Source organism: Lontra canadensis, unplaced genomic scaffold, assembly GCF_010015895.1.
Source record: "Lontra canadensis isolate GAN:19392208 unplaced genomic scaffold, GSC_riverotter_1.0 scaffold13, whole genome shotgun sequence".
Lineage (NCBI taxonomy): Eukaryota > Metazoa > Chordata > Mammalia > Carnivora > Mustelidae > Lontra > Lontra canadensis.
Genome location: NW_022631007.1, coordinates 7,282,627 through 7,426,805, shown reverse-complemented (window position 1 = coordinate 7,426,805; position 144,179 = coordinate 7,282,627). Strand labels below are relative to the sequence as shown.

General features: G+C 40.9%; 2 protein-coding genes and 2 long non-coding RNA genes across 5 annotated transcripts in view; 1 reads left to right on the top strand and 3 right to left on the bottom strand.

The window, feature by feature from the left end:
* RHBDD1 (rhomboid domain containing 1) overlaps positions 1-24,521 on the bottom strand; it is a 122,924-nt gene extending 98,403 nt beyond the window's left edge. The window contains exon 1 of the mRNA XM_032857368.1: positions 24,397-24,521. The gene's annotated coding sequence lies outside the window, so the exon portion shown is untranslated. The remainder of the gene's footprint in view (positions 1-24,396) is intronic.
* Positions 24,522-49,593: 25,072 nt separating this feature from the next.
* On the bottom strand, positions 49,594-60,356 carry LOC116867951. The gene is made up of 3 exons (XR_004382694.1): positions 60,172-60,356; positions 58,292-58,387; positions 49,594-49,811 (listed from the first exon to the last, which is right to left on the bottom strand). It is a non-coding gene; the product is annotated as an uncharacterized LOC116867951 (long non-coding RNA).
* A 1,848-nt stretch (positions 60,357-62,204) lies between these two features.
* Positions 62,205-121,521, top strand: IRS1 (insulin receptor substrate 1). 2 transcript variants are annotated; one of them, XM_032857366.1, is made up of 3 exons: positions 62,418-66,988; positions 98,694-98,760; positions 120,481-121,521. In XM_032857366.1, exon 1 carries the CDS (start codon positions 63,254-63,256, stop codon positions 66,965-66,967), a length of 3,714 nt encoding a protein of 1,237 aa, XP_032713257.1. In that variant the 5' UTR covers positions 62,418-63,253; the 3' UTR covers positions 66,968-66,988; positions 98,694-98,760; positions 120,481-121,521. The 2 variants fall into 2 exon arrangements, with proteins under 2 accessions (XP_032713258.1, XP_032713257.1); XM_032857367.1 differs by lacking the exon at positions 98,694-98,760 and having other exon boundaries at positions 62,205-66,988.
* A 4,475-nt stretch (positions 121,522-125,996) lies between these two features.
* Positions 125,997-135,352, bottom strand: LOC116867706. The gene is made up of 4 exons (XR_004382650.1): positions 134,992-135,352; positions 134,252-134,349; positions 127,531-127,684; positions 125,997-126,234 (listed from the first exon to the last, which is right to left on the bottom strand). It is a non-coding gene; the product is annotated as an uncharacterized LOC116867706 (long non-coding RNA).
* Between the last annotated feature and the right edge of the window lie 8,827 nt (positions 135,353-144,179).

Genomic DNA, 144,179 nt, shown 5'->3' with positions numbered 1-144,179 from the left:
TATAGGTCCAGAGGCAGATTAGGGCCGGGATGCTGGAAAAAGTTCTCATCTAGTGGTTTTTATCTATGGAGCTTCCTAGGCCCCGAACCAAATACGTGACTTACTCTGATCAAAGATTCTCATTCAGACAGGACACTGGAAGGTACGTGAGATTTGGGGCAAAAATGGGTACAGTTCTACTTAGAAGCTCTGAGACCTAGGGCAAATTACTTAAACTCTCTGAACTTCACTTTTTTTGCTTTAAACCAGAGACGATAATACCTCCTTTCCAGGATTATTGTAACACATCTGGAATGAAGCAGATGCTAAATATACAGTGGCTACATTTTTCAATACTCTGAGGTAATCTCACCTGTGCAGAAAAAGCTTTATGCAAATGGTAGCATCTGAACAAGGCTCAAATGTACTCCCCCCATCCTCTTCCCATATGCATTCTAAGAAATGACCAAGAAAAAGTTACACATTAATGTGTATATGTGTGTTTGTGTACACCCCTGTTATTAGCACAATCCAAGTTTTTTTTTTTTTTTTTTTTTTTTGATGAGCTTATTATTATAGCTCTGTAGCATTCTCAGGAAATAGAGAACTTAACAAAATTTCAACTGAAGAGCTCCTGGGCTATTGTAGAGAAACAGTCTATATTTTTCACATTGACATTCAAGTCTATTTTCAAATCTCCAATTACTGTGGTTTTTTTGGGCAACATTCCCTAAATAATTTTATTTTTTTTAAGATTTTATTTATTTATTTGACAGAAAGAGATATCACAAGTAGGCAGAGAGGCAGACAGAGGGAGAGGGGGAAGCGCTCCCTGCTGAGCAGAGAGCCCGATGCGGGCTCGATCCCAGGACCCTGAGATCATGACCTGAGCCGAAGGCAGAGGCTTAACCCACTGAGCCACCCAGGCACCTCATCCCTAAATAATTTTAGTGTAAAACCTCAATATCTATAATAGGAGCAACGGAAAAATCTGGCCCTGATTTTTAAGTAATCAGCTTACAAGAAATCACAAAAATGAACGCTTTGATCTCAGTACAAATAGTGTTCTATGACGCTAGGCTATGCACAGCACAAAATCAAAACTAATTGGGTCTTTGCTTAAGAAAAATCCCCCCCACCCCAAAGGGAATCATTAGTGATGAGCAGTATAAAAAAAAAAGATAGCGGAACTTCCCCAATATTATTTCACACTACATCCAGGCTCATTTTGCACTTGCTTGACTTCTGCCCAAATCCAATGGTCCCTTTCCCTGAGCATCCCTCTCACCATGACCTCCACTGGGGCCTTCCTGGGATCCTGTGCTCTCCTGTGGTGTCATCCCCCGCTTCTAGCAATCCCCCTTCCTCTGTTTTTCCTTTTGCCTCTATTCTTGCTCTCTTTGGCACACACTCATGGAATTCCACTCCTGTGGTTTCTAGAATGCATTTTGTCGTTTGGATCCCCGAATTTCCATTCTGCACCCTTAATTTCTCAATAGGTTCCAGAGGCATAATCTTATAGGAAGAATACTGCCTGTCTGTTCTCTTGGCTTTTGAAAACTGAGTTACCCCTTCCCTCTCACAAAATGTCTACTTAGCCATTCCTCAGGCACTCCTCTATTTAATAAATATAAAGTGCCAAGCACATGCCGATCTCTGTGCCTAACTGCAGAGGCATCGCAAAGAACAAAACCCTTACAACTGCAGCCCCTAAATAACCCATTTCTATTTGCTGGGGAAAAAAAATATTGGCTGTAGCAAATCAAAGGATGAATAAAAAGATGTGGTTCCTGTTCACAACAAATGTAACCTTAATGGGAAGGCAGATAGAAGCATTGCCAATGTGAGATGTGCAGAATATATTTTGGGATCCATGTTTATCAATGATGGCCACTAGAGTACAGTATGGCTAGAACGTAAGTCTGGAGTGTTCAGTAGCAAAGATAAATGGGCATACTTCCTACCAACTCTATGGCCCACTTTCCTTCCAAATAAGCTATCAAGTCAGCCTTCAAAAGTGAAGAATGCCACTTCTAACACGGTAACAGAAAATCCCTGTGGTCCATGCGAAGATCAAATCTGTAACTTGACCCCACGGACCTGGCAAGCATAGTTCTAAGAATACCAAAGAGAAGAGATCACAATAAGCGAGCACTGACTGTAAATAAATGTTGTTTCATCCTGCTCATCAAATATATACAAAATTTCAGACTGCTGAGCTGGAAGAGAGACCACAGAGGCATGATCCGTTATAGCAACTCATCTATAAGCTGGAAACCGGTTCAGCCTGTTTGGTTTGGGGAAGTGATTTATTTATTTTAACTTGTACCCAGACCATAAAACAGTTACCACCGCCCAAGGAAGAGCAGGCTAGTCCCTCCCTGCACTCCCCCAGCTCAGAAACACATTTTTCCCTCACGCTCAACCTGCCCCAAGCTGAACACTGGACCCATCCCTTCCAATTCTGTGCCTCTGCATTCAGCATCTCAGGACACAGAATCTCCCCTCTCCCCTGCTGTTCAAGTCAGAGATGCCAGAAACATCCTTGACCTGCCCTTTGGCCCTCATCGCCCTCCTATCCTCACATCCCATCCACCACAGTTGGTTAATTTGTCCACAGTTTGTGTCAATCTCCTTCTTTCTAGCTCTTGAGCCCTACTCCAATCTAAGGCACTATCATACCTTGCCTGCATTGTAACAAACTCTCTAACTAGATTCTCTCCCACCAACCATTTTTCCACAACCACCCAGAATAATCCCTATAAAACTGAAGTTGGATTCCCCTGCAGATAACCTGTGATTGTTTATCATTACAGTTAGAATAAAGTCCAAACTCTTCACCATAACCACACACTTGCAACAACCACTATCCTGTCCACCTCTCTGGTCTCTGACCCAGTCACGGTGCGCCCACCACAAGGTGCTCCCAACCCAAGAGCTCCCAGATTCCAGCAGAAATGGCCAAGGGCAGAATCACCTTGTCTGTTTTGATCACCACTAATTACCTAGAGCCTAGTACAATGACTGGCACATAGTCAGTGCTTACAAGTTATTTGCCCAAGGACTCAAGATGATTATTTTCTAATATATCCACATTATACAATAAATAAGACTGGCTGAAAAGACTACAATCTGTTCATCTTCTTAGTATTTTTCCTGCAATTGTAGCAACCTTCCCCATAGCAATGTGCATGTTATTCCACTTACATTTTAGTCCCAGAAAAGCGTTTATAACATTTATCTCAACTTTACAGAAATAAACCTCTGATCCATGTAAAGTGTATTAATAGGTTGTTTTGCCGGAACTATTTGATTAAAAAGTGGCATTTTAATTATGTAGTAATACACACTAGACAGCACTATATCAAAGTCGCGACAGAGAGAAATGGAAGACTTCTTGAAATATTCAAAGGGAAAATAGCCATATTTACTTTTAATGAGAAATTAAAAATTAAACGGGTACGTAATAAAAAAAACTAAGTGGCTAGAACAAACAAAAGAAACTGAATTCATAACTTGGAAAACCAATGTGTCTCAAGGGGAGAGAAAGGAGTTTTATAAAAAGGGGAAAAATCTAATTACAGTGATTTTCAATTCTACTTACAAAGCATAAAATACTTCATCATTATCATTTACTAGGGTGGTAAATGTCTCAATTTTCAGTTAAAATGTTCTATATCCCCAATCTGGCATCTGATAGTAACAGTGTTCATCCATTTACCAGTTGAGGTACATTTGGGTTGTTTCTGTTTCTTGACTCAAATGAATAATGCGGCTAGGAACAGTCGTGTATAATTTTTTTGGTAGGCACACATTCTCAGTTCTCTTAGATATATACCCAGGAGTAGAATTGCTGGGTCATACGGTAACTCTTTGTTTAACTCTTTCAGGAAATGCTAAAATGTTTTCCAAATTTCAGCATCCTATTGTACTCCCTCCAGTGGTATAAGAGGATTCCAATGTCTCCACACCCTCAACACTACTTGTCTCGATCCTCTTTTGTTTTAGCCATCTGAGTGGGTATGAGGTAGTACTGACATAGATTTCCCTAATTACTAATGACACTGAGCAAATGCCTAAATTTTCATTGCTTAAAATGTAATATAAGCACGCATGCTGATAGGTCTGCAAAACCATACAGACAAGCTGGCGCACTCTCTCTCCTGCTCTCTCTCCAAGAAACAGTGTAACAAGCTCAGGTCGAAAGAAAGCTTCAGAAAAGAAAGATGGAACCACAAAGAAATCATTCTAGTTAGCCTACTAGGATTTTAGCATTGTCATCCCTCTGGATGGGACGTGTTAAGAGTGAATGTGAGTGTACCTCAGTAGCAGGGGCATAAGCTAGGGCCCACTCATTTGAAAATAAATACTGTAAAATCGTTGTGAAAGTAACAGAGGGTTCGTATGTTTTACCGCTTCAAACAAGGCAAAAATGCTATGGAAATAGCAGATTATGTTAAACATAAAAACATCCCCTGCTTCTTCATTTACATGAGCTGGGCGACAAATTAGCACATCATAAATACCATGTTAACTTGGTCAAAACATATACAAAAACACAATGTGTGTGTGTGTGTGTGGTTTTTGTTTTGTTTTGTTTTGTTTTCCCTCTAGGAATGAACTCACTCTAGGAATGAACTGGACTCAACCATTTCTTCTCACTCCCTAACTCTCTCAGGAAATGCTATCATTCATGGCTTTTCTAATCCAAACACAAGAAATTGTTTTCTCTACTTCTTACCATAAGGCCAATAGATGAGAGTATTTTAGTCTTTGTTATTCCAATAAAACTTCTTAGCATACTTTTACTTTTCCTAAAAGATATTATTAGCTTCCTTCGGTCCCGAAAGAACCCAATTACAAAATGTACATTTCCAAAATATTTTTGAAAATAAGAAAATGGTGCGGTGTAATATGTATTTGCATTTAGCAAAAAACAAGAATTAACTAAATGCTTGCAAAGTAATTTGTTTCCTCTTTTTAAATATATGAGTTCATTTCAAAAAGCTTATGTAGCTTATTGGCAATATAGGGTTGTTAAATGTAACATATAGTCATATGAACAACATGTAAATTATGCTTTTAAAACTTAATATTTAAATACTAAGTGTAACAGCAAATGGTATAGCTTCACATCACTACCCCATGTTCAATCTACCAGAATGCATCATCCACCTGAGCTGATTAGTAAATGGGGGGTTCTGGGGGTCCTGGGTGAAATCTCTGTCAGAGTACCATAATTGTTTAATGGCAAGTTGCACATAAATGACAAATTCTTCTAGCCATCTGGATCTGTTAAGTGGCTTCATGAACCACAATAATGTTAAGGTCAAAGAATCAGAGTGGGACTCTGTTTTCCTATTTCATATTAAAGGCAGAGAGATCCAAGGAAATGAAAACACTCAAGTGAATGAAAATTGACTTCATGAATAAAAAATGAAAACAGGAATCAAATTATATTAAGAAGGTAATGGGGATCTAGTCATGAACATTGTGACACTCTCAGTAATTACATCCTACTCACAGAAATATCTACAACTTGGTCTCTTCCAGAAGAAACTGGGAATTGAAAGCACTTTTCCCTTGTGAGGGTTTCTGAGACTTCCCTTCATTCAGTGACTCTCCAACCTCATATGCTTCATCGTTAGAACCACATGAGAAATTGTCTTACCTGGCTCAGTATAACCATTAGACTACCTCCCAAATGCCAACTGGCTAAATCATTGATTTTAAGCTACCAGCCATAGAGTTTTTAAGACACAAGACCTCTTCCTTCCTCTTTTCCCTCATCTACCATCCCTCCCAATGAAAACAAATATAAAACATATCAACCTTAATAAGACGCTGCCCAACTGCTGTTTATAGTAGCCTCCCTTGAGTATGAATATCATTCATGTGGAAGGCAGAATCCTTGCTCTCTGAGGTGGAGGGGATTTAAGACCACTAAAACAACATAAGAAGTAACAAAATGTTTCAGATAAGTAAGAAATCATTAATAAGGGCATATATTATGTGGTGACAGACCTCACCAAAAGTCAGACACTTATCACTGGACACTCTTCCCCCAAGCCACTTATATAATGCCTGACTAGATTTGGTGAAAATCCAATCTCATCATGTTATCCCCTGCCCCCAATCCATCCTGTTTCTCACATATGATGGCATTCTCTACAACATCATCATAAAACTGAAGAGTGTCATAATTAATAGAACGGACTCCAAAGCCTAATGGCCGCATTCAAATTCTGACTCAACTGCTTTGAACTGTATGACTTGGTCAAAGACTCAGTCAGCCTGTGCCTAAGTTCCCTCATTTGTAAAATATATCCTAAATAAAGTAAGACTTGCCTCAAAGTTGTTGATGAGTTAATATTTGTCAACCATGCAGGACTATACTTGCAACATAATAAGCCTCTACCAATGTTAGCAGATATTAAAATTTTACCCTCCTCATCTGATCAACTTCAAGTATTTCAGCCTAGGATTCAAAGTCTTAAAATAGTTATATACTTCCCCAATAATAACTAATATCTAACATATATATATATATATATTTATAGTTTTCAAAGTAGTTATGTCTAATTTGTTTCATATAATTCTCACAAATGTCTGAACACAAATTTAGTTCCATGTTACCCACTAGCTGGTCTACCTGGCACTTGCCAAGAGAATCACCTGACTGTCCCGCTACCCATGCTGAAGCATCTCTTTAGAGCTACCCATATGAGGAGAAGCTCAGTGGAGCTTCTGCCCTTGGGACTTTCTGGGGATGTTCCAACTTCAGCCCTCGGCTTTCTCTGTCCAAGGTGCTTAGTTAGAGGCCGTCTCCAGATGGACAGTCACGTGGGGCACTCTCACCACCAGAGGTCACCAAAGCAAATTTCACACATACCCCATAGCTTACATTTTAAGTGTCCCCATTCCAAACACAACGGCCCAATTTAGTAGAAATCATGAGAAATTTTGGTGGGAAACCATGAGACAGAGAAAGAAATTCCATTTTTCTTGAATAGATAAGCCAAGAAGGCAATGCTTATAAACTGGACTATTAGGACACAAATCCAGCCCCTCTCACCAGACGGTACTGCTTATCTGGTGATCTCTCTCTCTGCTGTGACCCTTGTTGCTACTGCTTATTACTATGAATAGGAATTCCTATGAAACTGTCCTAAAAAGTCTGTGTGTCCACAGGCATTTGTTATATGCCTCGAATGTCTACAAGTGGTTAAGTAAAAAATCTTTGAAAATTCTAGACTGTGATCTAGAGGCAGGCCAGGAAATGGTTCAAAGTTCTGCTTCATAATCAATATTTTTTAACTTAACTCACTACACGAGGAACTCTGAAAATGCCAGCTACTTTTCTTCCACATAAACGCTTCTTGGAGGGTAAACTCAAGGTTGGGAGAACTTTTTAGAAAGTATGAAAAGGGAATAAACAATATTTCATGTTTAGTTCAATCCTTACTTACATGGGGTAAAATTTTATTAGAACTAATTTAAGTAGTAATGAGGAAAAAGTGATTAAAAGTGTGAAGATTTCAAGACTTAACCATCTAGCAAAGGGCTTCCTTTTATGAAAAGATCTCACCAAGTGAGATAAGGCAGAGCAATACTTTTTAAGTTAGATATTCTTTCAACAATAATGAGGGTCACTGAAATATGTCTATTTAAAAAAAAATTATTACAAGGAGAGAATTACATTTTTAACACTGTAAAAGAAGTAAAAATCATCTTAAGGTAAAATTCCTAGAAAACAAACCAATGTGAAGAAATTCTGAGAATTAAACAGTAAAGTTGCTGAGGGCAAAAGGGTATGTTAGAAAAGACTGGGGAAAAAATGGGTAAGACTTGCATAGTTCGGAAATATACAGACAGTGTCCATTGGGGGAGAGGGTTAATCTTCATGATCATCTCCCCATACCCCAAATTAACATAAATCTAATTAAGAAGAACATGCCTGCTACGCAAACACACCTTCAAGGCATCCCCTAGCTACTAGCCCCCTATCCTGCACCCCACTTCCAACCAGATTTCTACTTCTGAGACCCTTAGATATAGAAATTCTAGAGCCATCAGAATTTCTGGAGCCACTGCATCCAAATATTTTAATAAAATATATTTTGTACACAAAAATAACTGAGGCACAACTACAGTGGTAGCTATGAAAGATTAGTTTCAATTAAATATGGGCAAGTGATTTCAAATAATATAATCACCTACTCTGAGCCACAAAAATACATGCCCACAGCAATAAATGGAATCACCAAAGGAAACTGTCAAGTCAGGACCTGATAATCTGTTCTATCCTGTGGATTCTTAACAATATGCAGGAAATGATAAGATTCAGAGTGCTTAAGGCAAAGGTTCCTGCAACTTCACCTACGAGGAATATGGTGCAGTAGAAAGTACACGAGGTTAAACCGAAGGCATGAGGGGCGCCTGGGTGGCTCAGTGGGTTAAGCCTCTGCCTTCGGCTCAGGTCATGGTCTCAGGGTCCTGGGATTGAGCCCCGCATCGGGCTCTCTGCTCAGCAGGGAGCCTGCTTCCCTTCCTCTCTCTCTCTCTGCCTGCTTATCTGCCTACTTGTGATCTCTGTCAAATAAATAAATAAAATCTTAAAAAAAAAAACAAAAAAAAAACCCCGAAGGCATGATCTTCCATCCTGGCCCCACTATTAACAGGACAGAGAGGCCAAGAAGTAAAAGATAAAACAAGAAAACAAAAAGCCACCAACACTACCACAACAAAAATCAAGTTTTTCTACTTCACTAAGAGCTGACTGAGGATGGGAAAAGGCTTTACCCAGGGCGGAAGGTATTGGTGATCATGGATTATCTTGATGGGTTACTGGGTCTCTGTCCTGCCCTCACTGTCTACCAGAGCCTGCCCTCCTCCACTGTCCCATCTGACTCTGTGATCTTGGTCACAGAGATACTCTTGAAGTAGTACTTGGGCTGAGGCTGCAGAACTGGACCAAGCCCTTTTAGGAACCAGAAAATTAAGATTACTGTCTTCTGTGGCTCTCTAATGGGGCCACATGTCCTCAAACCTGTGGAAAAGTCTCTGGTTTAGGGAACAATGAGTTGGCTTCGCATAAAAGCAAGACTCGGGAAAGGAACTACAGGTTTAGGAAATTCTTTAAATGAGTGTCAAGAACACTAACAATAGAAGAGCTATGGGTGCCTACTTATTTACACAGAGTAGGGGAAATTAAGATTCACTGTACATTCCAAAGAACCAGAGATTTTGTCAAAGTGAAAGGAAAAGACAAAGCCTTGGTCGTGCTGAGCAATATGCTGGGGCATCCCCACAGCAATTTGAAAACTTTAGGTAAAAAGAAGATTAAAGAAGATTAAAAGGAACCAGAGAAACTATTATCGGTGAGATAGCACTTTCTCCCCTGCTTCTACTAGTGGCCCTGGTTCTACTCAGCCTAGGTCTGGCTCCTCGCTTTGGAGTCCTGAATGTCCAATAACACCAACCTCTGGAATGGTCCATCCCTTCAGGCTGATTAGGGTCAAGCTGACCCAACTAGTTTGAATCTAGTCCTAAGATTGAACTATATTCCCCCAAACACACCATCAAACACAGAGACAGATATACGGATGAAGAAAGAGATACACAGATGCAGACACAAAGAGAAATCTATCCATTCAGACTGGCAGAAGAGAGTTTAACTTTTTGTTAGCCAGGAAGAGGCTAAATTTTAAACAAGGTCACTTATGTGATCAGTCAACAAACAACACACTGACCATCGACCACAGGCAAGGCAGAGTTATTAGGCTCAGAGAAAAAGACAGTGCAAACAACTTTTTCTTGTTTCAATCGAGTTAAGAAGTTGCTCTGGGGCACCTGGAGGGCACAGGTGATTGAGCATCTAACTCTTGGTTTCGGCTCAGGTCAGGGACTCAGGGTCATGGGATCAAGCCCCACTTCAGGCTCTATGCTCAGCACAGGCTGCTTGAGACTCTCTCTTCCTCTGCCCCTCTCTGCCCGGCTCTCAATCTCTCTCTACAATAAATAAATATATCTTAAGAAAAAAGAAGTTGAGAGAGGCAAGAGTGCTTCACCCCCATACGGTGATAAAGGATGTAGATTTAGGGAAACACAAAATCCTACAGAATTACCCTATTTTTGTTCTATCATAGTCTCAGAAGAGTCTGACTAGGTGATTCTGTAGTAAGCAGGAGTCCTTCCATGCACACAGATACTTCTCCTCCATTACCATTGCCCATTTGCTGAGGGTTTTCAAACAATTTCACCGGAATCGGGGAGGACCGTTCAGAAAATCATACACAGACACAGGACGTCTTAAGTCACCTTGCCTTGGATTTTGCAGGAATGAGGTCATCAAGAAAGGGGGGGCAGTGTAAAGGTCCCCTCTGCTATAACCTGCCTAGAATTGCACACATCCATGTGCAAGACTAGGACGGTGGCCCCTGAGAAGGGCAGTCAGTCCTTGTTTCCTCCCTGCACTTCCCTAACTCTGGGAAAATCACCAGCGTGCAAAGTCTAGATAAGCTAGGGGCCTCTGATTTCATAAATCCAACCCAAGCAACCATTAACAGGAAGGACCATTTGTGCAGCTTTGTAACGGCAGAACAAGAGACCCTCCCCTAAGGCCACTATAATTACTAAACTTAAAACACTGAGTACTTGACCTTATTTTCTATTACTCTTCTATGCCCACTTTCCCTATCAGGTCATGCTTATCTCTAGGTCTTGGCTCAGCAAAAGCGGTGGTTACAATGGCTACCTTGGATCAGATGACCCAGCTGTTCTGTTTATTAGCTGTGTTAGTTACCTTGAGCAAATTATCTAATCAATCCAAGCCTTGGTTTCCCCACCTGCAAAAGTGGTTGGTATGAGGATTTAATTAGCACACTCCTGATGATTATAGCAATTTGTTTTGGTATTATTATACATTGTTTGGGCTTCGATGAGAAGCAGACACTGAGACAAGGGTCTCTGTGCAAGTAATTTATTTTGGAGGTGACACATTTAGGATTTATTGAATTTATTTAGGAGGCAACTGACTAGTAGCGGAATGGGAAAGCAAAATAAGGAAAGCAAACAGCCAAAATTGTGTGCATTACCAAGCAAGCCATCATGATGGATGCTGGGGCTTAATCTCATTGGGAAATCCCAGAGCTAGTATAGGTATGCCCCAGTGCTAACGCCCACAGGGCTGAGGGTCTGCCTTAACTCCCTGTTACTTGTGGCTTGCCACAGCAGGCAAAGCAAGTGACAGGGGCCAGAGAAAACACTCAGGCAAAGAACTGCAGGTCCTGGAGGCTAGAAGTCCATCAGAATGCATGAAGGGGATGTGGACAGGGCCCTGCTAGCATCACTCCTTAACCCAGGACACATCCTCCCCACTGCCCCCATTCCTCCCAATCCATTCAATTCCTCCTCAGTTGTAGAGCCCAGCTCTTGTCCAGGCTCCTCACTGACAGGCTCCCTGACCACAACACCAATGTCCCACAGCTCTCTGAATGGATGACCTACCACTGTCAATAGGATGTCACCAGACCCTATTGTCATATCTTCCAAACTGCGTGTTCTCAGTGTGTCTTCAGGTTTGAGAGCACGTGCTCCAGAGTCCAAACTGGTCCCACAGACCAGCTTTTAGCATTAAGTATTGTGCAAATTTATGCAAGCCACCTCAAGTAAGCCTTGGCTTTCCGCTACATAAAACGGGGTAGTAATTACAATAGCTAAACATGATCCTAGGATTCTTGTAAAGATTAAATGACTGAAAACATCAAAGTGCTTAAAATAATGCCCAGCACACAGTAAACACTCATTAAATCTTAGCTATTGTTTTAATGACAAACAGAAATACTCATTTTCTACTGATTGATAGTTTTTCTAAAATACAGGTCTAAAAGAAAAGTCAAATCACTGGCTACAATTACACACACATATTACTAGTTCATCTTTGGTATTACTGCTCTCAAACCTTACATGTGTGCTATTATCTGATAAAGTTAATGTGCAGATCTGGACCCACAGATGGAGGCCATGCCAGCGGCCCGGCCCACATCACAAACCTAAACTGTAGTCAATCTGTACTTACAAGAAAGGCCTCACTGTCAAGGAAATCTAAACACTTATACCACCAAACCTCCATCTTTGGCTTTGGCTAGCTCATCTTACTCTAGAAAACAGGACCTGCCTGCCTCATAAGGAAATCCCACACCCCCTAGCCAACCATACCTGTTTCCACACTACCTCTTCTAATACCCTATATACCATTTGCCCTTGCCTAAAATCCTCAGGAGAGAGTGATTCACTGTTTGTTGGGTACTCTATCCCCTGCCCCCAAATTCATGGATTGTTTTCCTTTGGAAAAAAATACCAAACTCATTACTAAATTGTTTCATTATTTCACATATCCCATTCAACCCTCTAAACTTTACTAAACAGGTATTATTATTATTATTATTTCCTCATGTTATAGATGAGCAGAAATTTTAACCACAATAAAATCTGGCTCCAGAGTCTCTGTTCTTCAAATGAAGTTGTGAGTCAGGTTGTCTCTGCAGAAAAGTTGAGAGTTTTTAAGGTAGTCTACAGTTTGGCTCCAGAAAATCACTTAAATTACCATTTAAATGGTCCTATTAGTTACTACCTTCAGTGGATTCATTTCCAGGTAAGCTAATCGCAGGGTAGCAGAATATGCCACAAATATATAGCACTTGGCATAAACATTTTTTTTTTCGGAGTTGAAGGCAATTGAGAAGAAGCAGATATAAGTAAAGGTCTTTGCTCTCCCCTGTTTACCTAACAGCAGGATGTGAATTTATAAATGTTCCCCTCCTTAGCTACCAAGATGGACAAAATTTAATCACTAGGGACAACCTTTGATGTGGCATCAGTGGAATCTACACAACAAACTTTACTAACTAGTCTGTATCTTCGATTAGTTCCCCCATATATCTGCTTCCCATAGAAACTCAAAGTCCTTTCAGTCTTGTTACTTCTCCAAAAATGTACTATTCTTTTATTAAAATGCTATATAAGCCCAAGTTCTAACCATCCCTTTGAGTTATTCATCTCTGTGTACTCCCAAACGCTAATAAAGTTGTTTTTCTCATTGATCTGTCTTTTGTCAGTCAGGTTCACAGGGCTCCAACTAGAGAAGCCAGGAGCATACAAGGGTATGGAAAATTTTTCCTCTCCTACACGAATCTGGCTATGAGTCTTGATGTGAGCCTCTTCAGTTGCGGAGTGAGTTTGCCTTATATGGATCTCAGTCCTTTGATGGATCTAAGAAGTCTTGATTTTCAGATTGTTCAGCATTTATCTGTTGTGAGGACCAGGGTGACAACTTCTAAGCTCTACACATGTCAGAGCTGAAACAAGAAGTCACCCCACTATCTCTTAATAACAGATATGATACTTTAACACCAAAAAAATTAGGAAGGACATAACCTCAGCCTGAAGAACAGTCTTTCCCAAGAAAGGGCAGTTGGTGACTTCCACTAAACATGTCAAGATGTATATGTATCTTGAAAATATTTCAAATATAGAAAATCTTACTAGAGAAAACTTTTATTCTATCAAATCTAATGGTTTTCTTGATACAAGTCAATCTGTAGATCTATATTTAAGAGAGTAATACAGAGTAACATTCAAACACCCACTTCTTTTGGTTAATTATCATAGTCATAGCCAATGGAAACAAAAAATCAATTTAAGAATCAAGTCAAAAACAAAAAGTAACAATAATCCAAATGTTATTTTTTTTCTCATTCCACTATACAAACAGAGAAGCTGAGGAACAAAAGCCTCCATGCCTCCTCTGACTTTCTTCCACCAGGGCCAGGCACCTTGCTGGGAAGGACACTGGAAAGTGTGGATCTGGGTGGGGGGTGGGAAAGTGAAGTGCACCTTGCTTGGCATTCTTTCACACACTTCCATCCCCAGTCCTGTCCTACAAAGTGAGGTTTAATCTGAGAATGAAGTCACATAGAGGCAAAAATATCTTTTCTACCTTTTAAGAATTGTTGGAAAAAAGGATCACTCTCCCAACTTTTAGCCCTGTGCTTTGCCAAGTCTCCAAAAGCTGCCTGGTCACAACACGTCACTTTGCCTTTGAAGAATGACTCTTATAAAAATGCACCTTCATACTATTTGAGACTTGACATTGATCACACCCAAGGGACTGCCACATAGGAATCATCTTCATATTATACAAACTTACTATTCCTTGGGCAAAATCCCATCAGAGCTAGAAAAAAACTTAATTTCTCCTAATAAATGGAAATGTTTTCTTCTGCTAAGAACCACTTAACCATTTCGTTGTTTATCTATCCCCCCCACCCCTTTACTTGTGTCCTGTGTCATTTCTAAAGTGAACACTTTGGAAATAGGCAAATAATGTACAAATGTGTGCCAATTATAGAAATGTTAAGTCAATCTAATTCAGAGACTACCTTAATGAAGCTTCCTCACCTGCACCAGGCTTTGAAAGACAAAAGAAGGAAAATATTTCTAAGAAAGGAAACAGCATGCATATGCTGTTTGCATAAATGTTTGAACTGTATTATTAGAGAAGTGTAAGTTAATTAGTCCGGTCAGTTCTGCTATAGAGCTTGTTTTGTAACAAGCAAATTTGTTCAAATGCAATTAATATATCTGGGAACAACTGGAGCATATTGCAAATTTCCCATTTGATTATGTGCAATTTCATCTACAAAAAGCATTAGGTGAAAGCAGGAAACTGCACCCAGCTGAAGCAGGCTACAAAGAAATTCACCAAATGCACATATTCACAAACCTCAAACATCTACCAGCTACTGAAGTTCAGAGAGTATTTTAGGAGTTACACCCATTCACACCTGCAGTTAAAACTTGCCTCCTAATTCCAGATAATCTTTATTCTACCACTTGACAATAATTCACAAGTTGCAATCCTCCGACAACCACTTTCACCAGCACAGTTCAGGATTTTCAGGAAGGAATGTGCCATTATTTATTGTAGTATTTCTGTATTTCTTAACCACTTAACATGTGTAAGTGTGCTACCATTTTGTTCGGTTACTTTTTTTTTTTTCAATGTACCACTGACAAAGTTTTGTGAGTGTTTTGCTCCTGCCACCATCTGCACCATAGGTTCTGTGGTTTTGCTGCATGATTTTGCACAGCATGATGATTTCAGGAATGCCCATGTCCCATCCTAGCAGAGCTGACTATTCCACCAGTGGAAAGCGTATGGGAGGCAGGGCAGCTAACTTAAGAACTGCTGCTCGTCAGTCACTATTACCACACTTCACTCCACGTTTCACTCCTACCATCCTGTCTTTTAACCAAACTCACGGAAGTTAGGGGCTCCCATCACTCAAAGATTTAGAATACCACGTGCCCTGACCTTTCCCAGATAAATTAGAGTAAGAGGGGACAAACTCTCTCTCTCAACCTATCAAATATGCCCTTGATGTCTTCTTTACCTTGATGTCTTCTCTACCAAAAGTTGTTTTACCTTCCTTCGTGTGGAATTTAAAATCAACATTCCTTTAATTTTGGCAGTTGTTTACTTGACCACGTGTCCTTAATGTGTCAATGTTTACCTCTGATTATAACTACTCAAGGACATAGGCCACATTTGTGTTTGGCCAAATGCTTTTCATAAGAGAAATCAGTATAATATACAGTTCAAGTGTACAAATTTCAGCAAAGAAGGGAAGAGTAAAACTAAGAACCCAAGATCAGATGCTCTGACAATACATGCAGTTCACTGAAAAAACTGCATTTACATGCATTGTGCAAGTTTCACTTCTAGACAGCATACAAGGTCAAACCACTAACTGTCAGTTACAATAAGCTTCCAAACTTCTGGTCAATTACCTGGTTAATAACAAAAGACAAGGCTATGACATCATTACAGTTATAATTAATTTACACAGACCAGCTTCCAGTTAATCAAATACATCTTTTAAAACCACTTAATTATTTTTCACCTAGAAAGCAACATTCAGCTTTGTTAAATGAAAAGCAATCTTGCTGAATTCAACATGAAAGGCTGTCAGGCTACTCTAATACACAAAGGATGAAAGGCTTCACAGGGCATACTGCTTCAAGGTAGGAGCACTCACAGCAAAAACAAGCACAAGGTGACGGCGAACACAACACATTTGAACAATTTCCAAACATAGGTTGTCAGGAAATGGGGTAAACAGGCTTTCGGGAAGAGAACTGTCCTAATGTTTTTTTGTCAAAGATATATGGGCACAGCAATATTAATGTATGTAGTATAGGACAGTAGTTAAGGGCATGGTCTTTGCTAAGAATTCTACAATATGCCTTGGAAAATTTGTTTGACTGCTCATTTCTCACCTGTAAAAGGACATGAGGCAGGCTTGTTTGGTTTTGCAAGGATTCAATGAGATTAAGTATATAAAATCATAAGTTAGGAAATAATAGTGTCTTTAATCCATGTAAACAAATAAACCAAAATAAGACATAAGATCAAAGATTTTAAATAGCTTTAAAGTATTTTTACAACTCAGTAACCAATTGTCATTTTTCTGGGCTTTCTGTGATCCATTATTTTTAAACTGCATCATATGATTCAAATACACACACATTTAAAAAACAATACGGTGTATGTGGAAGGTGTATGTGGAAGTCATTATTTAATTAAAATAAATTTTATAATAAAGTCTCAAACCAGAGTTTCTGTCAACATTATCTGATAATTTGAGAATTTAATGAGCCTCCATTTTAGGATTAAAAATCTCATTATGTCATATGACAAAAATTTTATTTTTTCTGCCGTTTTAAAGTGTTACAGTCTTAACAGAAATAATTAGATTATCTTTATACATGAAAAATGAAACTACTGGATTTTTGTATATAATCTTGACTTCTGCTCCATGGTAAGGTGAATTAGTGCCAACTCCAATTCTGATCCATCAGCACTTATGATTTCCAATATCAATCATAAGCTGGTTCTTTCTCTAACAGACTACACGTCTTAGTGAAATGAGGGCTCATTAAAGCTCTTCTACTGACAGCCCTTCAGACATAGGTCCTTAACCAGGAGACACATGCGGAGCAGGAATGCCAGCAGCATAAACCATCATTCCCCTCAAGAGGATTCAAGTAACTCCATGCTCACCTTTGCTCCATGCCTTATTTCTTTATCTGCCTAAAGTCAATGCAAAAACTGATAGCCATCCCCCCACTTAATCTCTGTGTAAGAACTGTTAGTGAATTATTTATGTGCCTGAAATCCTCCTAGCACAAGAAGTAGTCAAGAGGGAGAAGAGCATGGCTGACTTCAGAGATGTTATGTGTTCCCACAAGGTACACGGGACATCCACTCATCACTAGGTGGTGGGGCAGCTTGGAGTTTGGCCTGTCCAGCAGCAACAATACCTCATTCTTTCAGGAATAGGAAGCTGCCTCCCACCCTCACTGGATATGGTCCTAGTGGGGACCAACAAAGACGCCCTTTCGCACACTAACTGAAGGGTGATAATGACCAAAGGTTAGCATAACTCTCCCCCTGGAATCTAAAAATTGTGCAGAGACACTAAGACCAACAACATCTGGAGCTGATACAGCTTTAAAGTACTGTCCAAGTCCACCAAGTCTACCCAACCCTTGAGAGCTCACTTAGCTATTATCCTTTACCAACACTTAGTTGGTTCGTTTTCTGTCAATTCTCTGGGTTTACCCATAGACTTTCAATAAATCTCTTGTTCTTGAATAAGCTATCTGGATACAACGGTTAACTTACTTTCTTTTGTTTGCAAAACACTACACAAAATACTACATTTGCCAAGGGCTGGCAAGCAGATCCTAGTCTATTTCAAGCATTACTAACTCTCATTGTCTCCTGGTACAGCACTCTAGCCCATGGGAGAACCAAAACATGATGTGTACGTAAGTGGCAGCAAAGATCTGCTATAGTCATGCTATCACTAGAGAAAGAGGAGTGCGCCCAGCTAAGGATGGGAGTACGAGAGCCAACTTCTGCATAAATAAGGCAAAGTCCTCTTAAAGGCATAAACTAAGTGTCTAAACTTGGACATTGGATGAAAAATGTAATCACAAATGGAAAAATAAATTGTCTAAAATTTGTCTTTCATTTATAAAAGATTGATGTTTAAAAAAAACATCTAATTACTGATTTTCAAAAACCTACTCCTTGCCATTGTTCTTCATTGAAAATAAGATTACTCTCCACATTTAATAAAACGTTATCACTTGGTGAACACTTCTGACTAGAACGTTGAGACAACAAATCACTTAGATTTACCTACCAAAAAAAAAAAAAAAACAAAAAAAAAACAAAAAACAAAAAACAAAGGAAAGGAAAGAAGGAAGAGATTGAATAAGAGGTTTCTTCAACCTGATAGCCTTTAGGAAATATCATGGAATTACCCTGCATGCTTTTCTGTGGGTTTACCCCCTTGTTCCACCATCCTGTAATTTATCACACTTTTCTAATTATGAGCCCAGAGAAGAAAACCAATGAATGTGAAATTACAGCAGCAAAAGCATTAAGCAGATAATTTTATATCTCATTTTCTATATTCTTTCATTTAAGAAATATCTGAATGCCTATAAAGGGAGAGGTACTGTCCTTTCAGGCAACCACAGCCTAGAGAGCAGAAATACAAACAGAGGTATTATGCTGTGATAATGAAAACAGGAATGCATATAAAGTTGCACAGAACGTTTACACAATAGCAGAAGTAAGTTTTAAGGTTTTATATGGGTTGTGGAGTAAAGAAAGAAAATACTGGGCAGGCATTACCCTGTGGGCAATGCAGAGGGAGATGAAATGATCCGTGAAACTCGTAATCAAAAGTAGGAGAGTTATCTCACAAAAATAAAAGGATTTAAGTCATCACTTGGTGGACATAATAGCTAGAAGCTAAAAATCTGGAAAGCTGAAGCTCTCTTAGTAATACAAAATTAACATACCTTGAAAGAAACAAGTAAATCTTAAATACTTTGGTAGTAAGGAAGGGACAATGTAGGCAGTATGCACAATATTTGTTCCTACACTGGCTCCAACTTAGAATCAAACTGATTCATTATAACCACATGATTGCAAATTGCTGGGATTTGCAACATTAAAAAATGTAGCAAAGTTTCTTTCAGTGTTGCCCAAGAGAATCCCTCAAGGAAAAAAGAAATCCCAAATTAGAAGTAGCTGCCAACACACACAGACCTACACACACATACACACACCCTATATTTTATTTATATAAGGCTGAAGTCATTGTAATATGTATAAAAATTTCATTCATAACTATCCTGATATTGTGACTTTGGATTAAAAATGAATAAGCAAGTTTACACCATGCGGAAACAGCTGTTGGTATAATGAGAACATTCCTGGAGCTGAAGCCAGATTTGGGGTCAAATATGGATGCCATTGTTTACTAGTATGGGGCCTTGGGCAAATCACATAATCAATCCTGCTGAGCTTCTGCTTCTTTATTCATAGATGAGAAAAATTCCACTTACTTACTGGAGTCATTGTGAAGAATAAATGAAATAGCATATTATGAGAAAGCACGTAGCACACTCCCAAAGTTTGTTTTCCAATCTCCCTTCCTCTCCATAAAGTAATGAGCCTTTCCCCCCAAGGAACTGGACTTTATTGCTTCATAATTATGATGTTCATGTAACAATGTCCAAGAAACTAGATGGTAAAATAACACCAACACGCAAACCTGAATGCACACATTGTTAGTTGACTATTATCTAGATCCCAAAGGGCTCTTATATGGCTCTTGTACACTATCTATTGCTTCCCAGAAATTTGACACATTTTCTTTTCTGAATACAGCCAAAATTATCCCACAGGCTTTGAAATATCGCCATCATGATGTTGCACAGAGCAGCTGGCTGATTGAAAGTGACTCCCCCTCCCCCACACTCCAGCTGTCACCAGGAAACCCTCCTTAATGTGTGAAAAAAGACAATGTGATATTACTACCACCCCTATTAATAACAATCTTACAAATAGTTAGCATTTTGAGATTGTTTCTTATGAAAGCTTACTATTAACTAAAAATTAACTCTTTAAGAAAAACCCTTTACCATACAAATTGCAAACCAGCTGCTTTCATACAACAAAAAACAGAGGAACGGTAAACACAAGTAATATATTTCCACTGACTTCTTGTTTCTTTTTCCATGAGTCATCTGTAATGCTAAACAACAGCCAGTTAAAATATTAAATAACTTTAATGGTGATACAGCTGTCACGGCTTAGTGGGATCAAGAAAAAACAATAACAACAACAACAAAAAAAACAAAAAAACAAAAATCCTGAGATGATTTCTCTAAAAGCATGCATAGAACTCCCATTTTTTGTAAAATATGGGTCATAATGAAGACTGGGTTTTTTTGTTTTGTTTTGTTTTTTAAATAACCACTCACTCCTCTGCATGAGAAGTTATACATACATTTTACATTGCTGAAAATCCTGGGAATTGTTTTCACAACAAGTTTGTGAATTCCACTCACAATAATTCTTAATGCCATGACTTTTTAGATACAACTGTCTCTTGATGGTTTCTATCCCACAGATGAAGAGTTTCACACCCAGTGCCCTAAACTCCAGCGTTCTGGGGACAGGCCTTGGAGTATCACTGCAAAAAGTTCAAGATGAGCACCAGCAAGCAGAACCGCACCCTTCAATCTCTCTTAAGGCTTCTCATCTCCTGAGCTTTAGATTCTTCTAAAGAGGAGGTTCGCTGCTAATAAATAAATAAATAAATAAATAATCTAAGGACCACTGCTTATATGACTAGAACTGAAGCATAAAAGGAAATCTGTCTCCTTAAAGCATCATTTCTCTCTTTTAAATGACTTTTATTTTTTTATCTTTTAGATGTTCTGTTTTGTTTTGTTTTGAAAGAATGTTTAGGGGGCGCCTGGGTGGCTCAGTGAGTTAAGTATCTGACTCTTGATTTCTGTTCAGGTCATGATCTCATGATTATAAAATCCAGCCCTGTGTCGGGCTCCTTGCTAAGCATGGAGTCTCTTGGATTCTCTCTCCCTTTCCTTCTGCCCCTCTCTCTACTCGTTCATGCTTTCTCTCTCAAATAAATAAAATCTTAAAAATATATAAATAAGAATGTTTAGGGGAGCCTGGGTGGCACAGTTGGTTGAGCATCCGACTCTCGGTTTTAACTCAGGTTGTGATCTCAGGGTCGCGAGACTGAGCCCAGCATCAGGCTCCACACCCAGCATGAAGACTGCTTGAGATTCTCTCTTCTTCTCCTGCTCATGCTTTCTCTCTAAAATAAAAAAAAAATCTAAAAAAAAAAAAGTTTATGTACACATGCACCCATGTAATTTTACATAAATATACAGATTATTTATCCCCATCTCCATATTATAATACATTGCCAAGTAAACAAAATTATGAGCTGGTATGACTCAAGTATTTTCAATGCCCCTATATATTATATACACATAAAAGCACATAAGTTTATTTTTTTAAAAAATGGAAGATAACGCACAGTGCATATTTTCACCTCCTGGAACATAGTGTCCCCTCTGTAGTGGACTGTCCTGCTTAACTAACTGAAGAATACTTAAATATTAATCAGCCCCTGACCTTGACCTTCGGATAAACACTATTAATCAGCCCCTGACCTTGACCTTCGGATAAACACCCAAAACAATTTCATGGAATTTGCTCTGTTATGGTGATAAAACTGAAGACAGTGTTTTTCTACCAGCTTTTCAAGTTTTAATTTTTTCCATGTGTTTTCTTTCTCTCACAATAACGTGAAAGCTTTGACTCTTTGGAACTTTAACATTTAAAAAGAAAAGCAGTGCAGTTAGGTAATAACAAAATTACCTCATTTATAAAAATAGGAAGTGAATGAGGTAAGGTTAAGATTTGGAGTGATAACTATCTTTCCCACCTGTGCAACTGTAGCATTTATTGAGTCTCTCTGCCTTCACATGGTAGATATGCTTTGCAGTTTATTTCATTTCATTCATCCTGAGGTAAGCACACACCATGACTCCTACTTTACAAGAGAGAATTAAGGCTGAGAGGATGTAAATTTGTCCAATGAACTCAATAAGTAGTAGTAGCAGAGTTCAAAACAAGGTCTGACCAAAACCACTGCTATACATCTGCCCATTTTCCATAGAGAACAAGAACATTATTTAGGACCTTTGAAAAATGAATGTTTCATGATGGGACAGTGTTAATTTAGTGGTAGTATTAACAGAACTATTTACAGAAGCAGCTATCCAAAGTGACTCATGTTTATCTGCAAACTCTCACCCACAGTATCTAAGAGCCATGGTGTGGCTCAGGAGCTGTGTGCTCTAATTAAAGTGACATGTTGTGTAGGCCATGGTGTGGCACTGACCCTTCTCAAACTTGAATGAGTCTAGGTTTTACGGCAACTGCTTCAAATCCTAAACATTTCTCTTTTCCCCCCAACAATGGCCCCCTGAAAAGGGAAGGGAAAGGTTGTAAGTAAACACTGCAACTGACAATCTGAAAAAAACCAGTAGGTAAAGGGCACAGCTAATTTAGTTCCTGTGATGCTTCCAGAAAACAGGGGTATAGGGAGTAGTTATGATGAGGCCTCCTCTACTTCCTGGACCTACATGATGCATGGGAAAGGAAGATAAGGACAGAAACATTTTCATCCTGGGCTTCTGCACTCAAGTCATAAACACGCCTTAGCAATATGGCTAAGGCTTATCTTTGGTTATCCACCCAACTTCTTTACCAAGTTCTAGAACGGAGGAAGGTATAATTAAGCTGAAAAGACCAAAAGGCCAAAGAATTAAAACTATTCTTTAATGCAATATTCATGCCATTCTTAAAAATACTACAGTTCCAGGGGACCTGGCTGGCTCAGTCCATAGAGCCTGCGACTCCTGATCTTCTGGTGGTGAGTTCAATATCACACTAAGCATGGGGTCTACTTTAAAAACAAACAAACAAACAAACAAACAAAGAAACTGTTAAAAAAAAAAAAACAAAAAAAACCCTACAGCCGCAATAGTACTGGTATTAGCACATACTGCTATAACTTTCAACAGAATATCCTGGCATCCAACAATCTTGACTATATAGACTATAACTAGAATCCAGAAATAAACAAGTAAAATGCCCTCTAAGCCCTTGTCATGATATTCAGGCACCTCAGCTCACAATGAACACCATGAAAATCCTTCCAGCACAATCCAAGTACTTAATTTAATGCAGTTCTAACAAGCTATTAAGTAACATCTCATCTCTGTTTTATGTGTGTTACTGTTAAACTTACTTTGCTTGCATTTTCACAGCGCATATTTACAGCCCTTTGAAGGCTTTAAGTAAATTGTCCCAAGGTCTTACACCTAGGAAAGGGTTCACCTGGTTTCACATTCCATTGTTACTTCTCCTCTTTATCACGACAGCAATAATTCATATTAGAACCCACATGCACTGGATTACTGCAAGTCTTGTTAAAACAGATTTCTGATTCAGTAAGTCTAGGATAAGATTCCCAAATTTCCATCCCAACAAGTTCCCAGGTCCCAGGTGATGCTGATGCTAGTAGTTCTGGGACAATTAGTAGTGTATTGCTATTCTTCTCTGTAAAATTACTTGCTTCCCCAAGCTGCCATGTGAGCAGCAAATTAGAAGTCTTTAATAGTTTACTGGAATTAACAAAAGAAAAAAAAAGGACATAAATGTGAGACATTAGACTTTTAAGAAGCAACTGCAAAGAACTAAAAGCAGCAAGATTCAGCTGTCACTGAGCGTCCTGAAAAAAATATCTACACAACTCGGTGACCAAATCATGACACTGCAGTAATTCCTTCTCATAGCAATCCTGAGTCTTCAAAAGTTACGGGCAGTTTGGAAAAATGAAGCTTGTGATCCGTTTTTGGACAGGCTTTCAAGGTGTGACTAGAAAAAGGGTTAAATTCACAGGCGGATTTCCTACCCCCCTACTAAGAGAAATACCACTATTTAGGTTAGGATTGTGTTTGCCACACACTCTGTTGGAGAAAAAAAGCTACTCTTCCAACACCCGAAACTGCAAGTTGTTGCTGATGCAACTTCACTTTCAACTTCCTGCCTTCAGAAGGAATCTTTTTAAAACGCCCACAGAGCCAACCCCATCTCTGAGCACGTCGTTCCCGGCGCGGTTGGCCCCAAGAAGAGACCGGGGTGCAGACGATGCGACCCCTGGTCGACTTGCTGCGCGAAGCACCCACCCGGCTCCCAGACTTGACCAGAGTGCCCAGGATGCGGAAGCGCGCCACAAACCCGGCCCCTGGCCCGGCCCATGGGAAGTGCCGACTGGCGCCCCGCACCCCCTCACCACCCGGCGCCGCGGCCCTGGAAAAAGGGCGAGAGGCACCCGGCAGAGCCGACGACGCGAGGTGTGCCAAACAGACTCGGAAACTCACGTTCTCTACGGCCCCCGCCTGCGTCCCCACGTCTTGGCGCGCATGTGCGTCATCACGCACGGACGCCAGATACCGAATGCTCCCCGTCCCCGGGACCTGCGGGGCGGGGAGAAGAGAGCGTGGGCGACCTCACGACGCGGCTCCTGCAGCGGGGGTGGGAGGGGTAAGTAAAGTGAGAGGGCCAGCCTCCCGCCGCGCATGCTCAGTGGCGCTCCCGCGCCCTTTTTGCCCCGCAGGGTGGGCGTGCACACCGCGTGCCGTGGCGGTTCCCCCCCCCCCCCCCCCCGGCACGTTACAAGGGTTTGGCGGGAGAAGGTTCATCACAGAGCCCCGGCTCCGAGTGACACGAATAAAATTCCTTCCTGCCATAAATGACTGGTGGTCGCCTACTCACACATGAAGCAAAGGAGCGACCTGCTTTCGAGGGACCGGCCTTGGCGACAAGTGGCTAGTGGGCCCCTGTGGCTGCTGAGGAACTGGCCCACCCCTGCCGTCAGGGTCCTGCTGCTGCGTGGAGGAGTCGGACGCTGGTTGTGAATTACTGTAGGGGGACACAGAAACTCCCACCTTCGTGGGTTAGCAGCAGACAGCGCGAGAGTGGGGCCCACGTTTAGAAAGTCAGCCACCCAAGCAAGCTGCTCACTCTCCAAAGCTTCGGTTGGAGCTGGCGTTTATTAGTCTGTTGGCCCATTTAAAGGCTTCGGTGTCAAGTATTTCAATGGAAGTATCCTTTGATGCTATTTTAATAGAGGTTCTGCTAATATTGTGGAACAAGTTTTATGTTCAGTCGTAGGGAGTCAGGTTAAGTTAAATGCAGTGATGCTGTTATTTCCTGCAATATGAAGAAGCTGTCCTACTGGTTCATATGGAATTTTCTAGTAACTAGGGAGAAGACATGCATTTCTCGAGGACTCCAAATGCAGGTGGTGGTATGCTGTTTTGTATTTATTGGAAGTCTTGGCATCTGTGTTGAGCGAGGCTACCGAAAAACTGCCTAAACCAGAAGAATTTTGATTGTCTTTTGTTATTGTTTATTGTAAGGGCTTTTCATAGAAATGTTCATTTTGGAGTTTGAAATTTAGATGAAAATTTGGCTCATGTACTGGGGAATATGACAGATTTTCAAGTGACAGGAAAGATTTTTAGGAAATTCCAAGTATATATTCTTTGAGCCCTATCCCTTTCTTCTGAGAATATGCTGATGAGAAATCTTGGCAGACATTGAGAAACTACATTCCTACAAAATCAACTGAAGGGGATTGGGGTGTAGATGAATTGCCTATAGAAGTATTTTATATACTTTTCTAGAAGAAAGAAGAGGTCTCCATTTATCCTTCTGATCCATGACCATATGAATCAATTCAATTAATACTAATCCTGTTTTCTATTATTTCATGCTGCTCGCACCTTTCTATAATTGCCTCATTTTTCTTGTTCTTATCTTAATCCATCAAATACAGAAGTGATTTTAAGGGAGCCACAAGTCAAGAAGTCTTAATACAGTAATCTCAAAAATGTCATATATAAAGGTTAAGAATATACTTTGGCAATTAGATTCCATTTCAAAAATTATCTGTGAAAAAATTCATAGACATTTAAGAGGATGGCATAAGTCTACCTTTTTAAAAATGAACTTTTTTTGTCCTACATGATTCATTGAGCAGACCCGAACCTTATTTTAATTCCTGTTGAAATCAGCATTTTGTATACTCAAGTCCTGTTTAAATTGGCAAACATCAGTTAGATAATTGTATATCTTAAACATTAACATGAGGCAGTCCCACATCCTTTCACTGAGGCAGGGCTTTAATAGCAAATGATAGAACAAATAACTAAGAATCAGTGCCAGAAGACCTTTAATATTAAATTTATGTAATTGTTTCATTACTTTGTAAAATGATGATTCCTAAACACTCAAAGTATTCATTATCTTAATCATGAGAAAAAGCAGCATTATGCTCATTGTGTATAATATTCAAGACCCATCTAATGATCTGAACAATTTTCTAATTTTATCAAAGATTTGTAAGAGAGCAACAATACCGGGGACTAAGCCATTTGATGTAAATGAATGTTCCTAAAATGTGGTCCTTGCATACAAATAAAAGAGTTGTGATAAGAACCTTTATACAGTTCATAAATCTAGGACTGGAACTGGCAGGAAGGCAGATCAGTCATTTTCAGCTTTCAAAACCTGGCCTGAAGGAGAGAGGACATCAAGCAACAACACCATGAGCGAATAACACTACTGGATAATTTTTTTCAAGAAGAGCTTGTTTTGGTATCCAGTTGCTTTTGATGGATCATTTATTATTATAGCCAGCACTGTACCAAAAGATGTACAAAAACTTATCAAAGAATTTATAGCTTTCTTATTATGAAAAAGCTTACAAATTAGATAATTCAAGAACAATTTAAGAATCATAAAAATAAGTAGAAAATTACATCATGTATTATAATGATAAGACCAACAACAATACTTAATAGTGATAGACCATGAAAACAGTAATCTTAAGAAATTTGCAGTGGCTTTACTGATATCAAACAAAATAGACTTTAAGACAAATACTTGTAGAGACACATTTCATACAGAGTCAATACATCAAGAAGATAAAACAATTAGAAATGTACATGTGCCCATCAACAGAATGTTAAATACATGAAGCAAAAACTGAGACTTGAATGGAAAAATAGACATAATGATAGTTTGATATTTCAATATCCTATTCTCAATGCGTAAAGCACCTAGAAAGAAAACCACTAAGGATACAGAAGCCTTGAACAATAGTACCAACCCAATGTGTACAAACCACTGAACTTAATAACAGGATTTACATTCTTTTAAAGTATATTCTGCAGAATAATCAATATGCTAGGTCATAAAACAAGTCAATAAATTTAAGAGGACTGGGATCACATTCTATAATGGAACCGTGTTCTATGGTTAAAATGGAATTAGATTAGGAATGGACAATAGGAAAAAATAGAGAAAATCTCTAAATATTTGGAAATTAAATTAACTCAAGAGCCAAAAAAGTCACAAAGGAAATCAGGAAATATTTTGAACTGAATGAAAATGAAAACATATTGAAATTTGGGAGATGCAGCCAAAACAGTTATCTGAAGGGTATAGGTATTTAAACACATATAGAAAGGAAGGATTGTAATAATCTAGGCACCCACCTTAAGAACTAGAAAAATAAGAGCAGCTTAAACTCATAGCAAGCAAATGGGTGGGAATAATGATCATATTAGAAGCCAGTGAAACAGAAAAGAAAAATAGAGAAAATCGATGAAAATAAAAGTTGGCCCTTTGAAAAGATTGGTTAAAATTGACAAAACTTTATTGGCTGTCCCCCCACCCTCCAAAGGAGAGAAGACACAAATTACCAACATTAGGAATGAAAGTAGTATATCACTCCCCCCCCTACCAAAAGTAAAAGAGATAGCTATGCCGACAAATTGGACAACATAGTTGAGTTGGGCAAATGCCTACAAAGATACAAAACTGTCAAAACTGAATCAAGAAGACAAACAACCTGGAGTTTACATTCATGTTCTAGGGCTACTGTAACAAAGGACCACAAACTGGGTGGCTTAAACTATAGACATTTATGTCTCACACTTCTGAAAGCTTGAAGTCCAAGATGGAGGTGTCAGCACCACCTTGCTCACCCTGAAACCCATAGGAAAGAATCTGTCTTTGACTCTCTGCGTTCTGGTGGTTTACCAGCAGTCCATAACACTCCTTGGCTTGCAGCAGCATCACATCAATCTCCACCTCTATCACCACATAGCCTTCTCCCTTCAGTTTCCTCTTCTTATTAGGACACTAGTAATAGAGGATTAAAAGCCCATCCTACTCCAGTATGACCTCACCTTGACTAATTACATCTGCAATGACCTCATTCCCAAATAAGAATACATTCTGAGGTATTGTGGGTTAGGACTTCAACATATCTTTTTGGGTGATGCAATTCAACCCATAACAGATCTACAACAAGTAAAATTAACATAGTTGGAACTTGGACAACATGGGATTGAACTCTGTGGATCCACTTATATACAGATATTTTTAAATAAATATAGTACTACAAATTTTTCTTATTATTTTCTTAATATTTTTCTCTAGCTTTATAGCAAGAATATAGTATGCAATACATATACAAAATATGTATTAATCACTGTTTATGTTTTTGGTAAGTCTTCTGGTCAACACCAGACTCTTAGTAGTTTTGGGGAAGTCAAAAGTTATGGATTTTAATTGTGCAGGAGCTTGATGTGCCACTAACCCCCATGTTGTTCAAGGTCAGCTATACCTTAAAATCTTTCTACAGGATCACCCAGCGGCTCAGTCATAAAAGCATGTAACTCTTGATCTTGGGATTATAAGTTTGAGCCCCCACATTGGGTATAGAAATTACTTAAAATAAAATCTAAAAATCAAATCTCTCCACAAAGAAAAGCCCAGATGGATTCACTGCTGAATTCAATCAAATACATAAGTTAGAAATGATAGAAATACATAAGTTAGAAATCAATCAAATACATAAGTTAGAAATACACAACATAAGTGAAAAGTCTCTGTGCTTTTAGGTTAGGCAAACACTTCTAAGCTATGACACCAAAAACCCAGCCTGCAAAAGAAAACAATTGATAAACTAGATAGCCTCAAAAATTTAAAAAAAAATTTTTTTGAAAAGACATCATTAAGAAAATGAAAACCAGGAGCCCCTGGGTGGCTCAGTGAGTTAAGCCTCTGCCTTCAGCTCAGATCATGGTCTCAGGGTCCTGGGATTGAGCCCCACATTCAGCTCTCCTCTCAGCAGGAAGCCTGCTTCCCCCTCTCTCTCTACCTGCTGCTCTGCCTACTTTTGATCTCTCTCTCTGTCAAATAAATAAATCTTTTTTTAAAAAAAGGAAGAAAATGAAAACTAAGCTGCAGATTAGAAGAAAATATTTCTTATAAGGATTCGTATCTGGTCATTTATTTTTCTAACTTAACAGGAAGATAAATTATTCAGTTAAAAAATGAGCAAAAGATTTTAATTGATCCTTCACCAAAGAGGATATAAGAATAACAACCATTAAAATATTCCCAACGTCATTAGGAATAGGCCAGTTAAAACTATTGCAAAGCCTCTGGAGTGACTATAATAAAGAAGACAGGCAACTATGTGCAGAACTGAAACTGTTGTTCATAGCTGGTGGAAATGTAAAATGGTGTGGCCACTTTGGAAAATAGGTATATTTTTACAAGTTAAACATATACTTATGGTACAACCCGGCAATTCCACTGTTAAGAATCTACCAAAGAGAAATGAAACATATGTCCACAAAAGACTTGAATGCACATTTCACGGTGCTATTATTCATAATAGCCATAACCTGCAAACAATCCAAATGCTAATCAACTGTTGATTGAATAAAGCAATAAAAAAGATACAAACTACTGATTCATCTTACAATGTGGATGAACCTCTGAAACAGTTTACTAATTGAGAGAAAGCAGACCCTAAAGACTATATATTGTAAAATTCCAATCATATGAAATTCCCAGAAAATGCAAAATCTATACAGATGTGAAAAGATCAGTGTGGTTGCTTGGGACTGGACATATAAGTCAGGTTAATTAAATGGACAGGAGGGAACTGTGGGGGATGAAGGAAATGTTCTAGGACTGGATTGTGAAAATGGTTTCCCAATTCTACAAATGTATTAAAAATTACATAGGGACACTATACACACACGATGAATTTTATGGTATGTAAATTCCATCTAAACAAAGCTATTTAAAGAGAAAAGATAACCAGTCTGTGGACATGTGTGGCCAGTCATCCACAAGTCTTAGTAAAGAGTGAGCATGGCAAACTACACAGGGCCTACCCATCCACATGACATGTTCACGGCATTATTTTTGAGTCAGGAGATACCAATCAGATATGGATGCCATACTCTAGGAATGTCTAGTCCTAAAAAGGAGCCAAGGGATCTACATAAATTTCAGTTAAGTCAGATAGAAAGAGCTAACTCTTATGTTTTGTTTTTAGATTGTATAATTTTATTTGAGAGAGAGAGAATGAGCGCAAGGAGGGACAGAGGGAGAAGCAGACTCCCCACCAAGCAGGGAGCCCAATGTGGAATTTAATCCCAGGACCTTGAGATCATGACCTGAGCCAAAGGCGGATGCTTAACCAACTGACCTACTCAGGTGCCCCAAGAACTAACTGTTCTTATTAATGTTTCATTCAATTAATTTGGGACTTCAGAGGAAGAGAATTAATAGGAGCTAGAGAGATGAGGGAGTGTTTTGTGGAGTGGACATTTGAATAGTATTCTTGATACAGAAGTAGGATTAGACCCATGAGCATGAATGGAGTGGCGCATTCTAGGCCAAAAAGAACACAATAAAGTAAGAACAATATTGTGAGAAATTGCTAGGGTGATTTACGCTTTATGTATTATTTGAACCAGGGTATTATTTTCATGAGTAGTAATAGATGAAAAGGGTATGCCATGATGTCCAATATTCTTGGTGTATGAGCATTATAGCATAGATACTGAACTAAACGGAATGGAGAATTTAGGAGAATAACAGGAAAGGTTAGTTATAGAATATGGATGTAAGATAGAGAATATTAAATCTTACTTGAAAAAACACTATTAATAATAAATATGTAATTAACATGTTTTAGAAATTCTTATAATGATCTTGTCTTTGAGTCTTTATATGGAAACACATGCTTTAGACTTCAAATTGTTTTTTATTGGCTTAAAGGAAGAATGTAGAATTAAGGATCATGATTGAGTTTATTCTAAAGCCAATGAGAAAATTCTGGTGGTAGTAAGGGATAATAAAACCACAAATAACAGTGGACTTGCAGTAGACCTGTGATGGTTAATTATCCTGACATTATTATGGATATTATTATAATTACATATAAATTTTCACTAATCAACTCTCAGTCTACTATAACTGAGAAGAGCTGTGATAACACTAAAATAATTCATGTTACTCTGCAGGTATTTTAAAACTTACAATTTAATGCTTAAACTCCTGCTCCTAGATCAGCCTGATATCCATATCATACCATAAACAGACTATTTTATTTCTTATATTGGGGCATTAAACCAATAAAAAATCATTCCCTCCTCATGTATTGTCTAAATTTTTGTCTAAGAAGTAATACCCTCCTTCCGTAGAAGATAAATAAACATAAATTTGCTTGTCCCTACTCCAGTAACCACCAGAGGACAGGAATATAACATGGAATCTGTTAGTTAAAGGTTCTGTCTTGGGACTTGGACTCCTAGGAGATCTGGAAATGGTTGGAGACCATCATCATCTCAGCACCAGGAATGATAGTGCTTCAGTGGAAGAGCTGGTGGCTCAGTACTTTTTAAGGCTCCTTTAGTATGACTATTTCAAGATACCCTGAACTTTGGGGCACCTGGGTGGCTCTGTTGGTTGAGTAGTTGAACATTGGACTCTGGTTTTGGCTGAAATCATGATCTCTGAGTCATGGGATTGAGCACCATGTCCAGCCCAGCAACAGCATGGAGTTTGCTTGTCCCTCTCCTCTCAGCTCATTCTTCCCCACTCTCCCTCTTTCTCTCTCTAATAAATAAATTAAAAAAAAAAAAAAGATACTCTGAACTTTAACTCAATGCTTGACCTACTCCTGCTAAGACTTTCAGATACAGATTTTATTTTCTACAACTCAGTATTATTTTGGGAAACTATAAAATTGTTTTATTAATCCTCTAACATCCTACAAAATCTCACTTTTATCCACACTATGACCTCCACTTGTTATGTAAGTTAGTGCATTTTGAGGTCTTATCAAAGTGCCTGTTACACAAATACACAAAGCATATTCACTGTCATAACTATTAGCTTTGTTTAGTGTCTGCCATGTGCCAGACACCTCACCTCTCTTTTAAAAATGAAGAGGAGTGTCTAGGTGGCTCAGTAGGTTGAATGTCCCACTCTTGGTTTCAGGTCAGGTCATGATCTCAGGGCTCTGAGGTTATCACCATGTGAGGTTCCACACTCAGTGGGGAATCTGCTTGAGATTCTCTCCCTCTTCCCCAGCCTTTCCCCACAATGGTGCACGCTCTCTCTCTTCCTCTAAAATAAGTAAATAAATCTTAAAACAATAAAAATAATAGGGGCACCTGGGTGGCTCTGCAGGTTAATCCTCTGCCTTCAGCTCAGGTCATGATCCCAGGGTCCTGGGATCGAGTCCCGAGTTGGGCTCTCTGCTCAGCAGGGAGCCTGCTTCCCTTCCTCTCTCTCTGCCTGCTTCTCTGCCTACTTGTGATCTCTGTCTGTCAAATGAATGAATAAAAATCTTAAAAAAAATAATTAAATAAAAACGAGGAAACAGAGGGTCAGAGAGTTCAAGTAATTTATCAAGTCTCATATATCTAATGGGTAGAGGGAATAATGGCTCAAACTTTCTATTATTTCTACTTCTAAATATTAAATATCCAGTACTCCGTGTCACTAGATGCAAAATCATCTATGTAAGAGGTAATTTTATTTTTATTCGTATACATGCTTAAAAGTTTTCATTGTTTTATTAATTATCCAAACTATTAAAAATGGAAATAACAACCATTCACTATCCATTTCAGAATTATTTTGAATGATTGTTTTTCTTTCAATTTCCCATATTTTTCTACTTTGAAAAGTAGTTTTTCTATTGTTTTGGATGAATCTTCCTTAATCTTGTTTTCATTCATTATGATTATTATCTAAAAATTAAATTGGGCTTACAGATGTCTCAATATTTTTCTGTTTACAAAATAATAGAATATTGTTTGAAAGTTCCTGTTTCTTTCAAATAATAAATCCTAAATAATTTATTTTAATAATTATTTTTGACAGTATTTTTCTTTTACATCGCAAATGCCCCTTTTATTTTTATATCAGCTAAAATTCTGATGCTTCCATGACAGCAATGAATGGTTTGACTCCAATCTGCCAAATCATATTTTCTACTACATGCCATCTGGGACCTCACAGGAGACCCCCTAAACCACATCTCCTCAAATCTGGCAGAATGTATCATGAATACTGAACATGTGCTTTATGAAAAACTAATATAGATAACAAATTCTTAGAAAAGGAAGAGCCATTAATTTTCTTGCTAGGGAAAAAAAAAATGTCCAAAAAGGAATTCGCATCAAAATACGGAAAATGAGGCTATGATCATAGCAGTAGTAGATGACTCAGGTATTTAGGCCAACTTCCTGTTGGCCTGTAGCCCAAGTCATTTTAGGACTTACCCTGGACATATACAAGCTTGCCCACACCCACGTACACATACATAGCTGTACCTCTGCCACTGCTTATTAATAATGAAAATCACTTTGAAAAGGCCTTTCCAACCACACTCAAACATAACATGTTGAAAATGGAGCACTGTTGAGGGAGCACTTAGAAGAGAATGAATGTCAGTGAAAAGTTGGTGGGTCAACCTGTCCCCCAGTGCATGGAGTCTTGGGCATTGCCTGGGGGAGGAGCTATACTCAGAGGGATATCAGGTAGACCAAAGACATGGTTGAAAAACTTAAAAAATTATTGCTAAGGTTCTACCCCATTTATTACAATAGGCCAGGAAAAATAGAAACCATGGGGCAGAGCATGGGGTGGGAGGAGTACTCAGTATCACCTATTCTTTATCTTTTTGTGTTTTAATTTAACACAACTGATTTCCAATCAAAGCATTTCTTCCCTGGGGATATGTGTTTTTGAGCACTAGCCACATAAGTAAAGACTGTCATTTGTCTGAGAACATTAACTATATGTAAGCAGGAAAGGTTTTTTTATAGGTAATTGTTTGTTTTTCTTAAATTATAAGCATGCCAGTCTTTAAGTGGATGTCAGATCATACAAGGTTTTATGCTGCCAATTATTTTTTAATTTATTTTGAAATAATTGCAAACTTTACGGAAAAGTTGGAAAAATAGTATAGAGAATTTCTGTATATTCACAAAATGTCCTAAGTGTTAACATTTGTTTCTCTCTTCTGTCTTTATATATAAATTAATTTAGTATATTAATATATGTGCACACACAATTTTTCTCAATTGTTTTAATGTAAATTGCAGACAAGATCCTCCTTTGCTTCTGTATGCATTTCCTAGAACAAGATTTGCTTTCTAAGAAAAAGGTTATTAATCTTAAATTTCCAGGGTCAGTCTAGCACACTATTCTATTCATTTTACATTGCAAACATCCAACTGCCATGAGGCCTAGTTGTGAAGAAGTGTTGACATCCATTCCATTCTAGACCATACATTTAAGTATTACGTAGAGCACAACCTGGATTTAAAAAAAAATACATAAAATGCAAATTGACCCTTTGGGCTGAACTGCAACATGACTCGTAAATGCTTCTTTCTGCATGTGCACAAAAGAACAAACAGTCGAACAAAATTTAATTCATTTGACTAATAACCCAGAACCTTAAAATTAATTGTTTGAATGACTGTAATATAATCCATAAGGAACAAGATATCAAGGATGGGGTGGGGATGAGTCTAACAGGCTGTGGTAGACCTTTAAATCTATTTGAAGGCCTGATACAGGATTTTGTTTCTTTTAAAAATTTTTTCAAGATTTATTCATTTATTTGAGGATGGGGAGGGGCCGAGGGGAGAGCGAGAGAGAGCCTTAAGCAGACTCTGCACTGAGCGTGCAGCCTGATGTGTAGCTCCCATCTCATGACCCTGAGGTCATGACCTGAACAGAAACCAAGAGTCAGACAGTCAACCAACTTAGTCATCCAAGTACCCCCCAGGTTTTTATTTCTAATGTTTCTGACTTAGAATGAGCAAGAAAGTATTGAAAATTGGAAAGGGCACAGAATATGATTTTCTGCTTTGGGGTCTTGAGTTAGCTGTTCAGACCCTCAGAATCTTCATTTTCTCCACTGTAAGAGGAGCGAATCAAATGAAGTTATTTCTAAGTTCTCTTTCAGCTTAAGTATTTTAAGATTCTAAGATGTAGAAGAAGGAAAAAAATAAATAGCATGCAAAAAAAAAAAAAAAGTCAAAGAAGCCAAAAAATATAAAATGTGACTAAAAGTGGGGCATCTGGGTGGCTCAGTGGGTTAAGCCTCTGCCTTCAGCTCAGCTCATGATCCCAGGTTCCTGGGATCGAGCCTTGCAACGGGCTTTCTGCTTAGCAGGGAGCCTGCTTCCTCCTCTCTCTCTGCCTGCCTCTCTGCCTGCTTGTGATCTCTGTCTGTCAAATAAATAAAATCTTTTTTTTTTAAAATGTGACTAAAAGTAAAAGCTGCTGAGCCAAAGGAAAGTTTTAAGATGTAGATGAAAAAAACCACCATAATTTTCAAATTTTAAAAATTTACACGAGTTTAACTAAAACTTTGATAGTAAGGTAAAAGAAATAAAACATACAGTTTTGCTATATTTTAGAATGAAGAAAATAGAACCAAGAAGCATTCAATATACTTAGTACAACTCTCAATTACTTAATATGTATGTCTTGTGTTTTGATGAGAGGCAGTTAAAGCGCTGGACAAAGAAATCTAAGTTACAGAATAATGTATAACTCAAAAAATAAAGGAACATAAATTTAAAACATTTGTATCTATTGAGAGCTTGTAAGTCATAGGGGAACAAAAAATAAAAATATATAAACAAAGTCAACAACTGCAAAACGAACTCAAAGAATAAACTGATTATTTTTAATGTAACAGGAAAATATATCAAAAATTCTTTCACTGCCTTTAAAAAATACAGAAAACACTAGTTATCATTATTGCATTCATAAGTAGCTTGAATTCAGACAAACCAGACTTCAGTCCCAGCCGTAGGCAAGGGCCTCAGTGATCTGACCAACCTCTTACTTGGGGCAAAACTTCCTTCCAGGGCTGACAGAAATAAGGCATGTGAAATGTACAGCTCAGTGACTGGTACATAGTTAAGGGTTCAAAAAAAAATTAACTGCGGCATAATTCATATTCAGTTTTCTGCTTTGAGGAGGAAAAGCCTAGATGAAGAGCAGAAAAGTTCTGACTGAGGCTGGGGGTGCTGGGTGCCCACCTTTCTGGACCAGTTAACAGGTCCCATTTCTTCAACACTGTTCTTTGGAACAACAGCTAACTTTCCAGCAACTCCTTTTCCCATCTGTGTTAATAGCTTTTCTGATCTAACTTTCAAAAATTAAAAATTAATTTTTAAAAACATATATTTACTTCTCTGTGGACTTCTTTCGAATATGCCTGTGAGAAATGGACAAATCAGCACGAGCCTTGGTGATAATGACTAGCTCTTAGCCTGAACAATGCTGTATCATAGATAATATATTCATTCGCCTTTCCTTTTGTGGAGTGAACAAAGCTCCTTAAGAGAAAACTTGAAACAAGGATTGACTAGTTTCTTTTTGGGGGAAATACTGTTTAGTCAGTATAGAAAAAGAATCACTGATTAAATCACTGATTTAATCATTTATTGAACCTGTGCCATGCACTTTACTCATCAAACTGCATTTCTCCTTCTAATAAGTCTCTGAAGTAGGACTATTCTCTCATTTTATAGACACAGAGTTCCTAAACAAAATGACTAGTACAAGTTCACAGAGACAGAAGTGAGAGGCTCAGCACCTAAACTTAAACACCTAAACTTAAAGCACCTAAACACCATGAGTTCATCCACAAACCTTCACTTGCCCCAGCTACAAGGGGGACCTGATTTGTAGGAAAAAATTACAGCTTAAGTAGTTTTCTTACTTAAACTTTGACTTGATATTTTATTAACAGGTTTTTACCTTGAATTTTCTTGAGACTTATTTTCAGTGCACATAATTAAGGGACAAAAAATAATGAAGGAAAGGCTGATTTTTCCAGTGCCAGGTTATAATTAATCTTGGGGAAAGGCAACATATTGCTTAATTTTGAAGTCCCTACTGAGAAATAATAGGACATATTTTAACTATATTTTTATGGAAAAAATATAAGACAGGTTGCTTACTGAATATTTTTGGGCTTTTAACCACATGTGATTGATTTAAGGTGAGTTTTTAAGAGTAGTTTTTAAAATTATTTAATTTATTTTTTGGTCAACTATTGTAACCAACTGTGTTTCCTATAAAACAACAGTCTCTATAAGCAGTATCTTTCTTTTGGCTGTAAAAAAATATTCACAAAATAAAATATGCACATCAATTAGATGTGGCAAATTGTGTAGCCTCTTAGAAAGACTTGAGTTAGATTAGACCTTCTTTTGATTAATGGGCAATCTTTAAATGAATTAGCCCAGATTCTGCCCAGGAGCAGAGCCTGGCCATCCCAGGGGAATGCACTAGAACAAGTCGGAATGTGGAATATCTGTCTTCATCATCAAATACTGCTCAAAAGCAATTGGTTTTGAAGTACTCTTCAGACAGAGGTCACAAACTCCAGTGCCTGGAGGAGGTAGGCAGGTGATACAGAGTCAAGCGGGCTGGGTGGAGGAAAGAACCTGACACATCACGGTGACAAATGGCACCTGACACTTGGCCATGGTGTCAGGGAGATGATCTGGAGCCAGGGGACTATGGCAAACTGGCCATCTAGAGGGGCAGCTGCTTTTCCATTTTGGCTGACTGAGGCCATTTGGGAATCGGGGCTCAGATCATTTGATTTTTAAAGAGAAATTAGAATTTCAAATTTTAATGGATTATCTTCTAATGTTTAATGTTGACAATTAATTTTAAAAATGCTATTTGGGCCAATTTACAAAACCACCCTGGACCACATCTGGTGAACAAGCTACCAGGTTGCCACCTCTGATTTAAGGGAATAAGGCAAATAGTAGTAGGAATAATACCTGAAAGTGATCTCATGGTTCTGAGTCTTTTTATTTCTTTACTAGCCTTTATATAACATTAAAAATGCACTTGAGTTATATTTTACCAAAGCAAACAGGAAAGATGGTGTAGGCTTAGCAATCTATAGGAAATCATATGGTGCGTTTCTTGATACATGAACTATACACCACATCCTCTGGAATTAACTAAAGAGCTTATTTAAAATGCACATGTGGGATTTACATTAATTAGGTCTCAGGTGGCTCCTGCAAATCTGACTTTGTGCAAGCACCTCAGTCCCCAGATGATTCGAGCAGCCATTAATGGAGTTTCCCCACTTAGAGAATATGCAGGCCATGTGGTCACTTCCTGCCAGCCGGCATGACTCTATCCTCTCTATTCTCCCAGGCAGAGACAGTTCTGATGTAAAGAGGATTAAATTTTGGATCCTTTGGATCCCTGCTTGGTTGGGTGATCCAGAACATGTCTGTGCTTTGGGGTCATTCAATTCCAGTATTACAGGTTGATACTTCGTAATGACAAATGTCTACCTCATTAGCTTTCTCAGTATATGTCTTCATTTAGCTAATGTCTTAGTGGGTTATTTCCTCTTGGCTCCCTACTGAGTATCAGTGTAATATACCTTATCGGTGCCCAGTAAGTAATTTTTGATTGACTATTATAATGTATTAATTAGAACACTGTCAACTAAGCACGCTATCTCTGATGAACCAAGCAATCGTTTACTTTAACCCACTAGGCATTTTAGGCAAGCCAGTAATTTGACTAAATTTTAGCTCTCAGAAAATTATTAGATGACATTGACCAAATGAGCGCATTGCCAAAATATACGACTTTGCGCTTCACCTGCTCTTAAATTCAGGAAATAAACATATTATAGGACTATATGACTCATTAGGCACTCTTACCCAGGACAAAAATAGTATCATGAAAGTGTTAGAGTCACACCATTTTAGACACTGGAAACATTAGATGCAGAAAATGCCGATAGACTGACACGTTCAATGAACTACACATTTTAGTGTGTCTAGGGAAAGCCACAATTGAAATGTGAATTGTTATGTTGTTTCAGTGAAAAATGAACCAAAATGCAAGTTGTCTTTTAAAAACATTGAGATCAGGAAAAATCATTAGACCCGTGTTTGCTCTGTGGTGTTCCTACCCTGTTGACAACAGAGCCCGGGTACGGGGCACAGTTAAGAGACTACTCATCACTTAGCTTAGACTATAAATAAGCTGCTTCTTAAACCATTCCACGCATTGTTAGACAAAAGAAATTTTTGGCCTCCAAGGTGACCTTCTTCAGAAGATAAACTGATAATTTCTTGCACAGCTTGTTTTTTTCCATCATTTCCATGCTATTCTAGTTAACGCAACCAGCTTTGCGGTAGATCAGAATATTCAAATACGCTATTAGGCCCCCAGATACAGTGATGGGTCTTGAATTCACCCCTACAGAGGTGAAGTAACATTAAATTTGTCACTGCCTCCTCTAAGTCAGCAAGATAGCCCTGTATAATATCTTTCAAAATACTAAGTTAAGAAGTCCGCGGGGAAGAAGGTGAAAAGAAGGTTAGCTACAGACATAAAATCATGCACCAGATGTGATGACCCTTCAGCAGAGGTTTTGTAGCCTGCAAGTCAGCATAATGTTATTGAATTCACCTCCTAGCTGAAGCCAGACGCATTGACAAAGGCCACCCTACCTGCACACTAATAGATAAGCCATCAGCATCCACTAACAAACTAGAGACACAGAGCAGGGGCAATTTATAAAAAGAACTTATGCTATAAATAGCCACTTTTATTTTCTATTCCCCTCAACCCCAAAGGAATGACCTTTTATTTTAATGTCTGAAGAAACTGTGAATATAATGTAGAGAGATATAAAAATTAACCTTTGGTTGCCAGAATCCTGAAAATTATACTCTGAAGAACTTATGGAGAACTCGGGCTTCCATTTGTTGAGCACCTGGGATAGAAAGAGGGACAAATAGAGTGACAAGTCTTTAAATAAGCTTTTTCTTCCATGGAACACGCTTAGTGGAAATAACTTCAACTAGAGTTAATGAAATGGAGTAGTCATTGCAAGTTCTAATTTTTACTTTTGCTTTCTGTTATGTAGGTAAAGTTCATGGTCTTGGACTCAATCAACCTTAATGTGCTTCGATTAATACAATATAAAAATTTCCAAAAGAGTTCCGTGTTACCTAGAGGAATTAAAAAGTAAAATATCCAATGCATTTTTAAAGCTTAGATGAAATGTATAGTTACTGTATTATCTGTTATACAGATATTTATTTTAGAAAAGAGAACCCTGGGGCGCCTGGGTCGCTCTGTTGGTTAAACAACTGCCTTCAGCTCAGGTCATGATCCTGGGGTCCTGGGACTGAGCCCTGCATTGGGCTCCCTGCTCAGCGGGGAGCCTGCTTCTCCCTCTCCCTCTGCCACTACCCCCCTGCTTGTACCCTCCCTCTCTGTCAAAATAAATAAATAAATAAAATATTTTTTAAAAAGGATAGAAGAAAAAAAGAATCCCCAAACTGGATGACAAGTGGGATTCTAGAAGGCAGATTCTAGGAAATTGTTCATGATGAAATGTGATTTTAGAAATTAGAAAAAAAAATTCAACCATGCCCATCACAGAAATTAACTCATCACATAATTACTGATGGGAAACTACATGAAGATAACCAATGCCCTCAAAATAACTAACAATTAGAGTTCATGAATAAGGATTATAGGAAGAAAAAATTAATGTGGTTGATTTTGGGGCAAGAAAAAAAAAATTCAAGCCAGTTATACCTAACAAGTAATCCAATGCATGCACTTTAGTAGAATGGTGTTGAAAGGGGCATCAACCACTGGCAGGAAGAAGTCTCAGAAAATTCTAAGTGGTCAGCCTGCAGCAGGCTTCTCCAACTGCTGATGCTGAGCAGTTTCTGGAGCTAGTCACAAAAGCAACTATGGGGTCAAGGGACATACAGCATGACTACCCTAACTGCCCACTCTGGAGGACAGCAAGGATGGGAGGGTAGCTTGTTGGCTGCTTGCTGGGCTGGGGCCCTGGGATCCTTTCCTATCCCAACCTGCCCCCCATCCCTTATGTGCAGCATCCATCTCAAACTCCTGTGTTCCCCTGGTGGACTTGGGGGGTATAGGGAACTGGTGCAAACCTGCTAACTTCTGGCTCCTGCCTTTTCTATAAGTAATAGAAACTTTCATTTCTGAGGGAAAAAACAAATGTCCCAGCAGCCTCCCAGTCACTGGGGATTAAAATTCCAGTCAGCTTTGACGTCTCTCACAATTATCCCAGACATCCAATCTGTTTTCAAAACCCATTGTCTCCACCTCTGGATTTTTTCGGTATCTGTTCCTTCCTCTTCATTTCTACCATCACAGACCTAACCCTGAACTGCATTATCTCATTAGGTCTGTTGAAATGGACTCCTAACTACGCTACCCCTGCACATTTTATTCTATTCCCTGGATCTGCTCACATCACTTTGCCTGTTTCTCATACCCAGTGCTCTTCTTTATGAGTGAAACAAGCCCAAACTCTTCTATTTGCATTCACAGTCATCTGTGTGGGCCTTTAGGTTACGTGATGGCATTCTGTTCTATAGTTGAGTATACAACAAGAACATGGCACTAGATGTTCTGAATGATTCTCAAATGAAAAGAACACTCTTCTCAAAGATTTTGTATTTGCCACTTCTTATCATGGCTATCATGACAGTTACTGGGTGCTAAATACTTTCTTTTTTTTTTAACTTTTAATTTTTTATTTTTTATAAACATATATTTTTATCCCCAGGGGTACAGGTCTGTGAATTGCCAGGTTTACGCACTTCACAGCACTCACCATAGCACATACCCTCCCCAATGTCCATAACCCCACCCCCCATTCCAACCCCCCTCCCCCCAGCAACCCTCAGTTTGTTTTGTGAGATTAAGAGTCACTTATGGTTTGTCTCCTTCCCAATCCCATCTTGTTTCATTAAATCTTCTCCTACCCCCTTAACCCCCCATGTTGCATCTCCTCTCCCTCATATCAGGGAGATCATATGATAGTTGTCTTTCTCCGATTGACTTATTTCGCTAAGCATGATAGCCTCTAGTTCCATCCACGTCATCGCAAATGGCAAGATTTCATTTCTTTTGATGGCTGCATAGTTTTCCATTGTGTATATATACCACATCTTCTTGATCCATTCATCTGTTGATGGACATCTAGGTTCTTTCCATAGTTTGGCTATTGTAGACATTGCTGCTATAAACATTCGGGTGCACGTGCCCCTTCGGATCACTACGTTTGTATCTTTAGGGTAAATACCTAGTAGTGCAATTGCTGGGTCATAGGGTAGCTCTATTTTCAACATTTTGAGGAACCTCCATGCTGTTTTCCAGAGTGGTTGCACCAGCTTGCATTCCCACCAACAGTGTAGGAGGGTTCCCCTTTCTCCGAATCCTCGCCAGCATCTGTCATTTCCTGACTTGTTAATTTTAGCCATTCTGACTTGTGTGAGGTGATATCTCATTGTGGTTTTGATTTGTATTTCCCTGATGCCAAGTAATATGGAGCACTTTTTCATGTGTCTGTTGGCCATCTGGATGTCTTCTTTGCAGAAATGTCTGTTCATGTCTTCTGCCCATTTCTTGATTGGATTATTTGTTCTTTGGGTGTTGAGTTTGCTAAGTTCTTTACAGATTTTGGACACTAGCCCTTTATCTGATATGTCGTTTGCAAATATCTTCTCCCATTCTGTCAGTTGTCTTTTGGTTTTGTGAACTGTTTCCTTTGCTGTGCAAAAGCTTTTGATCTTGATGAAATCCCAATAGTTCATTTTTGCCCTTGCTTCCCTTGCCTTTGGCGATGTTCCTAGGAAGATGTTGCTGCGGCTGAGGTCGAAGAGGTTGCTGCCTGTGTTCTCCTCAAGGATGTTGATGGATTCCTTTCTCACATTGAGGTCCTTCATCCATTTTGAGTCTATTTTCGTGTGTGGTGTAAGGAAATGGTCCAATTTCATTTTTCTGCATGTGGCTGTCCAATTTTCCCAACACCATTTATTGAAGAGGCTGTCTTTTTTCCATTGGACATTCTTTCCTGCTTTGTCGAAGATTAGTTGACCATAGAGTTGAGGGTCTATTTCCGGGCTCTCTATTCTGTTCCATTGATCTATGTGTCTGTTTTTGTGCCAGTACCATGCTGTCTTGATGATGACATCTTTGTAATAGAGCTTGAAGTCTGGAATTGTGATGCCACCAACCTTGGCTTTCTTTTTCAATATTCCTTTGGCTATTCGAGGTCTTTTCTGGATCCACATAAATTTTAGGATTATTTGTTCCATTTCTTTGAAAAAAAATGGATGGTATTTTGATAGGAATTGCATTAAATGTATAGATTGCTTCAGGTAGCATAGACATTTTCACAATATTTATTCTTCCAATCCAGGAGCATGGAACATTTTTCCATTTCTTTGTGTCTTCCTCAATTTCTTTCATGAGTACTTTATAGTTTTCTGCGTATAGATTTTTAGTCTCTTTGGTTAAGTTTATTCCTAGGTATCTTATAGTTTTGGGTGCAATTGTAAATGGGATAGACTCCTTAATTTCTCTTTCTTCTGTGTTGTTGTTGGTGTAGAGAAATGCAACTGATTTCTGTGCATTGATTTTATATCCTGACACTTTACTGAATTCCTGTACAAGTTCTAGCAGCTTTGGAGTGGAGCCTTTTGGGTTTTCCACATACAGTATCATATCATCTGCAAAGAGTGATAGTTTGACTTCTTCTTTGCCAATTTGGATGCCTTTAATTTCCTTTTGTTGTCTGATTGCTGAGGCTAGGACTTCTAGTACTATGTTGAATAGCAGTGGTGATAATGGACATCCCTGCTGTGTTCCTAACCTTAGTGGAAAAGCTTTCAGTTTTTCTCCATTGAGAATGATATTTGCGGTGGGTTTTTCATAGATGGCTTTGATGATATTGAGGTATGTGCCCTCTATCCCTACACTTTGAAGAGTTTTGATCAGGAAGGGATGCTGTACTTTGTCAAATGCTTTTTCAGCATCTATGGAGAGTATCATATGGTTCTTGTTCTTTCTTTTATTAATGTGTTGTATCACATTGATTGATTTGCGGATGTTGAACCAACCTTGCAGCCTTGGAATAAATCCCACTTGGTCATGGTGAATAATCCTTTTAATGTACTGTTGAATCCTATTGGCTAGTATTTTGGTGAGAATTTTTGCATCTGTGTTCATCAAGGATATTGGTCCGTAGTTCTCTTTTTTGATGGAATCCTTGTCTGGTTTTGGGATCAAGGTGATGCTGGCCTCATAAAATGAGTTTGGAAGTTTTCCTTCCATTTCTATTTTTTGGAACAGTCTCAGGAGAATAGGAATTAGTTCCTCTTTAAATGTTTGGTAGAATTCCCCCGGGAAGCCGTCTGGCCCTGGGATTTTGTTTGTTTGGAGGTTTTTGATGACTGTTTCAATCTCTTTACTGGTTATGGGTCTGTTCAGGCTTTCTATTTCTTCCTGGTTCAGTTGTGGTAGTTTATATGTCTCTAGGAATGCATCCATTTCTTCCAGATTGTCAAATTTGTTGGTGTAGAGTTGCTCATAGTATGTTCTTATAATGGTCTCTATTTCTTTGGTATTCGTTGTGATCTCTCCTCTTTCATTCATGATTTTATTTATTTGGGTCCTTTCTCTTTTCTTTTTGATAAGTCTGGCCATGGGTTTGTCAATCTTATTAATTCTTTCAAAGAACCAGCTCCTAGTTTTGTTGATTTGTTCTATTGTTTTTTTAGTTTCTATTTCATTGATTTCTGCTCTGATCTTTATGATTTCTCTTCTCCTGCTGGGTTTAGGGTTTCTTTCTTGTTCTTTCTCCAGCTCCTTTAGGTGTAGGGTTAGGTTGTGTACCTGAGACCTCTCTTGTTTCTTGAGAAAGGCTTGTACTGCTATATATTTTCCTCTCAGGACTGCCTTTGTTGTGTCCCACAGATTTTGAACTGTTGTGTTTTCATTATCATTTGTTTCCATGAATTTTTTCTTCTTTAATTTCCTGGTTGACCCATTCATTCTTTAGAAGGATGCTGTTTAGTCGCCATGTATTTGGGTTCTTTCCAAATTTCCTCTTGTGATTGAGTTCTAGCTTCAGAGCATTGTGGTCTGAAAATATGCAGGGAATGATTCCAATCTTTTGATACCAGTTGAGACCTGATTTAGGACTGAGAATGTGATCTATTCTGGAGAATGTTCCAGGTGCACTAGAGAAGAATGTGTATTCTGTTGCTTTGGGATGAAATGTTCTGAATATATCTGTGATGTCCATCTGGTCCAGTGTGTCATTTAAGGCCTTTATTTCCTTGTTGATCTTTTGCTTGGATGATCTGTCCATTTCACTGAGGGGAGTGTTAAAGTCCCCTACTATTATTTTATGATTGTCGATGTGTTTCTTTGATTTTGTTATTAATTGGTTTATATAGTTGGCTGCTCCCACGTTAGGGGCATAGATATTTAAAATTCTTCGATCTTCTTGTTTGACAGATCCTTTGAGTATGATATAGTGTCCTTCCTCATCTCTTATTATAGTCTTTGGCTTAAAATCTAATTGATCTGATATAAGGATTGCCACTCCTGCTTTCTTCTGATGTCCATTAGCATGGTAAATTCTTTTCCACCCCCTCACTTTAAATCTGGAGGTGTCTTCGGGTTTAAGATGAGTTTCTTGTAGGCAACATATAGATGGGTTTTGTTTTTTTTTTTTTTATCCATTCTGATACCCTGTGTCTTTTGATTGGGGCATTTAGTCCATTAACATTCAGGGTAACTATTGAGAGATATGAATTTAGTGCCATTGTATTGCCTGTAAGGTGACTGTTATTGTATATTGTCTCTGTTCCTTTCTGATCTACTACTTTTAGGCTCTCTCTTTGCTTAGAGGATCCCTTTCAATATTTCCTGTAGAGCTGGTTTGGTGTTTGCAAATTCTTTCAGTTTTTGTTTGTCCTGGAAGCTTTTAATCTCTCCTTCTATTTTCAATGATAGCCTAGCTGGATATAGTATTCTTGGCTGCATGTTTTTCTCGTTTAGTGCTCTGAATATATCATGCCAGCTCTTTCTGCCTGCCAGGTCTCTGTGGATAAGTCTGCTGCCAATCTAATAATTTTACCATTGTATGTTACAGACTTCTTTTCCCGGGCTGCTTTCAGGATTTTCTCTTTGTCACTAAGACTTGTAAATTTTACTATTAGGTGACGGGGTGTGGACCTATTCTTATTGATTTTGATGGGGGTTCTCTGAACCTCCTGGATTTTGATGCTTGTTCCCTTTGCCATATTGGGGAAATTCTCTCCAATAATTCTCTCCAATAATTCTCTCCAATATACCTTCTGCTCCCCTCTCTGTTTCCTCTTCTTCTGGAATCCCAATTATTCTAATGTTGTTTTGTCTTATGGTGTCACTTATCTCTCGAATTCTCCCCTCGTGGTCCAATAGCTGTTTGTCCCTCTTTTGTTCAGCTTCTTTATTCTCTGTCATTTGGTCTTCTATATCACTAATTCTCTCTTCTGCCTCAATTATTCTAGCAGTGAGAGCCTCCATTTTTGATTGCACCTCATTAATAGCTTTTTTGATTTCAACTTGGTTAGATTTTAGTTCTTTTATTTCTCCAGAAAGGGCTTTTATCTCTCCAGAGAGGGTTTCTCTAATATCTTCCATGCCTTTTTCAAGCCCGGCTAGAACCTTGAGAATTATCATTCTGAACTCTAGATCTGACATATTACCAATGTCTGTATTGATTAGGTCCCTAGCCTTCGGTACTGCCTCTTGTTCTTTTTTTTTGTGGTGAATTTTTCCGCCTTGTCATTTTGTCCAGATAAGAGTATATGAAGGAGCAAGTAAAATACTAAAAGGGTGGCAACAACCCCAGGAAAATATGCTTTAACCTAATCAGAAGAGATCCCAAATCGTGAGGGGGGGAGAAAGTGGATAAAAAGAGGTTCAGAAAGAAAAAGAAAGAAAGAAAGAAAAGAAAACGAATAAAGAAAAAATATAAAAAAGAAAAAAAAATATATATATTAGATAAACTAGTTAAAAAACGTTAAAAAAGAAAAGGGTAAAAGTTAAAAAAATAGCAGAGGAAGAGAAAAAAAATTGAAAAAGAAAAAAATTAACTACAAGTCTAAAGAATCATGTGGAGAAAGCCAGGAGTTCCGTGCTTTGCTTTCTCCTCCTCTGGGATTCCGCTGCTCTCTTTGGTATTGAAACTGCACTCCTTGGTAGGTGAACTTGGTCCTGGCTGGATTTCTTGTTGTTCTTCTGGGGGAGGGGCCTGTTGTAGTGATTCTCAAGTGTCTTTGCCCCAGGCGGAGTTGCACCGCCCTTACCAGGGGCCGGGCTGAGTAATCTGCTCGGGTTTGCTTTTGGGAGCTTTTGTTCCCTGAGCACTCTCCGTAGAGTTCCGGAGGACGGGAATGAAGATGGCGGCCTCCCAGTCTCCGGCCCGGAGGAGCTGAGAACCCGGGGTCCCACTCCTCAGAGCGCCCTCAGAGAACAGCGCCCAATTACTCCCGTCTGCCTGGCCTCCGGCTGCGCTCCGCGCTCACTGAGCCTGCGACCGGTTCAAGGTAAGCCCGAGCTGTGAGCTCACTCCTCGGCTCCGTCTCTGTAGCCGGCTTCCCCGTTCTAATACCTGTAAGTTCTGCAACCTTCAGACACCCCGATCCTTCTGTGATCCTGCGGGACCTGAGGCCACGCTTACCCCGCGTGGGCTTCACCCCAGTTAAGCCTCTGGAGCGATGTCCCTCAGCAGAACAGACTTCTAAAAGTCCTGATTTTGTGCTCCGTTGCTCTGCCACTTGCCGGGAGCCGGCCCCTCCCTCCGCGGTCTATCTTCCCGCTGCTTTGGATTCACTTCTCCGCAAGTCCTACCTTTCAGAAAGTGCTTGATTTTCTGTTTCTAGAATTGCTGTTCTTCTTCTCTTCGATCTCCCGTTGGATTTGTAGGTGTTTGCAATCTTTAGATAAGCTATCTAGCTGATCTCCCGCTACCTGAAGTAGTCTCAGCCTGCTACTTCTCCGCTATCTTGACCACAAAGCCTTGCTAAATACTTTCTGTGCATGATTTCATTTATAGACCAGCTGCATGTTCCCCCTACTCCAGTCCACATGGAATGCCCATGTTTCTTCATGACTTTTCCACCGTTGTTCATGTAGTCCCCTGACAGGAATGCTTTCTTCAGCCACCTTTCTTTATTGCTCACCTAAAGACAACAGTGAACAAACCATGCATTCTCTACTTTTTGAGAATAAATAAGTATACAATGTGTCTGGTGATATTTAAGAAAAATAAAGTAAGTTAAGAGTGTCAAACCGATAAAGTGTTGCCCCTTCTTTAAGGACGGGATTTCTGTGATCCTTGCCACTCTGTGGTAGACTCTGTCCTGCAATGCGGTGGGGATTGACGGTTCGGTGGAGACAAGGAGTGGTGGGACTAATCCCATTCAAAACACGTGATTGAGGACAACAATAATAGTGGTGATGACGACTAATATTTACTATGCACTCATAAGCTCTATCTGCTTAAACCATCATAATGATTCAGTGAAATACTATTTTATTTCCATGTTATTGATACATGAGAGAAATTCAATTAATTGTCAACATTTACTGTGATGGTAAGTGGCAGTGTCAGTTGACCCAAGGCAGTCCAGATCTGAGGTCTCAACTAATAATCTTTCTGTGAATTGACCCATGGAATATAAGGGTGTTCTTGGTAAAAGATGGAGAAACACAGTGCTGGGTGGATACCCAACAAATTTCCATGTCAACTACATCTGTGTCTCCAATCTCCTCTTTTCTAAATTCCTCCTTCAAAACTACAAGAGTGATCTATTCAATATGGAAGTCCATCTTTGTCATTATCCCGATTAAACAACTGGATGTCTTCCAGTGCTGGAGAGAGAAACTGTTATCATAATTTTGCTCTCTAATAAAATTTATGAGGTGGTGTATACCTTGGCGGTCAGTTTAAGAAAATCTCTACACCACATCAAAGTACCTGGTACAGAAGGGAAAGTTTATTTAGTGATTCGTTTTATTAGCCATTTCAAAGAAAATCTTTATTAGATATCCTTGGTAGGCTGCAGGGAGATTTAGTTTTTTTGTTTTTTTTTTTAAGAGATTTTATTTATTTATTTATTTGACAGAAAGAGAGAACATGAGCAAGAGGATGGGGAGAGGGAGAAGCAGACTCCTTGCTGAGCAGGGAAGCCCGATGTGGGGCTTGATCCTAGGACCCGGGGATCACGACTTGAGCGGAGGGCAGCTGCTTAACCCACCAAGCCACACAGGTGCTTTGGAGATTTAATTTTTATCCACAGAAATAAGTCCTCAGGGGTACAACAACAAAGTCAGAGGCAGTTCAGGTTGGCAAAAAGAAGAAACACAAGGGCTTTGGAGCCAGAGTTTGGAATCATGGCATGATCACTCTTAGAGTTCCAGTAGCCTGAATACCTCCAATAGTGCAATTTGAGGAAATGTTTTCTTCTTCAGAAGGTTGCTGTGAGGATCAATTGAGATACTATATTAATGAGCTTAAAACAAGGTCTACATAGAAATTCCTAAGCAAGCAATAACCATTATATATCATTAAAATTTTCATTGTTCTACCTTGTTGTATTTCTGATAGTAATTTAATTCAAATAGTAATATGGGAATGTTGTTGCAAAAACAAGCAAACAATCTTAGATTGCTTGAATATGAGATAAAAAGTCCTTCTTCCAGAGAAAACCATGCTAAGATTTCTTATTTGCCCTTCTAGAATTTTTCTGTATGAAAATATACATGTGCTCTTTAAAAAAAATGATAGCATTTATTATAGTTTGTGTCTTACCATTTTTTTTTCCTGCAAGGATGATTCCATAATGTAATCTACAGATCTACTGAATTATCTTCAATGACAGTGTAATAATTCAATATGTAGATTTAACAAATTTTCTACTGATGGACATGTATGTTGTTTTCAGTTATTTTCTATGACAGAAGAACATTTCGATGAATATCCTTAAATATTTATTTTTTAGAATTCATTTCTAGAAGTGGAATTGCTGGGTCAAATGTTATATGCATTTGAAATTTGTATAGCCCTTGTTCAACTGCCTTCTGAAGAGGCTGAAAGAATTCATCCTCCTACTCAGTTTAGTATAAAGAAGCTATTTAAACACATTCCTTATAAAACATTCAATATTCTTAAGCCAATTTTCTCACTATCCCAGAAAAACCCAAGCTGCATTCCTACCTCCTTGACTACAATCTTATTTCTTCCTAGCCTAGAATTATATTTGTTCTCATTTGTCTATCTAAATCTTACTATCTGTGTTAGTAGGACATGTCCAGTTGTAAGTAAGAAAACTCAAGTGAAACTAGATTAAGGAAAATTAAAAGAGAGGGGAGGATAATGATTGAATGAATTCTGAGTGGTTCACAGAATTGAAGGATGAGATGCAGATTCTAGAGCAGTGCTAGAGACCTAGGACCAGAGCTTGTACACATGGCTCTAACTATTCAATTACAACTCTGTCAATCTCTGTATAATTCAATTTTCTTCCGTGATAGGCTGGTGGGTCTCACAATTGTCAGAAAGAAGAAAAGGTAGCAAAGTATAAACATGAAACTTCAAAAGATGTTTTGCACTGGCAATCTCTGGAATCTCTGGCTATCCATACTTTAGGAATCTTCTCTTGGAATTCAAACCAGAAGTTTAGAAAGCACGTAGAATGTCCAGAAAAATCATATCTCCTAAATATCAGGGAGTTGGAATGTTACTGTTATTCTCTATAATAATGTCCTTTAAGTGAAAGATGTCCAGCAACAGTTTCAGAATCATCTCTTCCCCCACCTACAAGACTAGGATATTTTGGAAATGCCCCTTCGGTCACGCTCTCCGTGGTCCTGAATTACCACATAGTGCACTGTTTTAGATTCAGTTGAAATGTGATAGGAGGAGGAAAAGGGAATAGAGAAAGTGAAGAAGCTGTTGAGTGAGAAAAGAAAATATTTTTATTAATTTTAAATACTATCAGTAACCAACAAAGAAACCATGATCAACCTTGGCCAAACAGAAAGAGAGCAAGCAGTTTTGTGGGAAGTGTGTGTACAAATGTCAGCACAAGCACGGGCATGTGGGGGAATCAGACAATCATCACTGGGTAGAGGCAGGATAGTTAAACTGTCATTCACAGTGGACATATAACAACTTATATGGATTCTCTTTATTTTCACTTTTATATTAGGGTGGGAAAACTGCAGAACTAAAATAATAATAAATTCTCATAATTCACAAAGCTGTGTTTAAGTCTATTCTGTAGTTCTATAAAGATTCTAAGAGGTACGATTTCTACTCTGGTAGATTGTGTGCCTATCAATGACACAGTCATTTTTATCTCACATAATTATATGGTTGGCATTGATTTATTTTACATAAGATTTTATTTATTATTTTTCCAGCTTAAAATTAAGTGCTAGCATTATATTTGCTTTTTGGATGTACTGTATTACTTTCCATTGATCTTTAATAGTAATTCAAGATAAAGGGAAGAGCTATCATTTAATTGGAAAATTTTTTTAATCAGTAAAATTTGATTAATCTAGAAGTAAGTTTCTAGAAATATTTGGTAAAAAAAATTAAGGCATATACTCCTGGAAATCTTTTCTATGACTCTTGCTCCTTCTCCTCCCACCCCCCTTACCTCCTTCTGTCTGAATTTTAAGAAATGTCTAGAAGTCTAGGTGTCAGCGATAAGAAGGTAAAAGTCCTTGGTGAGAATTATCTAATATAACATCAAATATACTTCAATACCTTTATCCTACGGCAATATTTCAAGTTAGAGTTATTTAGGAAATATGAAATGTGTTGCCATAATTATCCAGGTAAGCCCTACAGATTTTTCTATACACATTTACTGTGCTATATTCATGTGAGGAACGGGGTTGAATGCTAGTGATTTCCCTGAAGAATCAAATCATATCCCAAGCATTTTGTGTGCACCTGAGATCATGCTGATTGGTCTCACATATAACACAAACACAATAAGGCTAAAGCCTGTGCGCATTCTGAGGTTTCCTTTGACTGGATCATCAGCAGCAATTGACTCAATAGTTGATTTTCTTCTTGCTGATACAGTACTTTCCCTTCTCCTTGAAGAGAACAACCTCAGTAGTCACTCTTCTGAGACTCCTTTGCTGGTTCCTCAGTGCTATTCTATTCTCTACTTTCTCTCTCTTGGTGGTCTTGTCCAGTATCAAGGGCTTTCAATTCCACATATGCTGACAACCTTCATATTTACATCTTCTGCCCAGACCAGCCTTTTCAACGACAACTTTATATATACAAATGCCTACTTAATATCTCCACTTAAGGGTTCAACAAGCATCTGAAAATCAACATTCTCTTCAATCAGGAACTGAATCTTCTGATCTTCCTGTCATCCCTGTACTTGTTTACTCACAGTCATCCAATCTGTGGTACTTTAAAAAAATGGCCACAATTCTTTGTTATTCCTCCCAGGAAGAAATATGGTCCAGGTTCCTTCCCCTTTAATCTGGCAGGGGGTGGTGACTGCTTCTACCAACCAAGTACATACAGAAGTGAAGCTCTATGATTTCTGAGATGAGGTCATAAAAGGCTACACAACTTCTGCCTGGTTCTCTTGGAACACCCCCCTTTACGTGTTTGCTCTTGGGGTGCTCCATCTGCAGGCTTGATCCTTTTGGAATTTAGCCTTCATGCCAAGAGAAGCTCTAGCCACATGTTGGGAGCAGGTGTAAGGATTCTGATTGACCCAGCCTTTCAGTCATCCTAATCCAGGTGCCCGACATAGGAGTGAAGACACTTGCAGATGATTCCAGGCTCCAGCCATTCAAGTTGCCCCCAACTATTCATGTCACCCCATTCAGGGTCCTAGACATGATGGAACATAGACAGCCATCCTCATAGTGCCCTGGCTGAATTCCTGACCCACAGAATTCTTAAGCATAATGAAGCAGCTGACATTTTAAGAGACTTCCTTTGAAGTGATTTGTTAATCCACCAATAGAAAACTGACACACTACCTCAGCTGATGGAAACTTAAACTTTCTCGTTGCACAGATCAAAAAACCGTTTTCTCTCATGTCACATCCAAACTACCTGCAAATCCTACTTACTCCACCTTCAAAATATACTCAGAATTGACCACTTCCTCCCCGTCTCCACTGCCAGCTGGATCTCCACCTCTTGATTAGATTTCTGCAATAGCCTGTTAACAGGTCTCTCCACCTCTGCCTTCACTATTCTCTCTTCTCCGCTGATAGTCTGTTCCCAACAGAACTGCCACAATGGGTCTTTGGAATATAAGTCAGATTCTCCCAATGCTCTGTGAAACACCCTCTAGCTGCTTCCATCTCATTCGGCATAAAAACCAAAGTCCTTAAAACGACCCACATGATCTTCTCTGATTTTATCTACCGTGCTATCTTCAATCTCTCTTCTTCCTAGTCTCTCCTCCCCCACTTGGCCTCAACAACTCTTCCTTCCTCACTGTTTCCTTGAATGTGCCCAGTATGTTCCTAATTTGGGCGCTTTGCACTGGCTATTTCAAATCTCTGCATAAACACTTCACCATTTTCCAGTTGGCTATTAGGGCTCTCCTCCGGATCTCAATGTTACCTTCTTGAATGTGATGTACCTGGATGGACCACCTACTTATAATAGCAACCCTCTGCCACTACCAGCACTCCCAAATCTCCTAATCTTGACTTATTTTTTTTCTTTCATAGCACTTATCACCTTCTGACATACTAGATGTTCTGTTCATTCAATATGTTTAGTTTTATTGCCATTTGTCCTCCCTTACTGAGAGCAGATACCTATCTGCTTTGTGCTGTGTCTCAAGCTCTTATAACAGCAACTGACAAATAGTAAATGTTCAATAAATATTTGTTGAGTGAATGAATGAGTGAATGAATGAGCCCTTAAAAACTGAATTTCCTAGTACTTGGAGAAATTTATGTTTGGTAAATTGGTTAGAAAATGACATTTAACATTTTAACTAGTTTAATGAAACTAATGTCAATAAAAGTAATTTTTAATTACTAATAAGTAATTCATTTTTAAATACATCTCCTTTACAACAACAACAAAAAAAGGAGAGTCCCTTTCCTATGTAGCCTCAATCCAAAACTGGTGGTAAATAAAATATAAAATTACATGAATATATTTTATATGCATTTATGTCTATCTCCCCCAAATGCTTTATACACAGGGCAAGGTAAATGGCATTCACTCAATATTACAAGAGAATAAAATGGGGGCATGATAATAAATGCCTGTAATCTTCAAGAAAATAGTAACTGAATTACATTGTGTTCTCAATTCGCCTTTCACCTGTATTTAGATTTCTATTGTTAAGGTACATGGAAAATTTGAGTGTAGCAGAGTTCATGGCTTAGCAGGGACAGAGTGGCTTCAGCTTAAGAAAAAAGGTAGTGGAAAAATCATATTTGGTTCGTACTAAAAATAGTATAAATTTAAATGAATTAGAATCCATTGGAAGTAGGATATGCATTTCCTCCTTAAGAGACTTGATGGTTAGCACAATGAAGGAACTAGAAGTGGTAGTTGCTTTGGAATTTAGAAATACTCATATAGTGAGGCAACTGCAGATTGTGACACCTTCATGTGCTGGGAAACTAATTTAGTGGGTCCTAGCAAGCATTAAAGGAAGACGAGCATGAGAAAGAGAGAGGGAAGAGTAAAAAGATTTGAGTGCACTGCAAGACACAAGGATAGATTGTATTTCAGGCACTTGCCTGCATGTGTACAGGGCTTGATGTACAATGTGTTTGCAAATAATTTTTACCAGGTGTTAGGGAGTTTCTAAGTCATGGGGCACCTGGGTGGTATAGCCGGTTAGGCAGCCAACTCTTGATTTTCGCTCAGGTCCTGATCTTGGTGTTGTGGGATCAAGCCCCATGTCGGGCTCTGTTCTCAGCCTAGAATTTGCTTAGGTTTCTCTCTCCCTCTCTCCTCTCTCTCTCTCACTCTAATAAATAATGAAATTTTTACAAAAAAAAAAAAGTTTTTAAGTCACTGCAGTAGAATATTTCAGAATAAAACTATTGACCAAAAGTTAGTTCTTGTGTATTTCATATAATATTTTCATTTAAAATATATGGTTTTAGATTTAAGCTCATGAGTGGTTTTCAAATCTTAGCACACATAAAACTCAATGGGGAGGGGCACCTGGGTGGTTCAGCCGGTTGGGCATCTGCCTTCTGCTACAGTCATGATCTCCAGGTATTGGGGTTGTGTCCCATGTCAGGCTCCCAGCTCCACAGGGAGTCTGCTTCTCCCCCTCCCTCTGCCCCACCCCCTACTTGTGATTGCTCTGTCTCAAATGAATAAATTTTTAAAAAATCTTTAAAAACTCAATGGGGGAAGTGCATATTAACCTAGAGAGCACCTGATTTAGTAGAGCCAGGGGTGGGATAGAAAGAGTGGCACATTCAACAAGCGCCCTGGTGATTTTGATGTGGGTGACCCTCTGTCCACATGTAGAACCGCACCAGGCAACACCAAAGCTATCGATGTAATTACATGTCTTGAGTTCAAATCAACCTCACATGTTCCTAAACCACACATATTCCTAAACTTCTAATTAGTTGGGTTTTGTTTTTGTTTTAAGATTTTATTTATTTGAGAGAGAGAGAGCGCTAGTGGGGGTTGGGGGGAGAAGCAGACTCCTCACTGAATGGGGAGCCTGACACTAGGCTCCATCCGAGGACCTCGGTGATCATGACCTGAGCCGAAGGCAGATGCTTAACCAACTGAGCCACCCAGGCATCCCCAGTTTTTGTTATTAAGTAAAGGAACTTGAAATCATAAGCCAGCCCCAGTTTGAAGAGTTACTTCAAGAAGAAGAAGAAGGAGAAGGAAAAGGAGAGAAGAAATAAAAGATGTGATTATTAATCTTCCTATTGGGGGGAGGGGTGGGAGAAGAGCAAAAGCCCTTGGGAGACCTGGGGATTCTTTGTTAGGAAAACCAATATTTTACCTCCAGGTCCTAACTACTCAATAGAAGGCATTACAAGTTCATCATTATGGACATTCTTATTAAAAAACAAGTAAAGTTGCAGAATTATTTTGAAGACATTTTTTGGTTATCAAATTTTAGACTAAGCACACTGTACTAAAAAGACAACTTTAAGATGGACAATGGGGGGAAACCAACAAGAGGTGTTATAGAGTCTACAAATCTTTCTAGGCACATGCTTTTCTAGATAGAACAGATGTCTCTTTGAATACAAGAAACAGCTGGGGATTCCTTCCTTGGATTAAGTGACCAAAAAACTTGGTAGCATTATCTAAGATGACAAATTGACTGGCAAACCTCCAGTTCTTACAAAAGAATATAGAAAATGAGAATATATTAAATCAATAAAATTTTTAAAAAGACAAAGCAAGTCTTTTAGATAGGTGTGATTAGGGACTAACCTAAAAAAATCACCCATCAACAAAATTTCCAAAATCGAAGAATTAAATAGTGACATAGAGTTTTCACTTTCTCCCTCTCTTCTAACCTCAGTCATCTGTTTATTTGATGCTTTGTTTATACCGAAAAAAGCAAAAGGTTTGAAATAGTCTGTTGAGGGTGTTAACACCTTTCTAAAATCCTGTGTTAGTTCTCATTGTGTTGATCTTCTCTGAATTCTCTAGGATAGAGGGAGGATGAAATCAAAATCAGAGCAGAACTGGATTCTCACTGGCTGACTGCCTGTAACTGATTTTTCTCAAAGACTCAAGAGATGTACCAGACCTGGGTCACTGCCCGCTCCCCCCAGATACAGTAACTAGCCCACAGATAAAGACTTTTGTTTACTGGCTAGGGCTGTGCATTCACCTGTTCCCAAGATATTTAATTAAACCTTTTCCTTTGTACCTAAACCACTGATTCTTAAAATTTAGTGTGAATAAGAGTCTCTTGGAATGCTGCTTAAAATGCAGATGGTGGAAAACAACAAATAAAATGCAGATGGTGGGGGTCCAGCATTCTCTAAGAGATTTTGGTTCTGTAGGACTTGGATGTAGCCAGAACTCTACATTTTTAATCACACTTTGGAAGACACTCACACAAGTGTTTAAGAGAGACAATAACTCTTCACACTTGTCAGAAAGATTTGATACCTGTGAATGAAAAGAGAGAAGGCCCAATGCAATAGCGCCTCAGTTAAGTAGAATCTTTATTGCTGTTGTTCTCTTGGAATGTCTAGAATACTGAAATGTAAGTACTCGGCTTGCATTTCCCAGCAGCATATTCTCATGCCTTTCGACCAATTATTAGTTATCTGAAACTGTGCTAAAGAAAAGGCATACAGGCAGAATCAGTATCCCTGGGAATGGGTCAGAAATGTAGGACAGCAGCCTGCCCTTGACCTTCTGAATCAGAACCTGCGCTTTAACAACATTCTCAGGTTTAGGAAGCCTTCATCTAGCAGATTTCCGAGCCCAATGCGTCTTTCTAGATCACTTTCAATTTCCCAACTTCACTTTTTTTTTTTTTTTTTTTAATCTGAAAGGAGGAGAGATTTTAATTACAAGAGAGAACAAGGTTGCGGCACCTGGGGGGCTCAGTCGGGTAAGCAGTGGACTCTTGGTTTCAGCAGCTCAGGCTATGATCTCATGGGTTGCAGAATCGAGCTCTCAGTTGGGCTCCATGCTCTGCAGGGAGTCTGCTTGAGGTTTCTCTCCCTCTGCCCCTTCCCCCATTTGAGAACTCTCTCTCTCTCTCTCTCTCTCAAATATATAAATAAATCTAAAAAAGAGGGAGCAAGAGAACAAGGTTATTAAGGGAGGGGCATCTCCAGGCTCCCAAATCATATTGTTTGTGATTGATGACTTTTAAATCAGAAGGTGATAGGTTATTATTGGATCTCATTTGTGCTGTGCCTACTTTTTAAAAGAGAAATCATAGTGCTCTGTAATTGTACTCATTTGTTTCTCACCTTTACTGTAAGCTTCCTGTGGGCAGGATCATATGTCAGGAATCTAAATCTTCAGTGCCCAGCTTCATGCCTGATAAAGGAGGTACTCCACAGCACCTGAATGAGGAAAAAATTGCCTATCACTTACCTAAGTGAGAGCCACCCTTCAAGTTCAAGCTTAAAGTTTTTCTCCTTCACAAAGATTTCTTTAGTTATTTCATGCACCATGATCTCCTCCTGCTCTGGGTAAATACCCGTTATCTGACATTTAACACACACACACACACACACACACACACACACACTAATTTGGGTATCATTCATCTTTATTTTATATCTCTTAATATCCCATGAAAACTATAAGAAGCTGTCTCTTTTTTATATTTCATATCACCTTGCAGAGTAGGCATTCAAATATTTGTTACTATGAAGCTATCTTAAAATAAAAAATAGATATTACAACGGGAAAATTGGCAAGTTTTTATTTTCCTTCAAGAATCATTCTAATTTGCCATTTTTTTTTAACAGATGACAATATTTAAGCAGCTCCTTCAGGTACAAGCTATTTATCCTAAGTAGAACATGTTTTGATATAGGAAATACTTTCTAATTGTCAAATGCTTAGTTGTGCCTTCAGCCAATTCAAATCTAATTTCTGTTATTTTTGACAGTAACTTATACTTCTCTATGTTGACAAAATATAAAATGTTTAACTTACAACATATTAATTAATAACCAAAATAAATTTCTAGTTAGAGATCACTTTAAGGATACATGTAATAATTTATAAAGTTTGTGTATGTCCCTGATAGCATTACCCATAGATCAATTTTTTCACTTCAAAGCTAATTGTAGACATATTGTCCAATAGTGAATCCACGGCATACTAAGTTTTAGCTCCTAGAATCATAACTTCATTTGTGAATATCAACATAACTGTCTCACTGTTCTGATGAGCCATTTCAGCTCTGTTTCAGTTTTAAGATGCACTTTAGTCTATTACACGAATCATCTCTAGCCTATAGATGGCAGCATTGAGCAATATATTTGGTAATAGGTTGCTTTTTGGTTTCTGTGAATTTTCAGCTAGGACTTAATGTTTCATACAGCGTATTTCATTACAGTATGCCACAAGACTAATTTGGCATACGGTGATAGGATAATACTTGTACCTGCTCCAAACTACTTCAGATTCCACAAAAGCATCTCTTTATAGTCTGTATCTTATATGAACCACATGTGCGTTTCCAGAGTTATCTCAACCCATTAATAAAAAAAAGTGAAGAACAAATTAACTTACTATGGTATAATTAGAGTAAATACCAACCATTTTTAACGTTGGTGGTAAAACATCAGAAAGTAGGAAGAAATGGCAGTAACATTCCGTGATCAGCAATTACCCTCTGCCTGAAACCGGCTGGTCTGAACAGAATTTGTCGCAGCCATCTGGCTTATTGCATGATTTCTATAGAACATTTTAGCCCTGAAATTGAATTTTTAGGGCAGAAATCCTTTCCCACTGAGACATATTTTTTAAAAAGATTTTTATATTATATAATAATTTGTTTTATATGATTAAAATACAAACATTTCTGTGAAGGTTATTACAGAATATTTGCAAATTAAATTGATCTTCCTGCCTTCTCCTTTTAGCAACGAATATTTGGTTTCTATAGAGGCATATTCCCTTTAGTTTTGGGGGGCAAGTGGGGGAGGAAGAAGGTCATTTGAAAAGTTAAAGTCTATGCACTGTGAAATATCCTCCACTCGACCCGCGCTAACCATCAAACCTGTAAAAAGCCCTTTGGCCTTAGATTATGTCGTTACTAAAAAACAACCTTTTTATCTTACTTTTTTCTTGACAAGGGTAAAACCCCACACAATTACACTTTACTACTAACTTCAGTCTTCCTGGCTTCGCATCCCCCTCCCCTGCTCCCCATTAAGCAAGCTATGCTCCCAACAACTCGGCCCCTGTTGTTACCGCCTCGTTACCAGCTCCAAAATCTGCTATTTATAGCTTTGCTGTAGTGGGCACGTGTGCCCTCATCACCAAGCTGTCAGAGGGAGAGAAGGGCGGGCTCTCAATTCAGCAGTGTGTACACAAATTATAGATTAACCAGGTTTAGATGAGCCCACATGATGTTGGGGAGCCTGAAGGTAAGAGGAGAAATGAGAGGCTCCCGGACTTCCGCAGATGCCGGGTCCCCCAATTCACGTATCATACGCCACTGAATGGCGCCTATGGTTCTTCTCTTTTATTTTTTTTTACTACGCTTCGCAACCTACCTTGGTACCCTCACCCTCTGTCCCCACCTCCCCTCCTGCTGCAATGCAAGTCTTGAAAGACAGACAGGCCTACCAATCAGCAGGCTTCCCCAAGAAACAGCCCCCGCCCCCCACCCCCGCTTTAGGCCCAGGCGCGCTCCTCGTCGCCCAGCGAGCCGGGCCACCGAGCATGCCCAGCACTTCCACAGCTGCGTTTCCCCAGGAGCATCCCGCAGTGTCTGAGGGCTGGAGGCGAAGGACGGTCTCCGGCGTGGAGAGGGGACAGAAACCCCAAGCCGGCCAGGAATGGGGAGGGGGAATAAATAAGACAGCACTACACCAAATGACAAACGTCATCTTCGTAGGGTCCTTACTGCCAGCCGGACAAGCAAGGGACACACTGATTGTTTATAGGTCGGCTTAAAAAAAAAAAAAAAGAAAGAAAGAAAGAAAAGAAAAGAAAGAAAAAGAAAAGAAAAGAAAAAGAAAAACAACTTCGGCGAGCGTTTGCTTGTGGTGAGAATGATACCCCAAGGTAACTCTAAGAGTCTGTTCAAGTAGATCCAGGATGCTGGCCTGTTCTACTCGTGAAGTACCCATTTTCCCTTAGCACGATCCTTGTTTTCTCCCGATTATCCTTGTGGTCAAGGGTAAAAATTTTATAGGGCGGTTCAGTGGGTGTGGAAGCTGTGCGTGAAACAAACTCTTAAGCCAATATTTACACAATAGGGTTTTGGCCTTACGAACCTCTCTAGGTCCCTAACATCTTTTTAAAAATACAGATAGGTTCCGGAATATGATAAGGGGCATCTCATTTTCTCGCCAAGACTTTACCCCTGTGGATCCCCACCCCTTCCCTAGGAAGAAGGTGGGGGGAGCCGTGATATTTACATTTTCTCCCTAATTGATCAGCGGCTAGCCCCACAGAGCCAGACAGAGGACACAATACGGGGATCCCTCTTTTCATTTCGGAGTGACAAGAATCCCCCAACATATGCCCTTGGGCGCCCCTCTGTTCCTTCGAGGTACATCCCTGCAGTGATTTCGGGGATTCCAAGGTGGAAGGCTGGCCCAGAAGTCCCTTAGTAGACCTTATAAAAACACAGATTTCCTCACTGTGGCCTATCACCCTGAAACTGAAATCTAGCCTTTATATGTTCTGGGAGAAAAAGGTTTGACTAGAAACCTCCCTCTCTAGGGGTCGATCTTACCTGTTAGGTAAGATCTAGCCCAGCTCCCGCGCCCCCTCCTCCCTGGACCCTCCCACTCAGGGCCGCGTAGCCGCAGAGCCCCCCCGCCGACCCCCACCCTCACTCCTGCGTCTTCCCGAGCTCGCCCCCCGCCCCCGCTGCCGTTTTCCCAGACTCCCCTCGTGCTTTCGGGTAGCCACCCAAACACACCCGCCCGCACCAGCGGCGGGGATTCCTGCGGGCCGGGGGCGCCCTGGGTGGCGCGCGGGGAGGACTGCTCTGCGTAGGGGCTGGCGGCCGCGCAGGGGCGCTGCCCGAGCGCTGCGCCGGGGCCCAGGGCGGGCGCCGCTGCGGCACGGCCGGGGGGCGGAGAGGGGCGTGCGCGGGGCGGGCTCGGCCGGGAATGTAGAGACCCGGGCGGGAGCCTCCCGGCGGCGGTGGCGGTGGCGGCGGTGGCGGCGGCCCGGCTGCGGAGCGCGGAGGCTCCGTCACGTGTTTTTTCTCCTCCGAGTGAGACGGCGGCGCGGTCGGCGGGGGCCGGCGCGCAGAGCCAGACGCCGCCGCTTGTTTTGGTTGGGGCTCTCGGCAACTCTCCGAGAAAGAGGAGGGAGGAGGGGAGAAGTAACTGCAGAGGCAGCGCCTCCCGGGGAAGAGGCGTCTTCCCTGACTCCTTCCCAAACCTCCCCCTTTGCCTCCCGCCCTCGTCCCCTCCCCTCCTCCCCTGCCGACTGGAGCGAGGGGCAGGGATGAGCCTGTCCCTCCGGCGCGTCCCCAGCTCCCTCGGCTGCCTAGTAGCGTTTTGCGTGGAAAAGGCACTTTCTCCGCCCGCCGAGATGGGCCCGAATGGGGGCTGCAGCGGACCCGTCTGCGGGCGGCGGCAGCAGCAGCAGCAACAGCCGCAGCGCCGCGGTCTCTGCGATTGAGCTGGTATTTGGGCGGCTGGTGGCGGCGGGGCGGTTGGGGGGTGGGAGGAGGCGGAGGAGGAGGCGAAGGAGGAGGAGGAGGAGGGAGAACCCCGTGCAACGTTGGGACTTGGCAGCTCGCCTCCCCCTGCCCAAGGATATTTAATTTGCCTCGGGAATCGCTACTTCCAGAGGGGAACTCAGGAGGGAAGGCGCGCGCGCCTGGAGGGGCAGCGCGGGGACCCCCGGCCGCCGCCGCCCGTCTGCGCCAGACTCCAGCCCCGGTGGCAAGAGATGCATCTTCGCTCCTTCCTGGCCGCGGCGGCTGCGAGGAGACTCGGCACTTGGAGGATCCGGGCTTCACTCACCCAGGACGCACTGCCTCCCCCTCAGGGCATGAAACGCCCGTAAACTCCGGCCGCGGCCGTCTCCTTGGCGCAGCAGCTGCGTCCCCCTTCGGCTGCCCCTCCCCAGCGCGGGGGGCGGCGTGGCTTTCGGAGTCGGGGGTTCGGCTGTCTCCAGCCCTGTTTGCATGTGCGGGGCCGCGGCGAGGAGCCTCCGCCCCCCACCCGGTTGTTTTTCGGCGCCTCCCTCTCCTCGGCGGCGGTGGCGGCGGCGGCAGCATGGCGAGCCCTCCCGAGACCGACGGCTTCTCGGACGTGCGCAAGGTGGGCTACCTGCGCAAACCCAAGAGCATGCACAAGCGCTTCTTCGTGCTGCGGGCGGCCAGCGAGGCGGGGGGCCCAGCGCGCCTCGAGTACTACGAGAACGAGAAGAAGTGGCGGCACAAGTCGAGCGCCCCCAAACGCTCGATCCCCCTCGAGAGCTGTTTCAACATCAACAAGCGGGCCGACTCCAAGAACAAGCACCTGGTGGCCCTTTACACCCGGGACGAGCACTTTGCCATCGCGGCGGACAGCGAGGCCGAGCAGGACAGCTGGTACCAGGCCCTCCTGCAGCTGCACAACCGGGCCAAGGGCCACCACGACGGGGCGGCAGCCCCCGGGGCAGGAGGAGGTGGGGGCAGCTGCAGCGGCAGCTCTGGCCTCGGGGAGGCTGGGGAGGACTTGAGTTACGGGGACGTGCCCCCAGGACCTGCGTTCAAGGAGGTCTGGCAGGTGATCCTGAAACCCAAGGGTCTGGGTCAGACAAAGAACCTGATTGGTATCTACCGTCTCTGCCTGACCAGCAAGACCATCAGCTTCGTGAAGCTGAACTCGGAGGCGGCTGCTGTGGTGCTGCAGCTGATGAACATCAGACGCTGCGGCCACTCAGAGAACTTCTTCTTCATCGAGGTGGGTCGTTCCGCAGTGACGGGACCTGGGGAGTTCTGGATGCAGGTGGATGACTCTGTGGTGGCCCAGAACATGCACGAGACAATTCTGGAGGCCATGAGGGCCATGAGCGATGAGTTCCGTCCTCGAAGTAAGAGCCAGTCCTCCTCCAACTGCTCCAACCCCATCAGCGTCCCCCTGCGCAGGCACCATCTCAACAACCCCCCGCCCAGCCAGGTGGGGCTGACACGCCGCTCTCGCACCGAGAGCATCACCGCCACCTCTCCGGCCAGCATGGTGGGCAGCAAGCAGGGCTCCTTCCGTGTGCGCGCGTCCAGTGATGGCGAAGGCACCATGTCCCGGCCGGCCTCGGTGGACGGCAGCCCCGTGAGTCCTAGCACCAACAGGACCCACGCCCACCGGCATCGCGGCAGCTCCCGGCTACACCCTCCTCTCAACCACAGCCGCTCCATCCCCATGCCTTCCTCTCGCTGCTCACCTTCTGCCACCAGCCCGGTCAGTCTGTCGTCCAGCAGCACCAGTGGCCACGGCTCCACCTCGGACTGTCTTTTCCCACGGAGGTCTAGTGCTTCTGTGTCGGGATCCCCCAGCGATGGCGGCTTCATCTCCTCGGATGAGTATGGCTCCAGCCCTTGCGATTTCCGAAGTTCCTTCCGCAGTGTCACCCCGGATTCCCTGGGCCACACCCCACCAGCCCGCGGCGAGGAGGAGCTGAGCAACTACATCTGCATGGGGGGCAAAGGGTCCTCCACCCTTGCCGCCCCCAATGGTCACTACATTTTGCCTCGGGGTGGCAACGGTCACCGCTACATCCCAGGAACTGGTTTGGGCACGAGCCCAGCCCTGGCTGGGGATGAAGCAGCCAGTGGTACAGATCTGGATAATCGGTTCCGAAAGCGGACTCACTCTGCTGGCACGTCCCCTACCATTTCCCACCAGAAGACCCCATCCCAGTCCTCTGTGGCTTCCACTGAGGAATACACAGAGATGATGCCTGCCTACCCACCAGGAGGTGGCAGTGGAGGCCGACTGCCTGGCTACCGGCACTCTGCCTTCGTGCCCACCCACTCCTACCCCGAGGAGGGTCTGGAAATGCACCCTTTGGACCGGCGTGGCGGCCACCACCGCCCAGACGCCTCCACTCTCCACACTGATGATGGCTACATGCCCATGTCCCCAGGAGTGGCGCCAGTGCCCAGCAGCCAAAAGGGCAGTGGGGACTACATGCCCATGAGCCCCAAGAGCGTGTCTGCACCCCAGCAGATCATCAACCCAATCAGACGCCATCCCCAGCGAGTGGACCCCAATGGCTACATGATGATGTCCCCGAGCGGCAGCTGCTCCCCCGACATTGGAGGTGGGCCCAGCAATAGCACTGGCGCTGCCCCTTCTGGGGGCAGCTATGGCAAGCTGTGGACAAATGGGGTCGGGGGGCACCATGGTTCTGCCCTGCCGCATCCCAAGCTGCCTGGGGAGAGTGGCAGCGGCAAGCTCTTGTCTTGTACTGGTGACTACATGAACATGTCGCCAGTGGGGGACTCCAACACCAGCAGCCCCTCCGACTGCTACTACGGCCCAGAAGACCCCCAGCACAAGTCAGTTCTCTCCTACTACTCATTGCCAAGGTCCTTTAAGCACACCCAGCGCCCTGGGGAGCTGGAGGAGAGTGCTCGGCACCAACACCTTCGCCTTTCCTCTAGCTCTGGTCGCCTTCTCTATGCGGCAGCGGCAGAAGATTCCTCCTCCTCCACCAGCAGTGACAGCCTGGGAGGGGGATACTGTGGGATGAGGCCAGATCCTGGCCTCCCACATATCCACCATCAGGTCCTGCAGCCTCATCTGCCTCGAAAGGTGGACACAGCTGCCCAGACCAACAGCCGCCTGGCTCGGCCCACGAGGCTGTCGCTGGGGGATCCCAAGGCCAGCACCTTACCTCGGGTCCGAGAGCAGCAGCAACAGCCGTCCCTGCTGCACCCTCCAGAGCCCAAGAGCCCCGGGGAATATGTGAACATTGAATTTGGGAGTGATCAGCCGGGTTACTTGTCTGGTCCTGTGGCTTCCCGCAGCTCGCCTTCTGTCAGGTGTCCGTCCCAGCTCCAGCCAGCTCCCCGAGAGGAAGAGACTGGCACGGAGGAATACATGAACATGGACCTGGGGCCGGGCCGGAGGGCGACCTGGCAGGAGAGTGCTGGGGTCCAGCCAGGCAGAGTGGGCCCTGCACCTCCTGGAGCTGCTACCATGTGCCGGCCTACCCGGGCACTGCCTAGCAGCCGGGGGGACTACATGACCATGCAGGTGGGTTGTCCCGGGCAGAGCTATGTGGACACCTCACCAGTTGCCCCCATCAGCTATGCTGACATGAGGACAGGCGTTGTGGAGGAGGCCAGCCTTCCAGGGGCCACAGCAGCGACTCCCTCATCCTCTGCAGCCTCTGCTTCCCCTTCCACTGCGCCTCAGAAAGCAGGGGAGCTGGTGGCTCGCTCTTCCCTGCTGGGAGCCCCACAGGGACCTGGGGCCATGAGCGCCTTCACCCGGGTCAACCTCAGTCCCAACCGGAACCAGAGTGCCAAAGTGATCCGTGCGGACCCTCAAGGGTGCCGGAGGAGGCATAGCTCTGAGACCTTCTCCTCCACACCTAGTGCCACCCGGGCAGGCAACACGGTGCCCTTTGGAGGGGGGGCAGCCGTAGGGGGCAGCGGTGGTGGCAGCAGCAGCACGGAGGATATGAAACGCCACAGTTCTGCTTCCTTTGAGAATGTGTGGCTGAGGCCTGGGGAGCTCGGGGGAGCCGCCAAGGAGCCAGCCCCAGTGTGTGGGGCTGCTGGGGGTTTGGAGAATGGGCTTAACTACATAGACCTGGATCTGGTCAAGGACTTCAAACAGCGCCCTCAGGAGCGCCCCCCTCAACCGCAGCCGCCCCCGCCCCCGCCCCCTCATCAGCCTCTGGGCAACAGTGAGAGCAGCTCAACCAGCCGCTCCAGTGAGGATTTAAGCGCCTATGCCAGCATCAGTTTCCAGAAGCAGCCAGAGGACCTCCAGTAGCTCAGCTGGACATCACAGCAGGTGCGTTTCATGGTAACAAAGTCAGAAGACAAAACTGCTTTTAACCTTGTGCTGCAATTCTCTTCCTCTTTGCCTAGGCCCCTTTCCTCTCCTTCTGGCTGATTCCTTAGGGAGTGCTTTCACAGGATGGGGGAGGGGAGGGCACACAAGGTGCTCCCCCCACCAGGACACTTGGCTGACTGTCCAGTAAGCCTGCTGGAGCTGCGGCCCCGGAGGCCTTTCATTTGAGGCTTCCAAGTGAAGTACTTACTGTAGCATTAGCAAAATACACACCCTATACCAGTTCCGAGGCTTGTCAAGTTCATATATAAGAACCTTGTTCTCTTTACTGAAGTTTTCTTTTGACTATATATTTAGGTCAGTCCCTAGAAGGAATGGCTCAACAGAAGTATTTGTTAGCACAGGGGCTGAACCAAACCCTTCATTTCAGATAGTTTCTTGGAGCTCTGAAGGGTGATCTTACCAAGTTGCTCTCTGTACTTTAATTCTGTGATTTCACAATACTGAGGCAACATAAATAGCAGCGGAAACATCAGTTTTTATTCTTGTTGCCTTAAAAAGATCCAGGAGTAAGAGCTTGTTTAGGCTTACATATTTAGGGAGAAATGCCTATTTATGATTCTCTGTAGAAAGTAATTATGGGTGACATTCTCTTTTTGCTCCTCAGCCAGGGTTTGTGAAATATCTTTCACACACCGACCCACCACCTCACAGGTGTGGCTGCTTCTGCACGGGGTCTGCAGTAAAGTCTGTGTGTGTCTGGGACCCATTATTAGTGAAGAGTTATGGAAATTCATCCCAGCGTGTCTGCCTTACAGTTGTCTGCTCTTGCAAAGGCCAGCAGGGAGACATCACACAGATCATTTGGGGGCTACTGTACATCTTCTGCGAAATTACTTAACATTTTTACTTTGAAAAGAAGGAGTATTGTGTTAGGGAAATGCTTTTGTTTTGCATTGGCTGGAAAGGCCAGGAGTACTCTTCCATCTTTAGAGCGTTTATTGTTTGCCTTTCAGTGCAAGATTAGGCACCCCAGTATGTGTTGAAAGTTGGCTTTCCATCTTTGGTGGCTAAGGCTCTATTGAAAATGAAAAACACTTGTAACAGGAAATTTGCCTGTCCTTCATTCTGTTGAGCCTGTTTTCTGGTGGTCATAATTGTGGGAAGAAAAGAGGAGTATAGTTTGCAAATAGTGTTATGAGTTGGCGATGCAGAAGTTTCCAGCATTTGGAAACACTTTATTCTGACAAACTCATTATCTTGTGATAGACTTTTTGATGGATGCCTCATAGAATGAGCTTTTAAGTGTGTGTCTATTCATCAGAAATTGTGCATTGAGTTCCTCTTGGTAGGTATTTGTTTATTATGTGGTCTCAGTCTCCTGGATTCTAACCAGTTTCTAATATCTGACCCATATCATTCGCTGATTTCTAGAACAAGATACAGGTACACAAACATTCAGACTAAGATTTTAGGTGGTATGATATACAAGTATCATTTGATTATCATTCAGTGTTTACTTTCTTGATTCACTACAACAGATTTAATTATATATGTCAACACCAACAGTTAAAAACTTTGGTTATTTTTAAATGATAAAAAAATGATGTTTTAGGGAATGTGAATCCCTCTAATACTTTGTGTTGCAAGATGTTTCATTTATAAACTAATGAGGATTTGAAGGAAACAAACCCAGCAGAACCAAAATTTTCATTTTAGAGAAGAGGAAAGAGGCTAGGAAATAATAACTGTTCCTCACCTGTTTTCTTGGTTTGAACAGGTTTCTTTTTATAGAGAGAAGAAATAATATTTTGCTCTGAAAGAGATGACCAAATAGAGTTTTCATCTTTAAAGGGGCTTTGAAATAAAATCCTCTTTATGTGGAGGATACATTAAAAACAAACCAACCAAAGCAAAATGATCTCCTATTCTTAGCTCTCTTAGGGAGAGTGTAGGATTCTGGAATAAACTTATAGTCATATCCCTAACACTGTTTGAGTAACAATATACCGTGCCTTGACAGCCCCATGCCAGAAAAATCTGTGTTTTAAATGAGGCACCAAATACTACCTGACACCCTTCCATCCTGAATTCTGCTCCCTTGCCTTTGCCCTGTTGAGTTTAAAGATGTGCTCTGATAGTCAGTTATCGTCTGAAACAAAAGACCTGACCTGCCCTGGCAAAAAGCTTTTCCTAGGAATGAGTATTTTGGTTGTGAAAACATCCTTTTCCTAACTTCCTCAGCAATTCATATTTTTTCCTCTCCTGCTTATGGCTCAGGTAAAACCCTGGAACAGGAAGGGAATGGGGTGCTAGAGGGCTGTGTGCTTTCTCCTAACCCCTCATTTTAAACATTGAGGCTTGTCTAGTATTTCTCACTGTCTGTTAAATGAGAACATTTGTGAGGCAGCTCAGGTACTCAGGACTGGTGGTTGTCCTAATTGACCTTATGTCCAGTTTCTAATTTTTGTCAACCTGTGCCTCCCCTAACTTCATTCTGATTTTGAGTTCTTGTTTTCCAGCCTCCCCTTCTCCCATTCCCTTTGTTTTCCACCTCTTATTTCATGTTTCTGGCCTTGTCTTTTTTTCCTCTTTTTCTCCATTTCAGAATTTCGCAGTCCTTGTGGCCTACTCTCTGCAGAGAGTGGATTGAGAGTCCAAGAAAGAGGGCAGAAAGGACACAGCAGCCCAGTTATCTTTAACCAGCCTTTACCTCCAATTTGTTTTTTAGTTTTTGAAACTGCAGCTCGGGCAAATAGAGCAGGCTTTGGCAAAGGCACAGACCCAAGCCACCCGTTTAACTTCCCTTTTTTTTGGTCATTTTGTTATGCCCCCCCCCCAAAAGGGGGGGCATTTCTCTTCCTTTCACTACATTTTCTTGTTGTGATTTCAAGGATTCCGTACCTCCAGGACTACCTCCCATCTTTCCCTCCTCCTCCCTCCTTCTCTTCCCCTCCCTGTGTGGCCTTTTTTGTCTGGCGCATACCGTCTCAGCTCTGGCACTTTCCCGTTTCCCGGGTCACCTCCGCTTCCTGCATTCCTCCCTATTTATTTGGCACTTGGCTTCCCTCCCTCCTCCAAGCCCCTTTGGGGGGGGCGTTGGGGAATCTGTAGCGGCGCTGAGGCCTCCTTCACAAATCTCCCACTCCGCCCACTCCGGGCGCCGGGCTGCCTGGCCCCTTCCCCGCCCGGCCGCGTGGTCCCCGTTGCTGGTGAGCACTGCGACCTCGGTGCAGGACTGGCTCTGAGTGAGCGGGGTTGAAGGGCCCTGATTGGCTTCTGCCAGAGCCAATCAGCGTGAGTATCTGTCTGCTGCGGAGGGCGCGGGGTGGGACTTGAATCGGAGGGGTAGGAAGGGGGCCGTGGCCTCCTGCTGGGTGTTGGGTCCAACGGTGGCCCCCTTAGCTGGGCGTCGGGGGCACCAGCCCTCCCAACTCCCTCCCTCCACCTCTTTTCTCTTGTGCCTGCGGAACTGAGCCAAATACGTGCCCCCTCCCACTCCCCCTCGCAGAGGATGTTATGCGCTCAGCCTTATTCGTGCATCCAGCCCAGAATCCTAAGAATGAGAAAGTCCAACCAGCCCACTGACAGAGGCCGGAAACACACACTTCCTCTTATTTTTAATTGAGAAAAATCCAGGCCATGACCATGTGACGTGCCCCATTTTGTTTCCCTCCTTTCTTTACTACGGTTTACTACGACGCCACGTTCCTTCATCTTCCTGTCTGGAAATCCTCGAGCACGTGGTTGTAGGATTGATTGGGTTGGCTCAAGATTCTAACATTTATGTCCCTTACTAATGGGAAAGAGGAGGGGAAAAGAAAAAAAAAACGGAGAAGGAAACACAAGTGCTGTGGCTGGCACTGTTCGGGGATCATTCAGGAAAAACTCATTTGGCTGGAAATTGTATTAGGGTCAACACTATATATCCAGAGCGGCTGCCGTTTGCAAAGCGTGGAGCCAGATAAGATCAACAAATACTGACCCTGCTAGGCCCAGGGGAGCTCACAGTGAAATGAAAATGCCGGATATAGCTTGCAAATCATGAGAATCTAGAGATTCATGGCAGGGGCCTGGGTAGAGTTTGGTGCTGAGTCTGGAGGTAATGCTGCTCAAGCTCCCAAAACCAGATTTGTTTTTTGATCAGTGACAGCCCAGGTGAAAGCCCATCAGGGAAGACTGGGCTAACTTTCTGAAAGCTTGCTGGATTTGAGTTGTGGCCCTCACATAACCAACGTTACCTGAGATGTATTACTTTATAGGATGGAAAATTTGTTCTGATTTTTCCGTTCTAAAATAAAGGAAAGTAAGAGAGAAATTAATGGAGGCGTTCCCCATCCCCTCTACAACAAAAGTCTTTGTCGCCATCCAGCATCCCTCATGCCTCACTGAATCATAAGTCCCAAAGGCAGCGTTTTTTCCATAGGTGTAAATGTAAGGAAGAGGGACCGCCCTGGTGTAAATGTTATGCCTCATGCTCCTGAGCTATGGGAGAGAGTGTCTGTGTTGTTCCAGAAAACTTGGAGCATCTAACAATCTTCTCAATCTCTGCCATTGCTTAAGTAGCTTTTTGTGTTTAAAAAAAAAAATCCATAAAAAATTGCACATATTGTAATTATTTCTCTGGTACCCCCCCCCCAAATACTATCTATTATATTGCCTACTACAGTAAGGGACTTGGAATTCCAAAATCCATGCCTCCCCTGCTCCCTGCTGTTTGGGTTTTTTTTGTTTTGCCTTTTTTGTTGTTGTTGTTTATCAAAATTCCTGGAAAATAGCTTTATCTTATCTCGAATTCTCGAATGATGCAATGGAAAAAAAGAGTTCTTGGGAGCCCAAGATCTTAAGTTGTAACTCAGCCTGTGCCCTTCACTAGCTAAGTGACCTTGGGCAAGTCACTTAATTTCTCTGGACCTATTTCCTCATCAGTAACTTGAGAGTTTTGTTCTAAATTATTCTGACCTCCTTTGCTGCACTAAACATAGGGATATTTTGGAGAGAATGACTGATATTCTTTAATGGGTCAGTTGTAATGAGGATTCTTTCTGAAGAAGCTGTTGTTGGGGTCAGAAGTAAGTGTATTAGAATATTCTGTTTCCTCCTGTTCTAGCTTTTGGACCATTCTTTATGGTTTGATTCAGGACTTATTTTTACCTTTCTAGTTTGGAGCGAAGCAGATTTTAACAGACCTCAAGACAAACCCTCCAGACTGCACAAGTCTAAATTTTTGGAACCTTCTCTAGACTGAACTGGGTTCTTCCCCCTCCTCTCTTTTTAGATTATTCAGTGTGTGTGAGAATGCAAGTCAGTTGACAGTTCCTCGCATCCTAAGGTCAGCTGTTGGAAGCAACCCACCCCACCTTACAGGTCAAGCTTTAACCAATCCATGTTTATGACATTATTCTGTCTACTCAATTAGAAATCATCCCTTCTTCTGCAGGTGTTCTGTTTAATGGATAATGTTTCTCATTTGTACCATCAGAATCCTTCCTTCAGTGAGGTATATCCACTGGAGGGAATAGAAAGGAAATCTGAGAGGCCAAGTGAGGTTAGTAAGAAGTCTTCTACAATTTTTTGTTTAGTTTCAGTTTTCTCTGTCAGGTGTGTGAAAAAGCTCAATATTTCTCTTGCCGACAGCATGAGTGTTGTCCAGTTTTTTGTGTTTTAGGATTTTTGGTTTGCTAGTTGAGCTGTATACTGCTTTGCTGACCTAGTATTATTGTGGCTGTCAAGTTGCCAGTGTACTCAGAAATTTTGACCCTTTGGGTACCTCTGTGTGGATTGCATAAATCATTAGAATAGTCTATTGACTCTTTTATTCAGAACTTCATTGACTTATTCTTTTCCAGTCCTTCTGTTACAATCATATGTATATTTCTTAGCTGTATAATATATCAGTGGTTCCTTTTATTTTGATGGGTTGGTAATTTTAAGATGATGGAACACTTCACAATTGTAAGGCTTTGTTTCAAAGAAAGCTATTTTCCCAATGATTTCCTCCTGTTACAGAGTTACTGGAAATTGTATTCAAGGAAAATAGTGTCTCATGAATTCAGTTTGAAGTCAGTTTCACACTAAAGATTCTGTCATTCTTTTTACCACATTACAATTATATATTTGATTTATTATCCCCTGCCTCATGAGTCCATAGCTATGAGGCCAACTCCAAAAAATACTTTTTAAAATGTTATTAAAACATGTTTAGAAGTTGTAATCACTTTGAGTTTTAATTTAATAGAATTATATTTTAATGTGTGTATGGTATGATAGTATGCTAATTTCTAACTAATATCAAATAGTTGCCAAAAAAAAGTTACTATGAAGCTATTTTAAATGATGGTCAAGAAACGCTCTTGTCTCACATCCTGTCTTTATCTTACATTGTGGAAATGGTAGCATCTCTGCCATTTCTCACAGAAAAAAAGAAGAAGATAGATTAGATGAGTATAAGGTACTGTCATCTATGGGGAAAGGAACATTTTCCATTTTAATATTCTTGCTGCAGGCTCTGCTATAATATATTTGTTAAAATAAAGTTGGTTAGAGAAATGTTATTTGTGCTTCTCAATGAGCCAGTGATCTTTGAATAATAGAGCTTTTAAAAATGATGTGTTTGTATTGAAAAGACAGCTTTTCTTTTTCAAGCCCCTTTTTGCATTTTCATTCATGATGGCAAGAGAATTGAATATGTTGGTCAGGCTCTAATTTTAATTAGATCATCAAATCTGTCTTCAAGCAGAGAGGAAATTTTGTGGTTTTATTACCCCACCCTGAATGTGTAATTGACTAAAGTTTGACTAGGTAAGTATTCACTGCTTTCCTTTTGCTGTTCCCTGTTTGTTCCTTTGTTTGCTCCCCACCCTGTGTCACTTTCTGTCATCCACCCTCGTCCTGTCTGAACCAAGCACATCCATTGAATGCTAATTGGTTGGCCTGAAGAGGATGCCAGTAAACCCAAGTTCATAAACTTTTCCCCGTGTTTTCTGTTGAGTAAAAAATACTTTGATATGAGTTCTCTGATCTGCCTTGACGTATTTAGGTCATGTTGCTGAACAGTTTCACTTAATCTTGAGAAATTGATAGTTGTGTTATGTTTGTTGAAATGATTAAAGAAGCATTCTCTCTCTCTCTTTTTCTTTAAACATATATCGTGTGGCAAACAAAATCTATTTTGAACAGAAAGTCATTATTCTTGGTTTTAGGAAGGTTACAGATCCAGGTGAAACAGGCAAAAATGTAAAAGAAGACATTTATAAAAATATAGCAGGCAGTTTAAGGTCTCAAATATTCAGTAATTACTCTGTCTTCCACTGTTATTCATCTGTTATTCTCTAAGGACGGTGTCCCTGTTTATTTTAAAATTATTTGAAGGGCTCATTTGGATTCTGGAAATAATCATACTTACCCTTGAATTTTAGGAATTGGGGGAATAATCAGAAGAACATTAGTTCTCTGGTACAAGATCAGAGGCCATCTGCCTCCCACCATCATGAATGGTCTGCCTTCAGTCAAATAGGTCCCAGACCTTAGTTTCCTGTTGGTCCCTTTCCCTCTTTTCTTCAGTAAACAGCAGTTGTTCTAAGAGATTAAGAGAATGGTGGTAGGCACATGGAAATGGAATGGGGAGAAAGGTAGTGAAGGGAGTTCATCCAAGTAATTACCAAATTTCTTATGGCACAACTTATCTGGGTGGGGGGGAGGAATCAAGATTCAGGATATGTAATCCATGAAAGTCAGTATTTTTCTTACACTTTCCAGGTGAAAGTGCCCATTTACCTCAAAGTATTATGCTTTTCTTAGTCATCCCAAACCTGGCTTCCTGGCCGGCAGTAACACCAGCTTACTTAAATAGCTCATAGGCTATTCAGACTAATTTAGAAGAGTGGCCTCTTTTTGGATATTCAGCTGGCAAATACAATATTAGCAAGAAGCCAGAAAAAAACATCTTTGGCTCTTTTGTCCAAGCGAAGCCGCCAGGAGAGGGGTCCTGGTGTTAAATGAGCAGAAGTTCATGAGTAGGACGCATGGGGTGAATGAAGGTGGGGGAGGGAAAGGCATTGTAGTCCTTTCCATCCTCGAAGCTCTATCATTGGAGAACTTTTTTTCCCTTTGGGTGGTTGGTTTTTATTTTTAGCAGTGAAAAGCTTTAACCCTCTGACCTCTGGTTCCTGTGCGTGCTTCTGGCGGGAAGTATACGCTCCTTTGAGATTTTGTCATTGCTGTTTCTTAAGTGTGTTTGCTTGTGCTCTCTCTGCTTTGATGATGAGCAGTCACATTTGTTTTTAAGTTCAGAGTAGTTTCTTACAGAAACCTTAAAAAGGCATTTTTTTTTTTTTTTTGAACACATAGTTTTAGGATAGTTTGCTGGGTCTGTTCACTTTTTTTTCCTTTCATTTTTTGGTGTTGGCAATTTATGCACATGCTCTAAGTGTCAAGTAGTTTAGAAAAATGTCTTAAAGGTAAAAAGTGAAAAATAAGATTCTCTGTCATTCGTGTTCCTCTGCCTCTCTTCTCATTGGCCACCATCAATGCTGGATTTTGTTTGTTTCCAGAGATGAACTGCTCAGAAATTTTGGAGCTTAGTAATAGAGAGTTGGTGAAATGCCCAGTTGCTTAGGTCCCAACGTTGTGCACTGAAGAAACACAGCAGACAACATACTTCTTACAGTAGACTCACTGTTTTTTTGTTGTTGTTGAAAGGAAAGAGAAAAGTACTCTTTAATTCCCATACCTCTTGTGACTCTTCAGGTTATAGAAAAGCATCATGTAGCATAATCTAGTGATGTGGGGGAAGCATTAGTTAGGAAATGATCTGCTTTTCTAATTTTGAAGCATTTGTGAAGGGAAAGGCATCTAAGTGTGAGTCTTTATTCTTCTCTTTTCTCCTCTGCACCTTCTGCTGTAGTAGTCAGCACTTCCCTGCCCCTCCACCAGAGTGAATAACTAGTTCTTAATATAGTGTGTAGGATTAACTCTAAAGGTTAAGGAGCCTTTTAAAGACGTTCTGGTTACCAAAGTCTCATATTTTTAGAGTTCAGAAGAATTAAAGCTTTCTGTTGGAATGAGCAGAAAGAATTTCAAATTTCAAAACCATTTCAAATTCTGGGAACAGGTTATTTTAGACATAATAATTGCATGCAAATAATAGAATAAATTGTTTAGTGATTTCCTCTCATTCCAAGTATTAATAACTTTGGAGGAAATTAGTGGAATTTAGAGAATCTGTTCCCTCTCCTAAGGGGATGTGTATTACTACAGGTATGACTGAAATAATCTCTACTTTGAACCAGAGAGGAACTCCAATGGTTAAAAATACTTATAGCTAATGTCCTGATGTTCTTGCTGATTATGGCCCAGGTTCGGTGTGAACAGGATGGAGTAGTTATTATTACAAAATAGAAACTTTCAAGAATATGGTAACAGATGACTTCTAAATCACAATTACCAATATTTTATCATTTGGGGGGACTTGGCAATAAGAATATGCTAAAACAATATCAGTTTTCTTCCAGATCATCTGGAGTGAGGAATGAAATTCAACCACCTCCGAAAACTTTTAAGAAAGCTGTTAAAGAATTTAATCTATGAAATAAGCTAGTTTCTTAGGTGTCTACATCATTTAGCTTTGATCTGTAACAAAGCACCCTAATACCGATGGCCTTAGAACATCAGTCATTTGGTAGATCGCAGTTCTGAGGGTTGGTGTTAGGCTGCATTCAGTGGGGCAGTGTCTGTCTCATGTGGGAAAGCTCACGTGGACAGTTGGACGGTTGGCTGAGGACTGGTTGGTTCAGGATGGTTTCTGTCACTTGTCTGGTGGATGATGCTGGCTGTCAGTTGGTGTTTGCTGCTGCTTGAACCAGAACAGGCTAACCCAAACTTAACATAGTATTTGGATGAGCAACCAGCAACAGAGAGGGGGGCACACGTGTTTTTCAAGCCTCTGCTTACTTCACATTTTCTCCTCTCCCATTGTCCAAAGCAAGTCACAAAGCCATGCCCAGTTTCAAGGGATAGAAAAATAGATCCTACCTGTTAATGGGAGAACCCTTGTACAAGTGTATTCATAAATACATCGTTGACCATTTATCAGTTGCATGTTGAATGCCTAGAATAAAGTTATTCTTAGATGTTTATAATGAATATTCCTAGCTTTGGGTGAAATACAATGATTTCCTTCGTATTGGTGGTATCATTGTTTTCCTTTTTTTTTTTTCTTTAAGAAACACGAAGCTTATACTGTCTCAATAAACTTTGATTGAGTTCATACTGTGAGTCAGGCACTGGGGACCGAAATAGGTGTGTCCCAGTCTTCCCAGTGCTTGTAGGAGGCAGAGAAGGAGACAATGAACTGCATTACAGCAAAGTGTGGGGACAGGAAATGATTTGAGAAAATAGTAAATAAAGTGGTTCTGTCATTCAGGTTCACGAAGGGATAGCAAGAATTTTTTTTATATCACAGATTCAGATCTTTCTTTAGAGTTTGATTCCCTCTTGAGATCGGCCTCTTAAGGAATGAGTGAAAGCTGGAAGTTCACTTCTAAGAAAACATGAAAGATGACTTCTGAGGTTTCTTTACCAGAGACTGTCATCTGTATTTTTAATGCCAATGGTGGTTGGTGAAATTAGTTCTGCTATTTGCCCGAGGCCAGAGGACGGCACTTCCTAGCAGTCCTCAGGCAGCTCCCACAGGCCTGGACTTGAAATATGAAGTATGAATATGAAGTACTAGAAGGGAGCCCCGCGCCACAGGACATGTTGTACCATCCTCCCTCCGTCCCTCTGCCGAAACTGCCCCTTCTGCCCATACAGGAAGCTGGACCAGAGCAGCGCTTGCTCAGAGAAGGAGGCTTTTAGTGGGGAGTGGTGGGGAGCAATGGGTGAAATGGAACCATAGACATCAGTGGTCAGAAAGAATGGTTCCCACCTGAGCACAGTTATTGACCCTGGTAACGCAGAGTTGCTGAATCTTCGGAAGCAAATGCAGATGGTTGGCAGTGTCCCACTCAAAGCCACGGCAGTGGTTTCTTGAACCCCATCTCAGATCTCTTACCAGCCAGTATTTACATTTTTCTTACACCAGAACCTCGAATGCCTTAAACATTCCTGAGGTTACAGAGCAAAACAAAATCGGGACACTGGGTAATGTACGTAATATTGGGAGGAGGGAAGGGGGTCCCTAAAGGGTTTCGAGGGGCCGGTTGAGTGATGTATTTATATCCTGGTCTTGGCAGCTCCCACCTACCCCCCAACTCCTCGTTGGCTTGCCCTTTCTGCCCCCTTCCCAATTCCAAGGCACTCTTTGAACCACAGTTAACAATACCTTCCTTTCAAAGCTGATCGCATTCCCTTTGGTTAGATAAAGGAATATAAATATCGCGTGTTTTTCTAAAGAATGGGTAATGACTTGACTTCTGAAAATATTTTACTTCCATTGGTAGGATATCCTGGAAGTCATTGGGATTATAATGAAAACTTTCCCTTTTGCCTAAGCTTGTCTCACCAGCAAGAGCTCATGTGCGTGTGTGTGTGCGTGTGTGTGCGTGTGCGTGTGTGTGTGTGTGTGTGTTTGGAGGTGAGGAGGGTTAGGGAGTGGAAACTGCATTCCAATAAAAAAGCTTACATTCCTAAAACTAGGTCTTTAAAAATATTTTGCAGCCTGAGCCTTTGGTCCCTCACAAGTTCCTACAAGGGACAACCTTTAGACAGTGTACAGACTTGTTGATTCTCGGGCCTTTGAACTGGGTGAGGAATGTGTCTCAAGTCGGAAAAGGGAATGGTTCTTTCGTGATTTTAGCCTCTAGCTTGAAAGCTGGAAGAATGTTATTGTGTCTTCAAAGCATCTTTCCCACCACGCTCTATTAGATGGGCTCCTGGAAAGCGTCTTTGCTTTATCAAGTACACAACAAAATCCCATGCCACCCAATTCGATCTAATTCAATGGCTACTTTAGGTGCATTTTAAATTAATGTGTCTCTTCTGTAAGAATAGAGCCCCGTTCTACTCCTCCCTCTTTACCCCAATTGAGGTGATTTATAGTTATTCACTAGATAAGAAAAGTTTTAGGTTCATTTTGGGGGGGTGGACTTGGGGATTATTATTTAAAAGAATAATGGCAGAGGTATTTAGGAAGATAAGAGTTCTTAGCTCTGTAGAATTGAAAATGCATTTCCACGGGAAGTAAGTCAAATTACATTTGCATTGTAAAATCAATATATTTAAATGACCAAAGAAAACATTATTGTTTGTTATTGTATTTATTGGCTGGGTTCAAGTATACCTACCATACTGTCTCCCACCTTGCTTTCAAAAATTTTACCCCTTCCTGCAGGGATGGAAACCCCCACCCTTGCTCTAGTTACTCCTTTCCCAGCACTCTTTGCTAATAAAAATTGTGAGTGCATTGAAAGCAGACGCCAGTGTCTGAGGAGGAGAGGACCCACTGAACCCTTGCCAAATTAAAAACTTGTTTATCAACAGTCCAGAGGATAGTTGTTGAATCAAGGCAGAGGATAGCTTTAGGAAAGTCCCAAACAGAAATAATGCTGTGGATATATTCTGGGTGCCTCAAACCATTTCATTCACTGGATATTTTAAAAATCAAATTCAAGGGGCACCTGGGTGGCTTAGTCAGTTAAGGGTCTGCCTTTGGCTCAGGTCATGATCTCAGGGTCCTGGAATTGAGCCCCGTGTCCTCGGGCTCCCTGCTCAGCGGGAGTCTGTTTCTTCCTCTCCCTCTGCCCCGTTCCCCCTGCTTGTGTGCTCTCTCTCAAATAAATAAAATCTTAAAATCAAATTCAAATTCAGATTCCACATGATATTAAACAAACAAAATGACAGGGGTTCTTGTACTCTTAATAGGACTGGAAATCCAAGCTGTGGTGAAATTAATTATAATTGCATCATTCCTCTGTCTGAAATCCTGGGATACTTCCTCTGTTTCCCCCCAAACCATTCTTTTAAAGATTGATGGAAACTTTGCTTTATTTTGAGGAGATTGATTTCTCTGCCTCCAGCAGTCCTTTACCAGTTTTTCTTATACTAGTAGAGTTGTTCTGATGTTAATTGCAGTTTACTAATGTAGGTCAGAGCTTAGCATTTTCATGGAGGTTTAAAGATACCAAAAGCAATAAGAAAATGATTTGGAAAATAATTGTTATATCATCGTTACCTCTATTTTTAAAAAGAGGCCAGTTAGTGTGTGATTTGGAAGAATCCCTTTCTAATTGGTCTCCTATGCTCATGCCTTTTCTTCCTCTTGAGTATAAGGTTGCTAGTTAACCCCTCTACTGTGAAGTACCAGTAAGATCTGGGGAAAGGAATTATATTTACATGAGTGCATTTTGCCAATGTGGCACTTGTTAGCTACAATGCTAAGCTTGGTCTGGGAAGTTGAACCTGATTGCCGAGGTAGGAGACTGCCTGCGTTCTGTTTCCACACTTCATTGAGGTTGGGCTGTTTGGATGGCCATGATAGAATGTGTATCCTAAACTATCACCTTTTATAACAATTCTTCTTAAATATTGCTTGACATTTCAAGCATTAAGCTAAAACATAGGATCCAAGCAGTGTGACACACAGCAAAGCATTTATCAACCTTTGTTCTAAAACCCTGCAGCTCCCCAAGATTTGTAATATAAATGTGTTCTATTTTATTTTATTTATTTTATTTTTTTTAATTTTTTTAAAGATTTTATTTATTTATTTGACAGACGGAGATCACAAGTAGGCAGAGAGGCAGGCAGAGAGAGAGGAGGAAGCAGGCTCCCCGCGGAGCAGAGAGCCCGATACGGGGCTCGATCCCAGGACCCTAGGATCATGACCTGAGCCGAGGGCAGCACCTTAACCCACTGAGCCACCCAGGTGCCCCTGTCCTATTTTATTTTAAAGAGGATTTCCGTTTTCCTGGCCCTTCACAGTCATTTGATATTTATGCTACTTTCTAAAACTTGGTAGTGTTTTCTAGCAGGTATGCGGCTGGTATCAAGCTAGGCTGTTTTTCTCTCTGCTGGCGTGGTGACCAAGTTCGAATGCTTAGTGCAATGGGTTTGGCATTTGGTTGTTACTGTTTGTTGTAGATACTGAATGAATGAATGTGGGACCATATGTTTTTAAACCACAGTATGAGAAGTATGCAAGCACTTCATTTATCTGTAGACCAGAATCATATTCTATTCAGGAGGACAGAGAGTTTTTCTTAACTATGCTACCACTGCCTCATACTCAGGGGTACTTATCTTAAATATTTCTGCTCATTCCATAATTAAGCTGTTGTAACTACTGAACCTGGGCATCTGAAGAAATCATAAAGACAGTGGTGGCAAATTGCCAAAGAGTCAAATGTTTATAGACCAGACGTGAGAGAATGTTCTGGTTCGTTAATGCAACAAGGAGTTAGTGAGTTGCTGCTGAGTACCAGGCATATTCCTAAGTTCTGGAGTTACAAATGAAAAGAAAACAGATGCTAATTCAGGCCCTCAAAGAGCTTCTTTCCTGGGGACTGGTTGAGGGAGAAGGCGGTCAAGGATCAGCTTCCCCAGGGGACAGATGAGACCCACTGAGAGATGGGACAAGGGTTTCTGGCCCACTTCATGGACTGGAGAGGTTGACAACATTGATTTATACATAAAACTTTTACCTTAAATTTCATCACAATCCCTTTGCCTGGATGTAAGTACATCATTTGCACTCTTCGCGGCTTATCAGTCATGATTAAGTTTACTTTGTGACTCATAAATGGAGCAAAGTCAGATTTTTCTGCTTTAATAGGGCAGTATATGAAAGAGCGGGAAGTAGGAGTTGAAGTTGATACGTGTCTGCTTGGAAAAAATTGTCTGACATGTAAAGTCAAGATCTGGAACAGGTGACACCTAGGGAAGGAGGGTGAGGAGTATGTGCTATCTCTGGGGGGGCCCTGGAAAAGATGGGGATTGACTGGGTATGGCCATCATTATGTGCTGGTATCATAAGTCATAGCTTATATTGCAGCTTTAAGGTTAGTAATTTTCACTGGATATTAAGGCTTTTCTTTTGAGCATTATTATGCAAAATTGGTAATGTGTAATACCTATCCTTTTCTGAAATTTTGTCTGAAAATTCTTTTGGAAAAGTATTTAGTATGTTTGCTTTTCTCTACATTTATTCCTTGTACAAAATGTTTGCAAGGAAAGACCAACATCTTGAAACTACTCTTATATAAAAAGCTTTTATTTTGATATTGTTGTGTATTTTACTAGTAAGGGTCTTCAGGTACATCCCTCTTGGATCCATGTATCACAAGAAGAAATCCTATAGTTTGAGGTAACTCTTTCTAATGGTTTAAAAAGTCTTTATGGTGAGGAAATTTCTTTATAGCTAACTTAAAGAACTTATTGTCAAGGGAGAGCATTTCCTTCTTTCTGATTTTAGTAGGGGTAACAAGTGATGGCCCCTGTCCTTTTTTTTTTTAATTGAGTATATAAATTTTATTTTTATCCAAAGATTTAAATATGCATATAAAATCGACTGTGAGGGACAGTAAGGTTGTAAAAACAAATTAAAAAATAAAACATAATGACAATGTTTAAATGTGCAGAAGATGCAACAGGAGATCATAACAACCTTGGTGTACTAGTTCAGTTTTCTAAAAGAGGAAATAAGGCTGGAAATGAATTTAAAGAAAATTCTTAAAATAGCCGTAAACATAAAGCATTTCATAAGTGATTTGAAATGCTAACTAAACTGGATATGACTTTCTGGGTTTCAAATACAACATACACTCATTTGCTGAAATTACAGAGTCAAGTCAAACTTTGCATCATCCAACTTTTTTGATAAAAAATAGTGTACCTAATACAGTTATAATTTGGGGTTCTTTAAATATTTTACTTTTAAGTAATCTGTACACCCAGTGTGGGGCCCAAACTCAAAACCCTGAGATCAAGAGTCACCCCACTGAGCCATCCAGGTGCCCCCATTTTGAGATTCTTTAAAGTGGCCAGGAAGTTTAAAGGTTTTTGAAAACCATTTAGCAGAAGTCATGAATATTTATAGAATTTGTTTTTTCAAGCAAACTTGTCTTATCATTCATTTTTAAAGGATTTATGTATGTATGTATGTATGTATGTATGTATGTATTTATTTATGAGAGATATCACCAGGGCCCAAAAGGGGGGAAGGGCAGTGGGAGGTGGGAAGAGAGAGACTCTCAAGCAGATTCCATGCCGAGCACAGAACCCCACTTGGGCTTGATCCTAGGACCCTGAGATCATGATCACAAGCCGAAACCAAGAGTTAGTCACTTAACTGACTGTTGCATCCAGGTGCGCCTCCTTTACTTTTAATTCAGTAGGTTTTTTTGTTTTTTTTTTTTGTTTTTTTTAAGCATTTCCTTACTTTCTGATACTCTGAGATGCTCCAGGATCATCTTATTTATTTCCTGCCCTAATCTTGGAATCTTCCATTTCTCCAAGAGGCCCTGGTTCTGTTATTGGAGAATTGTATTAGACACCCACATATTGGCACAAGATGTGTTTGTTGCTACTGGCTTGTCATTTATTTTCTGCCCTCTCAGTTGCCAGAGTAAGGAAATACATGTGTGTATACTACACCACATATATACACATATCTATAAATATTTCTATATGTAACCATCTGTATCTGTACTAAGCTAAGCATAAGTTCATACTGATGTCTCTTAACTCTAATGGATTTCCATATGGATTATTCTAGCATTTCCCCTTGTTTATCTGTCACCTCCCACTCCCCACAGTGAGAAACTTGGCTGTCGCCATCCTCCATTTACTGACTTGTTCAATTCTACTGCATGCAAACACAGAACACTTCCAGAATTGTTAACCTATGCCCCGTAGGAAATGACTTTATCAACCAGGGCATGGAGCTTAGGTACAGTTTCTTTTGCCTTAAGTCTTACAGATTCCCCTCATTTCCAAAGTTAAACTTTGGTCAGTGCCTTGTTCCTTTGCCCCCTTCAGTGAGGTGGCTTGTGCATTTGTGATACGTTTCAATCCTTCTGTCACATTCTGCGTTCCACCTGTGATCACTGACCCCCCCCCCTGTGATCTCTGTCTGTCAAATAAATAAATAAATAAAATCTTAAAAAAAAAAAATTGCATCCATAAAGCTTATTCTTTGTGCCAAAGAAAGGGCTAGTGCTTTCTTTAAGACAAGATATTAAGGCAAGTACTTAATATCTTGTATTTGCTACAATAGTGTCATATAAAATAGGGCAGGCTGCTTCCCTCTCCCCTGCCTCTGGTAACCACTGATCGCTTTACTATCTCTGCAGCTTTGCCTCTTCCTAAATGGCATACAGTTGGAGTCACGCATACATACATACATTTATCATACTGGCTTCTTGTACTTAGCAATATGCACTTGACATTCATCCAAGGTTTTTTGTACCTTGATAAGCTCCTTCCTTCTTTACTGCTGAATAGTATTCCATTGTGTGGATTTACCACGGTTTGCTCTTCCAGCCCACTGGCCTTTTACAGGATATTTCCCTACCTGCCTTAGAAGATCTTGAAGTGAGCTCTTAGTTTTCCCTTAGTATTAACCATTTTTAGATTTTACTCGTCATTCTAATTTCTCAAACCTGCAGTCAGTTTTGTGGTTCTTTCCAAGATCTAGAATGTTTCCACAATTTTTCCTGTCCAGAATTGGCCGGTGTTCTATAGCTGAGTGTTTCAGACCAACCCAGGGTACAGCTGGAGATCTGCTTCCTGTTTTCTTTACATTCTTCCCCATTTAATCTTCAGTCAGTGTTGAGTTGTGCAGTAACAGCAGAATATTCTAGATTTTTGTACCACCTTTGTACCACTGTGATTGTCAGAGCCTGTTTCAGCCCTCTTCCTTGAAGGACCTGGCTCTTTGGATGTTTTGAAACTGTTGTTATTTGAATCCTTCTACTGGTAGTCATTTTAAAAAATGATTTGTAATCTTGCCTCATGGTAGATATTTATAAAATGTTCATTTTTGCCTCTGCATAATTGACTTCCGGGTCTCCGGGAATCTAGTGAATACACTTAATTTGAGCCTGGTCATCATCTGCTCTAGATGCCCAGTGGGAATCTGGGATTGGCCGCACACTCCTGCTGGGCCAGGCACAGCGTGGGTCACGTGAGGCGGGTCACGTGAGGCGGCCGCAGGATTCATCCCCATCTGAATTTGTCATCTGGAGACTGGTTTTTCCTTGCTGGACCACAGGACATTGTTCCTGGGCTTATAAAGGGGCCACTCTGTGGTGAATTCACACAGATCACCTTTGCATGAGGAAAGACAGCTACTTAGCAATTGGCTGAAAGGGGCTTGAAGATCCTACTTACACACTTTCAACACTCAGTGAGTTGTTTTGAACATTTACTACATTCAAGGTGTAATCAGCCTTAAGGTTACTCTCTCCTAGGGTGGCTGCCACTGACCAAGACTAAACCCCTTCCTAGCCACCCCAGAGTGGGTGTGCTGTGGGGCAGGTAATCAGAAGAAGGAGTGACCAGGGGGTCATAAAGGCACAGATGTTTTGTTCAAATACTAAGACGCAAAAGACCAATAAAATCCAGGTCGTTTGTGCTCCATGGTCTCATTCCATACAGCCTTTTTTTCTCCCCTTTAAAAACACAGACATTGATTTTTTTCTCTTTCTCTCTCTGAAATTGTCTCGACTTGTGTTTCTGGCAGTGGAATTCCTGACATACTAGATCATAAAGATTACAGCGAGGCATCTTTTATCTCTGTGTGTGTGTGTGTGTTTTCTCCATATATTTAACCTTGGGTTACATGTGTAATTTTTCAAACATTCACTTATAATCAGTTTTGTTGCCTGTACTTGTTGGCTATAAAAGCCTCTGGAAAAGTTGTTTAAAATACAGGACTCAGGGATTTCTTGATACATATCCTTTTCACCGAAATGAATCTCTGGATAAAAGTTATTTTTAAAACCGCTTAAAAATTAACTGACCTAAAGCAAATCTTAGGTTCATTTTGAAACTTCTATTAGAAATAGGTATATATGTATATATATATAAATATATATAATATAAATTATATTTTATTATAATATATTTTGTATATATAAATATATTTATATTTATATTTTATATATATATATATTTTTTTTGCTGTAATGGCCATGGTTTCAAAATTTCCAGAAATATCCAAGGAGTGTTCCATAGGTCATTGACTAGAGACATTCCATAGAGTTTCTGGGGCTACTTGATTTTGAACGTTACAGATTGTCACCAGAATCTAAAAAGAATTGGTATGACTGGACTATATTTGCATGTAGAGTGTTAGCAACCCTCCAGAGTATACACACTGGGCTATTTATGAAGCAACTTCAGCTGACAGCTGAAGATCAGAAGATTCTATTTTGGGAAGTGTCCTAAATGTGAGGTTCTGTGGTGAAAAAATTTAGTGCCCTACAGATAAGAATACTTAAAACAGGAAGCAGTGGTAATTTATTGCTTCCTGTGTAAGTATTCTTATCACTATGATAAGCTTTAGGTTTCAGTTCTGCTTTCCTGATCCCAAGATTTCTTTTCTTGTAATCAGCACCTATAAGAGGATTAAAAATGGGGGGGGGGGACCCAAAAAACAAAAAAAGGGCAAATGTTGGGGGAGGGGGAGTGAAAAGAATATACTAGCATGATTTTTCCTGTGTGGAAAAGATTCTCATATTTCCTACCACTCAGTAGTATTTGGTAGGCTAAGAGAGAAACTGTCTACCACTGTTGGCTCATTCCTTCGGCTCCATCTGTTGTGTATGTGAACATGGCATCAGTTCCAGGTTCGTCTGATGCAAGCCGGAGTTGGCGATTGCATACGAAAGGTCGAATAATGCATATGACTATTGCACATGATAGAACCAGCATGGATAAGGAAAGAGGAGATGGGAATTTTATTCCTGATTCTGCCACTTCCTGGGATCTACCATTCTTTGACCTGGTTTTCTGGTTCGTAAAATTAGAGGTAGTAATATTTCCCCAATCTGTCTGATAGTGTTGTCCTGAGGAGCAAGCAAAGGGATGTATGGAAGTTCAGTCATGAACTGTGAATTTCATCTTGAGCTTGAAGTTTATAGTGGTTTCACTCAATTCCTACCACTCCCCTTTCACCCTTAGAACACAAGGGTGTTTTTGGTTCATGTCCCTTTCTTATTAAAAATATTTTTCAAATTCAGTCAGCTTCCTAGACTTCTTGGCTGGATGACTGTATCGTGATTGAGTGCCCGAAGAAAGATGCATCAACGTTGACTCTCTATTTCAGGTATTTGTTTCGTGAAGTGGGAGTGTGTTGTACTGTTAAATTCAAGGGAGCTGGGTTGCATTTATTAGCTTGGCATAGAAGAATCAAAGTTCTACACATGGGCTAAATTATTTTATAAGCTGTAAGTATAAATCAGGATTAAAGACTCAAACGTATTTATTAAATTTTAAAAGGAAGTACGTACATGCATTTTATAGTTCCTATGGACTTAATTATATACTAAATACAGAAAATAAAAGTATTACTGGGTCACACTGAATGTTTTCTTCCACAAATTCTTGTTGATAAATGTCTTTACTCTAGAGTATCTGCCTTCTTTGTGCAAGAGATCCAGTGTTATGTGCTGGACAACCATCTTGAAGAGACGGGTAAAGGAAAGTCAACAGCATGACTCACTTATTAAGTGAAGGACCTAGATAACTGTAAAGTTGGTCATAGAATCTGGATGATGTAGTTTACTTTTCATAAAGAAAGGCAGCTTTGGAGAGTGGGAACCAGTTTAATCATCTCTTACTTCACCCTTGCTCTTACAGAATGACTTTTTGTAGTGTTGGCTGTGTGGTGATTTTATAGGGTACCATGTTTCTATGTGACTATTCAGAGTGGACTAATTCTTGGCCCTGACTTGGCGTTTGTCAAGGTCACAGGTTTATGGGAAAGATGACGACGATAGGGTACACATGGCTTGTGGAGGAGTTCACAGTTGGGTCCCCTTTCCTGTGTTCAACTGTATGATATTAGCCAGCTTTCCCAGTTACTCCAGTGGCTCACTAGGCTTGTTTGTGTTCCAGAATTATTTCAGACCATTGGCTCCATTGGTCAAGGAAAAACAAAATAGAGATAAAATGAGAACAACAAAGATATTAGAGGAGGAGTAAAATTCATATGACAGTTTGGTAGATAGCCATTGACCATAGTTAATTAATGAATCATAATTACCCAGAGGTCAGAAGTTAGAATTTTTGTTATTTTGCTGTTTTGTTTTCCATGTAGAATGGATTTTGTAAACCTTGTATGACTCTTTGAATTTATCATGAAAAATATTAGGTCTAAAAATGTCCTTGAAGATGATAACACTTAAAACATTCATTCTATAGGTAAATAAATAAATTCAGGCCCAGAGAAGGTAAGTAAATTGGTCAAGATGATACAGCTGTTTCATGGTAGAATCAGCAAAGAACCCTAATACATCTCCAGCCTGATGCTTTTCCCCCCCTGCTATACTGTATAAAGATGTATATACATTTAATGCTTTGTCAATTTTATATTTATATATATATATTTTATATAATGTTACTTATGTTACATTCTCATATATATATGTGGTGTACAAAGAATATGTGTCGTACATTTAGTCGTTCATTTATTTGTTCCTCAAATAAATGAACCAATACTGTTTTGGGTGCTAGCGATAAGTGTCAGTGTATCGCTATGGCTCGTGTATCGCTCGTGGTGTGTGTATTCTAGTGGGACAGACACTAAACAGATACACGTGTATTTCAAATAGTGGTATGTACTCGTAGGAAAAATGGAGCAGGATGGAAGTGATGGGCAACATGCATGATCCTCAGTTTATCAAAGAAGCTAAGCAAACTGCATTCAGATTTAGTTTTAATTTTTGGTTTTGAAGTAGTTTTGAAAACTCGTATTGGGCCAGAAGTGTTTGGATTTTCAAAGATATGTTTGGGAAAAAATTGTAAATTTATGAGAATAATTAAAGGATTTAAAAGATTGCTTGTTAAATGCAGTTTCTTCTTTTATATGCACAGTGTTTGATTATTAGCCATCCATGAAAATTATTTATGAGCACTGGTAATTAACTGCTTGTATCCATGACTTAGTCAACCCTATCCATAGAGTTTTAAAAATGCATTTATGACTACTAAGACTTTATTAGTGTTCTCTTTTCAACCTCCGGTATCCTTTCTGGGGGAAGAGTGCTGGAACTGCTCTGCCCACGTAGGAGACCAGATAATAGCCCTGAAAACAGTGACACTGTATTTTATAAAACTTGGCAGGCCATACCTTAAATAATAGTAAGACAGTCAATGGGTGATGTGTCTTAACTAAGACAAATGTATGCTTGTTATCATGATTAGCCTCAGTTCATTCTGAAAAGTCAAAGACTCTTATTTCATTGGCTTAGGTCTTATTTTTATAGGTACCTGTTTTTCTGCAGTCACAGATAAAAAGTTTCCTGAAGATAATAACAGAGGAGTCCTTCCCTACTCTCTCCCCCATTCCCACTAGAAAGCTCGCTCTGTTAGACTACTTTGATGTTGTAATAATGAGTTGATAAGTTGTTGCTTTTAGAATGCACGTGAAGTCTGGAACTTCCTGTGAAACTCTCAGGAAGCCTAAGATGGCATGCCCTGCGTGGCTAGGTCTTCCGTCCATAAGCTGGGTGGCTGGAAGGGCAGACCCAGAAATGGTTCTCTGGTCCCACGGGGTGCTGGGGGGGTGGCTACACTGTTTTGACCTGAAGTTTGGACTTTCTGAAGACACTCTGGGCAGCTTGGCTTGAACTTCTTTTCCTTTTGATCACTGGTCATTTGAACCTGGACTGTCCTGATTTTAGTGTCCATGTCCCGCATGGCCAATCTCACGTCCTTGGCTGGGCAGTGTCCTGATTGTCTTCAGTTTCATTGTTTGTTCATGATTCTTTTCTGAATGTGCTCAGTTGCTTACAATCTTTGGCATGTTTTCTGTGCTTTAAGAGCATACTTGTGGCCACAGAACAGTTTGGGGATAGCGATAGAGTTGAATTAGGAGAATTTCAGGGGCACGTGGGTGGTTCAGTTGTTAGGCCTTCCTTAGGCCCATTCTAGGCCCGTTCAGTCTGCCTTTGGCTCAATTATGATCCCAGGGTTCTAGGATCAAGCCCCGCATGGGGCTCCCTGCTTAGTGGGGAGTCTGTTTCTTCCTCTCCCGCTCCCCCTGCTTGTATTCCCTCTCTTGCTGTGTCTGTCTGTGTCAAATAAATAAAATCTTAAAAAAAAAAAAAAAAAGCATCTGAATGCTATCTGAAAAACATCTTTAAAAAAATGGAGAATTCTAGTATCAATTTTTGGGTTCTGATTGTCTTTCCACTTGCATAAACTATTTTGAAATATACTGAACATAGTCACATAGAATACATAGAATGTGAGTGGTCCCATTATGCAAACAAGTGTTAGGACGTTGTTGGAGAGTAGGTTGCTGATAGGAACATCTATCCTGCCTCCATCAGTTCTGATGACTTTAAAGAAAAATCAGAATCTTGGTGAATTTCTGAGGGCCTCCAGATTGGTTAGGTAACAGCCAAAGGCTCGTTTCAAATGGATTCTGAGATCAGCAAATATAGGCGGGTATTCAAGTCAATTTTACCAATTAACTCTTGACATACTCTGTAGTACATACCCTAAGTCTTTGATTACCCCTTTGGCTTTGGTTTGGTTTATTTTCATTTTATCAATGATTATTCACTTATTATATTCATTATTATTTCATTATTTCATAAAATATATTTGTATCCATGCAACTAATATATATCCATTCATTCATTTCGTAGATATTTACTTGTTGAGTGGCTACTTTGTACCCAGCTACTTTTTTGGAAGATGGGGAGTCTAGTAAATTAGGCAGAATTAGGTTTTTATCATCACGGAGTATGTATTGTCCTAGTGGAAGAGGGAAATGATAAACAAGTAAACAAAAGTATGTAATTTCAGGGACTAAGAACTACCAGGAAAATTAAGTAGTACAAAGTGATGGAGAAGAAGGGGGAGGGTGGGCTCTATCTGTGAAGGGTAGTCAGAAAGGAAGGGTCTGAGCAAACACCTGTGTGAAACAATCATTAGGTGGGTGGCCAAGCAGGAGAAGGCCATATAACTGTGTGCTGGTGAGAAGTGTTCTCAGGACCAGCAGATGCAATTCTGCAAAGGGAACAACTCTAGCATATTCTGGTGCATCTGGGGTAGCAGATGCGATTGGAGTAACAGGTTAGGACCAGACTTTGGAGGGCTTGGTAGGTCATGCTGAGTGGTTTGTATCTCATTCTAAGTGAGATGGGAAGCCTAGTTAGAAGGTTAGCTTCTGTGCCAGGACTACCTTGCAGGCCTACCATGGTCTACACTGGAGAGACATAGAGTTCTTCTGTATAATCTCTTACTCCCCACGTCTTCGCTTTTGATTGAGGCCAATTGGCTGGGGCCTCTTCTATGAACTGAAGTTATCTCTGACCTAGATTTTTATAGGTTCCTTTCCAGCATCCCTCAGGCAGGCATATTCTAGGGGTACCTCAAGAAGAGTTCATCTTTAATCTTGCCATGGCAACATGTTGCCCAAGCTGCTGAGATGCTCCTGGACCAAAGCAGGCCGTTGGGGTATTGTGACTACAATTCCGTCCTCATTCCAGGACTGTCTGGATGCTTGGCCACCCACCTAATGATTGTTGACACATTCCTTGCAAGGCACACCTACTCTTGTTTCTTTCCGGCCAGATTACAAGTATTCCGTAAAGAATGGTGAGGACCCTTCCTTCTTCGGTAGGATCCTCAATGTAAGCCTCCAGCAAGCATTCTAGTTGTAAAGAATCCAGTTTTGATCTGTCTACATTTGGTCATTTTTGTTTTGGAATCTGTGTCACCTGCCATGACCCGTTTGCATATTGGCCCTGTGAGTGCTCACACTTATTTCAGGCCTCTTTTTATCTTAAGTGGTTTTTGGGTTATGAGATCCAAATTTAGACTTGCTGATAACACTTGGCTGCCAGTGGACTGGCACTGAGTAGAAGCCTGTATGTTTTAGGAAGTACAGTATTAGTTCATTTTAATCCTTTAATCTTCCCGTATGCTAGATAATAGTCTGCTCTAACACCTACATTTCAGAGCATTTTTTTTTCTGTGACATTTAAAAGCTGTAGAAAAAATATGGCACCAATCAGGTTGAGTGAATTAGCTTTGACTTTTATTGCCTTGTTTTTGTTTTTGTTTTTTAACTGATTTTACCTACTTCCTGGAAAATGTTGGTGAAGTTCACATTCAGTGATGTTTTTGATATGCCATTTGCTTTAGGTGTTAATTCTGTGATCATTCTTGTTCTGAGCTACACTGGACAACTGGCTCTTGAAGTTTCATGGGGTCATGCTCATGGGTTGATGAGACCCGGAATATGTGCGCGGCAGGGGGAGAGTGATCCTTAGTTGAGGTCCTGCAATTGTAAGGATTTAGCAGGGAAGTAGAAGCTATAAAAATATTTACTAATGAACTAACCACTTCTAGAGTCTCTTCTTGATTATTATCTCTCTATACTTCTAACCAGGGAATGCTTCTCCCTCAGTTTTTGTTCAGCCTTGAAAATGTACATTTTGCAAAAGATGCAGGATTTCATGAAGTCCGTGAAAATGATTTTGAAGAACTGCTGGGATTACCAAGTACTCAGTGACAAGTACAGATCTAGCAGAATTAGATGAACCAACTATTGAAGAAACAAAAACTTATGACTCCTGGGGTTCCTGCATGGCTTCCTGGGTTAGTGAACTGTCTGACTCTTGCTCTCTACTCAGATTGTGATCCTCAGGGCCATGAGATCGAGCCCCACTTCTGGCACCCTGCTCAGCTCCGAGTCTGCTGGAGATACTCCCTCTTCCTCTGCCCCTCCCCTCCACCGCCCTCTAAAATGAATAAATCTTTAAAACAAAAACAAAAAGATGATGACTCCTTTAGGAAATGGTAAAAATACAGGATTAAGAGAGGACCGTGGGGGAAATGGATAAATATTTGAATATTTCCAAGATAGGATCTTTTTTATGATCGTTCTATACAAATCACAGAACTCAAAGATGAAAAAGGCAGGAAAAGTATTCCAAAAAATGAACACTTTGATCACATGCTAAGACTTTTACATGCTAAGACTTTGCCAGTAGATGCAGCTAACTTATATTTTGTTAAAGATAGATAAAATGGCTTTTCTCATATATTTTAGTTTTAATATTTATAATATTTAAGTTTCTGATACAAAATTCCATCAAAGTGCTTTTTGCTATAAAAATGGGCTCCCTCTTTTAAGTGGATTTTACTTTTTTAAATGGCCCTTTTCTGGTACCAGTTATATTCAGCTGACAAAGACATTCTGTGTATTTCTTTTATGCATGTGACATAAGACAGTCATAAGGAGCCCTTCCCTTTTCCTGCCCAAATTTTGCAAAATAGAACTTATAGAAAATGGAGTTTCTCATTGTTGAGTAGGCAGGTAGCAAAATCCAGTGTACTTCAGTCTTATGAGCCCAAGAAAGACCGTTAGTGCTCATGGGTTGTTTTTAAAAATTCACTGGAACAGAATGATGGTAGCCAACTTTATAGAAAACACAAATATGTTGTCAATTCCACAGGGTCCCAATAAAAATTATTCCTGGCTCTTGCAACTGGATATGGATCCGTCCATAGAAAGGACCTTCTAAAGATGTTTATCTGACAAGTAGCCATTCGTGAAGAGCTTGCTACTGGCTAGTTGATAAAATTTAAAATTTGTAAGCGTATTGTTTCATGTCTAACTCCCATTTCAGCTCAACTTGTGTTTTTCCTGCAGGAGGTGAGTTAGAGTAGATTTTTTTCCTAAGAAAGGAATGGGAATCAATGAAGCCAGAGTATGAGGTAGAGCTAGATAGGGATATAATTCAAGGGGAGGGAAATGAAAATACAAACAGATTTTCTTGGCTCTGGAGAGAATTACCAAGAAATGAAGTTTGTTTGATAGCATTCTATCAAACTTTTTTTTAATATTATTTTGATAGAGTTCTAAGTACTCTGTTGATGGCATTCCTATAATCACCATTTCAGGGCAATGATGCAGTTAGATTTCACGGAGCGCTTAATTAGTGTCCTATAGAAAACAGTTAGAGCTGACCAGTTTCTGATCTGCTCACACATAGATGAGTATTAAGACCTTAAGAACTGCAACACAAAGGATAAATTGAAGAATCATTTGCGTACAGAGATGATGCCGCAGATGGCCGCCATGCTCTGCTTTAACTCCTTCTGGATTCCTCTCGGTATCCTCATTCATTCTTTCTCTTTTTCCTGGTCTTCATGTTTCAGTCATGTGGAATACTTTCCATAGCAATTTAAAAGTCCGTATTTTAATCTGATTCTTTGTAACGTTCTTTTGGTGATTCTGTGTTGTTGCCAAGTGAAAGCATACTTGTATTAGTGCAGTGAAAACAAAAGCAAAATATGGCTTAGAAAATCTGGTAGAGGGAGAAACCATAGCATTTATTTTCAGATGGAGTATTTTCAGATGAAATGGTATTGGATTGGGTCCTGTTAAAGTTTATCCATGTTCTGTCTTTCATCATTTGGCATGAACTACAGAGTTATGTATGGGGGTTTTTGTTTTATTGGTGTTTGAAGTTCATTTACTGTAAAACACTGATACAGATGCATTTTGAAGCCCTGATGACCAAGTGATGGCCCAAAGATTGTCATATGAAGTAGGACATGTTAATGCCCCGAGGCTCATTGTTGGTATTGATAATGAAGAGAATGGTAGCTTGGGTATAGTTTGAAATTTGATTCCAAAGTCGAAGTTTTTGTGAATGGAGGATTTATGTAGGGTCTTTTTTTATGGCATTTCAAGTTGATTTAGAATTATTAGGAGTATAATAATTAATAATTCCAGCTGGAGTAAAACTTATATCATAGAAACCAAGACAAAAAGACCATAAAAATGTTGATACCTGGGCCATTAGAACTCAAATGCACGATGATCTAATACTTTGGATTGCTGGTGCTAGAGAAGAAGAAAAACTATTTCTCTTGCTGTTTTCCTTTTGGAAAGAAGATGGCATCTTTTTAAAAATACCCTTGGAATTCAAGCTTGCTGGATTGCTCATTTCATTTTCACATTGGCATTAAAGGAGGTAACCACTGGGATCTGAAATGTGGCATCTATGGCACTTTTTGTGGCTTTTGTTTGTAATATTTTTGTCAGAAATGTGGGTAGCAGCCTTTCAGGGAGCCTTAATACAGGACTCTCAGAATTTTGCATAATTTCAGGACTGAAGAAACCGCACCATGGTATAAAAAGAAAAACCCCAAAAATGTAGTAATTTGAATAAAAAGGAACCCAAAATAGGATGGTATGCGAAATGTTTAGGGAATGATGAGTTAAAACTAACAAGACCCTCCAGTATAAGGCTGGTAGCTATATTTCTTATGCCAGCCATTTTCCCTCCTTATCTTCAAGGGTATTGTCTCTTCTCCTTTTGTTTTTCCATTCAGAAAATTACTGTACATTCTTAACTATAAAAGCATTTAAGGGGCACCTGGGTGGCTCAGTGGGTTAAGCCTCTGCCTTCGGCTCAGCTCAAGATCTCAGGGTCCTGGGATTGAGCCCTGCATCGGGCTCCCTGCTCAGTGGGGAGTCTGCTTTTCCCTCTCCCTCTGCCTGCTTCTCTGCCTACTTATGATCTCTATCAAATAAATGAATAAAGTCTTAAAAAAAGAAATAAAAATAAAAGCACTTAAGAGGGGCGCCTGGGTGGCTCAGTCGGCTAAGCATCTGACTCTCTGATTTCTGCTCAGATCATGATCTCAAGGTCATAAGATCGAGCCCCCTGTCAGGCTCCACATTTAGTGAAGAGTCTGCTTGAAATTCTCCTCTCCCTCTTCCCCTCCTCCCCCCCAATAAATAAATAAATCTTTAAAAAATCAAAAAAGCATTTAAATGAAGATAATGACACAGAATGCTCTAAGTTAGTCTTATTCTCTTCTGGATGATCAAAATAGTATTATAATATTTTGTAAGAATAACAAATACATATTTATCCTTGATGGACTCCTTGTTAGCTGTTGGCTTGCCTGATTCCTTGCATTAGAAAGGTGATTCATACTTGTAGAGTTGTTACTCTGAGCCCATCTGGATATTATGTATGGTCCCCTTTGTGTTTTTACTCCTGACTTACAGTAAAATATGTAATTCTACTTTACACTACATAAGGGATTGACAGACTAGAGCCTGTGGGCTAAAATCTGGCTGTTGGTTGTCTTTTATAGTTTTATGGGGATAGAGCCACACTGTTTCTTTATGTATTGTCTGGCTGCTTTCGAGCTGTAAGAGCAGAATGGAGTTGTTTCCATAGAGATTGTAGGTAGAGATGGGAGGTGAAACTTACATTGTGATTGCTCTTTAGTTATTTTGTGCATTTCTGTGGGCTCATGGCATTTTAGACGGCTGTACCACAGGAGGCATGAGCTGTGTGTCTTTAACATGACATGTGTTATGACTTCCCAGAGAATCCTGGACCATGATTCCAAGTCATGACACCACCTTCAAATGGTGATAGTGCCTTTTTATAGTCACTAAGTGTAAGGTTTTTAAAAACGTAACTAAATGAATAAATTGTACCAAATTTGAATGTGTCGTTTCTGAAGAGTAACGATTGCCAGTTGTTGAAGGAAAGTGAACCTTAGGGAGACTTCTAGTTTGTGTTTGGAGTGTTTCTGTAGGAACGAGGCCTGGCTAGATACAGGGCTGCAGATCAACCTTCGTATGGATGAATCATCCTAGTCCCGTTTTATATGTTTCTCGGATAATCAGAATGAAGTGCCTGTGTGATCCAATACAGGGGTCTTTGCTAAAATTAATGAGAAACTTTAACTTTCCTGTAGTTGATGATGCAACGTAGTAGCACTGGGCAACCTCTGTTCATGACTATGCTTACCGCTCAGTCATAATTTCTAAATTGCACTCGTGAAACAGTTATTCAAGATTCAAGAGTCACGGTTCCTAATTGAATTGTGTTAGACAGTGCTTTGTTGGGTAGATTCCTTGGATTTGGAGGATTTCAGGTTTATTGGAATACCTATAAATTCTTAGTTCTGTTCAAGTGTTAGGAGCTGTATGACCCACAGTTTGGGTTCTTTATGAAAGTTCTTTGAAACCTCAACCAGCCTGTATGCAGTATAAGGTTTGATAAGAAGCAAAACTTCGTCACTGTGAACGGCAGTTGACCGGTGTGGCAGAGGTGGCTGCTAAGAATTAATACGAAGGTATCAGGGACAAAATGGAGAATTTCCAGCTTTTTCTGAGGCTTTGGTCTCAGTAACTGGTTTAGAATGGCTTAGTAGAACTCATAACCACCGGACTGTGTATGGTGCTATTCACAGGGCTGTTTTCACACAAACGGTGGTATAAATAGCGCCCCCTATAGTTGTCCATCCTAACCTCCTTACAACAAACACCAAATTAATACCAAAACACATTCCAAAGCTATTGTGTTGTTGTTTTAGTTAAATTACCTGGAGAGCTGGGTTTTATTGTCCTGCTTTGCTCATTAAAGCTGAGAGTTAAGGGGTGCCTGGGTGGCTCAGTCAGTTAAGGTTTGGACTCTTGGTTTCAGCTGGGGTCATGATCTCAGTGTCATGAGATCGGGCCCCGGGGCCTGACTCCCCAACTCAGCTTGCTTGAAAGATTCTCTTCCTCTGCCCCTCCCCCCTCATTCACGGGCTCTCGCTCCAAAAGAAATAAATAAATCTTTAAAAATAAAGAAGGTAAAACTGAGTTGAGAACTGGCATTGTGTGTAGGTTCAAACTCCTGCTAGTTAGGTGGTGTAGCTTGCTGCAGAAGTCAGCTTGATTCTAAGTTTAACTTCACATCCTGAGCTAGCAGTGAAACCTAGAAGTATTGGTTTTCAGGGAAGCAGTGTGGAAAACCTCAGCAATTCCTGCCTGTCTGTCTAAATGCACATGCATGAGTCCACTACTCAGGGGAGCCCTGAGCTGCTGGTCGAGGGCTCACAAGATGGGACTCAGCCCTCTGCGTCTTTGCTGCCAAGGCTTCTAGTGAGGGTAGAAGACAGCACTTTGGGCTTCGGCTAGCTTCAAGGACAACCGTTCAAGTTTTGTTCTTGCAATGTCTTTTCAACAAGGAATTATTGGGCGTCTAATAAAAGTGCAGAATTTGGGGCACCTGGATGCCTCGTGGGTTGAGGCCTCTGCCTTTGGCTCAGGTCATAATCTCAGGGTCCTGGGATCGAGCCTGGCATCTGGCTTTCTGCTCAGCAGTGAGCCTGCTTCCTCCTCTCTCTCTGCCTGCTTATCTGCCTAGTTGTGATCTCCGTCTGTCAAATAAATAAATAAAAATCTTTTTTAAAAAAAGTGCAGAATTTACTTAATTAAAAAAAAAGATTTTATTTATTTATTTATTTATTTATTTATTTATTTATTTATGTGACGGAAAGAGTGAACACAAGCAGGGGGAGCAGCAGAGGGAGAGGGAGAAGCAGGCTCTCTGCTGAGCAGGGAGCTGGACGTGGGGCTCAATGCTAGGACTCTGAGATCATGACCAGAGCCGAAGGCAGACGCTTAACTGACTGAGCCACCCAGGTGCCCCAAAGTAGAGAATTTAATTAAAAAAAAAAAACAAAAAAAAACAAAAAACCACCTCATTTTTTTTTCTAGGTTGATTCAGAAGTGGGAAGAAGAGGGTGCTGGAGGGATTCACCATTTAGGCAGTGTCTGCAGGCATGTAAGTGGACTCCTTCATACGTGCCCAGATCTCGACCAGCTGTGTACTTGTTCATCTTTCACGGGGATGAGGGTTTTCTTCTGACGTAGAGACATTCCAGATGGACCAGAGTGTAAATGCCAGGTTACATTTTTAGGGGCTTACTAATGGAGCCACAGCAGATTAAGAGGGAGAAAAAAAAAGGTATGACCGCCTATATTTGTAGGGAAGTGTGGACCGGATACCATTAGATTAGCTCTTTGTGAGACCCTCTTTTATTGACATTTTATAAACTCATTGGGTATTTTCAGCTCTCTCCAAGGAATAGAAAGTTAGATTCTTAATGTCACCTTTTGTTGAAATAATATTTCAGGCGACCTTTAAGTAAAGCTGCTTATTGAATCTTGGTTTTAAAATTAATTGTTAATCTTGTCTTAGGGCAAAAAACAAGGCAAGGGAAAAAAACAAATTTAATTTGTGTAATTAGAAGACTTGTTTGAAGGGTGGGCTTCCTCTGTGCGTGACTTTTCTTTCTCATCCAAGCCTGTGGACATGTTCTAACAGCGCAAGGTCAAAGCATTTCAGTTGTATTTTCATGGTTTGGTTATTCAGGGCACTGGTGCCATATTTAGGTTTTATTGTGACTTTTGGTTCTTTTGTGTTTTCTCTAGTGTTAAGAAAGCCCCATGTTTTAAATTGTAATAAAAAAATTGGATTTTGTTTGTCTTTACCAGATTTTTGAAATAAGAAGTTGCTATGTTGGTTTTCATTCAGTTTTTAAATGCATTTGAAAACGTGTATCTGCTTTGATCATAATAATCCTCTTCTGCTTACATAATCTCATTCAGCCTTAGTGAGGAAATACATTTTACTGCATATCAACATTTTACTGTATTATAGGAAGTGCTACAGAGTTTGGAATGGGACTTGCTTCAGCTGCTGTTGGTGGTTAACGGTTTGGGACATTCGCCAGCTGCCATGGTTTGCTGGTGATGTCAAAACCTCTGTAACTTAGGACTCAAGAGCCCAGTACTTAGTTGCCCTTTTATTAAATGCAGGTGCCATGTTTAGAAGTTCCTTTGCTCCAGACCTCCATAAAAGTTTTCTCTGCAGAAAATGTTTTGCTTTGTAGAAAGAACATTTTCCATTTATCAACATGGCATCATAAAAATACAGCAACTTTATCTCAGATTTATAAATAAGCATTTGGAACTGGCTTTCAAAACCACATGGATGCCTAATGATTATTACTTGCTAGTTGTGACTTCTATTTGTGCTTTGAGCCCTGTGTAATATTTTTCCCCCTGAAACAGGCAATTTGGGGTATTAGGGCTTATTTTTTCATTATTCCCCATTGGGCCTCTCTGAGTCATATTCTGGGCACAAACAGAAGTGAATGTATAATTGTAGAGCCTCTCTTATTCCACAGTTACTGGATAAAATAATTTCTAATGTGCACTGAGTGTCTTTGTTAGAGCAGTTTACAAAACCGTCTTCAAGACAATCCCCGTATCTATCTTTAGTTTCAAAAATTCCACTTCATTGGACATTTTAAGAACCTTGGATTGGGTCCTATCTGGCTAATTGTGGGGGTTGTTCTCATTTGCATCTGCTAATTTAAGGTCATCCCTTCCCTGCCACCTTTTCCTTTTTACTCTCTATAAACATTATGCTCATTGTGTTTCATTTCCATATTTCTGGCAGTATATGATCTATACACATAGAGATATTTTAGAAAATATGTAAATCATCCCAGCCTTTTGGAAACCAAGAAAGGGATGAAAGTAATAGTCTGCTACATTGTAATTATTTCTCTATCACAGCAGAATTTAACCCCATATGGTAAAACTTCTATCCAAATCTGAATAGTCACATTGAGACATTCAAGCTTCCCATGTTTCCAGGATCCATAGCTATATATTGAGAAAATATTTAGGCTAAAAGGGAATGTAACATTCTTTTTTAAATATTTTGAAAAAGTACATTTATGATTTTTTTTGTAATTTTAAAGTACTCCTTGGGGACGCCTGGTGGCTCCCTTGGCTAAGCATCCGCCTTTGGCTCAGGTCACGACCCGGGATGAGTCCCACATTGGGCTCCTTGCTCAGCAGGGAGTCTGCTTCTCCCTCTGCTGCTCCACCGGCTTGTGGTGTCTCTCTCTTTGACAAATAAATAAATAAAAACCTTAAAAAAAAAAAAAAGGTACTCATTGGGTGTTCTGGTCATGGTGGCAGACTAATGGTAGAGCTGGTTTTCCTAGCAATATAATCATTTTGCTTTTTAAGTATTACTTAAAATTTATTTGTGTAGAAATTTCATTTCTATGACGTTCATTCACCAGTGTCATAAAGGTAAAAATAAAAGAGCTTTCATACATGAGGCTTGAAAGCTGAAGAGTTGTTTTTTTTTTAAGATTTTTTATTTATTTAAAAGAGAAAGAGAGAGAGCGAGAGCGCACACGATGAGAGGAGGGAGGGTCTGAGGGAGAAGCAGGCTCCCTGCTGAGCAAGGAGCCCCATGTAGGACTGGATCCTGGGACTCCAGGATCATGACCACAGCCAAAGGCAGTCCCTTAACCAACGGAGCCACCCGGGTGTTCCTGAAGAATGGTTTTCTGAATTCAGATTGAGTCTGAATAATTAGGGGATGAAGACTGCTGTCTCTACTCTTGATTCTCTCTTCCCACCCACCCATAAATAAATAAATAAATAAATAAATAAATAAATTCATTTTCCTTCAAAATCTGAGCAACAACAATTCTTTTGACATATAAATTATATGCCAAATTATAAATTATCGGTGCATTAACATCTTATTAACCACAGTATGAAATAAGATCTACATATTTTCTGATCCTATGTTTGGGAAACACAGGGCTAAAGAAAATGTGAAGGCTCTGAAGTCTAGAGGGAGATACTTCCTAAAAGTCGTTAGCCATGGAACCTTCTTTCTCGTGGAGCTCACAATTGAATGTGTTTGGTACTGCTGGCTTACTGCCTGCCCAGAACTCGGTTTGCAGGAGTGCGTGGATTTGGGGCACCCATCTTCCTCCCTGATGGAAGCTTCTTACCTTGTATGTTGCAGTTTTCCCCCAATGTCCGTATGACTTGTCGTTGTCGTGACCCATTCATGGTAGTACTTTATAAATAGACAAATATATTTATGCTTCTCACACACGCCCTTCATCATTAAAAGCAAGTACACAGGCACTGAGACCTGTCTTTGGCTATCGAGATGGCTGCCTTCTCAGAAGCCTGCTAAGGGAAGGAGGAACCATTATATTTTACAGGAGGCAATTAGGGGCTTCCCTAGAATTCCATCCCAGTTGTGGTTTGGACCATTGCATTTGAATTCACACTGCTGTTGCAATGCATCGGTAAGGAGGTAATTGATCAGTAAGTCATCAGATTTCTGAGACTATCTTTACTTGTATTCTAAAGGTGAAATATATTAGTTCTGTGTATTTATCCTCATAAACCTGCCGACGTGTGTTAACACTCAGAGCTTTGATTGTCAGGACATTGACTTCTAGTCGTACGGTGAATGTTTTCAAACAGTCCCTGGTAACTTTTGGGCGATGGTTGGCTGACCTAAGAAGAGTATTCAGGACTGTTTCACCACCTTCAGTGAGCTCATTCATGCCAAATTTGAACATCAAAATTTTCTCAGTAAGATGAACTTGGTGATTCACCTTGGCTCATTCCTCAGACATGTGGGTATAGGATAAATGCTTTTTTAATGACCGTTCGGGACAGCCAGCTCTTTTATCTGCCTGAACTTATTGGCTCTCTTACCATTCATATTAATTGGCGACACCTGATGGAAGTGAGCTTGTGTTGTAGTTTAAAAGGTATCTTAGAATGAAGTATCTCCTTTTCTACGGACACCTGGAAGTACATGTGTGAGGTCTGTAGATGGACATTGTGTTTTGAAGACTTTTTGCCAATTGCTGATGTCTTGAAAACATAACAGAATGTTAGAGATTTGACTCCTCCCTGCTCCGTGTCCACCTCCATGTGTTGCGATGGGGAGATAATGCTTTTTGGGTTAGCTTTTTGTGGCATTCATGCTTCATGCTCAATGGCAGAGATTTAAAAACTGGTTGTTGCGATGGAGCCACCCAGTTTTCTAAGCCTGGGTAGCAATAATAAGGATGATGGGTATTTACCGGTGGCACTCATTGACAGGGAGAAGCTATTAAAGGAAAGTTTAAAAAAAAAGGGGGGGGGGGGGGGCGGGGGAGGGGAAACAAGGGATGAAGGGACAGAGTGTGTCTAATAATGGCATCTCCTGTCACCCACGCTTGGTGCCCCCCAAGTTCAAGCTTTCGGATTGTTTTGATTTGTTAAACCACTTGTATCCCCTACTCTGCAGTGGGGAACACACACTCGGCCTAGGTGCCGTTTTAAAGGTTACATATATGTTTTAGAGTTTTCTGTAAACAGAGATAATTAACACAATTACAGCTCTCCGCTTGAGCTGTTTAGATCAGTTGCTGCCAACTAGAATAAGGACACTGAAGCTCTGTTTATGTGTAAACCGTATAATGTCTTAAAGCTAACGTCATTGTTTTCCTCTCCTCGAGTACAGCGTGTTTTGATCGACATAGGGAATATTTTTAAAAAGTGGATGTCTAAGAATGTAAACAGTTGGAAAGGGAGATGCAGCTGTTTATGATTTACTTTTTAGTCTTCTGTTCTTTGGTGGCTGCTAATGTCAAAGAACTTTTCTTTACATATTATATAGTGTATGGCTTATGACGGACGATATGTATGCTCTTTCTGGCTTTATTTTGGCTTTCTAAATAAAGGACGGAAAGCCTGAATGAAAAGTAGTTGGATAAAAATATCCCCCCACAGACTGGAGCCTGCACTGGGAGCCCTGGGCCAGAAGAGCCTATAGTCTTGAGAGGGGACGGGGTTCCTATTTTATGGGGCCCATAAATGTCAGGCCTTGCGCTTTACCTTTCGGCTCTGTTTGTGTGTGTTTGTCAGAATCTATTAGTCACACCCAGTTGCTTGCGTCTACCACTGTCTAGACTCTTCAAGAAATGAGCGATTTCATGTTTAGTGTTTTTACGGGAGGGCCCATAACAAGGGATAAAAGCGTACTTCTATGATGGCAATCTCTTTGGCAGACTGTTTTCCGGAAGCAGAGCTCTTTCTGATACCCAGGTGCCTGCTGTGCGAAATGGTGTTTTAGCTGATTCTGTGTAGGTTTATCCGAGTGGCATTTTGCTATGTAATTTCTCATTACCCTCTGTAAACAACGGAGCTTACCTCCATTTCCTGTTATAAAAATAACTCTGTCTATTCCGGTGGACTGTGTTTAGATGACAGGCTTGCCATACTTCCCCCCATGCTTTTTCTAGCATTGTCTGTAAATCTGTGGTCACGAGCATGGATTCTGAAACGCGGTGGCCCTGTTTACTTAGCTTCAAGATCTTGAGGAATTTACTGTACTTTCCAAACTTCAGTTTCTCAGTTTTAAAACAGGAATAATAATGCGACCTCAGGATGGTCATGAGGGTTAGATGAGATACTGAGCATTCAAACTCCTGATGTAGTGGTTGACATGGAACAAATGTTGGGTGTGTTGCTGATGGGGACTGTGTGTGTGTGTGTGTGTGTGTGATGTGTTACGTATCACATCCTCTCCCCAGGAGTGGTTTTACTCAACTATTCAGGGAGGGAGGAGGATACAAGTGAAATTTGAAAACAATTATTATCAATATAAAATTTGCTTTATTTTCTAAGTCCTGTTTAATTTGTAGTATTAAAAAAATAAATTGAATTTAAAAAAATACTTATCAAGAGGGGGACAATACTTTTAAAAGGTTAACAAATGCCTACTTACTGTTAAATGTAGGGGAAACCACAAAAACTTAAGAGCCATTTTTCTTTATCTAAAATCCCTTTTTTAAAAAAAATTTTTTTTTGTTTATTTATTTGAGAGAGAGAGGAGAGGAGAGACACAGGGGGAGGGATAGAGAGTCTCAAGCAGACTCCGTGCTGAGCGTGGAGCCCGACGCAGGGCTCGATCTCATGACCCTGAGATCATGACCTGAGATGAAACCAAGAGTTGGATGCTTAAATGACTGGGCACCCCTAAAATCCCTCTTATTCAAGTCATATGGGCCTTAGAATATGTGTGTATGTGCATCTGGTTTTCTTATATATACCTTAATATCTACGAACAGTTATTTATTGAGTGCCAATTATGTATGAAACACAGTGATAAATCAGGTAGAACTGGAGATCACAAACGTCAAGAACAATTTGGCAAACGATGTTAATCAAAGAAGTTTATTCACAGTCAGAAAATTAAATTTCGTGGCATATGGATAATATAGTATGATTGTACCATGCCTAGATACAATTTCACCGTTCAGCTAATGAAGTATAAAAATTCAGGTTATATATGTTTGGGGTGCTGAGGTACTTGGGTGGCTCAGTCAGTTGAGCATCTGACTCTTGATTTCTGCTCAGATCATGATCTCAGGGTTATGAGATCGAGCCCCATGTTGGGCTCTGAGCTCAGCACAGTGTCTGCTTGTCCCTCTCCCTCTGCTTCTTCCCCCGCTTGCACACACATCCTCACAAGCCAGTGCCCAGCTAGGTGGGCACTTTTATCGCCATTTTACCAGGAACAGCAGCTCAGTGATGTTGATCGAATGCCTGAGTGCTGGGGGGGTTCTAGGGTCTTACCCCCCATCAGGTAGCTGGAAGGATAAGTAACTTGTGGGCAGTTCCCCTTCCTGCTTTATCCGGTAACCCTTGATGAAATGTATTTTCCTTCTAACCCTACTTGCTTAGGAAAATAACTCATGTGAATTGAATAGCATGTGAATTGCGCTCCCCAGCCCTGGTTTTAGAATTAGTTCTTGGGGTGTATCTCTGGCCACCCCATGTTCCTTCCATTTCCTAAAGCCATTAGAACCTCTCCTTGCCTCCCTGGGGCTTGTCTTCCAGATCAGTAAAGCTGCAACTCCTGGTCAGAGCAGCGGGTCAGGCCCAGTGAATGAAATTGCCTTCAAATAATGAAGAGCTTGGCACTGCTGTGACGCTTCATTGAGGTGAAAATGGAACCTTGTAGTAACTAACTTGCTAATAAGGTGGACGGAAGGGCATGCTCTTGATCCGAGGCTGTTTGCCTTCTTCTCGTTTGCTGCTGTCTGTTAGTGTGAATGGAAGTTACTGGTACCCACAGACCATCCTTCCGTGCTCAGGATATCCACATTTTGATACCTTGGAGTCATGATGGCTTTGCCGCTTCCCCGGATGCAGAATGTCCTGCTTCTGGATCTTGCTCTGCACGCATCCTAAGGTCCTGGGGATGAGATCTGTGCATGTAGAGTCAGCCTTTCTCTACAGAAACATTAGGGAGGCTAGATTAATGCTTGGTGGAAAAACGGGAGCATATTTTGATATCAGTACTTTCGATGCTTCCAAGTTGAAGGTGTTGCAGATTGCTATAAGCTTTTAATTGTTTATGTTGATTCTACTCCTGTATTCGAGAGGAGATCTGTGTTGGCAGTCTGGTGGCTTTTTCTACCTGCTGATCCCCTCAAATAATAAAGACAGGGAGTTAAGAACTAACCTCCAGTTTATGCCTTGAGGTTTATTTGGTAAAAGACAGCTGGAAGGCAGGGTGTCTGTATTCCTTTGGGTCATGGTAAATGCTTGTTTATTTTGGTTCTAGCATCTGTGAGCTAACACACATGGCCCTGCTCACTTCCTCTTGACTGGGACCTCCAGACATCAAAGTAATCTGCATCAGTGTTTTAAAGAGATAGAAATGTAGTGGATCACAGTTTACAGCCCTCTTTTCCAGTCCAACTGTCTTCAGTCTCTTGCAACCTGAACACTAAGCAGGTAGAAACCCATCAGTGTGGAGTCTGTTGTTGTCTTCCCAGTATCTTCTTTGCAGTTACCCCCATCTCTTCTGTGTTTTTCAGGACATGGAGGTTTCTCATTCTTGTCTAGTTAACTCTTTTAGAACCTTTATGCCTGGAAATTTTTCTTTGTGTTTCAGTTCAAAACTACTGCTGTAATTTAAGCTCATTTACCCTACTGAGGTGGAGAACAGATGACTTATGTAGTCTTCCTTAAAGTCCCCAGTTAAGCCCTCTTATTATTCTTTTACTGAAATTAAATAATATGTTTCTCCTTTTCTTCAAGGTTCTTTCCTCCTTTGCTGCTCAGAGTGCAGACCAGCTGCATTGGGGTCACCTGGCAGCGGGTTGAACTTGGGCCCTCCCACAAACCTGGTGAATCAGAATCTGCATTTTAACAAAACCCCCGAGAGATCCTAAGCACATTAAAGTTTGAGAAGGACTATTCTGTTTTATTGCTTCATAATTTAGTAATTTCCTATGTACTTTTCTTTAGTATACCTGAAGAGTGGAGACCAAAGCTAGATATGGTATTGTAAATACGTGGAAATACCTATGTTTATCTATATCTCAAATCCCTATTAATTTGATACCTGTGCTATTATAACAATTTTGGACCAAATTGATGTTTACAATAAATTAGTAGTCTTCGGGGACTTTTGGGGGTCTTTTCTGCTATAGGTTTGCCTTCCTTTTATCTAATGGAAGTCCCCATTGTATAGTTGAATGACTTGGCGGCTACGAATCTTGCTTTGCATCCTTATCGGGTATCACCTTGTTTTTCCTCCTCGGGGATCATTTCTTTTTGTGGCGGGGGGGGGGGCTCTTTCCTTCTCTGAATAGTTGGGCTATAAAGATTCTAATGACTCTTGGTTAGAAAGAGGACTATTGGGGTGAGGAGACCCAAAATCTTTCCTCAGTGCTACTCTTCACCAGTGTCATGGGCTCAGGCAACATGATTCTCTTAACCATAACCATATGATCCAGGAAGTCCCCGTAATACCAGATGTAGGACTACTTTGATTGTTCTGTTTATATTAATCTACGAACCCTTTCTATCATGACTTGGTCACGCAGCGGACGTCGCCTGTTGAAGTGGGAATGGAGCATCTAAAAGAAAAGTTGGTATGATTGCCACCCAGTTGCATATTTTCATTAGTCCTTATACTACCCTTCCCATCAGCTTATTTACTTCTGTCGAATGGATCTCAAGTCACCTTCCTTTAATTCCCTCTAGCTATGCATGAAAGGAGGAAATCAGCAAGGATCTGGCTGCTTTTCATCCTTGCACTTCTGTTTGGAAGACTCTGGGAAGGTCTTTGTCTCTACTGGAAGCTCTATGGGGAGGATCCAGCAGAAATGATGTGTGTGAAGTCAGTGGCTGTGTTTCGAGGCTCTGTTTGGTGATTCTGATGGGTTGGGAATGAGGAGAGCTCAGGGTGGAAGGACAGGAAGGAAGAGAGACATCTCCTAAGAATGAGATTTGACGTGGACACTGACGTAGTCACGCTCTTCCTTATGCTGTTCAGGAAGGAAAGTAACCAAAGGAAGAGACAGACCACTGCCCATTTGTGACATGGTTTTATGGGAAAAACGTAAGGCAGTTTTTGAGCAGAATTAAGCAAAGTGCACCATAAGAATGTTAATTAAATGTTAATTATAGCCTGTCTGCTCTGGGGTAGTAATGGTGAAATTGTGCGGTTGGGTTTTACTCTGAAGGCATTCTGTCAGATACGGTGTGGAAAGAATAGAAGCTATTGTTTTCCTTACGAACTTTCCTTAAGAAGCTATTGTTTTCCTTCTGTGGCTTTATTTCAGGAGCATTTGTTCTTACTACCATTACCTTCGGGTGCCATCTGAAAAGCTTCATACTTAACCACCTGGAACTCAACTTCTTCTTTTTGTCCATCGTCTGATTTTTAGAATTTTGAACCCTGCAGACTCTTCATTGATGATGGTCTCTGTGCCCTGCCCCTGCCCCAGCTATTTTTCTAGTTTAAGTTTTAGGGAAAACAGACCCGAAAAGTATCCTTCTGGAAAGACATCTTTTTTTTTTTTTTTTAAAGATTTTATTTATTTATTTGGCAGACAGAGCACAAGTAGGCAGAGAGGCAGGCAGAGAGAAGAAGGGAAGCAGGCTCCCCCGCTAAGCAGAGAGCCCGACGTGGGGTTGGATCCCAGGACTCTGGGATCATGACCTGAGCTGAAGGCAGAGGCTTTAACCCACTGAGCCACCTGGGTGCCCCTGGAAAGACATCTTATACTTAGAAACAACAACTGAAATTTCTATCTTGAACTTTGACTTTTCTTTTTTTTTTTTAATAAATCATCTTCCAAGGTGAGTATTTCATAAAGTGAAAAAAATCTCTAGGAAATAGTATTCTGACTTAGGAGTCACCTCTTAGAGAGCAAAGTTAGTGGGTTTATTTTTAAAAGTTGACTAATTCTGGAACAGAGGGGACCTAATTCTTAACTTCCATTTACTCCCAGATATTTGAGGACAATGAGCATGACTAATAGTCACAAATAACAGAAGGAAAGTCTCTTCTTTCTCACTGAGTTTTACAAATGATCGTGAGGACTAGATATTTTCTCCATTTCACTAAATGGTGGAGGCAAAGCGAGGTCAAGTGACTTGTCCAAGACCATCTGCAAAGTACTGGCTCGGTGGGATGAGATACAAGCTTGGGAGCAATCAAGGGTATCTCCCCGTGGGGTCCATCTCTCATGGGCAGTGTAGATGGAGCAGCTTCACACCCGTGAGTCTTCCCCAGACGCTGTTGCGTTGGCCTCCGCCATGCCTGGTATTCTCCCTGCTTTAGTCATTGCGTTTGCGTTGTGTCTAGACATCCCTGTTTCCCTGTGGATGAGGGACATAGGGAAACATGGGCCTGGACTGGTTAATCAGATCGGCTGTCTTCTAGTCGAAAAGGAAGGGAGTGGGATGCAGGAGAAGTAAATTTCCAGCAGTGACAAATGGGGAGAGGCCAGGAGCATGGAGTGTACCCATTGGGATTCTGAGGTGTGGCCGTCATAAATAAAGGAAGGTCTTGGAACAGGAACACCTACCTCTTCCCTCACTCTCGTCCACAGAACTGATGTGGACCCTAGAGACAGTCAGCAAGCGTATTTGGTGGCTTTGGCAACAGCCCCGGAGCGTGGTTTCTCAGCCTCAGCACTACTGACATTTGGGGCCAGTTCGTTCTTTGTTGCAAGAGGCCATCCTGAGCATCGTGGGTGGTTTAGGCGTATTCCCGGCCTCCACCCACTAGATGCCAACAGCTTCTCTCCCACCTCATCCCAACCCCAGTTGTGACAACCGGAAATGTTTCCAAGCATTGCCAAATATCTCTTGCAGGGAGAAATTACTCCCGCCCACCCAAATTGAGACCTCGAGATTTAGTGAAATGCTTGGAGGCTAGAAGGTCTCCACAGAGAAAAATGGTTTAGCCCCACAAGTGTGTTTCAGCTGAAATCCAGATGGCTCCTGCCTGGCACAGCAGTGGGCCTGGGGATCACCTTCACAGACCCCCCCCCCCCACCCCTGGAGCTGTGATCCCCTCAGGGTCACTGATAAATATTCTTTTTTGTTGTTAAGATTGACTTATTTATCAGAGAGAGAGAGAGGACATGCTAGTGGAGGTGTGGGGAAAAGGAAGAAGCAGAAGGAGGGGAGCAGCAGACAGTGCTGAGCATAGAGCCTGGCACAGGGCTCGATCCCATGACCCTGAGATCATGACCTGAGCCGAAATCAAGAGTCGGACGTTCAACCGCCTGAGCTGCTCAGGCGCCCCTGAGAAATAGCCTTCATAAGAATCCCTTACTTAGAGTCACCACCACCTCTTAATGAAGAATTTAGCTCAGCTGTTCTCAGGAGGCTTCTAGTTCACGGACAGCACGCTGTCCCGGGGAATTTCTCAGCAGACACCATTCTCCAGATGAAAACGTGAAAGGCCGAGCTGTCAGATAATGGGAAACAGAGAGAGGAACAAGAGCAACGTGGAAGTGAGACTTGAGAGATAAAAGCAAAGGACCACGAACTCGAGGGTCAGTGGGTGAAAGGTCAGCTGCTCCTCCTCAACTGGAAGAATTTTGCCTCCTTCTCCTGGACAGTAGAGAAGTGTTCGCAGTCGCTTGGAAATCTGCACCATTGTCTGCTTCAGAGACTAACTTAGAGATGCAAGCAATGTATACATTATCCGTTATTTCAGATTGTCGTTCCAGTGTCCGCCCCCCATCCCAGCTGCTCAACCATTAGCCGTGTACATCTGGCAGCAATTCCAGTTTTTCTCCCAAGTTCGTCAGGCCGCATTGACTGGCTGTGTCACTCCTGTTCAGTTTCTTCAGATGCAAGGCTGGGGACAAGAATTCGGAAACAAAAGCTACCTATTTCCTCCCCCAACAATTACAAACATGCTCCTTTGGAACCTGGAAATAGTGCATAAGAATCTCACTGAACATCCATTTAAGCCTATTCATGAGAATTCTTTGTGAATCCTTTCATGGAGCATTATAAGTCTTTCATTAGCCGACTTAGAAGGGATTGGTGGGTGGTGGGGGGGGCGCTTCAGGCTTCTAATTTCTTCTGAGAAAGCAAGAGAAGTAGGCTTTCAGCAGTATTTCTGTGGATAGCATTAATTTAAGATCCACTCAAAGATATGCTAATGCTATCTGTCCTAATATTTAACCCCTGCTGTTCCCTGTGTAGGTAGATGGGTCTTTGTCTAAAATCCTATCCCAGGGTCTTATTTTTAGCCTCACCTCTACTACTTCTACCTTTTCTCTTTGTTGTGGCACTCCCCCCACCCCCATACCACCTCCTCTCTCAGCTAATGTTGTCTCCCTTCCCAAAACACATCCTGATCCAGCCTTTGGCCTCAGCCCTTGGCTGGCATCTGGCCAATGGATTCATTCATTCTTGCTTGCTTCCTCCACCAGCATATTTTTGGTTAATGTGTGTTTTCAGGTATCAGGAGGAAATTGGAAATCCAGGGAATCTAGTTCTTAATAAGAATTCTTAAGAGCTAATGTTGGAGGGCTCATTGTGTGTGAGGCACAGCAATGAGAATTTTCCATGTATCAACTCATTTAACCTCAAGGGAGAACCCTATGAAATGGGTACTGTTATCCCCATGTTACAAATGAAAACGTTGAGATGGAAGAGAGTTAGTAACCTGCCCAAAATCACAGAAAGAAGAATGAACAGAGATGTAAATCGTCTTAATCTCCTTTTAAATTTTAACTTGGGAATAAGTTTTGAGTCAAAATTGATCAGGCTTTGAAAAGCATAACCGCCTTGTGGCAGGACCATCCTCATTCTCAAAGTAAACTTTTTTGGATTAAGTTTCCTAAATTACATTTTAGGATTCAGAATCCCACACAGGATACTCCTCACTCAGGGAGTGGTAACTCAAGGTTGCATTACTTTATTGCAAGCCATGTTACGGCTTCTCATAAACATAACCCAGTTACATGGAGGTCCCACCTGTGGCCTCTGTAGCCTAGTATGGATGGGGTAGTTTCAAGTATCCTCCTTCACATTGACTTTTAACACTTGCTTTCATAGCCCAGAAATCTTCATGACTTGCACTTCTTTAACAAGAATTCTTAAGGTAGAGAAAGTCACAATAGCGCATGAATACAATTGAAATATGCTGCCCTATACTTCTATATTGATGACCAGTTTCGATTGGTTTCAGACAGTTTTCACTCATCCTTTAGACCCCAGAAATAGCATCAGATCAGTTTACTTTGAAGAATCTAGATTAAATTCTTCCCCCAGGAACCTCCCCTTAGTGTTCTCAAGGCAAGAAGGAAGACAAAAGATAAAACTTTTCTCTTTGTGATTTACGCTGATGGCCTCCAGGAGGTGTTAATTAGATGTGTGCAGTAGGGAAAGTCTTCTATTGAGCTTGACCTTACTGGGAACAGTTGGGAATGGCCCTGGCCTCCGTGAGGCCCGTTTAATGACCAGAATACCTCCAGAAGATCAGGGCCACACATCTGAGGTACCTCGTGGTTCCTTTTAAAGATGCTTGTTCAGTGCAGTACATTTTTCTTGCATTACCAAGTTCTTCCATAAATTCAACCACAACCCATAGTATCGGGGACTCCAGCTGAAACTTGTGGTGAGTAGGAAGTAGATTAAACACAGGTTTTCCCTTTTCTCTGACTGCCAAAAGTGATGTCAGTGGTGTTAATGATCCTTACCTCAGCCCGCTGCAGACGGGGGCGGGGGGGGGGGGGGCGTCTGTGTGAGCGCAATTCTGTGCTCTGCTTCTTAGGCTCTTACGGAAAAGCTGCTGATGGTTGATAAGAAACGATTGGGTAGTCTGACAATTACTCAAATGTAAAATCAGGCACTTGCTTTCTTGAAGCAATTTCTGATAGGACTCTGGGGAGACAGCAAAGAATGCAAAATCTATTTAGTGTTGAGCAGAAAAATTAAAGGCAGTACGACCGACCTGAGCCCGCTTGATTCCCTTTTGTCTAATTACAGAAACGGTATCACAACACTTTTTTACTATCTCTATGCTACATTGTAAACGAAGTTGTGATTTTAATTTAAGTCTACTGGTTTGTAGCAAAGCCAGACCAGTAAAACCTATACCTTGTATTTCTGAACATTAAAAAAAAAAAATACAAAACAATAAGCTGATGTGAAATTACAATATCAACTATAAACCTCAGAATTGGAATTTAATTCCTAGGAGAGAGAATATGGGGCAAAAATAGGTCCCATGAAACGAGAAGAAAGACTGACTTTCATGACTTGCTTTCTCAAGTAGGGAAGAAGGCATCATATTACTTTCATGTTTTCAAGCAACAGGTTTATTTTGGTTGAGCTCGATTAAAATTAAAGCTTCCTGTTGCACATTATGTGGTCTGACTTGTGATGGGGAGGGATTGTTTCTCTGAGTTCCTCTGACTGTCATGTTTGTGGGGATGCATTCTAATTTCAGTAGAAGAGAGACTGCAGACATTTTGAGTTCCGTTGCAAAGGGGATAGGGGGAGGGCTCTTATGGTGTTGGCCCCACTGGCCTTATCTTTTGCACACTCCCTATTAATAAAAAGAATAGGAAATAACTAAAGTGAATATTCTTCAGCTTAAAAGATTTTGGAATGCTTTTTCATATTTTCTTAATACATTATTGACAGAATACTGTTTTTTGTTTTGTTTTTTTAAGCTTTTATGTTTGAGTACTCTCCACACCCAACATGGGGCTCCGTCTTAGGACCCCAAGGTCAAGAGTCACACGCTCCACTGGCTGAGCCAGCCGGGCGCCCCGGCAGAATATTTTTAATTGTTGCCAACCATAAGTTGTTGTTGTTGTTTTCATCTGTCTTCTCCATAAATCTCTAGCCCTCTGGACAAGTTTCCTGCCCCAGCTCCTGCCCTTTGTTGCTGAGGGCAGGAGAGGTCCGCGGGGCTGGCGCGATTCACAGCAGGGGGTGCAGGCTGGACAGGCAGCTCCCCGGTCAGCCCCTCTCTTCTCTTCTTTTCATAATACATGTGCCTTCCTTTGCTGGTGGGCTCCCGAAGCCACCAGCTCTGCCAGAAGGACTTTCACTGGGACACAGGGTGAACTGGAGCCAGGTGGCCTCTCACATGTTGGCAGCTCTCCCTGAATGTTCCTCCCTGGCAGCCGCTGGAAGGCCCGGCCAGCAACCTTGTTATCTGCACCAGCTCTCGCCCATGTGACTCACACCAGGCAAAAGTGCTCTTTAAGCAGCTCCGTGAAAGCACTTGCCTGGCTGGTCACTTACCCTTTGCCTTTTAAGACCATGAAACTGGGTCTTGCCAGCTCTGATCTGGCCTCTTGGAAAAGATGTTGGTTTAGCTTGTTAACATAGAGTAACAAGTATCTTGTGGTCTTACCTCTAACTTTAATTCATTAGTTCAATCCTGGGACTGCTAGGTGGCTCCGTCTGTGAGCATATGCTTTCAACTCAAGTCATGATTCCAGAGTCCTGGTATCGAGTCCCACACTGGTCTCCTGCTCAGTGGGGAGACTGCTTCTCCCTCTGCCTGCTGTTCCCCCTGCTTGTGCTCTCTCTCTCGCTCGGCTCTCTCTCTGACAAATAGATAGATAAAACCTTTAAAAAGTTCTCCAGTTCAATCCTGCCTTGATTTTTCTTTTCTCTTTTTCTTTTTCTTTCCCCTCCCCCTTCTTTTCTTTCCTTCCTCCCTCCCTTCCTTCCTTCCTTCTTTACTCTCTCTCCCTCCCCACTTAGGTCTGTCCTTTGCCCAAGTCTCCTCTTGCCCTGACATTTCCCAGGTATATCTTGTAAAGAGCAGAGTAATTCTCCCTGTGTCTGGAACTTGAAGCTTGGTGTTAGCTTTGGTTAACTTGGTTAGCTTTTTACTTAGGTGATTCCCATAGCTAACAAGACTGAGATCCTCCCTAAATGCTACCATCCAACCCCTGGTGGTAGAACCAAATTCTAAGCCAGGAGATTTCTTTAATAAGCATTTCATAGCCCATCCAATGGGTCAGTGGTCTTCTTTACCCATCAGCGATTGAGTAGTGTAAGTGTTAAAATGCAGGGCACGTATACACTCCCAGAACTATGAATTTAGTTAATACTGATTTAAAAAAAAAATTTATTGGCCTATTAACCAGAATCAGGTATGCTTAAAAACAGAATACTTTGCAGTGTTTTATAAGGTGCCTTATTAATATGTAAGCATTCTAGAAGGCTTGATCTTCTCTAAATGAGTGGTAGGATGAATTATGGCATCCGCATCAGTGAGGCAGCTGAAGAAACGAATTGCGGCCACAGTAGTGCTGTGCGGTTGAACATAATTGTGTCAAGGAAGAAATCAACAGGTTTGGGAAGACAAGATACAGAGAAAGGTCACAGGCGCCATATTCAGAATCCTACCAGGTAAGGAGCTGTATACCGTGCTGTTTCTCTCTTTATTCCCAAGTGAAGGGAACTGTTTTCTCTTCTCAGAGGAATCCTCCCCTCCTGTTCTGAATACTTTGCCTGTGCCATTCCCTTAAGGACTTGAGCTTTTGGACATTAAAACCAGGAAGCCACAGGCTTTTTCTACATCAAACTGCCATACTCCTCCCCATATACAATGAATTGGGAGGAGGAGAAAGGAATAGAATACCAGGAAGGTTTAAAAGTTGGTTGACATTTCAGATATCTTCTCATCACAGATTTTTTAAGAACGGGGAAGATCTAAATATGATGGAAACATTGTTTTCCTGTCCTGTTGAAACATTTTTGACATTGAATGCAGAATTCTAAAAGTTCAAGTCCTTTAAGCAAAGAGCGGCTTTAGAACCACAGTTGAATGGTGGCTTTCCCTGGCTGGCAAGAATTTGAGAAATGTTTATTCCTTCTTTACATTTTCCTGTGGTGTATACATTTTCTAGATTAAAGTGAAGAATTTTTTTTTAAGTCACAGCTGTTTATTTTAAGTGAAAGACAAATGTGCCGTTTTGACACATTTAACTGGAAGAATTCATTTATACAAATTTTTCTAGTTGAATCTGCAATATAAGATTTCAAACAATGATCTCCACTGAAGAAAAGTCATTACAATAGTCACCTTTTCTCAAGCATAGTTGGGTGAGGAAGAGTTGCTTTGTGGCTACATTTTGCTATATGATGGTAGCCAAGCAACTTAAGAATATTTTAGTCCTGCTTTCTTAGTGGAAGTAGAAACTGCTAGTAATGCTTTAACCAGATATTTATAACTGTGTTGCCCTTGACTCAAATTGGCAGGAGGTTTCGAGGCATTTGAATACAAGATAAAACTTTTAGTCAATGGGTTGGACCAAAATTTCATTGTTGAAAGGGTGGGGATCCTTCATTATACACATATCATAACCTTTTGCTGTTTTCAGGTGCTTTACAGTGAAGCCTCATTGGTAGGCTGAGTTTGGAGGAGGGCAGAAGCCTTATCCGTTTTTCAGCTCTCGTAGGCATAGTTTAAGTGGGTCAAGTCCGGAAGATGTAAATTCCTACCGGATGCAATAATGCAGTAATCCATAGGTCTCAAGTAGCATTGCTCAAGTGTTGACTTATTTGATAATGCTTTAAAAATTACATTTTTCATTACCGGCAACAGGATTAGGTGGGTTTTGTGTTACAAGAAGACACAGGGAAGGGGACAGGAGATGCTGATGTGGTGATGAAATTTTGTCAAAATGTAATTTCCTGCTACTAAGTCTCATGACAGGTGCGTCGTCTTTCTGGGTTCAGAAGTTATTCCCCAGTGAGGTAACCCGAGAGGATGGATCACAGGAACATCACCATTTGATACTTGCCTAGCTCTTCTCCAAGGAAATGTTTCGCTTCTTTGTTTCCACTTCGTGGGTGTTACAGATGAATTTTTGCATTTGTAAAACATGGTTGCAATATTTGCCTCGCGTGGTTGGTGAGTCAGTCTGGGTTGTAAATAAAAAGGGAATCAAAAGTACCTCTACCCAATTCTTCCTTTTCAGTGCTTGGGATAGTCCTTATTACTGCCTTTTTAGTTGTCACTCAATGTTTTCTTTTCTTTTCTTTTCTTTTCTTTTCTTTTCTTTTCTTTCTTTCTTTTTTTTAACAGATGTTTCTTAAGTTGAATGACTGTGGGAGGCTAGTATGGGTATTGGTTTTTGAAAAACATATCCCCAAAATGTATGATATGCATGTGGGCCTTTCTTCAAGTGCAGTTGTGGCCTTCTTAACCGCTGTTGTATAGACGTGGGGATAAAGGCAAATGAACTTTAGCCCCATGAACATTACACTAAAGTCTGTCTGTAAAGTCCTCAGAGTTCATTTCCAACAAAACTCAGCAGAGCCGTTGTGAGCAGCTATGTTTTGGGAACTTTAGTTTTAGGGTTCTTTGGCTTCCGATAGTATGTCACTGGGAATCATTACCCACTTAATCAGCCCCTTTATTCACCACATTTGGCTCTCAGAGCTCTTTGGCCATTTCCACAGATCAAATGTGCCCTCAAAGGGCCGAGACTGGCTGCTGTCTATAGAGACCATTCAAAGGAATATGCCCAAGGCTGAGAAGGCTGTCGCAAAAAAAAAAAAAAAAAAAAGAAAGAAATGGGAACTTGAGAAAGCATTCCAAAAATGCCTCCAACGATGGCTGCGTGCTTGAAATAAGTGTGCAGACCCCAAAGAGGCTGCAAGGAGGGACAATTCTCACTCAGGGGTGTCAGTTAAAAATCCGTATCATTTACTCAGGAGCTACGTTTTCTGTATGTACACACACACACCCCTTGAACAAAGAAAAACAAATGTGAACTTCAGACTTTCACTTGAAGATTTTCCCTGGCCTCTGAGGCCTGTTGATTGCCTCTGTGCCCATCCCCTCCCCCCGCCTCTGCATAACCTCCCTCTTTCCCACTTGCTCCCTTTTTCAGAGATCCCCAAGGTGATGACACCGGTGGGTAATATGAGTGGCTGAGACACATGCTGATCAGGATGTACAGTAAAGGGCTTTGAGTAGTAGTATGCTGAGACTTTGGAGGGAAGGTTTATGGTGCCATTAATAAACCCTTTTATTTACTGCTCTTGGAACATACGGACTTGTGGGAAATGATAGGGAGGGGTGGGTTCAGAGTGGCCCAAAGCAATAGATACCAGTATCTGGTGAAGCCCAAGGGTTTTTCCTCCCCAGGGAGGCCCCCAGTCTCTGCCCCTCTGCATCCATGCACGTTGGCACGTGTAGGAACAAAATTGAATACAGTTTGTTCATGTGCTGAGCTCTTTATCCAGCCATTCTGGATAAGAGCCAGGTATAAAATGAAAAGCATACCGTGTGCCCTTCGTTCGCCCCCCCCCCCATTTTCTATAAATGAGCAGTTTGTTTGTTTGTCTCAAGCCCTTTAATAAAGTATGTACTTCCCACTTCCTCTTGGGCCCAGAGCTATGAAGCTGTGTGAGGCTCTGTCTACATATTCTTGTAGGAACATTCTGATAGATTGCGGTGTGAGTTCAGGAAAAACTTGAAAGTAGTCCGAGATCTGGAGATGGGTCTCCAGGGTTTTTGAAGGGATGGGTTTTCCTTTCACTTGTAAGAACTACACAAAGTCAGTCCTGTTTCGCTGGCAATCAGAGGGATAAGCCTGGAGTCCTTTTTTGTTTTTACACTGATGTCTCTATGGGAAGTCTTTATTTGTCTATAGAAAAAGAGGCTGTTTACCTGTCCCTTAGGGGTGGAGTTAATATTTAAAAACCGTCGACAGGAATCTCATAAAACTAGAGTCCACGTTTGGTAAATTTCAGCTTACCTGAAAGCCAAATGGTGAACGCTAACTGGTGCCAGCCATACTCTCCTTCAAGGGAAGAGAGAGAAAAACAGTCATGCTGATCAACATATACATTGTATGGATTGTAGAATCTGTTCCTTTCCTTGGAGCTGACGTGGATTAGTACTACTACATCTGGACGGATCCTGAAACATGTCCTGGTGTCCCTAGACTTAGACGGTGATACCTTAGCCTTGAATTCGAGGTTCTTCGCCATCGGTCCCACCACATTTTTCAGATTTACCTCCTTCGATCCCTTTTCACATACCTTGGGATCTAACACAATCCATCCTTCTCCACTTGGCCTGCCCATGACCATACCCTTCCCCAGGCCTCGTTTTATCACGTGTCTCAGCAGGACTTGTGCTTTGTCCCTTTCGTTCGATCCACTCTTATTTAGTGAGTCCTTACTGTGTGTCAGTCCCGGTGCTAGGCTCTGGGGATGCAGCCCTGAAGCAGCAAAGATACGATCCCATTTCCACATTCCCAAACTATCACTTTTCTCCCCGTCCAAGCCAGACGTGTCAGTGAGGTACTTCCTTTCTACTCCCATCTAGAAGCATCTTTCCGGCCCTCCATGCAGGTAGAGTATCTTTTCTGTGCATCTGCCATGGGATTTACCCCCTTTTTCTTTTGTATTCTTTCTATTTATGAACAGAGCTTACCTTCCTTCCTAGATTTTCTAGAAAACAGGGCCTTTATATCCAGCTTTATATCCCCCATAACATTTAATGCAACCTATTACCTATTTGACAATATTTACTATCTAGTCTGCACCATTCTATAAGCATTGGTATGTGTAGATAACTTTGAAATACATAAATGTGGGCTTCAGAAGGTCTATCTAATGTTAATCCTGGAGATCAAAAGAGGGCTTATGAGGTTGAATAAGGTGTCTCCTCTCTGGAAGGGCCTGGGTAATGCCCTGTGAGGTCTGCCTTCTGGAATTGCATAGAAGCAATGTGCTTCTGCTGGAATAGCATTTCTATTAGATCTAAATCAGAATCCTTTTTTTTTTTCTTAATTTAATGATTAACTACATCTGTTTCACTGGGTCTCCTTCTGCATCTGAAATCCTCACGTCAAGCAATGTCATGTTAAAAACTGACTTCAGATATTGTGATGTTAGGGGCTGCAACTTCAAATTCTAAAATCTGCAGTTGACTGACTTTGAACCAAAAGAAGAAGAAGCACAGCCTGACCATAACCTCACCATGTTTTATAGTACTTTGACGCAACAACTCTAATTCACATTTTTGTTTGGATCCTCAGAACATCAAAGTATTTTGTGTTTTTGTGTTACTCAACTCTGAAACCTCCAAATCCCATTGATCTGTTGACTGATTTAATATTGACTATTTTGAGTTTGTATTTGCTTTAGACTCTTGCATTTTGAAAGGGGGGAGAGAGTTAAGTACACTTTGTTGATTTTATTTAAGTACACAGTACTGTTTGTGCTTGTGACATCTGCCTATCTGATCCTGCCTCCTTGTTAAAGAAAAACCCATAAAAACTGATGGAATGGTGCACTTTGTGATACGCCCTTGGTGACGAATCCTTTCCGTTTTCCTTTCCAGAATGAAGACCTGAATGACCTCAGCAAATCCTCCCTTTCCTCATGGGTACCCAGACTCTGAATATTTCACGATTCACAACCAGGACCTCACATCTTCTTCCTCAGTAGATGGTACGATGCATCCATTTCAGTTTGTTTACTTTCTAAAATCCTCAGGAGTTCCTTGACTGAACTGCACGTACTATATTGTGCCAAGCAAAAAAGCACTGTGACACCAGAACCATGAGTCTGCATAAACTTCATCGTCAACCTTAAGGACATAGCTGGCCACGTGAGCTGATGTGCCCACCACCATGCCACGAGAGAATGGGTTTACTCTCCTTGCATTTACAAGATCCATTTCATCTGCTGCTGAAACTGTGTATGACAAAGCATCGCTGTAAATTATTTCATCCAAAACTGTTCGCGTTGGGTGGAGAGAGTATTAAATATTTAACATAGGTTTTGATTTCTATGTGTAATTTTTTTAATTAAAATGTAACTTTTCTTACAGCACATCTTTTTTTTGGATGTGGAACTGAGGTATACTATGTTCTGTTGTAAAGAGTGGAGCAAATACTTAAAACAAGGCTAATGAGAGTAGACTAGGATACGATCCTTGTTTTAAGACTGTAATTCAGAAGAATAATATAATAAGAATCATAGTGCCATTAGATGGTTCTCAGTTGTATAGTTCTATTTGTGGATACTATCTCTTGTAATATAGCCCTGATGTTGAGCTGAGATCCTTACAAGAATTGATCTTCATTTTGTATTTTTTCCTGTAAGGCAGTAGGCCCTGTTAATTAAACTGAAGAAGGATATATTCTGGGTGTTTTCAGGTGTCAGCTTAAAATTGGCCATTGAATGGAAGCAAAATTACAAGCAAAGGAAATCAAAGTCTTCCATTGTATATACTGTAAGGAAGAGGAGACTTGGGTGATCCCTTTAAATCAAGAGCTCTCTTTGGAATGAACAATGTGGGTGTTTGTAAATTCTGGAAATTTCTTTCTATTCATAATAAACTAGAGACTGTTGATCTTTTCTTCTCCCCTTCCCCCCACTTCTGTAAGCTTCCTGCTACCTTTTTTTTTTTTCCCCCATGCACACTTTAGGATATTTTTTTTTCTGGCATTGTCTCGAGAAAGGTGGTTAAGACAAGTGAGTGCTTGTCTTTGATTTCCAACCAGGAGTTAAAATTCCAGAAAAATGGTTTTTATCATGACTACCTGTCACTTCCCACAAGACCCTTATCTCTTGTTTCCTGAGACCATCCCGTGTTAGTTACATGATTGAACTGAATATAACTGGTTCCATTTGCCCTGGTGGGTCCTGGCCTATTAACGATTAGTTAATAAAACCCAGTGCACAGAGAGCATGTCAAAGCATAATGACTGGCTCCTGAAACATCTAGCCAGCAGGGAAGATGTTAATCCTCTTCTTGTTTGGAATTTTTCCTTGTGAAAAAGAGAAGGCCGTGGATGTACTTCAAGATACTGCCTACGGTGTTTTTCATCTTTTTTGCCAGGAAACTTCCTAAAGGTTAAGTGAATTAATGCCAAGGTCGGGCTCCCTCAGAGTCTGTGTAAACTCTGCATCAGAATTTCCAGCCCTGCTGTGGAGGGGAGCAACATTTCATTTCTCTGATGGGTTGAGCTCCCTGGGTTGGGGAGGGTCTACAAGGAAGGGGCCAGGGTTGGGGACCACTGCGGTGGTTGCTGCCCCTCGTCCAGCCAGTTGGTGGCGGGGGGTGGGGGGGAATCCCTACTCTACTCAACAGGGAGTGGAGATAAATGGAATCCCTCACGCTGCTGAGGCCTGTGTTACTGTTAATTCAACCGGATGGCATGTACCTCACAGACTGTTGTACGAAGTTCATTGTTGCAGATTCTGACCATTTGCATGCTCATCAATTTCTAAGATGAATAGGTCTGTAGTCCTAAGAATCCATTGTTTTCAAGGAACTTGCACTTGCTGAATTACATCATTTCCTATGAGGAGAGAACACTACCAATTTTAAAAATCTGCTATGAATTTCTTTCTTTTTTTTTTTTTTTTACACTTTTATAAAAAAGACTTTCTTGGTCAAACCAACTTAAATTTTTTCAAGTATTCTGACTCCTACTCCTGCCTAGTGTAGGAAGATAGCAAGCTGTCCTGCTTTCTTCCGTTGAGGACATAAGTAGTTAAAGAGACATCAGTGAACAAGGTTAGCCCCGACCGTTTTCCTGTGAAGCTGGTTATTATTTCTCAAGGAAACTATACTTTGAATATGTATTACCGAGATACCTCTGCTTTGTGGAGTACCAACATGTTTTGGGTGAGAACAGAAATCAACAGACTGGAAAAGCCCTCTCTTGGTTAATTTCTCTGATGTTTTGTTGAGTCCAATAGCATAAAGGTAGAAATCCTATTTTAATAAGCTGCTTCTAGTAGTCCCTGAGCTGGGTTTGGTGGTGGTGTCAGACTGCACCAATTTAAAACTGGAAGTGGCCGGTATTTAAGGCAAAAACTCATGCTCTGCTTATAGAGGGCTTGACCTTGAGCGACATCAGCTGCTAAAATCCATGTGTTCAGTTACTATTGAAAGCTGGCTTTTATCCATTTCCAAGTGTTTGTAGGCCAGCCAAGGAATTACATTAATGGGGCTTCTCGTGGCCTCTGGTTAACCTATAAGTTAGTGGCTTTTTCCTCATGAGACCAATCTTTTATAGTGTTCTTTCTTAGAGACCTAGGCAGAGTTTTAAAATTCTCCTTTGTGGAAAGAACAAATATAGTTTATGACTTTGATGATATCTTCATTCTGGGCAGGGAAAAAAAAAAAAAAAAGTCCTAGAACCAGCTAGAAGTGAAGAGAATCCATTAATGATCAACCCCCTGAGTCAATAATGACAATTCAGTACTGATGTTACGTTTGTGGCTATTTCTTGCTGACTTTCAAAGGTCAGGGACTCCATTAATCTAGGTTGACGGCAAAAATGGGTTTACTAAAAATCATTGAGCCAAAAGTAGAGGTTTTTTACCCTTTATTTACCCCTGTTGTCTCCTATCTTTTAAATCTGAGACATTTAAAGGATTAAGAAACAATTTTACTATACTGTAATGAACAGTATAATACAATACTGAAGCCCTGTTTTGATTAATCTTGCATCCTGAATGCAATATGCTAGGTAGTTAAAAACTTTTATTTATTGCAGGTGGTTTAAAAATGGGAGGGGAGCTAATCGTCCAGTGACAGCAGAGCTATGGGAAATGGGAGAGATGTGAAGTGCTCTGAGTGCTTTGGCTGGAGCTCGGTGGGTCAGTCCATCATGCAGAGAGGCCCTGAAACCAGAGACCCTGTGGGAAGTAAGACCTTGACTGGAGAGAGACAGGAGGACCCTTTGGAAGGCACACAAAGGAGGATGGATGGAAGCCAAACATGAAATCGCTTTGCAGTGACTTGACAGGGGAGTTGGTGTTCTTAGGACATCGTGTGTGCTAGTTGGAGGTAATGCTGCATTCATAAAGACTGCTAAAAAACTTTAGGGGAAGAAGCATGCACTTCTTGGGATGTGAGGAAATACGGCCTTGCCAATACTAAGAGAAAGACCTTCTGTCTTGAGCTTACCTCTGGAGAGCAAAATACCCTTCTTGTCAGTAGAACTTCAAGGGTTAGACACTGGTACCTTTGATCATCTCCAAAGTCAAGCCAGATAAGATCTTGGAGGTCCCACCATAGCTCTGTCCAATTGTCTCCTAGGCACGGGTAGAGAATATGTGGGTCGGATGCTATGTTGGGTTTCCCACAGCTTGTAACCAGAACATCCAGTTGGATGCTGAGAGGAGGCAGAAAGATAGTGAAGGGGTTTGACCCTATTCTTAAGGAATTTAGCTTATAATTAGCTAATAAGATTAGAAAACATGGCTTAGCTGGAGAGTTGTCTTCCTTTCATCATTTGTTGATGACTTGGCATTTGTGATACGTACACCAAGAGCTCTGGTGTTCTAGGTCCTTGCCACTCACCCGACATTTAAATCTCCCTTGGCTTCTGTTAACTTCCCCAGTGTTAACCAACATGCCACGTGATAGGACAAATTCAGCAAACAGGAAAAAAAAAAAAACACTTGTCTGTATTTGTATAAGCATTTTTAGTGCTGTTTTTAATTTTTGTTTTTGTTTGTTTTGTTTGTTGATCTTAGAACTTTGCCGTTGGCTTCAGAATGTAGTTCCCAGAACAATTTTTCTTACCGAGTTCTTTCCTTACACCTCTTGGCTGCAGGGTGGGCCAAATTAAATACATATATATTTTTTCATTTACTGTATGTGCAGTTTGGTTTATCATCTTCAGATGGTGGTGCTGCTGATGGTGCTACTTCATCTGTGTACAAAAGGACCAATGCATGGTCTGTGTTGCTACCAAAACATTTATTGTATATACGTGTATAACATGTATTATGTATATATGTCATGGGTACCAGGCCAGGTATATAATTTTATTTAGAAGTGTTTCACTTTTCTGAGTTTTCTTTATAGTGTTATGCTTATTTTCAGTTTTGGTTTTTTGTTTTGTTTTTTTTTTTCCTCCCTGATTCTGTCTGGTACTTAGAACTGTAGTGTCTTCATCGTTAATTAAAGAAAATTGTCTAAATGAATTCATGGATGTGAATGTTAGTGATCCTTAATGTTTTTGGTTGTGGGATATGAAACAGAAACTGCCAATGAAAAGTTGCTGGGGCCTTTGGGTAAGAGTGGCATCCACTATTTAACATACTTTAATTAATAAATGATTTTGGAACAGAGAGGTTTGCCTGACACTATCCCTCTTTGGTTGGCTTTCAGTGGCCAAGAGGATAAAGAACTAGACCTCTGGAAAGATTTTAAGCTGCTTTTGTTGGTAGAAGTAAATGGGAAGAGGGAGTAGGGAGCAAAACTCCATCTTCCTCCGGATGGCAAGGTAGATGTTCTGTTGATAGGCCCTTTAAACAGCTTTGTGGAAACCTTCAGTGTGCACATGGATCCCCCAAGAGGTTATTCAAATGCGGATTGGCATCGAGGGGTCCTGGGCACGGTGCCTGAGACGCATTACCATCACCGGGTGGCTTTCAAAAACTTCAATGGTGGGGCCAAGTCCAAGGTGCTGATTTACTTTGGGGTGGGGTCTGGGCATTGGTCGCGGCTACGGACCGCTGTTTTTTGTACTCTCCGGGAGACTAGTACAGGGTCAGAGCTGAAAACCACTGTGGAGAAGGGTTGCCCAAACTTGTTGGATTATTAGTGTCACTTAGAAATGCTGATTCCCTGGAGCTCTCTAGGAATGTGTGCTTAACTAGGTGGCTCATGGTGGGCGAATTGGGAAACCCCAGTTTCTGTGCCAGTGGAACCTTTTGGATTGTATCCCTAGAAGGGATAGGACACCGATGGTTTTTGAAAATAATAAACCACCTTGCCAATAGAGAAACAGCCAACTCCCCCACCTTCTCCCAAACTGAGTTCTCTTGCTCAAACAATTTAAACAGATGATAGGTGTGTCTCACATTGTTAGAGCAAACTCAAATTATTGACGTTGTGGAAAGAGATTGGAAATTAATTTTTTAATTTCATTTTCTTAATCAGCATGATACTCCACTGAGAGTAAGAAGCCTGAGTTTTCTTACTTGGCACATGAGGCTGGAAGGGTCTTCCCTCTGCTCAGTGTTGTAAATATCTTTGTTGTTCATAGGTAGCACAGAACATGATTGAATAAATGCTTGAAGTCATTCTTTCATCTTCATGTATATTAACTGTGTCCATTTACTTTAAAAGAAAAAAACAAAACAAAAACAATGACCACAACTGATTTTTCTCCCCCAGTGGTATCACACAGTAAACATCACTCTAACTTCTGTTGAAATCATACGTAGACATTACTACGTATGCAGCTGCCTTGTGTCATGAATTTGCTGAGCAAGTATGATCTCATGGGAGCCCAAAAATGAAGCGCTGTCCAACTTACAACTTTCACCCTACAAAGTAGCAGGGCCTTATTAGGTTTGTTTCCATCCTTTACCTTTATGTCTAGCTTAGTTTATTCGGGTCAAAAATCTTCTGATTCCCTATTGTTTTTCTCCATAAATATCCCCCTTTTCAGCAACAGAACAGAAATACTCAGTTTTATTTGAAGAATGAGCTAGGGCAACAGGTGAAATATGAAAGCCACATAAAATCCAAACTCCTGGGTTTTTAGGAGTTCGGTTTTACATATTAATTCTGTAAACAGAAGTGAATCAGAGCTTCTTAAATTCTCTGTTAGAAATATGGATGATCAGATAGATGACCAAGATTGGCCAGAGGAGAAAACATGAGCAGGTGGAAACATGAATTTCAACTAAAGAGTGAGACCTCACCTGAAGTAAAAGAATGATGGGACCTCCAGTCCAGGAATTCCCTCTCTTAGACCCTGCAGGGGAGGAAACAGTTTCCCTCCACTTTTGAGGTCCCTGAAAATTAAACTGGCAAATACAGACTGACAGGGGGAGAGCATCCAAATGTATTCAGTGTAAATTCTGCATAACATGGCCTCTTTCCTCAGGAAATGAAGACCCAAAGAAACAGCTAGATGAGGATGTTTTTAGGCCTGCTTTGATAAAAAGTGGGCAATTGTGGAGGAAGGAGAAAGGTTAAGGAGTCTGAGGCTATGGTAGTAAACAGGGAAACAATAGAGCCTGCTTATTCTCATTCTTCTCAGACACCTCTTTGTCTTTGGAGAGAAGTAGGCTCTGTCCCTGTGGGTGTGGGGCAGGCACCACTCACATAAGTGTGTCATGACCTGCTCCAGGGGAGAAGGTCAGAACGATCATCCTGCTTCTGCTGTTCTCTTCAGTTTCTTCAGCTTAAAATATTTAATATTCTAAGGTGTCTTATTTTGGGGTAGCATGTCCTGAACCCCACCAATCCACAGGACTTCTCAAAGTTTGGACTATACATGAATTAGACAGAATTTCCTGAAAAGCTGATACCAAATAGATTTTAGCAAAGACTTCATGAGACCGTATTAGTAATCAGTTATTTCCCCAGAACACACATCTCCCTGGGGTTATTTTATACACTGACCTTAGAAGAACGTGTTGTTGGTGTTCACTAGGCATTATCATTTCTGCTCTCTTCTGTATGTATATTGCTCCAAATCTTAAGCATCATGTGCTTAAGTATTATGTGCTTCTAGATGTGAGAAAAGAAATGATATTGCAGGAGATCCTTATTGCATCTGGGAAAAGCAATTTATAAAGTAGAAGTTAGGAAAATTGGCCTAAATTTAGGTAGGACATAGCAGAAAAACAAAGGAATTAGGGAAACTTGCACTTACAGTATTATACAACATTATCCTGATTCTACAGAACAAAATCCTAAATGAAACAAAATATTAAGAAGTGGTATGTCTGATGGCATTATAAATTATTTTAATTTTAGCTTTTCTATTTTTCCATAAGTTTTTCCAATTATCATGTCTTGCTTTAATAATGCAAAACAAAACTAAATATTTAAAAAACACAAAGGGAGTTGGATGTGAATCTCAGTGAATTCCCCACATGTCTACATTTTCATACATCACACTATGCCATGATCAGTCAGTCATGGGTCAGACAATTGTAGCCTATAAACCAAATCCAGCCAGCTGCTTGTTTTTGTAAATAATGTTTTATTGGAACACAGTCTTGCTCATTCTTTTATGTATTGCCTATAACACTATCACAGCAATTGGAACCAAGACCAAATGCCCTGCCCCCCACGAAATAAAATAATATCTGGCCTTTATAGGAAATGTTTGCTGATCCCTATGAACTGATGTTTTTCAAGAGAGATATTTGGGATGAGGCAAAGTTTGTGCCCTGGGATTCTGAAATTCTCCCCAATGTGCTGAAAGAGTCTTATGAAGTTCTGCAGCCACCATTATATTGCTGTTGGACAGAATTTATGATCAGATTTAGCAGAGTTTATTTATTAATCCCTGTATAGTTGCTCACTGAGGTACCCAAAGGACTTCTTTAAATTTCATTTACAAACACTGAAATACTTTCATAGTTAGGCAAGCAGAGTTGAATTAGAGTACATTTAGGATAATACTTTGTTTTGTTTTGTTTTTTGTACTTCTAGGTTAATAGCCAAAAGGTGGGGGGAGGGGTGAAGAAACCAATTAAAGAAGGTTTGGGTTTCCTCAAGAAATTCCAAAAGGAGTTCAAAGAAGTTTGTGGTATCCTCAACCAATCAGAGAGACAAAAAACAGGCATCCTTTTCCAGTCTCCTTTTCTAACTTGTCATCAACTGTTGTGCCTAAACTGGAAATCAGAGCCAAGGGCATGAATTCCAGTCAGGAAGATAATACCTGGTAAATTATAAGACAAAGATAAGAGGTTTCAGGATTACTGGATTAAAAAAGAAAAAGAAGAGCCATTGTCATAAATTGAGTCATTAGCTAGGAAGGCAATTCCTTGGGTATTTTTTTGGTTATTATAGAGTATCAATATTTTATTCATCCATCACACCCACAATATTATTGAGTAACTATTCTATACTGTGTGTGAGAGATACCCTCATAATGACACAGTTCTTGCCTCTTTGGAGCTTGCACTGCAAGCAATCTCAGATTTGGACCACTTGTTTTACGCATAAGGAAATTGTATTTTAGTGCCACCCTCACTGACTACAACTTTATTTTAAAATTGAATTTATAGCAGATTGACTAAATGGATTCCTTAATACCCTCCTCTGCTGGTGAGTTTTGGGGGGGTTCTTCCAGGGACCCAGTGTGTGAAGCTGATGCATGGATTTGAGAAATCATGACTTTCAAAGAGACCAGAAAACATCCTAGAATCACAGTGGGTAACTGCTGGATGGAGTCCTTTATCTGTCATCTGGTGCAGCTGCTTATACTCAGGTCAAGAAACTAGGGTCCCATGAGTTCACAACTTCTCCTGGAACCCTCCCTACCACCGAACTCAACTTTACTGAGCATTTTGCTACATGCCTATGTCTGGTCATGGATCAGCTCATGTTCCTGCATAACCTTTCGTCCCAAAGCTTTGTAGATATTATATAAAACACTATTTTAGAGAGTGAAAAAAAAAATCAAAGGCCTGAAGAAGAACTTGTCTAAGGTCACTCAGTGAGTAAGTACAGATCTGGAAGCCCCACTCCATTCCAGTGAAGCCCAGAGCTTTGTTTTTAAAGTTTAGTAATGGAAAGACATGGAAAATAACAAAAAAATCCATGTTCTTTGAAATCCTGGTTTACATTTATGACCCTAGGTTGTCAGAAAATGCCATGTGGAAAGTTCTTGATTTTACAGTTCAATACTCCAGACACAACCTGTACTCCCTCCCTGAGTCCCCTACCCCCAAGTCTAACTTTCTCTAGTGCTTTGGAGGGTTTCTGGTTAAGTCAGGATGAAAGTGTTACCTTGGCTGTCTCTTTTAAAACTCCATTTTAAATTAAGTGATTTTCCTCACCAGGTTAAATGCAGCTTCTAATTTGCTTGTCACAGAAGATGGCAGCAAAATGCACACACATATGCACACCACCCCACACACGTGTGCATGTGCACACACACACAGCCCTGCCCCCCCAATTCAGGAAGGAAATGTTAGGCGTCTAAAACAGCCAACTTATTTTTTTTTTATTAGTGGCATGTTTCTGGTTTAAATTTGAATTGTTCATTTAAGTTTACATCCCTCTCTCTTCCCCACCGCACACCAACTATCTCAGTTAGCAGGCACCCATGCCCCATAATGTGAACAAAAGTGGAGACTTCGGAATCTGGTTTACTTCATCTGTTGAAAAATAAAATGAGTTTGGCTGAGCTAAACAAACTTCTCCCTGAATAGAGTATCCCTAATATTCCTGTTTGCTGAGATGTTTGACAGATGGGAATCTGATGGCGGGGGCGGGGAGGGGGTTCTTTTAATGGCTGTGTGACTACACTTCTTGTCTTTGCCTTGCCACTACCTGTGTGACTGTGTGCAAAGCGCTTCTGTACAGCCCTCCACTTCTTTGTTTATAAAATATGAGGTTTACTTAATTGTAACCTGGGGATCAGAAACTTGTCAACGCAAAAATCTGATGTGATGTTTTTCACAGGGTTGGCAGTGGTCATTCCCCACCCCCCCCAGGAAGAAGGGACTGTGATTTCTAGTGGATTCAACAAAGATTCAGAGCAGAGAGATAGTTTCTTGGAATCACAGAATTTTACAATATTTATAATGCCCTGGCAAATGGTATAGAATTAGGGACTGCCCTAGGGCAAAAATCCTCTGTCAGAAAAGTTTGTCTCTAGAGTTTTCTCTCCTCAATTCTACACATTGGTTGAAGTGGGGTAACCCCTTCACCAAATATTTTTGTGGGGCCCAGGGTCTTTCTGGAGTGGAGAAAACACATCTGATAAACTATTTTTTCCAGAGGTATATAAAATGAATGTATTAGCTCCCAGGGTATTTGGCTCAAAAAAGAAAACATACCCAGAAGGAAGAGAACACTTTGGCAAACAGAAAGTAATTGCTAATGGTGGGATTTTAGGTACCCATGTGGGGTTTAATAAGGGGTTTAAAGCAGATTAAATACTTTATAGGCACTGAGCCTTGGAAAGGATTATGATGAGGCGATCCCTTTCTTCTACATGTAATTAAAATAAAATTTTACTTCGACAATGACATAATACTTGCATGTTTGCTAAATTAACAATAACCTCAATTTCTAGATTTTCGGAATCATTCCAATTCTGGGTAAATCCATCAAAGCTAAACTTTTTCTCTCTTTTGTTTTTGGGGAGTCGGCGGTTCTTGCCTGGCTGGTGCTCTCAAGTCTCTCCTGGGTTCAACGCCCTTGTCTTCACATCCCTGAGGTCATTTTGGTAGGGGACCACCTACACCACCCATCCGTGAGGTTGGCTCTGGCTCACTCAGTGATGAACCTTGCTTAGTTGTTGGCACAAAAAGAACCGAAGCAGGAAAAGAATGAAAGAATTTCCTTCTGGCAGACAAACAACTCCTACTTGTTGCTACTAACGGGAAATCTATTTTTACTCTTCCGTGCCCCAGCAAAGGAGCTGATCTTCATGACACAAAGAAACCCTCAGCCAAAAATTGAAAAAAAAAGCATTTCTCTCTGGAAATTACAAACTCAAAAGAGGAAACCACACCATAGTACTCCAAGTAAGAAGATGATGCCCACTGTGTATGCTCCATACAAATGTTGAGTCCCCAATGAAAACTTCACCAATGCTCAAAGATTTTCAACAAAGATGACCACGCAGTTGAAATGCACCATTTAATTTTTCCTTTTGTGGTCATGGAGAGATAAGTTTTTATTCTAGGAAAGGGTTGGAAAGTGTTGGAATTAGACAGTTCTAGGCCAACCAGGAAATCCTGTTTACTAAGAGACCACGGGAAAATTGCGTAGCTTCTCGGACCTGTGTTCTACCATATATAACGTGGGGATGATGTTATTTACTCTGAAAAGGTTTTGGTACTCATTAAAGAGACTCCCGCCATACCCTGGTCTATCATTGGTATATCGTTTTATATATGTAATGTTTAAAAAGCCTTAGACACAAGAAGCCTACCTTTTCTGGTCTTTATTCTGTATTTCTGGCCAAAAAAAAAAAAAAAAAAAGGTCCCGTGCTCCAGGGAAAGTTGATGACAAAGCCTCAGGTGGAATTTTGTGATCTCTGTGTGGCTTCTCAGAAATGCACTCGTGCAGCTTTTTGAGTGCAAGACTGGCACACATGAGGAAACTGGGCATTAAGAACAACAAACACGTCAGCCAGCCCTCCCTTTCATTCTAGCTACTGTGTTACTCTCCTCAAGATAGGAGCCGGGAAGGGGCATTCGCCTCCCATCCAGGCACTATCACCTTTCCGTTGGATTCCTGTAGGGTCCCCGGGTCTCACCCTCTCACACTCCCTGCTCATCTCAATACAGCTATTCCGGTCTCACTGAAGCACCATTTTGGGGATGTTTGTCTATTAGCAAATGTCCCCTGCACCATCGGGCCCCCAGGGTTGGCTGGGCTTGAGTCCAACTCTTTCCATATATAAGATCAAACTTCATGAAGAAAAAATACTGAAGAGGAAGCTGTTGTTTCTGCTGCATTGATAAAATAGGTTCTCCCTGCCACAGAGCTCTTAGAGAGGAGGGTGTCCAGGGAGCCCCACTAGGGGACATTCAGGCATCCCATGTTGTGGAGAGAGCCTTCTGCCCAAGACAAAAGAGCTGGGGGGGGGGGGGCTGTGCAGGCCCTGTCTCTGGACAATGTCCTCTCATCCTGTTTCATCCCTTCTCCTGCCTTTTATTTCTCTTTCCCTCCATTTTAGGGCTGGGCCAACCTCACATGGCATTATTTTTAGTTCTCACAGGGGAACACTGACTTGTCTCTCTCCTGCTTTCCTTTCCCCCCTCATCAAGGATGTGTGATTGTTTTTCTGCCTTGCTTTCTGGGGCTCGGGAACATCGTGTACTTGCTTACGTTTAACCCCTTGCATTTCCCCGAGGTGCTTTGTTCAGTCGCTCATGAACTTTTAATTTTTTCCAGGCTTGTGTGTTTTGTCCAGACTGCAGCTTTTCTGGAGCTTGGCCCGCCTCTTTGTTTTGGGGAAGCTTATTGCTTCACAGTGAGACCATCTGACAGTTGTTATCTGTGACCTGAAAGCCAGAGGCAGCCAGGACACTGTTCTTCTCGAAGACCTCCCAGGTCCCCAGCCCCCACCGCCATCTGGGACCACCCCAGGAAAGAGACCAGTGTGACACCAAATGTTCACAGGAGGATGGAGGTTTTTCTCCACCCACCAAGGCCAGCCTCAGTCTGTCCTTGAAGCCCAACAAGGGGGAAAACCATCAGATTCATCTGTGTGGGTGTCTACTAGGATCTTCTCTCCCCTCACCCCCCCCCCCCACCTCGGGCTCTCCCTTTCTCTCTCTCTCTCTCTCTCTTCCTGGCTTCCTCTTTTCCCTTCCTCTCTACTTTCTCAAAAATCTGTGGGCCCAGCTGCTGGCTAACAGCTCTCCAGGAGGCAAACACAATGGCAGATAAAACACTGAATACAAACCAGTGCACTGTGTCTTTCCTGGAGGTTCCCACTCACACAGAGAATCAAACCCGTGCTCTTGACCAGGGCCAGCAGGACTCTGAGGGACAGGTCCCTGCCTGTCTCTCCTGTCTGATTCCTATCATACTCTCCTTCACTCCTTCTGCTGTCAGCTCATTCCCCACCCAGACCCTTCGCAGCCTTGCCCCCTCCTCTGAAATGCCCTGGCTTCAGAACTTCCCGTAGGTGCTTCCCTCTCATCCACCAGGAGACCGCTCTGTCCAAGCTCCCTTCCCAGAACTGGCCTTCGCTCCCTCCCCTGCCTCTCTTGCCCTCCGCGGGATATTTCGAGTTTCTTCACAGTGCAATTGTCATCTCAAATTATCTCTGTATTTCTTAGTTTGCTTGTTTACCTTCTGCCTTTATCCCGCAATCCCTCTGTCTTTTGTTCCACGCCGGCCCCCAGTGCCTGACACAGACTTTGACTTCAATAAATATCTGTTGTATAAATGGATAAATAAATACTTTAGTAGGGGATGTAAGAATTAACCAAAATAACGTCACAAATAACGATAATAATAATAGCGTTTGACTTCTCTTGGTATTTTACCAAGTCTTGTGTTTTGCGTATGCTATCTCCAATCTTCAAAACAATTCTGAGAGAGAATATTATTTTTATGTTTTGCACACCGCCCCCCACTCCCGCCCCACCCCAAAAGGAGGCTTCCAAAAGTTGGTATTTTCCCAAGGCCACCCACCTAGTGAGGGATGGACCTGGGATCTGTCCTCAGACAGGTCTGACTCTACAGCCAGAAGCTCTTTCCTCTTGACCATGATGTCTAATACACGTAAACAACTATAATACAAGCCAGAAAGAGATAAGCTCCATGAGAGGCACAGATAAAAGATCATGGGAATTCAAAGGAGGAAGAAGTGGCCTCTGGAAGAGGGAACAGGAAAGCCTTGTGACAAGGTGATTTGGTTTTTCTGGACCTGTGCCCCTGACGGCTCAGGGGAGGGCGGGGGCAGGGGTATTTGGACAGTTGGAGGTGGGATGTGAAACCCCAGGCGTGTTGAAGTCAAAACCCAGAGGGCTACGTGTGCTCGCACGCACGCACGCATCGTGGTTGAGGGCAGAAAGGCAACAACAAGACGATTTTAAATTCAATACAGAGAAAGCTAGCAGTTGTAATAGGGAGTATTTTCTTCTTGTCTCCAGTCCTAACTCTGATTATTATTTAAAGACAAAAGCACACATCTGTATCTGTTAGGGTAAGAGCTTCAAATAAACAGCTATTATCTCACATTTCTGTTTAAGCAAACCTCACTATTTACCCACACACACACAAAAATGTATTTTCCTCCTGAGTCACATCTGAAATTCGATGTAGTCTAAATGTTCCCAGGCCTATCTGGCCTGAGGGTCACATGTGACCACGTTGCCACTGAAACCCAGATTTTCAGGATTCAGTGTCCCCATCTCCTCCGTAGAACTTACGTTCCGTTCCCTGCGAAATCTCTGACCCGATTATCCTTGAGTTTTCAGGGACACATCAGCTGTGTTTGTAGCCGAGTCCTTCCCGCTTGCTCTACTTTGCCCTCTTTCTGCTGCTGGGCACTGCAGCCTTCACAGGCTCATGAACTCGGTGCCTTGGGCCAAGCCCCCCCTGTGGCTCCAAACCCAGATTCCCAGCCTCCAAACCGTCTGCATTCCTCTCAGTCTTCCTGGCACTGGAGCTGTACGCTGTGGTCCTCACAGGACAGGGACAAAGGCCTTCTCTCTTCTGAGCCTACGACCTGTTGGTGGAGACCTGGCAACCAGAATCAAAAGCACAGCAAAAGGCCTGGCAGTCACTATGACTCCATTTAGATCCATACCGATGTGTTGTTATGGGATGGAATGTAAGTGTTATAAATCCTGATGATGTTAATGTGATCATAATAGTGTGACGTAGCAGAGGTTGCCTAGGTGAACTGATTTCCTGATCTCTCAGATAGAGAAAACATAATTTATAGCTGATACACCAAATGGTAGAAGTAAAAGTATATTCAAAGTGTAAAAATAAATATTTGGAACTAAAATTGATAGTGGAGGAAAGAATGGTGGGGAGGAAATAGAACTATAATAATTCTGATCTACTGGTTCCCTTCCGGTCATATATCACAGTTTAGTATGATAAAGAGTATAACTCAGAGCAAGGTTCTAACAGTTTTGAATATACATAAGCCTAAGAATGTAATATCAACGCGCATAAAGAAAATATATTCAATACAATAAGATACGGGCAAATATACTTTCTAGGAAGAGACTTGCTTGCATTCTCCTAGTCCATGGCAGGTCAAGGGAATAAAAATTCGTAAAAGCGGTAAAAGGCCTACACAAAAAATTAACAATGGAAATCCAACTGCTATATCTCATACACTGTTCGATGAACACAGAGCATACCTTTTTCCCTAAGTGTCCATGGAACATTCATTAAAAAAGACCATATATTAGGACACAAAGAAACTAAGCAAAGTCCAGTCTATACGAAAATCATCTCCTGATTATTATGGAAAAAAATTAGAAGAAAACAAACAACAACAAAAGCTCTACTCACTTGGAATTTTTTTTTTTTTAATGTTTCTTAGGTAGCTCTTGGATCAGACAGGAATCCAAAACCAAAATTATGGAACGTTTAGGAAATAATGAAAATGAAAATATTACCTAACAGAATTTGTGTTATAAAACTATAAATTCTACTCTATTCTCTTTATATGTAATAAAAAAAATGAAAATAAACTAACAAGAAAGAATAAACCAAAGGAAAGAAGGAGAAAGTATGAAAGAGGAAAATATAAATTAATTGAGAAAATAAAGAGAGAGTCAACCCTCCCAATCTGTTTTTTGTTTTGTTTTGTTTTGTTTTAAAGGAGCAATGCAAAGCAAAACTATCAGCTCATCCAAATAAGTGAAGAAAGAAGACACAAATCAAAGAGGGGTGCCTGGTTGGCTCAGTCCAAGGAACACGGGACTCTTGATCTCAGGGTTGTGAGTTTGAGCCCCACATTGGATGTAGAGATTATGTAAACAAACAAACAAACAAACAAACTTTAAAAAAAGAAAGAAAAGAAAAGGAAAGAACCATAGGGAAAAAAGGGGATTAAAAGACATTCATGGAATGGACTGCATCCCTTCATAAAAATAAATGTGTGACCTTGGTTGTAAGGGATACTTTTTCTAGGATAACAAGTTATAAAAACTGATCCCAGAATAGGTAGGAGTTGGAAATGTTAGAAAATAACAAAAGGAAATCTTAAAACTCATGTATTTGGAAGCTAAGTAACACAATTATATAACTCTCAAGTCAAGGTGCAAATCACAAGGAAAATTGGGAAGTATTTACTAATGAACAATATGAGAATACTATAGTTCAAAATTTGTGGGACATCACAAATACTCATACTCAAAAGTTCACAGAAGACTTCTCTGTATTAACCTCAAGTTGGAAACAAGTCGAATGCTCATTGACAGATGAACAGCTAAACAAATTGTGGTATATCTGTAGAGTGGACTAACAGGAATAACAAAGAATGAAGAATTGATTCACTCAAGAGGATGGACCTGCTAATGGTCCAGGGATGGACCTCAAAGACATTATACTGAGTGGAAGACACCAGGCATAAAATAGTACCTTCTGTATGTTTCCATCTATATACAAAACTGATTTGTAGATCAGTGGTTGCTTTGGTGAAGAGTCAGAAAAGACTGACTGGCAAGGGCACGAGGGAACATTTTGGAAGGTAGTGGTGATGTGACTGTGGATGGTCACTCAGTGGGATGGATGCGTAAGTTTAAACAACGAACTGTCCACTTAAAATGACTACCTTTTATTTAATTTAAATTACATCTCAAAAAAGTTGGTTTTTAAAACTGTGTGACAGCATGGCAGTACTCTGAAATAAATTCACTTGGAAACAAGGAAGATTAAAAAATAAATATGCTAATCAAAGAAATGGAGAGATATTCGTGCTCTCGGTTGCAACGAATTTACCCATAATTTTGGTACAACCCTAATCAAAATTACATTTAGATTTTCAAAAAGAAACTTGATAAACTTATCCTAAAATGTACACGGAGGAGTGAAGTTCTATAAATTGTTAAACAATCCAAAAAGGAGACATGGTGTGGAATTTGTCCTACCAGTTGTTATGACAGAAGTCACAGACTTAGTTTTATAAAAGGAGGGTTAATACTATCGTTCTATCAGACCAACGATCAAGATACAGAGCTTAAGGCCAGAGCCCTGAATGTATGGTCTTCCATAAATTATGTTTAAAGCTAAAACTACAGCATAAGTCTGGGTTCTCTGGAGAGACAGAACCAGTAGGATATGTGTGTCTATAGATTTATTTTAAGGAATTGGCTCTCAGAATGTTTATAGTTTATCTAAACTTCTCCATGGTACTGCTGCCTTGGCATTCATCTTATGTGGCCAAGCAGCCACTGGGGGCCTTAACCCATCTCTTGTCCTTCAGGCAAGCCCATGCCCTCGATAACAGCCCGCAGGGTCACAGGTAAGTGTAGGTTATTGATGTGACTTCCACAAATGTCCTTGTAGCAAATAGTCTCCCATACACCCTGGACCTTCCCTTTGGATAGAATCCCCATGGAGCTTGCCAAAACCCTGATTTTCTTAAATTTGAACTTATCAATCTTTCCTTAATCTGAGAACCCCAAAGCACTCTACCCGCAGATCCTGATAAAGGCATGTGCCCTAGATCCTGTCACTTTCTCTACCTGCTCCCTCCCTTGCCTTTCCCATGTGGAATTTCGAAGAATGCTGTGTACTTCCTCCAGCACCTGTGAGTAATAAAATTCTCTATTTCAATTTCTTCTGTGCTCTTTTACTGAACTATGACTCACCATCCAGCTCCCTGAACCTTCACTAAACAAGTGTTAATTGTAACAAAGTAGTAACACATGATTATGAAGGCTGGCAGATCCAAAGTCTAGAGGGTGAGCCAGGAAACTGGATAGCCATAGAAGTGTTGCTGATGCTGCAGTTTAAGTCTGAAGGCAAGCTGCCCCAGAATTTCCTCTTGCTCAGAGGAGGTCCATCTTCTGTTCTTCTCAGCCCTTTAACTGATTGGACGAGACCCACCCACATTATGGAGAGCAAACTGCTTTATTCAAGTCTACCGATTTAAATGGTAATTTCAACCAAAAATACTCTCACAAAGCCATCCAGAGCAATGTATGACCACACATCTGGGTACCTTACCATGCCCAGGCAAGCTGACACATCAAGTTGACCATCACAACTACACAACCAATTAACATGGTATTAGAAAAACTTGGGGAAAAATTCAGCTAAATTCTTCCTAAATATCTCAAATAAAGGTAAACTTTGAATAGACTTAATTAAGTAATTAAATCTCTAAGGAAAAAAAAAACCAAGTTAATAGAAGAAAATATGAAAGAATGTCTTTGTTACCTGGAGCAGGTATGATATTGTGATTTATGCTCGTAAATAAATAGTCTTTGTCCCACTTCTGGCACAAAGTTCCTAAAAGCCATTGGAATTTCCTAAGTCATGAGAGCAAAAACTGTGCCTGTTGTGATATTAATGAAATAAATTTGACAAGCACCTAGGTAACCTAAAGATGGGGGCTGGTTGCTAGGAGAGCTGACTTTTAGGCTTAGAACTTTTAGCCCCATATCCCAACCTCCAGGGAGGGGAGAAAGGCTGTAGACTGAGTCCAATCACCAATGGCCAATGATTTAATCAATCATGTCTATGGAGCAAAGCCTCCACAAAGCCCCAAAGGACGGGGTTCCGAGAACTTCCGGGCTGATGGAGGTGTGGAGAGAGTGGAGTGTACAGAGAGTGCTTGAGAGCTCCACACTCTTTTCCCATACCTTGCTCTTTCCAACTTTTCCAGCTGGCTATTCCTAATTATACCCTTTTATAATAACCAGTGACCTAGTGAGTGAAATATTCTTCTGAGTTCTGCAAGCCACTCTAGCAAATTAATTGAACCCAAGGAAGGGGGTCATTGGAACCTCCAATCTATAGCCAGTCAGTCAGAAGCACAGGTGACAGCATGAACTTGTGACTGGCACTTCAAGTGGGGAGCAGTCTTGTGGGACTGAGCCCTTAAATGGTGGGATCTGATGTTACCTCCAAGTGAGTGGGGTCAAAATTGAATTGCGTAGTGTGACATTCAGCTGATGCCAGAGAATCACTTGGGTGTGTAGGAAACCCCCTGCTCTCCCCAATTAGAATTGGTGATCAGAAAGTTAGCAGGAAAAGTTTTTCAAATGAAACCTCAAAAGCAAGACCATATACTAAAATTCTGAAAAGATCGATTACATCAAAATTAAGGATTTCTAGTCCACACAGGTCACCCTGACTAAAGCAGAGAGATCGACGACAGTGTAAGAGAAGGCATTTGCAATGTCTAAAGCCAAGGGTTAATATCAAGATTAATCAAGAAACCCTTGAAAACCAAAAAGGAAAAATAGAGAAATTCCATTAGAAAAGTGGGCAAAGGATGTGAAAGACAGGACACTGAGGACCAGTGTTTGGGTAACTGGTATTTGAAGAGAAATCAAAATAAAAATTAAAGTAACAGTGATATTATTGGTGGGCACCTACGGGGCTGACAACGATCAGAAAACTAGATAATCAGTGGGGCTCACGAAGTAGAAATCCTTATAAACTGCTAGAGTAGGTGGTTCAGCCATTTTACTCAGAAGAGATAATAAGTGCTGTGGCTTCAGCCATTCCACCTGTGAATTCTTACGTAGATTTCCAAGGAGCCAGATACAAGGATATTAATTATACAACCACGTGGTGGGGGAGGGAGGAGGTGAGGACCACCTGGGTGCCTACCACTGGAAGAATACGGATTTAAAACCAAGAGGATATACACTTTGGGGTCTACTGTGCCGGTTAGAAGCAGTGGATTTCATGTTTGCCAAGTGACCTGAATGGGTCTTAGCACACAGTGCTCGAGAGACAACGTAAGGAATGGAGTTAAGGCACGGAGTACAACACCATTTTTGTAGATAAAGGAATGCATGCACGCACACACACAAATGCAGTTTGCAAGGTTATATAATATTTTGAGAAAGATGCTTATGAGACCTATGAAAGTGGTTGCCCCTATGAAGGATGCTTTTAAAAAAAATGAACATGGAGGTGCCCTTAAGGTACAAAGGATAATGATGTACCATGAAGTGAGGCTTCAGATAAACCCAACCTTCTGTTCCTGAGCCTTAAAAAACACAACTACACCAAAAAAACACATTGGACAAATAATATAAATAAGACAGAGGTATTTGTGAAAGCATCGGAAAGTTCCACGCCCAGACAGTTTCACAAAGGAGTTCTACCAAATCTTTAGAAAAATGGAGAACTCCCGTGTTACTCAGGCTGTTTCAGAGCAGTATAAGGAAAGCTTCAAAAAGAGAAGGAGGACAGCTTCTAAGTGATTCTTACGGGTGAGGCCAGGATAACACTGATTTCACAACCCAATAAAGATAGCACAAAAAGAAAGCCATAAACAGTATGACATGGCTATCAACGCCAAACTCCTGAATAAAATATTAGCAAACAGAACTCTAGTAAGAAGAATCATTATTAAAGGAAATAAATAACCACAGTCAAAAGAGGATTATTTCAGGAACACAAGGATGATTTAAAAATAAGAAGTTTAACATAATTGAGCAAATCAGTAGCTAAAACTATGAGAGTCATTTGTCTCAATGTATGTGGAAAAGGCATTTGATAATATTCAATGTGTATTTTTTTAAATTAAAGAGGATCCTTAATAAAACAGAAAGAAATGGAAATATGTGTAGCACTCCATGGGGATTCGTTATATAAATTATGATGCATACAAATAATGAAATGTTCTATTCCTATAAGAGAGAGAATGAGGGAAATCTTCATTGCTGACATGGAAATAACTCCAAGATATATTGTTAGGTGGAAAAAAAAAAAAAGGCAAGTACAGAAGAGAGAGCATTACATATTAGTAGCATGTAGAAAGGAGGAAAAAGATGTATTTGTGTTGCCTTGAATATAAAAATGTATAATTAATATCTGGAAAGATATCAAAGTGAAGTCATGGTAAGTGGTGTGTGCACATACATGTATGTGTTTTCAGGGAGTCGTTGGAACGGAATGGATGAAGGAAGCCTTTTTATACACCCTTTTTCATATTTTTAATTTTTGGATCATAGGAATCTATTACCTATTCAAAATCTTAAATAAATAATTTGAAAAAGAAGATACAAGTCTGTGTCATTATGGTTATCTGTGCTCTTACTATAAATGGTAAGATTTCCAGTGTTGCTCTCTGATCCAATCTTGGATCGCACTGAGAATAAATGAGTGGTTACAATGATTTTGGGAGTGTCCCCATAGCACTTTTAAATCTGGAGGGGACAATAATAATGGTCATTTGAGGAAATCCAAAATCTCATTTGCCAGGGGGCAAAACATGCGACTCAGAGAAGTAAGTGATCTGTTTTATCTGCTGTCCAAGCTAAGTGAGAACAAAGGCATCTTGCATTTTCCTATTGATTCACTGGCAAATTTAGTTATCGTTATATAATACATTTTAGGCTATTTTAACTCCCCTGCTCTATGTAGGTGGTTCTTCCTCAGTATTAATTGTGTAATAACTACTCCATGGTTCTTCCAAGTTTGTTTTTCCCCACTAGGGAATTAGATTCTTGGAATTCATGGCCAAAGACTGGAGTGATAACTAAATTCATCTGTATACAGAAACAATTTGCTTGGGGTCTTATTCTGAAGTTAGGTCTCGCATGACTCCAAGGACTAGAGATTTGATTCTGAGAGTTAAGAATTTTCAGTAATTTGGGGATTTCTGTTTCTGGAATAATAACAATAATAAATAATAAAGCTAACATGAATTGGGTTCTCTCTATAAGCAAGGATACAAGAGAAGTACTCTACCTGCATTAACTCATTTAACCTTCTGACAATGTGACAAGACAGATACTGTCATGAAACCGATTTCACAGAAGAAGAAACTGATACTTACAGAGGGGAAGAACTGGTTACTGATGGCACTGAGTTGAAGACAGAGAAAGGCTAACTCCTGAATCAGCATCCTTCATTGTTTCTCAGATGCCTCTGCCATGAGGATTTTTTTTTTTTTAATATCTCTGACTCTAGTTTCCTTCCCCACTTCTCCTCTCACACCTGCTGAGTTAGAAATGTCTATATTCTCATGAATTTCTGATCAATTAGCTCTGATGGCATTCTACCAAATGTTCTGTTCTTAGACACTTCGACTTATCTAAGACTTTATTTATTAAAGATTTTATTTATTTATTCGACAGAGAAAGAGAGAGCACGAGCAGGGCGAGAGACAGGCAGAGGCAGAGGGAGAAACAGACTTCCCGCTGAGCAGGGAACCTGATTCAGCACTGGATCCCTTGACCTGAGTGGAAGGCAGAGGCTTCAAGACTGAGCCACCCAGGTGCCCTCTAAGACTTCATTTAAGACATCAGAACGCTACAAGATTATTTCTCTTTGTCAGTTACCTACACTTTAACGAGCAATTTTGAGGGCTAATATATTGCTAACATGTAGCTAATATAGGTTATAGCCATAAGAGTAGTATGTAATTTGTAAAGATTTTTTTGGTAGAGAAATTAAATCATTGAATGTTACAGTAACTCAAATGCATTCAAAGTTACGCAGTATGGCTTTTAAAGAAATGCTGGGGGTGCCGGGTAGCTCAGGGTCTGCCTTTGGCTCAGGTCATGATCCCAGGGTCCTGGGATGGAGCCCCACATCAGGGTCTCTGCTCAGTGGGAAGCCTGCTTCTCCCTCTCCTTCTGCCCCTCCCCCTTGCTTGTGCCCATGTGCTCTTTTTCTCTTTCTTTCTCAAATTGATAAACAAAATCGTAAAAAAAAAAAAAAGGAATGCTTGCATTGCTTTCAAGTAAAAACAGTAAGTAAAATAAGGTCAATAATTTACCTAATAAAGACCTCTTAAAAAAGAGATTAAAATCTCTTTTAATATGTAAGGATAATTTATAATGTACATAGCAATAAATATTTTAATTTGTATAACAAACAAATACTTTAAAGTACTTAAGATAGTTTTCTCTCATGGCATAGATTGTTTTTTGCCACCTTTTGCTTACAAAAACATAATTGATTTACTTGTATAACGAGATGCTGAGTTGGAGGTTTTCATGTGGTGTCAAGATACAATTAAATGCTCGCACAATATACAAAAATTAACTCAAAATGGGCCAAAGACCTTCATGTAACCATAAAAATGATAAAACTATTAAGACAAAACATGGTTGCAAATCTTAATTATCTTGGATTAGGCAATGATTTCTTAGATATGACACCAAAAGCACAAGTAAACAAAGAAAAAAATATATAAATTGGACGTCATCAAAATTAAAAAGATTTTTGCTTCAAAGAACACTATTAAGATGTGAAGAGCCAACCCATAGAATTGAACATATTTGCAAATCATATATCTGAGAAGAGTCTAGTATTGAAAATATATAAGGAACTCTTACAAGTCTACAATAAAAAGCAGGTTACTCAAATCTGGGCAAATATTTGAATAGACATTTGTCTAATGAAGACATACAAATGGCCAACAACTACATGAAAAGATGGTCAACATCAGTAGTCA

Bases quoted from the DNA above. Each gene is read 5' to 3' on its own strand.
- IRS1 (XM_032857367.1), top strand. From the start codon at position 63,254: ATGGCGAGCCCTCCCGAGACCGACGGCTTCTCGGACGTGCGCAAGGTG.